The sequence below is a fragment of the Urocampus carinirostris genome, chromosome 18, assembly GCF_059441175.1.
Source record: "Urocampus carinirostris isolate Australia breed hairy pipefish chromosome 18, RoL_Ucar_1.0, whole genome shotgun sequence".
In the NCBI taxonomy this organism is placed as follows: Eukaryota; Metazoa; Chordata; class Actinopteri; order Syngnathiformes; family Syngnathidae; genus Urocampus; species Urocampus carinirostris.
Genome location: NC_142366.1, coordinates 4,804,260 through 4,948,438, shown reverse-complemented (window position 1 = coordinate 4,948,438; position 144,179 = coordinate 4,804,260). Strand labels below are relative to the sequence as shown.

At 40.6% G+C, this 144,179-nt stretch overlaps 5 protein-coding genes and 1 long non-coding RNA gene across 18 annotated transcripts in view; 3 read left to right on the top strand and 3 right to left on the bottom strand.

The window, feature by feature from the left end:
• Positions 1 to 31,988: 31,988 nt before the first annotated feature.
• LOC148348092 (uncharacterized) lies at positions 31,989 to 39,008 on the top strand. Of its 2 annotated transcripts, XR_015847738.1 has the most exons (4): positions 31,989 to 32,552; positions 33,934 to 34,011; positions 34,084 to 34,191; positions 37,174 to 39,008. It is a non-coding gene; the product is annotated as an uncharacterized LOC148348092 (long non-coding RNA). The 2 variants fall into 2 exon arrangements; XR_015847737.1 differs by lacking the exon at positions 37,174 to 39,008 and having other exon boundaries at positions 34,084 to 34,515.
• Positions 39,009 to 44,502: 5,494 nt separating this feature from the next.
• cdk13 (cyclin dependent kinase 13) lies at positions 44,503 to 58,714 on the bottom strand. The gene is made up of 14 exons (XM_088321986.1): positions 56,900 to 58,714; positions 53,910 to 54,491; positions 53,534 to 53,692; positions 51,635 to 51,774; positions 51,384 to 51,554; positions 51,123 to 51,312; positions 50,992 to 51,048; positions 50,431 to 50,532; positions 50,280 to 50,357; positions 49,779 to 49,895; positions 49,574 to 49,705; positions 47,304 to 47,503; positions 46,259 to 46,708; positions 44,503 to 45,296 (listed from the first exon to the last, which is right to left on the bottom strand). Exons 1-14 carry the CDS (start codon positions 57,943 to 57,945, stop codon positions 44,641 to 44,643), a joined length of 4,080 nt encoding a protein of 1,359 aa, XP_088178112.1. The 5' UTR covers positions 57,946 to 58,714; the 3' UTR covers positions 44,503 to 44,640.
• Positions 58,715 to 58,954: 240 nt separating this feature from the next.
• Positions 58,955 to 68,757, bottom strand: ralaa (RAS like proto-oncogene Aa). Its single transcript, XM_088321995.1, has 5 exons — positions 68,568 to 68,757; positions 64,521 to 64,653; positions 64,243 to 64,451; positions 63,420 to 63,594; positions 58,955 to 61,091 (listed from the first exon to the last, which is right to left on the bottom strand). Exons 2-5 carry the CDS (start codon positions 64,632 to 64,634, stop codon positions 60,969 to 60,971), a joined length of 621 nt encoding a protein of 206 aa, XP_088178121.1. The 5' UTR covers positions 64,635 to 64,653; positions 68,568 to 68,757; the 3' UTR covers positions 58,955 to 60,968.
• On the top strand, positions 68,072 to 89,797 carry med1l (mediator complex subunit 1-like). 8 transcript variants are annotated; one of them, XM_088321988.1, is made up of 16 exons: positions 68,072 to 68,121; positions 69,064 to 69,126; positions 71,698 to 71,773; positions 71,843 to 71,897; positions 74,704 to 74,830; positions 74,924 to 74,952; positions 75,106 to 75,177; positions 80,597 to 80,671; positions 80,728 to 80,804; positions 80,861 to 81,035; positions 82,849 to 82,973; positions 85,047 to 85,153; positions 86,504 to 86,681; positions 86,737 to 86,832; positions 89,178 to 89,280; positions 89,357 to 89,797. In XM_088321988.1, exons 1-16 carry the CDS (start codon positions 68,095 to 68,097, stop codon positions 89,532 to 89,534), a joined length of 1,563 nt encoding a protein of 520 aa, XP_088178114.1. In that variant the 5' UTR covers positions 68,072 to 68,094; the 3' UTR covers positions 89,535 to 89,797. The 8 variants fall into 8 exon arrangements, with proteins under 8 accessions (XP_088178114.1, XP_088178119.1, XP_088178120.1 ...); XM_088321991.1 differs by having other exon boundaries at positions 68,082 to 68,143; XM_088321987.1 differs by having other exon boundaries at positions 68,104 to 68,121; positions 69,001 to 69,126; positions 85,050 to 85,153.
• A 5,690-nt stretch (positions 89,798 to 95,487) lies between these two features.
• Positions 95,488 to 129,534, top strand: LOC148348088 (F-box/LRR-repeat protein 7-like). The gene is made up of 4 exons (XM_088322322.1): positions 95,488 to 95,831; positions 108,150 to 108,239; positions 126,014 to 126,595; positions 127,110 to 129,534. Exons 1-4 carry the CDS (start codon positions 95,795 to 95,797, stop codon positions 127,844 to 127,846), a joined length of 1,446 nt encoding a protein of 481 aa, XP_088178448.1. The 5' UTR covers positions 95,488 to 95,794; the 3' UTR covers positions 127,847 to 129,534.
• Positions 129,535 to 131,458: 1,924 nt separating this feature from the next.
• Positions 131,459 to 144,179, bottom strand: part of LOC148348087 (uncharacterized) — a 14,791-nt gene continuing 2,070 nt past the window's right edge. The window contains exons 3-10 of one of the 5 annotated variants that reach the window (XM_088322272.1): positions 136,913 to 139,386; positions 136,773 to 136,829; positions 136,565 to 136,630; positions 136,308 to 136,373; positions 136,093 to 136,200; positions 133,480 to 133,530; positions 133,274 to 133,399; positions 131,459 to 133,194 (exon numbers count right to left, since the gene is read on the bottom strand). In XM_088322272.1, the coding sequence (XP_088178398.1) occupies positions 133,105 to 133,194; positions 133,274 to 133,399; positions 133,480 to 133,530; positions 136,093 to 136,200; positions 136,308 to 136,373; positions 136,565 to 136,630; positions 136,773 to 136,814 (549 nt within the window). In that variant the 5' untranslated portion in view covers positions 136,815 to 136,829; positions 136,913 to 139,386 and the 3' untranslated portion in view covers positions 131,459 to 133,104. Of the gene's footprint in view, positions 133,195 to 133,273; positions 133,400 to 133,479; positions 133,531 to 136,092; positions 136,201 to 136,307; positions 136,374 to 136,564; positions 136,631 to 136,772; positions 136,830 to 136,912; positions 139,534 to 144,179 lie in introns of those variants that run through there. The other 4 variants (XM_088322271.1, XM_088322273.1, XM_088322269.1 and 1 more) reach the window with 4 other exon arrangements.

Below are 144,179 nucleotides of genomic sequence, written 5' to 3'. Positions count from 1 at the left end.
GCGCTTTACAATGTGCTTCACACTTACCTATTCACACACACTCACACACCAATAGCGGCCATACAGCCAAAAATAAACTGCATTTTATATAGTGCTTTTCAAGTCACTGAAGACCTCCCAAAACACTTTACAATTTATTTTACACTTACCCGTTCACACACATGCACATACACAAACACACACACACACACACACACACGCTTAGACAGCAATAGCAATGAAAGGCATCGAATAGCTTACCAGGGGCTAATGGGGTTCGACATTTAACACAAAGGAGCTGGAAATCAAATCTGTGACCCCTTGGTCTCAAAACAAGCACTCGAACTCCTGAGCCACTGACAATTACTGTATTTTCCGCACTAAAAGGCGCACCGGGTTATAGGGCGCACCCCGAAAAAATAGTTTTTGGTCCTATTTTTGACATACATAAGACGCACCGGATTATAAGGCGCTACAATGGGAACGTGGACAAAACAGTCAGATAGTTTAGTCAAACTTATTACCCCCTTAACAATCCCAAAGCTTGCAAAGACGCAAATACGTGTCGAGAACACTTGCGGATGCGGTGTCCGTACGATGTCACTCAAATGCATCGTTCCATCATTCGGAAGGTTAAAGTCTTGGGATTTAAGAAATGACAAACATTCCTTAGTTTCTATTTTCTTTTTCGCTTGCAACTTTACTGTGAATATGACAATAAACACTTGGAATTGAGTTTAATTTAAAAATAGACACTCCATTCCATCCATTATCTGCACCGCTTATCACAGAAACATCGAGTTCAGTCTGAAACAAGATACAGGGACAATATAAAACCCGGAGTAGCTCACCGAAGTCGTTGTGTTCATAATAATGTGCAGCCAATGTCCTCTTATATCCGTGAGGGTAGTAAATCCAGGAGAATAAAATATTTACAAATACAGAATAGAAAAAAATGCTTTCTGTATGCCGTCAGCCACGTGCTATACGCATTCATCTTTTTCGGCCAATTGCAGGCTTTGTTTTGCCGTTTAAGCCAATGCCAGTCTGTAAATGATAAAAAGGATCCGCCCCTTGACCTCCGAATAACTTTAGCCAATAGTGATCGATTCAACTGATGATTGACACGTATTTTTTGGCCAATTGCAGGCTTTGTTTTGCCGTTCAAGCCAATGCCAGCCTGTAAATGATAAAAAGGATCCTCCCCTTGACCTCCGAATAACTTTAGCCAATAGTGATCCATTCAAATGATGATTGACACATTGGTTAGCCAATGAAACGCCGGTAAATAAATCCCAGCATACACCGCGGACTACTTGGCGTTCGGGGGAAAATCTAGTCGGCGGCGGCAAGTTAGTTGCAAGACTTTGCGAATTAATTTTGTTCCATAAATAAGGCGCACTGTATTATAAGGCGCATGGTCAGCTTTTGAAAAAAATAAAGGCTTTTAGGTGCGCCTTATAGTGCGGAAAATACGGTATGTCTTTGTGCAAGAGGGTAAAAAAAAATCTTACAATCTAAGATTAATTAACAAATGTTAAAAGTCAAAATGTCAAGAAATCGGGACGTGATATGAGAAAAAACAAAGACAACTGGCAAAAGTATTCTATTCAGCACCTCGTGTGGTTGGAGGTAGTACTGCATCCCTCAAACAAAGGTTTTCTCAATTTTGGGGCCCTTTTCAATCGATCTCCAGTAATATGACAGGGACAATGTTTTTGTGTTCGAGTAAGAGAAAAAAGGCAATACAATATAAAAATAATTTAATAAGTTTAAAAAGTCAAAATGTCAAGAAAATAAAAGGAGATTGTGAAGAATAATCAATAAAGTAGTGCTACAACTAATGATTACAAATTGATGAATCGGTCCATTATTTTTTTTCGATGAAAAACTGATATTGATTTTTTCAAAACGCATTTTAACGGAATATTCTATAAAAGAAAACAATAAAAACCCAAGTATTTGTCAAATAATTTAAAAATAAATAAAAATACGGGCAGCAAGGCGGCGCAGTGGTTAGCGCTTGTGCGGCACAGTTCTAAGGTCTTGGGAAACTCCTGTGTGAGTTCAAATCCAGCTACCGGACTTACTGTGCGGAGTTTGTATGTTCTCCCCGTGCTTGTGTGGGTTTCCTTCGGGTACTCCGGTTTCCTCCCACATTCCAAAGACATGCATTTCAGGTGGATTGGCCGGTCCAAATTGTCCCTAGGTGAGAATGAGCGAGCGAGTTGTCTGTCCCAGTGTGCCCTGCGATTGGCTGGCAACCAGTTCAGGGTGTCCCCTGCCCGATGATTGCTGGGATGGGCTCCAGCACCCCCGCGACCCTACTGAGGATAAGCGGTGCAGCTAATGAGATGAGATGAGATAAAAATACAGCACACCTTCTAATATGTAAGATACTCTTTTTCTGCTACCTTAAGCAAATATTATAATATATTTGTACTTGTCATAGAAAACAAAAATTAAGAAAAGCAATACATTTCATTTTATCCATCCATCCATTATCCGCACCGCTTATCCTCAATAGGGTCGCGGGGGTGCTGGAGCCAATCCCAGCCATCTTCGGGCAGTGGCCAGGGGACACCCTGAACTGGTTGCCAGCCAGTCGCAGGGCACACAGGGACAGACAATTCGCTCGCTCATTTACACCTAGGGACAATTTGGACTAGCCAATTAACCTGACATGCATGAATTTTGGAATGTGGGAGGAAACCGGAGTGCCCGGAGGAAACCCACACAAGCACGGGGAGACCATGCAAACTCTGCACAGGAAGGTTGGTAGCTGGATTTGAGCCCATGACCTCAGAACTGTGCCGTTATGTAATAAGCACTAACTGAAAGTTCCCTCAAACTTTTTGATTCCCCCCCTTTTTTAATATAATAAATCGTTCGATTTACGACTTGTAAGTTCCATCCCATCTGCCGCATTACAGATTCGCTTCCCGTTAAATAGCGACACACCTTAAAGGGAGGCGAGGGTCCATTCTGGCCAACTGTTTGGCCAATAAACAGCAAGATTTCACGGCTGGTTTCACAAAGCAGCACGGCGCCGACATTTTTCTTTCCTCTCCCTCAGCGCTTGCAATTATCTCGGAGACGCCTGTTCCATACTTTGCTGTCACCGCCATAGTAAGCCATCTGATAACATTCTTTTTTTTATAAAGCGTGGCTGACATTTGGACCCAGATGGCTGATAAAGCGGCAACCCGTTCGACAATTTTCAAGCTGCCGTTTCTAAGGAGATGTCACAAGGGGGACAAAATGCGGCGTTGTGGAAATGTCTTATCAATGCTCAAAAAAGTTGGATTAAAAAAATACTTGGATTAATTTGACAAAAAATGACTAAGTTGCGGTGGAGAAATGAATCGTTTGGGTTACAAAAAACCAAGATGTTTTATCCAGGGTTCGTAAACCTTTTTCATGGCCTGACATGCATGTTTTTTGGAATGTGGGAGGTAACCGGCAGTTTTTGAGGGCTTCCAAGGCCAATTTCCTAATTTTTTCAGTACCGTTGAAAAATAAATCCAGTGTGAATCATGTATTTTGTAGAGCCACAAATATATCTGCGATTTACTGATGCAATTATGAATCTTGCGTGTGTATTTATCAATACTTATGCTTTTTTATTAAAGAGAATGCAAATATATTTCTTTTTGAAGCAAATCTCTCCCCAAATACAGGTTTTGGGTAAAAAATTAAATGTAGCTTACATTTTCAATTGCAAGAAGTTTTTTTCCCATTGCAATTTACCACAAGAAAACGCCACCTCAACTGTTTGCATGGCCTATAATTAATTGCCATAAATAATATGTAATCCTTGCACTAATACACATTTCATACTGCCTGTTTAGGTGTAGCATACAGCTGTCCCCTTGGGCAAGACCCATAGGGGGCGATGAACAAAATCTGGCAATTAATCACATGGTAAAAAGAAACGCAATGGCAAAGTAAAGCCAACACAAGTTAGCGTCAGTGGCATTTTAAAGCAGGAACATGGCGACAATTTCAGGCATTTGTGAGCACTTCACCCAAAATTCAAGCACTTTTCAATTCTTGAAAACACAACATTAAAATTCAAGCATTTCTAAAAGATTTCAAGCACCTGTACAAACCATGTTTATCTTTTGCAAAACCAAACAAAAAAGAATGTATATATACATATCTCTCTCTGTCTCTCTTTCTATATATGTATATATATATGTATATGGGCAGCAGTGGTTAGCGCGTGTGCGGCATTGTTCTGAGGTCATGGGCTCAAATCCAGCTACCGGACTTCCTGTGCGGAGTTTGTATGTTCTCCCCGTGCTTGCGTGGGTTTCCTCCGGGCACTCCGGTTTCCTCCCATGTTCCAAAGACAGGCATTTCAGGTGGATTGGCCGGTCCAAATTGTCCCTAGATGTGAATGAGCGAGCGAGTTGTCTGTCCCTGTGTGCCCTGCGATTGGCTGGCAACCAGTTCAGGGTGTCCCCTGCCCACTGCCCGATGATTGCTGGGATGGGCTCCAGCACCCCCGCGACCCTACTGAGGATAAGCGGTGCAGCTAGTCAAGTCAAGTCATTTTTATTTGTATAGCCCTAAATCACGAAGAGTCTCAAAGGGCTTCACAGATTATTACACTATATTACACGGACTATTTTTTCAGCCGACGAGAAAAGTAGGTTATTCATATGCTATGGAGTAGAAGTGAGTTTTAAGTTTAGACTTAAACATTTCCACTGAGGTTGCAGATCGGATCTCAGGGGGAAGAGCATTCCACAGCACCGGTGCCCGGATGGAGAACGCTCTCGAACCAGCAGAACACTTCTTTGCTCTCGGGATCACCAGAAGACCGGCACTCTCAGATCGTAGGCTTCGGACCGGGACGTAGGGGCAAATCAGATCTGAAAGATAAGAGGGAGCAAGTCCATGTATGATTTTGTACAATACTAAGAGAACCTTGAAGTCACATCTATGGCTAACTGGGAGCCAATGCAGGTTAGCCAAAATCGGTGTTATGTGATCGTACTTTTTTGTCCTAGTTAAAAGCCTCGCTGCGGCATTTTGTACCAGCTGAAGTGACTTGATTCTAGACTTCGGGAGACCAGAGAGTAGTGCATTACAGTAATCAAGACGGGAGGTGACAAACGCATGAATTATAATTTCCGCATCAGACTGAGACAGTATTGAACGGATTTTAGCGATGTTACGAAGATGGAAGAAAGCGGTTCTAGTAGTTTTCTTTACATGCATTTCAAAGGATAGATCAGGGTCAAATATGACACCTAAATTTTTAACTGAGTCACTCTGTGTGATGTGACATTTGTCAATGTTCACAGCAATTTTTGAGAATATATCACGGCATTTAGATGGACCAATGACTAACAAGCGCCAGAATCCATTGCCAGTAGGAGATCATTTGTTACCTTGATCAGAGCTGTCTCAGTAGAGTGGTTAGCCCTGAATCCTGATTGCATGGATTCAAAAAGGTTATTCTCAGATATGAAAACATTTAGCTGCTGTGCCACTACTTTTTCAAGTACTTTAGAGAGGAAAGGTAGGTTTGACACAGGTCTATAATTACTTAAGATTTCTGGATCAAGGTTGGGTCTTTTCAGTGTGGGTTTAATAACGGCGGACTTAAAAGCTGCTGGAATTACACCTGAGGAGAGTGATATGTTTATAATATTTAGAACTGAAGGTCCAAGGACGCCAAAAAGACTTTTAATAAGTGAACCTGGGAGCGGGTCGAACTGGCAAGTTGTCGGTTTGGCCGCATTCACCACCACCAGCTAATGAGATGAGAGATGAGATAGCTGGTCCAATTTGTCCCTAGGTGTGAATGAGCAAGCGAGTTGTCTGTCCCTGTGTGCCCTGACAACCAGTTCAGGGTGTCCCCTGCCCACTGCCCGAAGATAGCTTGGATGGGCTCCAGCACCCCCGCAACCCTACTGAGGATAAGCGGTGCAGATGATGGATGGATGGATATATATATATATATATATATATATATATATATATATATATATATATATATATATATATATGTATATATATATATATATATATTTATTTATTTATTTTTAAACCAAGTACTTAAAACCTACTCAAAACAGTTTTGTTTATACGAGCGTGGAAGGATTCAGTCATAATCAACAACAAAAATGAAAAATTGGGGCATTTTCTAGAAAACAAAGTACTTACATTGCAAACTATTTTTAACAACTTTTGAAAAATGGGTTGTAGTAAATAAGCATTTTGGGGAATGTTTAAAAATAAACCCCCAAAATTGTTTCGATAAACCTAATCCTTTTTATCAAACAACCACAAAAAATGTTTATGTTGTCACACAAAAAATATAAGAAGGTCTTTAAAATTGTTTTTCTTGCTGCTGCATCATTGAAGATTAACAAAAAGAAAAAAAGCTCAACTTTTTGGGGGTTGCAGGGGGAGGGGTGAATTCCCACCTCATTTTATAGTTTAAACGAACTTTCCGAATGTTACATTGATTTCTTACCCTTCAGGGGACGAGGGCGGACGTTTTCGTCTCCGCCGAGTTCACGCCGAGTGCGAACTCGTCATAGTCGCCGACTTTCTTCTTCTCGTGTTTACCATCCGATTGGGGCCGCTTAATTATCCGATGCGTAGTGCTGCTTTATTATCCGACTGCGCCGATTTCAAAATATTCGCTGTGGGTGATTTCGTCATTCGAGCGCGTTCTTATAACATCCATCTATCCATTACAAGCACTGCTTAACCTCAGTGGAATCGTTGGGGTGCTGTAGTGGGAAGGGGACACCCCGAGCTGATTGCCAGCCAGTTGCAAAGCACACAGAGACAGACAATTCACTTGCTCAATTAAACGTAGGGACAATTACAACCGGCCAAGCAACCTGAGATGGATGTTTAGGGAAGGTGGGAGGAAACCGGAGTGCCCGGAGGAAACCCAAACATGGGGAGAATATGCAAACTCCGCACAGGAAGGCTGGTAGCTGGATTTGATCCCATGACTTCAGAACTGTGCCGCGCCAACAACTCATTTGCTGTGTCGCCCCGTTCTTATAACAATGAAACTAAAATATAATACGCTCCCAGTGTCAAAATAGGGATATTAGCGACATAAGCGTGTGTTGTGAAGATGCTTATTTAGAAATGAGAGTCAACAGTGATACAGCAAGGATAGCATAGATTTGAGTTCGGGGGCCAAATAGTAGAAAAAAACATTCTAACGGGGCCTGACTAATATATTACAAAGAAATAAAGAGGGGAACAGAAGGAGAGAGAATGAGAGAGGGGAAAAAAGGAAAGAAAGAGGGGAAAAGAAAGAAATAAATAAAGAAAGAAAGACAGACAGGAAGGAAAGGAAGGAAGAAAAGAAAGGAAGAAAAGAAATGAAAGGAAATGAAACGAAACGAAAGAAAGAAGTCAGAGACAGAGAGACAGCAAGAAAGAGAGACAGAGAGAGGGGGAGAGAGACAAAAGATGAAGAAAAGGAAAGAGAAAAGAAAAGAAAAAGACGAAAAGAAAGAAGAAAATGAGAGACAGGGAGTAGGAAATGTAAGACAGAAAGAAACCAAAGGAGGGAAGGATTGAAAAAGAAAGAAAGACTGAAAGAGAAAAGGAGAGAAATGGAAGAAAGAGAGAACAAGGAGACAAAGAGAGAAAATTGTGAAAATGATATAAAGAAAGCAAGGAATATAGTAATTAGGAAGAAAGAGAAAGAGAGACAATAAAGAGAAAAGGAGAGAGAAATTGCAGAAAAGGAAAAGTAGAGAAAGAGAAAAAAGAGGGACAAAGAGGGGAAGCAAGAAGAAAAAGAGATAAAAATGAGAGAGGCATGTAGATGAAAATGAAAGAGACAGAAAAATAGAGAAATGGAGAGATAGAGAAGAGTAAAGTGGAGAGCGAGAAAGATTGAGAAATAGAGAAAGAAAAAGAGAAAAAGAAGAGAAAGAAACAGCTAAATTTGCTTTGTGAATGGCGCCTGGCTTTGGCAACATCCAGTAAACATATATATACACAACTGCAGGTCGTGTTTCTCTTGCTCTTCTCTCGGCCCGTGGGCCACATGGCGCACCTGAGCTAGTAGTTGAGGGGTACTTAAAGAGATGCTTGAACATTTTTCAAAGTATAGCAGACCTCAGATTTACGGTGTCCTGATTCATAAAGTTTTACACGTTACAGCATATCCCCCGCCATATGACATAAAAGGAATACCCAAATCCTAAAAGATACAAAATGTGAGAAAATAGAACATGTTGTTTGAATTATATATCTATCTATATATATATATATATCTCTATATATATATATATATATATATATATATATATATATAGATATATATATATATATATATATATACGGTATATGTAATTGGTATTTCCAATTATTTTCCGAGTTAATATATTTTGAAGACAGTCCGTCTTGTCTATGACTTCCTGAGCTCTGACATTGCGTGAAGCACACCATCTGCCTAGCAAGCCAGTCACCATATTGGTTTCATGTTAATTAGTCAAAAAGGTGTCGAGTGTTTTAAGTTTTTGGTAGTTTTTCTGGGGAATGCCAAAGCGTTGTGTTGCAGATGGGTTCATTTGTACAACAAATGGTGAGCAGCCAAAATTGAACTGTTGAACTGGCAAAAATAACACACAAAGAGCTAACAGTGGCTTAACCAACCGGGAAACGGCAGGCAATCCGCCTGTTAAAATTGGCTAACTAGGACCGATCGGTGTAAACAGGGCAGGCTGACTGACCGAAAACATGCGGTAAGCAGCTAGGATAACCGGGACCCAATAACTAACAACACCACGTCAACAAACACAAATATACCAAATGAGGCTAGCTGGATACTATGGAGGGCGAACTGAGGCCGATTGGTGGGAAAAACAGGAGTCTGTCTGACCAAAAAGCATGCAGTAAGCAGCCAGGATAACTGGGAGCCAAGAAAAAAAATGACTACGGCAACTATCACGAACCAGCCGGGGAAAAAAACAATTAGCATGGCAGTCTAGCCAGCTTCAGGAGCCTGTACGCTAATGGGGGAACTATCTGGATAATAGTCAGTATAAAAATTGCAAGACACACAGAGAAAACCCCAAAAGGAAGAGTCACATTCACATACATACAAAAAGGAACATACGCTGTACACGACGGCAGGTAAACACACCGCACACAGTTTTGGATGATCGAAGCACTCAACTCGGACAAAACAGTCAGATGTTCCCCAGTGACACAGTAAGCAAAGTTTCAAGAACTCCAAGCGGAAAAACACGGACATTAGCTGATTTGGACAATTGCTAACTTTTTTCCAAACGGGACTCGCCATTGTTTTGTTCCTTGTTGTCGTCCGATGACGTCACAGCTCTAGAGGATATAAGGTCTAATTGTCAACTTTGAGAATTAATTTCTCGGGATCCATAGCCAAGAAATATTATGGAACACATATCTGGATGACAGTGGGGAGGGACACTACACGTTCTGTGCCTATTTGAAAAAAAAAGCCTTTTGTAATCCCTTTAACAAAAAAAACTTTTCTGTGCCCAAAAATATAACAAATTCAAATGTTGCTGTTTTTGTGCCCATGACTTCCCTAAGATGTCTGTTTGCCGTTGGTCGAAGTCATATAAAATACTGATCCGCTATTGGTTTGCGTAAATGCTGTCACAGACAATAACGGACACAGGACTCAATTGCATGCATTTCTCAGAAATTATTGAAAGAGAGTGAGAGTAAGGCTTGTTTGAGTGCTCAAGCCGAAGACTGGCGGAGAGCGTAATCAAGCAAGGCGGGGGTGACACTTCCATGTCAGAAGAAGGCCGGCGGGAATGGCACGTCGTTTGACCAGGGCTGGAGATCAGAGGCGATGTTGAGTTCGTAATAGTCGTAGGCAGGCGGCAGGCAAATCAGGCTTATTTAGATTCGGAAACGGGTCGAAAAACGGGAATCAGGCAGGAAACAGGTTTTAACAGGGACGAAGTCGGACGGGAACACTCACTGAGTGAAACACAACAGCTTGCAACAATCTGACAAAGTTTTAACTGAAGTCGGGCTTAAGAAGGGTGTGGCCACCAATCAGCTTGTCCAGGCTGCTGGTGCCAATCAAGCTGCCACAGGTGTTCCAAATAGGGCAATTATGACAAATGCGTCACGACAATGCAAATGTTCTCTTGGCTGACTTGATTTGTATTGATGCTAAAGGAAGAAGCAAGATGATAAGCATGGATACGCATGGTGATCAAGAAGATCAAGAAATAGGAAGAAGGCAGAATCACCGGAATGGACTTTGATTCCAAATAGCAGATGATTTTGCTCTGTTATTTTTTTCTGTTTTAGTGTAAAAATAAATCCTGAGACAGAAAATGTTTCTAATAAAATGTTAATATTAGAAATCGTGATTATAAGAAAATTCCAGATACGTTTGCTCATTCAAGGACTGTTTTCCTCATTTTATATAAACTCGAATCTTATATTATTAGAACAACATTTGAAGATTAAGTCAAGTCATGTCAAGTCATTTTTATTTGTATAGCCCTAAATCACGAAGAGTCTCAAAGGGCTTCACAGATTGTTACACTATATTACACAAACTATTTTCAACCGACAAGAGGAGTAGGTTATTCGTATGCAATGGAGTAGAAGTGAGTTTTAAGTTTAGATTTAAACATTTCCACTGAGGTTGCAGATCGAATCTCAGGGGGAAGAGCATTCCACAGCACCGGTGCCCGGATGGAGAACGCTCTCGAACCAGCAGAAGACTTCTTTGCTCTCGGGATCATCAGAAGACCAGCACTCTCAGATCGTAGGCTTCGGACCGGGACATAGTGGCAGATCAGATCTGAATGATAAGAGGGAGCAAGTCCATGTATGATTTTGTACAATACTAAGAGAACTTTGAAGTCACATCTTTGGCTAACTGGGAGCCAATGCAGGTTAGCCAAAATCGGTGTTATGTGATCGTACTTTTTTGTCCTGGTTAAAAGCCTCGCTGCGGCATTTTGTACTAGCTGAAGAGACTTGATTCTGGACTTCGGGAGACCGGATTAAGGATCATATTTTTTCTTCTTTTTTTACTGAAAGTTATAAATCAATTTAATGTATGAAAAATTATGCTTGAAATTAGTAAAATTACTTAAAAACATTTTTCTTGTTTTATAATGATTTTTTTTCAGCTTTTCTATCATAGAAAACAGGTTTTGAAATTGACAGAAAATGTCTCTTTTTTTAGGACTTGCCAGTATTTTTATAAAATTATATTTTTTACAAGGGTGTACGTGATAAACCTTTTTTTTATTTATGGCATAGCAGATAATTGTGTTCCTTTTCTTTTTCATTTTACTAAAAAAAACACTTAGTTAAAAGTTAAAAAATACGTTAAAATTTTACTATTGAATGTGTTTTTTGTTTTTGTTTGTGTGCAGTGTATAAAGTCAGTGAAGGGTTTAAAAATATTGTACCTAGGGTAAAAACAAAACACACAAAAAAAACCCACAAAAATAATATAATAACAGTTAATAAAATGATAGATTGACCACCCATCTGAGTTTTTTTAACCTCCCATTAACTTGTTCAAACTGAGAACTCAACCAAACGTGGGTGCTAAAACGTTGCCGCTGTGTAATTTCAACATATATATAGAGCTGTTGGCGCACCTGCTGGAAAATGACAGCCGTTTTTCATGTGGGCGTACCTCAGGGCTCCATTTGCGTCCCATTTGCATTTAAATTGCTACTTTTGCACCACCACACATTAAAAAGCCATCACTTAGGTTTTATTTGGCAAAGAAAAAGACGGCCAATTTGCGGTGACGTATATCGAAAGTAGATATGAAAAAAGAAAATTAAAAACACAAAGTTGCGTGATTTTTGGGGGGAAATGGAGTGCTTCTGGCTTGCGGACGAATCACGTTAATGAAATTGTGAGAAGAATATACTCTGGCGAGCATTAAGGGAGCTCCGGGGATCCATAACTTTGCTCGGCTGCCTGCTCGTAAACATTTTTTGCGCCCGCCGGGCATTGATCGGCACTTTGGGGTACGGCGCCGAGTAAACACCGCGTTGTGTGTCTGGCATGGAAAGTAAGGAATAGAATGGGTTTGGATTAAATAATTAGCAAGTAGACGTGACATAACACTTAACATCTGTCAGGTTGGGTTTTCGATTTTACCCAGGAGCCCTTTCCCATTTTTTGTCACACTCATTTTCCGTCCTTTCCACAAAACCATGCGGATTTCCCTCAGGACTTTGTACTACATATAATAACAACCATATACACCAGTTTCCATTTTATTTACCTTCCAGGAAATTCACAGAGTAATGAAATTTTGACGTATTTAACCATCAGTGGCGGTAAATGACCTTGTTTTGCCTCATAAGGATCGAGACACGTGGTAATATTTAAAAAACCCTTTTTAAGATATATATTTTTTTTATTTTATGGTCAATTTCTGCTTTAAAGAACTTTGATTTCACACATTATGGCTTCACTTTTATTTTTATTTATTTTATATATATATATATATATATATATATATATATATATATATACAGTGTATATATATATATATATATATATATATATATATATATATATATATATATATATATATATATATATATATATATATATATATATATATATACACTGTATATATATATATATGTAATAATAACTTTTGTTTTGTTGAAATTCCTGCTGAAATATGTGTATAGTTAGTTAGCCATAGTTTTTGGTAAGTGTCCTGCAATGATGAGTCCAACAGTGCCACCTGCTGGTATGGGGTAGGGTTTGTTTTGGCTTTTGACATGTGACCGGAAGGCGGGGTTTTCTTTGCAGTCTACAGAGCGAGCTGCCAACGGTAAGGCACATCTTTTGGTACTCCACAAAAAAAGTAATTTTAAACATTATAACCACAGCTGACGAATCTCTCAACATGCACAGTACTGTGATTGATGTTGTCAAGCTGTTTGGACTTATTTTCGTTTTGTTTCTGTTGTTCTAAAATGTGGATTCCCCTTGTAGAGATCAAAGAGATCAAAGCCAGCAGAGAAGCTAATGTTGTGACTCATTGCATCTGCAGGTAAATTGTACCCGTTTTTATACTCATTATTGTTGTTATTTCTATTTTCTCATATGTATAAAAAGGATGATGTTGGTTAAAATTCTGACTAAAGAAAAATATGTTGAATTAATTGTAAACGTTAAAAAAAAACACTATACGATCTCTTGTTAAAAGTATCTTGTTAAAATGTATTGTGATATTCTAAAATGTATTTTATGTAAATTGAAAAGAAAGCTCTTTGATATGCTTTGGGCAGTCTACAGAGCGAGCTGCCAGCGAGATCAAAGCCAGCAGAGAGGCTAATGTTGTGACTCATTTCATCTGCAGAAACTGTAATAAAAACTTCAGCATCCAGTCCAGCGTGAATGTGGATCTTTGGTGGGACAGGTACACCGCAGTTACACACACAAATATATATATATATATATATATATATATATATATATATAATATATATATTTATATATATATATATATATATATATATATATATATATATATATATATATATATATATATATATATATATATATATATATGTGTATACAGTTCCTCTGGGCACTCCGGTTTCCTCCCACATTCCAAAGACATGCATTCCAGGTGGATTGGCTGGTCCAAATTGTCCCTAGGTGTGAATGAGCGAGCGAGTTGTCTGTCCCTGTGTGCCCTGCGATTGGCTGTCAACCAGTTCAGGGTGTCCCCTGCCCACTGCCCAATGATTGCTGGGATGGGCTCCAGCACCCCGCGACTCTACTGAGGATAAGCGGTGCAGCTAATGAGATGAGATGTATATACAGTGAAGAAAATAAGTCTTTAAACACCCTGCTTTTTTGCTGTTTCTCCCACTTTGTCAAGTCAAGTCAAGTCATTTTTATTTGTATAGCCCTTAATCACAAAGAGTCTCAAAGCGCTGCACAGGTTATTACACATGAGCAGTTTAGGTTATTCATATGCTATAGAGTAGAAGTGAGTTTTAAGCTTAGATTTAAACATTTCCACTGAGGTTGCAGATCGGATCTCAGGGGGAAGAGCATTCCACAGCACCGGTGCCCGAATGGAGAACGCTCTCAAACCAGCGGAACACTTCTTGGCTCTTGGTATCACCAGAAGACCGGCGCTCTCAGAACGAAGGCTTCGGGCCGGAATATAGGGGGAAATAATATCTGAAAGATATGAGGGGGAAAGTCCATGTATGATTTTGTATAATAATAAGAGAACCTTGAAATCACATCTTAGGCTAACAGGGAGCCAATGCAGTTTAGCCAAAATTGGGGTGATGTGATCGGACTTTTTTGTCCTAGTTAAAAGCCTCGCTGCGGCATTTTGTACCAGCTGAAGACTCTTGAGTCTGGTCATCGGAAGACCGGAGAGTAGTGCATTACAGTAATCGAGACGGGAGGTAACAAACGCGTGAATTATAATCTCAGCATCCGACTGAGACAGTATAGGACGAATTTTAGCAATGTTGCGAAGATGGAAGAAAATCACTTAGAAATCATAGAAGGGTCTGAAATTTTCATCGTAGGTGCAAATCTACCGTGAAAGAGATAACTAAAAAGGAAAATCCAGAAATCACAATGCATAATTTTTTATCAATGTATTTGTGCGATAAAGCTGCAAATAAGTATTTGAACACCTGAGAAAATGAATCTTAATATTCGGTACAGTAGCCTTTTTTTCCTTTTACAGAGGTCAAACGTTTTCTGTAGTGTTTCACCAGGTTTGCACACACTGCAGGGGGGATCTTGGCCCACTCCTCCACACAGATCTTCTCTAGATCAGTCAGGTTTCTGGGCTGTTGCTGACAAACACGGAGTTTGAGCTCCCTCCTAAGATTTCCGATTGGGTTTAGGTCTGGAGACTGGCTGGCCCATGCTAGAACCTTGATATGCTTCTTACAGAGACACTCCTTGGTATTCCGGGTTGTGCGCTCTGGGTCTTTGTCGTGTTGGAAGACCCAGCCACGACCCATCTTCAATGCTCTGACTGAGGGAAGGAGGACAACCTCCTCTTTAATACAGTGCACTCGTCCTGTCCATTATGCAGACAGACACCCCCAAAGCATGGTGCTACCATTCCCATTTTCAACAGTAGGGATGTTGTTTTTCGGACTGGACTCTTCATTCTTCCTTCTCCAAACACGCTTAGTGGAATTATGACCAAAAAGGTCTATTTTGGTCTCATTTGACCATAAAACTTTCTCCCATTACTTCTTTGTATCATCCAAATGGTCATTTGCAAACTTAAGATGGGCCTTGACATGTGCTGGTTTAAGGGGAGAACCTTTCGTGCAATGCATGATTTCAAACCGACGTCTTGGTGCATTACCTACAGTAACCTTGGAAACCTTTCTTAGAATCATTGAGACCCCACGAGGTGATATCTTGCTTGGGGCTCCACTTCAATTGAGATTGACCGTCATGTTTAGCTTCTTCCATTTTCTAATGATTGCTCCAACAGTGGACTTTTTTTCACCAAGCTGATTGGCAACTGTTTTGTAGCCCTTTCTAGCCTTGCGGTGGTGTATAATTTTGTCTCTGGTGACATTAGACAGCTCTTTGGTCTTTGCCATGTTACAAGTTAAAGTCTTACTGACTAAGCAGGGAAATTTTTCGTGCCAAGCATGATTTCAAATCATGACCTCTTTTACCTACAGTAAGAGGTCATGTTCACCCACAGTAACCTTGTAAACGGTGGTCCCAGCCCTTTTCAGGTCATTGACCAATTCCTGTCGTGTACTTCTGGCCTGATTCCTCACCTTTCTTAGAATCATTGAGACCCTTCAATATCTTGCATAGGGCTCCACTCCAATTGAGATGGACCGTCATGATTAGCTTCTTCTTTTTTCTAATGATTGTTCCAACAATGGACCTTTTTTCACAAAGCTGGTTGGCAATTACTTTGTTGCCCTTTCCAGCCTTGTGAAGGTGTACAATTTTGTCTCTTGTGTCTTTGGACAGCTATTTGGTCTTCGCCATGTTACAAGTCTTACTGATTGTATGGGGTGGACAGGTGTCTTTATGCAGCTAATGACCTCAAACAGGTCCATCTGATTCAGGATGATACATGGAGTGCAGGTGGACTTCTAATGGGCAGACTAACAGGTATTTGGTTTGGGGTTAAGTTTAGAGCAGGGGAGTCCAAACCTTTTCGAAGGCTGGTCAGATTTAGTAAACTGAAAATGTGTGAGACGATTTAGCCTTGCATTCTCAGAACAGTCTTTAAAAATTCCCCCTCTGTGAAAAGTTTCATGAGCAGGGTCTCATGAAAAAGCGTGGCTGTGACATTAAAACAGCTTACAGTTGCTTTACCTTTTCACAGCGTTCCTTTCCAGTTAGCTTTTTGTAGTCAGTATGTTTTGTCTGTCAGTGCTTCTTGATATCTTATTCTTTGAAAACAGCCAGTCTTTTGGCAAACACATTTGGTTCGAAGTTCAGTGAAAAAACACTCAAATATCCACTAGTCCTGCAAGTGGCGGCCTTTTTACTGTCAACGTTCCTTTTTTACAATTTTGTGTCGGAAATGGTTCGGCAGATTACCCTAACAAATGATTACAGAAAACCAAGGGCAAGGTGGCCATTGCCACCACCTGGTGAAATTGTGATTTTTACTTTATTTTATACTTTGGTCGACATTATGGCGAGCTAGTAAAAAATGTATCATGTTCCGTAAGCGGACTTTGGACATGCAACGTTTAGAAGAAAAGTCAGGTCTTGGTAGGTTTTGAGTCTATGGGCCCATTTTTACAATTGACACTGTAAGTGCCATCCGGTCTCTTGACGGATTGCCGTTCAAGCAAGGGATGTGCCAATGTGTGAGATAACTCCACTAGCTTCCTGTAGCTAATTAGATTAGCGCTCAAGGCACAACAATATCGGCTGAGTTACGGCAGCCCGGAAGAGAGAATGCAGCGGCTGAAGGGGGATGCTGAGGGGATTGGGTAGGATGAGGGTAATTTTTATTTTTTTTATTTTTTTACAAACGCTAAAGCCAATTTTACGGCGAAATGAGTTTTGCTCCAGGTAAAGAGGCAAAACTCCTGCAGAAGGAGATTTTAATGCTCGCCGACGGTAATGTGGCGTGTTATTTGGCGAGACGCTACGTTAATTGTATGTCGTGATGGTGGCGTTTAGCTAGAAGCTCGCTACAAGCTATGTTTCACAGTTGCACAAAGGTTAGTTTCTTCAGGCGCTAGCAGAACGGATTACAGTAGACTCCCCGGGATATGACATAACATGAAATGGCTGTATGGTGGGGGATGCAAACCCCCGAAACCCCAGTATCCAAGAAAAAAAAATTAAATACACTAACCATAACATTAAAATAAAGAAATAGTTCACACTAGGTACTACTTATATGTAATATTTGTATATATGACTCTATAATATGATGAATGAATTAAACTTTATTTCGAACATGATAAAAACAAAGGCAATGTTAATGTATCATGTCCGAAATGGAATAGGAAGTAACGTAGGCTTAGTTAATCCTACCCCCGACTACCTTAATTATTATGTCTTAAAGCTAGATCTCTTGTGTATTTACACGTCACAAAAACTTCATTAATATAAATATTTACATATGTACCTTCATCACCATCATCATTATAATCACCATCACTATTTTCACTGTCATCATTACCACTATTGCTGATAAAGAAATAAACGTGGTATTTACAGCACTACAGGGCACACCAGATTATAAGGTAGAACTCTAAAAAAATAGCCGATATTTTTTTTCTTATATAACATGCAATGGACTGTAGGGTGCAGGGAATTAAAATTAGAGTAAGAGCTAGGGTTGATTAGATAAAATAAATAAATATGATTGAATTAAAAGGCAATAGTGAGGCTGCAGGTCCAGCCTACTGAGATGGATGACTTGGCGCTACAACTTGCGGGAAACAAGGAGATCAAATGTCTAATGTTGACAGCTATGAAATTACCTCAAACACGAACGGCCTCTTGTTACAGTAGCAATCACAGAAGCAGCAGTGCTCATATTTAAAACTGTCATATACAATACTATCCACATGAGTATTACATTTAATTAAATTTAAAATTTCATCAGGGATTTAGTCCGTTTATGAAAGTACAGCATCAGAACAACACTAGTTATTTTTCGTGTAATTAGATGACGAGCATATTTCTTTTGCAATAACTTTTGTCTCGTTTACCATGCTTTGTGGCTGTAACTTGTTTGCTGTGTGATTGCCATTCATAACTACTGTACCCTTTGGCACACCCCTGGGAATGCCCACAAACCCTCTTAGACATTCCACCCACCGAAGTCACACAAAATTCTATGGGAAACACTGTACTGTGCATTGAAAATAAACTCTGAAATGAAATCATTTTTGTTTTCAATTTAGCTCAACGTTGAAGTGCACCGAAGCATGCAACAAAACTGGCAGAAAAATAATAGCTGTAAAGCAGGCTGACACTCGAGTTGTCAAGCATTTATTTATGATTGACATTATTAGAAGTAGAAATCTAGCGCGGTAACACCTTGTCACCCTGGTACAAGAGCTCTTTATTTGCTGCAGGCGCAGCTAATCAATTTGAGTTTAGTTTGAAAAGGCAATATCTTGTCTAGTGCCATCCATAATTGATGGCATAGTAATAGAATTTTATTTTTCCTAAACCAGTCAAAACTCAGCCTGTGGCGTGTATGCCGTTTCGAATTGCGAGGTTATGTTCCACCCACGGAGAGATAAAGCGACCTTGGCACGCTTACCTGAGGACACACAAAGGCACACAAACACACACTTCAAGCCACACATTTTTAGTTTCATTCCGAGTTGAGACATTCATTCGACATGCATTTCCCAGCCCTTTGTTCCATTTTAGGTGGGTGTGGACACATTATGTGGTGGAAATCAGGTGGGAGTTTTCTAACCACTCCCCCCAGGTTGACTCTCCTCTAGGGGGGATATGGCGCACCCAATCATTCCCCCTCAAAGGCAGGATGGCCGATGACCCAAACAAAAAAACAGTACCAAGCATATGGGCGGAAAAGGGACAGACATGGGGACAGGAGCAGCCGAGGGTCCCTTGCCGCCAAACGAGGGGACAGATGAGGCATGGCTCTAGTTCAGGGAGACAACCACCTGAGGGGCCCAGGGGCTTTCCTTAGGTCATTTGATGGTCAAATAATTTTGTCACATTTTATAAGTAGGAAGGGGAAGCAGGTTGGTGCTCTCCAGCCACTCCCCCGAAGTTGTCTTTAGAAGGGGGAATGTTGTACCAGATCCTGACCTTACCCCCTGCCACTTAGAAAAGGAATGCTGGACAACACCAAAAAACAAAAATAATCCAGTATGTAGGAAATGCAGGTGGCCGCTCTCTAGCCATTCCCCCTAGGTTGGCACCCTCTATCGTGGTAACAGTGTGCCAGATCCTGACATTATGCTGCGTCCCTCAAGAGCAGGATGCCAGATGGCCAATGAAAACAAAAAACAGTCCATAGCATGTGAGAAAAGGGGAAGAGCATGGGGATGGCCGAGGTCCCCCCACAGCTGGAACAGGGGACAGAAGTGGCAAGAAACGAATACAGGGGGCCTGAATTCGTGCGGAACAGAAACAGGGGCCTAGCGGCTAACAACTCTGGGCCCGTCTTTTAATGCTCAGGACGATCCGTCATATTTTTCAAGTATGCGGGTGAAGCAAGTTGGTGCTCTCAAGCCACTCCCCGCAGGTTAGCTCCCATTAAGAGGGAAGTGGCTACCCCTTTCCCTTTAAAAACTGGATGCTGGTTGGCCCCAAGAAACAAAAAGCAGTCCCAAGCATGTAAGTGAGACGGAACGGGGAATGGGCGTGGCCAAGGGACTTTCACCACCAAAATCAAGGACAAAAGTGTTTAAGGTTCCCTACCTCCAGAAAAAAGGTGTTGAACTGCTGCGGGGCCAGTACGGGGGCCCAGAATAGGGGTAATAGGGTCTTTCCATCACGTTTTGGGTGTGTGGAACCAGTATGCAGGGAAATCAGGAGGACGCTCTCCAGCCACTCCCCCCAGGTTGGCAGCCCTCTAGGGGGAAATTGTGTGCCCACTGCCTCTCAAAGGGCCTAATGCCTGACAACCCAAGATACAAAAAAAAACAACAGAAAAACAGTACGCCTGCACAATTTAGGAAAAAAACCTAATTGCGATTTTTCAGACCTGTATTGCAATTTTGATGCGATTTTCGATTTTAAAGGAAAGGGGCTTTTTCTGTGCTAGTTTTCTTTTTGCCAGAACTTCATTATAGTGTTGTGCAAACTTATCTCGAGATAATAATAATAATGCATTGCATTTCAAAGTGCCTTTCAGGACACTATACGTCACTGCACATATGAGTAGGACACAACAATAAATGAAGAGTAAAACAAGCAAGTAATAAATAGCCAATAAAACACATTATAGTTAAAAGGGGCGGTGTGTGAGACTAATGGTCAAGAATAGGCAAGTCTGAAGAGGTCAGTTTTGAGTCCGGATTTGAAGGTGGACAGGGTCGCAGAATTTCGGAGGTCAGGCGGCAATGAGTTCCAGAGCTGGGGGGCAGAGCGGCTGAAAGCTCTGCTCCCCATGGAGCTGAGGCGGCCAGGGGTATAGTGAGATGGAGGGAGGAAGATGATCTGAGGGTGCGGGATGTCAGGCAGTGTGAAGGAGGTCGGAGCGGTTGGGAGGGGCAAGATTATGAATGGACATTTAGTGTAGAGCAGGATTTTGCAGTTGATTCTATGGTAGATTGGGAGCCGATGGTGTTGCTGAAGGTCAGGGGGTGATGTGCCGGCAAGAGGGGGTTTTGGTGATTGACTGAGAGTTTATACTAACAAAATATCAAGTGTGCATCTACAAATAAAAACAGAATTGCAAAAATATAACAAAATAGGAAGCCTTTTCTTTCAGAGTAAGAAAGCAATTTAGGGAACGGCTGGCTCGCTGCACTCTAGCATAGGGTAACCGCAACCTTAACAAGGTCTCCGCAATGATTAAAATGCAAGAATCGCTAATGTAGCAGTTTCCCACAAGGTGTAGCTCTAGGTCATCCGTTTCATTGGTAATGGATCTGGTTTTGGTGAGATACAGGCTTGGCAAGCTTGTTACATAGCCTAGCCGTAGCAGTAGACCGGACCTTCAGCTCCACAATTGCTTTCACTCCCAAAACCGCCTCAGTCGATTCCTGGACGTGAAAACAATCCAATCTGGTGTGAATCAATCCATAGCCCAGCTGTTTGAGGTGACTGAGTGGTGCCCGCAGGAAAAAGAACCAGACAACTTCACAGATCTTGGACAAATATTAAAGCCAGGGTGTGTAGGATTTGACCACTAGATGGCACTGTTTTCTGATGCGAACGAAAACAAGTGCCTTAGCTTGCAACAACACGGCAGACAAACATGGCATGGATTCCACTTATGCAAAAGAAATACAAATTTTTCAACTCATTATTTATTTATTTATTTTTAACAAAATTGGTATGATAGTTCATGTGCCCCATTTTATTAATGTTTGCTCCTGTCTAAATGGGCCCCTTTTTTGCCCGAGAGTTTTATAACCAAAGCCGGCCCACTTAGCGATAGAGGAGGAATTGTATTGAATGGAACAGCAGAGAGCTTCTATGATGCATTTTTATCAGAAATAAATTCAGGTATACAGTGGCTTGAGAAACTATTTGGCCCCCTTTTTCCACATTTCAGACTTCAAACATAAATATATAAAACTGTAATTTCTTGTGAAGCATCAATAATAAGTGGGACACAATCATGAAGTGGAACACACTTTATTGGATATTTTAAACTTTTTTAACAAATAAACAACGAAAAAGTGGGTGTGCAAAATTCTTTGTAGCGCCACCTTTTGCAAGTCACTTGGGGTTTGTCTCTATCAGTTTGACACATCGAGAAACTGATATTTTTGCTCATTCCTCCTTGCAAAACAGCTCGAACTCAGTGAGGTAGGGTGGAAAGCGTTTGTGAACAGCAGTTTTCAGGTCATTTGTGGGCTCCATCAGGTTTTCTTCCAGAATGGTCCTGTATTTGTCTCCATCCATCTTTCCATCCATTTTAACCATCTTCCCTGTACCTGCTGAAGAATAGCAGGCCCAAATGCTGCCACCACCATGTTTGACTGTGGGGTTGGTGTGTTGAGGGTGATGAGCTGTGCTGCTTTTACGCCAAACATAATGTCTTGCATTGTTGCCAAAAAGTTCGATTTTGGTCTCATCTGACCAGAGCACTTTCTTCCACATGTTTGGTTTGTCGACCAGGTGGCTTGCGGCAAAGTTTAAATGACATTTTTTATGGATTTCTTTAAGAAATGTTAGGGTTAAACTAGGGTCTTCACACCAAAACAAAGGTCATAGTTTCAGATAAGGTTTTAAAACTAAAATAATATATATATATATTTCATATAATTTCAAAACTCTATGAGTGACTTATTTTTGAACTGTAAAAGTCAAACTTTTTTCTCACCTTTTTTTTCAAACCCATCATTTCAAATCGTGAAAAAATGTTTGAAATTATCAGCGATACACAAATTAAAAACTCTCATCTTTTCCTTAGAATAATATGTAAACCTAATGTCATGAATTTGCAAAAGCATTTAGACCATATTTATTAACCCTAATATTGATCTTAATCCCTAAACTTGGTTTGTAACTCATATTTTTAAACCCTAATCTTATTCGAAATCCTATCCCTACTTTTAAAATCTTTTTTGAAACTGATTAGTTTTGTTTTGAAACCCGATTTTAAACCGTCTCTAAACTCTTAACATGTCTCTATAAATCCTTACCCAGACACAAAACTGCCTTCAAATTCCCATTTTAGAACCCAAAATTTGAATTGGGAAGTACCTTTAGCCGTCTAACTTTTTTTAAAACCTTATTCTTATTCAAGTTTTAAAACCTTAACTGAAACTCAGACCTTTGTTTTCAACTGTCTTTTAACCCTAACCAATCTTTGAAATTATTACTCGCAAAACTCAAAACTGTCTTCAACTTTATATTTTAAAACTCTTCAGTGCCCTATATTTGAATTGGAAAAAATGCAAATCTTTCATTCTTTAACTTTATTTTGAAACCCTAATCTTATTTGAACTCATACCCTGGTTTTAAAACCTTATCTGAAACTATGACCTTTGTTTTGGTTTGAAGACCCTATTTTAACCCTAACCATTATATTTTAAATCTATACTCAAACACAAAACTGTCGTCAAAGTTATATTTTAAACCCCTACCAGGGTCATTAAATTAAAGGATATCTTCACAAATTTTTTGGTTATTAAACGTTAATTTAAAATCCTGCCGCTAGTTTTAAAACCTTATCGGAAACTATGACCATTTTTGTTTTGTTTTTAAACCTTTTTCTAAACATTCTTTGAACCATAAACATTTTAAATCTTCATTTGGATACAACACTCTTTGAATATTTTTTTAAACCCTACCACTGTCCAAAATTTGAATTGGGAAACGTTTCGGTCTTTAAATCTTTAACCTTATTTAGAAAACCATATCCCTAGTTTTAAAACCTAAGTTGAAGCTACAGTATAAGTGTCAGAACCAGAACAGATACAGGACCCAATCGCGTGACGTTGTCACACAACCCTTTTATTTTATGGGAAATGGGGAGTCATGCACGTTAGGAAGCCGGTCTGGCATGGAAGAACCGGAAGCCAGAGGCTGACTCCAACTGCCCGAGTTGATCTCGGATAGATGGGGTCGATACTGGACAGGAAGCGTTGACAACAAATCAGGATATCGATAATTAACAGGAGAAACTAGACGGGAATGAATCTGGAGAAAATAAAACAGGACAAAAACAGACGGAAACTAAACTGGAACCTGAAATTAAACAGTACAAAAATAAACGTGAACAATACCGGACTGGAGATATCACAGGAAAACAGGACCGATTCAGAACCCACATCTTGTTGGGCAGAAGTTCGTTCGACGGGCTGACACTCAAGCAAGAGAACGCTGAGCTTTATCTAGACAGAAAGTCAATCTCTCAACGAGCGGGCACCATGGCAACCGTGACACACAAGGGTGGGCCAATTGGACACCATGGCAACCGTGACACACACGGGCGCAGCCAATTGAGCGCCATGGCAACCATGACAATAAGCTGTTTTTGTTTCAAAGCCTAACAATTCTTTTGAATAATTACTCGAACACAATACTGTACTTTCTTTAAATTTAAAACCCTATCAGTATCCTAAATTCAATCGGAAAATGCCTTCATCTTTAGAGCATCGCATTTTAAAACTCATTTAAAGCTCATTTAAAACCCTATCGCTTGTCTAAAATCCTCACCACTTCCGAAAATCGTAATAGGCTGCGATAAAAGAGCAGCTGACTGTGCGCGACTTGTTTTACGGCTTCCCGTACTGGTGACGGACAAACCGAGGGGGTCACGTTTACTTTCCCTGTCCAACAGTGTTTGGGCAGACTGGCCTCAAGGAGATTTATGGCCCCTCGTCTTAAGGCGCCGGCCTTTATCGGCAGGTGCTCCACAAAACGCGTTCCATCGATCTGGGCCTGGTAATCTGCAAGCGGACAGTAATTTAAGGCCATAACTCCGACAGGCGTATTGATCAAAGGGGACCTGGAAGGGGAGAGAGGGCTGTGGCCAAGGGGACACAAATCACAACGCCAGCCTTAAAAGCAACATCCGTCGGGATAAATCAAAGCGGCGCTTGTTTGTCTCCGTCCTACTCGTTGCTGCTCAGCACTTTTGAGAGCGCTTCCGACCTGCCCACTTTTTTGGCAGCCGTGATCTGTAAATTGCAAATTGTAAATTCACGTTAAGATTAACTCACTGGCTGTCAATTGAAAATCTGAGGGAATCCCAGAGGCGACAGTCAAGGTTGTACCCAATGATTTTTCCATGTTGGCCGACTGTCCGGGTATTTTTGTATACACCGTTGTTATTCATGTATAACGCGCACCTCTTATTATTGATTAAAAATCGGTACAAAATTTTGTTTCCATTTTTTTCTAAGCTCAAATTAAGCATTGTATTTGACAAACCTTATTGAATATATGATTAAAATGAACGTAAATTATAAACACAATACCAATATAATGTCACGGTTGCCATGGCACCCGATTGGCCCCGCCCGTGTGGCGCCAGCTGTGGCTCGTTGACAGAATGGCTTTCATTCTGTTTAAGTTCAGTGTTCTCACCCTCCGTTTGTCAGTCCGTCAACGAACTTCTGCCCCGCAAGAGGTGGGTTTTGACTTGGTCCTATTCCTGTTGGTATTTTCTGTCCGGTATTGTTCCCGTTGATTATGTCCTGTTTAATTTCGGTTTCCAGTTTTGTTTCTGTCTATTTTTGTCCTGTTTATTTTTTTCTCCAGCTTTCGTTCCCGTCTAGTTTGTCCTGTTTATTTTCGATATCATGTTTCATTATCCATCCTGTCTGTCCCGTCCTGTCCGGTATCGACCCCATCTGTCCGATACCTGCTCGGGCATTTGGAATCGATCTTGTCGGTCTCTGGCTTCCTGTCTTTCCACGCCAGACCGCTGTCCAACATACATGACTTAGAACATCACGCATTTGGGTCCTGATCCTGTTCTGGTTCATGACACATAACTTTACAATGTATTTATTTCATGTCCTTCAAAGTTCAATTTATCACAAGATCAGGGTACAGTACAGCTTTAGTTAGACTCAAGACTTTTTAAGACTTTTCTAATTCCTCTTGAAATCAAATTTAAGACTAAGTTGACAAAAAACAAAAACAAAAATTGAAACATAATGAAACAAATCTTTTTTGCACAGCTTTTAGCCATGGCGAAAAACTTTTGTCGGACAGACACTTCTCATTAAACTGTCACTTTGCTGTGATCCAAATTAAATGTTTCTGTCTGAAATTGCTATGTGTATTGTGGGAAGACTTAGGACAGGCGTCTGACTGAAACCAATCACTGTTTCGATAGCTCCGTTATTGTGGTCACGCAATGTTGCTACGAAAGTAAATCAGTGATTTAATGTTAGTCCATTAACAAATTAACAAATAGAAATCTTATTAGTTCACATTTTTAAGCCTTTCAGAAATTTGATTAAAGACATTTTAATGCCAATTAAGGCAGTATTATAATTTATTTTAAGACTTTTGTCAGATACACCAAGAGTTTCCCTTGTTGTGATTTTGTGCATTTATTTATATATTTCCGGACGACTTTCTGATTTCACTATTCTTTAACATTTGTCTCTGATACCACAAATTAAAATAGTTTGATAATGAGATAATATCTAATGCCTTTTCCATTTCCTACATTTCAGTGACAGTCAAGTGGTTAGGATTTGACACTCTCACCTCTGCGACCTAGGTTCAATTCCATTGCATCCATGGTTTTGCGATTGTGATCAGCGATATTTTTCAACATACCAATCATTACACAAATACGGTTATATATTAACATAAAACCTTGTGTATAACAAGCACCAACTTTTAGGTCCTTGTTGGGTAAAAAAATGCACATTATCTAAATCTAATCCATCTAATCTAAACTAAGTTTGTTTTTTTAATAAATCTTGAAGTCTGCGTGTGTGTGTGTTTGTGTGAGTGTGTGTGTGTGTTTGTATGTGGCCAATAGGCTCCAATACGGCTGAACAGATTTTTGTGCAAATTTACACAACTGTGCTTTAGGCCTCTGGGAGTGTTTTTAGCTAGGTTTTGTGACAAGGCACACCCAATAAGTACAAACAAAATTGATAAACATGTGCCTTCGTTGTGGCAATCCAAGGTCCCACCCTAGAAGGCAGACCAGGTGGGCTGACACGGCCTTTGTTATTGAGCAAGATTGTGAATCACCGGTACCTCCCAGTACATGCCTAGCAATCAATCAAGATTACTACACGAGTGCGATGACCGCACATCCAGGAGGTTACTAAAGAACCTTGAAAAACATGCCAGGAACTGCAGACCTCACTGGCCTCAGTTAATGTCAGTGTTCATGGCTCCACTATATCAAAGACACTGGCCAAAAATGACATCCCAGTTCCCAGACAAAAAGTACTACCCTCACAAAAGACCACTAAGTGTCGTATGACATTTGCCAAAAAGCATCTTGATTATCCTCAAGACTAGTAGAAAAATTCTGTGGACTGATAAGTCAACAATTGAACTTTTTGGAAGGTGTGCAGCTCGTTACATCCGACGTAAAAATGGCACAGCAATTGACAAAAAGAACATAATGCCAACAGTAAAGCATGGTGGTGCCAATGTAATGGTCTGGGGCTGCTTTGCTGCTCAGGACCAGGACAACTTGCTGTGGTTGACGGAATAATTAATTATGATGTTTACCAAATGATCCTGAAGGAGAACATCCGGTCATAAATTCATGCCCTCAAACTCAAGCACTCTTGGATCATGCAGCAGGACAATGATCTAAAACACACCAGCAAGTCCACCTCTGTATGGTTAAAAAAAAAAAAACCTCAACATTTAAGTCCTGGAGTGGCCGAGCCAAAGTCCGGAATGAGTTCCAATCGAGATTCTGTGGTGTGACATTAAATAGGCAGTTCATGCCAGAAAACCCTCCTATATGACAGATTTGAAACCATTTTGAAAAAGAAAAGAGTGGGCCAAACTTCCTCCACAGCGTTGTCAAAGATTCATTATCGTAGGTGGCCCAACTCGCTATTAGGTTCAGAGGCCAATTACTTTTCTCATAGGGTCAGAAAGGTTTTGATTCTCTTGTGCCTTAAAAATGGAATCAACATTTGAAAAGTGTACTTTTTATTTTCTTGGGTTGTCTCTGTGTGATATTCAAATTAGTTTGATCTAAAATCTTTGTGAGTGATAAAAATGCAAGAAACACAAAAATCAGGAGGGGGAAAATACTCTTTCTGTACGTTTTTTGCAGCGCAGACATTTTGCTTCACATTAATTATTAAACGTGATTATGATAATTGTATTTTCGTCTGTTTGATTTGGTGCCCCCACCGGCTCAAGGTCGAGCACGATCTGGCTTATTGTGTAAATTGTCACGGTATTGATGAACGGCCGACAATGGCGGAGACGAACGGCGGCGCAAAGCAGCGAGGGCGTGAATAACAAACTGAATCGAATATGAAGCGTGTTGAAAAGGCGCCGTCACGTCGCCGCTGACAGGATAATCAATTCGCATTTGTGCCTGATCTATCGCCCGCCTCTGCATGCCGGAAACACAAAATAAACAGAAAGAAAAGAACACTTTTCCTCACTTATCACTTACGTGTGTGTTCCTGAATTCTAACTTGGTCGCAGTTTTTTTTCTTTTCAACACAAGCGTGGGAATCGCAAAGTGAAATTCCTATATTGTGAGGGGTGGAAACCTATGCTAATGCATAGCTAATTGTTTGTGAACACTTTGTACTCAAGATAATGAGTTATAATTACTCTATTACATTTACTTGAGTAAGATTGGGACATCAAAGTGGCGCGAGCGGCAGCCTTTCCAGCAGCTCTGTGTTATTTCACACTTTTTGTGATTTATTGTTTTAAGTGTCTGCTTCTATCTACGGTGTTTTTCGTCCCGTTTGACAACTACACTTTAGATTACTTTCTATCCTATTGTTATGGGCGTTAACGCACAAAGATGTGTTCATTCAAGGAATCAACTCCTTGCCCTGAAGAATTCTTGTGCCGGCGTGATGAGGGGGTCCTATCGTGGATGCAGTGCCGGAGCTAAGGTTAAGCGGATACCGTACTGTCCGTAATCACTGTAAATGTGAACTCTCTGCCAAATAAGACCAACGAACTGGCTGTGCTGGTGAAAAACATCAAAGCGTACAAGGAGTGCAGTTTGCTGTGTTTTACGGAAACGTGGCTCACGTATAGCATCCCAACCCCTAACAAGGAGCCACCCGGAGCTACCTGGAGCTATCCGGAGCTACCCGGCTTCAGCACTGTTAGGGACAGAGACACAAAAGCCTGCGGGAAGCGGAGAGGAGGTGGACTCGCCATCTACGTGAACACGAGGTGGTAACCCTGGGCACAAATATTTCCATCTGCTGCAGGGACGTCGAACTTTTGGAGTAGCGTGTGACGTCATCCACTCCGCTGTGGCTAAACAACAACAAGCACCCCGAGGGCATCCTGTTAATCTGTTAATAAACAACAAAGGACTCTGCTGGAAGTGTGAATATCCCTACGGGGATGAATTAAGTATCTATCTCTATCTATCTATCTACCTACCTACCTACCTACCTCTCTCTCTCTCTCTACCTACCTCTCTCTCTCTCTCTCTCTCTCTCTCTCTCTCTCTATCTATCTATCTAGCTATCTATATATATATCTATCTATATATCTATCTCACTTTGTTCTTCTGGGAGAATTTTCAAAATCACTATACTTTTACTTGAGAAGATTTGTGAAGAAGAAACTGTACTCTTACTCCGCTACATTAGGCAACATTGATCCCGTTACTTAAATCCCCTCGAGGACCTCTTCCTCGTTTGTTTTCTTCCTTCCCGTGTCTTCTGAGTGTAAGCCAAACTGTGTGACCCAAGCCCCGCCCTTTTTAAAGGAGCCGCGTCACAAGCCAGGCAGGTAGCAAACCGGAGTGTGTGTGTAATCCGCCATGGACCCCAAATTTAAAAACGGAAAAAAACAAAACGAACTTAAACTGTATTAATGTGATTAGTTTTACTTTAAATTTTCAAAAGGTTTCTATTTTATTTTTATAAACACGTGCTGGGTTTTAATTGCACTATTTTTGCTACCCAGAAAAGGGGCACACTATGCATATTTGTTAGTTTTGTTTTTGTTTTTTCAAAATAAAAATTGCATTAATTGCATTTATTTTTTCTAACGAAACAATTAAACATTCCATGATTCAATAATATAGGAACGAAGTTAAACTTGAGGCAGTATCACACAAGTAGTCGCGTCATTCTGAACAGGATGTGCTACATCCAAAGTAGTCATTTTGATAGTGGGCTAATAAAGATACATATAGCATGTGCTCCGTTCTATCTACATAGTCCATTTGAATACAGTTATGCTGATGCCATCCCAAGCACCCAGTATGGACATGGATTTCTCCTCATGCAGATATTTTCCCTACCATGTATATACTTGTATCCAAGCCAATTTTACAATTATGAAATACAATAGTCAGATCAGAGGTTCAGCTTATATGCGAATATTTGGTTATGTTTCACCAGTAGCATATGGTAGATAGCACATGGGGAAGAAGGAGTGTCTTTTAAAAAGTACAGGAACACTGAACAAACTCAATTAATGGGGCAAACGTAAGCATATTTTTTTGCAATACACAATTCCTGGAGAAAAAAAGAAAACGTCTTGGACAGTATCCAGATATGCACAAAGATATCTTGAAATGTTTGAAGTACAGACACAAAATGGATATGGAGTGTCTCAGCTAAATGTTCAGTCGCAAACTCGCACAAGCCTGCTTCTACATGTTGGTGTACACATTTTTTCAATTTTGTTTATTATGTGGCCACTTGAAAGCAGTTTTGGGGGGTTGGTTTAGATGAGTTTTTACGGTAATTTGTATCTAGATAATTTTTGGATTCTATCTATCTACCTTGGTCATATCCCTCGAGAGGGGTGACCGACAGCGAGACAAAAACATATAAAACAAAGAAAATAAAAAGGGAGAAAGTAGCAAAAAACACACACAAACATTTTTGGACCATGGCCAATCCAAATGGCCAAACACCCAAACAAGTTAAGTACCTCAGCACCCAAGTTGGTCATGCTTTCGTCCCTCCAGATGAAACAGGACACGAGAAACCGGCCATGTCACTCGGTTCAGGGTGACACAACACAATCTTCTGTTCAACAGCATGGGCCGACTGCTTTCACTGGATTACCGATGTGATGCACCTGTGCCCGCTTCTTTGGCGCCAACTGCCTCGGGCTTTGATTGGCTTCCTGTCCCTATTTTAACCCACTCCTTTCTGTCACCGGTTGCCAGTTCATCTGCGAACCGCAGTTTACACTAGGCAAGCCTTTTTTCGACCCTGACTCCAACCTGTTTCTTGCTCCTGTCTGTCCCCCGTCCTCGACCCGTTTTTGATCCTGATCACATCTACTCTCCCGTCCCGGCTTTAGACCTTTTTTGTCCTCGACCATGTCTACTCTCCTTTCCTGGCTTACGACTCGCTTACGACCCCGACCACGTTTTTGATCTCCTGTCCCGGCTACTGACCCGTTTTCCTGTTCCCGACACCGCCATAGCTCACCACGGAAGTCCCACTTCTGCGTTCGGAGTGACCTGCTTCCCACCGGATCGTGGGGGCAACCCTTTCCTTTCTTCCAATAAAACTGAGAGAAACTTAACGCAATTGGGAACTGTCTGGTCTTGAGACACACATATATATAAATAATAATATATATATATATATATATATATATATATATATATATATATATATATATATATCATCAGCCGTACCGCTTATCCTCAGTAGGGTCGCGGGGGGCCCATCCCAGCCATCTCCGGGCAGTGGGCAGGGGACACCCTGAACTGGTTGCCAGCCAATCGCAGGGCACACGGGGACAGACAAATCACTCGCTCATTCACACCTAGGGAAAATTTGGACCGGCCAATTCACCTGAAATGCATGTTTTTGGAACGTGGGAGGAAACCGGAACGGGGAGAACATACAAACTCCGCACAGGAAGTCTGGAGCTGGATTTGAACCCACGCAGGAGGTTCCCATGACATGAACTGTGCCGCACAAGCGCTAACTAAAAATAACTGAATTTGATCCACCAAAGGAACACAATTTTTAGTGTTTTTATTATTTGCTCTGTTCTTAATTTTGTATTATGTCTATGCTCATCTCGTCCCTTTCTGACCTTTTAAGTACTTTACAACATTAGAGCTTTAGTGGGACAGATGTATTTTGAGCTCCAATTTATGTAAACAGATATGCAGTGCTGAACAAGGCAATACATCAGATCACATCATCAGACTAAAGACTGAAATATCCTTATTACACGTTTCAGCGTTAACAAGTGGATGTCGAAAGGTCACAGAAACTTAATGTTTAAAAAATATATCATTATTTTTTAGTACTTAAATAGCCCTTCATAAAGGCTTTAAAGAAAATGTACTTAAGTCTCAGTTTCCTTGTTGTTTTGAATGTGTATATGTTTATATAAATAGCCAAGTAATCAATTTAGCATAGCTAATTGTTATAGACTGAGACAAAACGATAGCTTTGAAATGTATAGAACGGAATGGGACACCCAGCAGACGTGTTAAAACTACCTAAATTAGGTAATGTTCACACTGATAGAATTTTCTTGGCAAAAGGCACCCGTATATGCCTTTAAAAAAAATTGCAGTCCAAATCGCCCAATTAAGACTGTTTTCAAATGTGACCTGGGATGCTTTCATTGGTGGTCCTAGTGCCGCAATGTGACACAGCGGTTCTAAATGGCCAGGTTGCATATATCCAACCTATACATTATAAAAACTCCATTAAGCACATGCAGATGATCGTGATAGTCGACCCTATTTTGGACTATTTGATAAAGTTTCAGGAGCGAGCAGCAGCAAGTCAACTGCAGGAGAGAGAGTGGGAAAGGTGAGATGGCACAACATTCATTTGGACAGGTAACTTAAAATTAGTTTTACATGGTTATATCAGTATCAGAAATTATTTTCCCCCCATTTTATTAACACTCCACTTATTGAAACATAAATATTTTGTTTGTTTGTTTGTACATGATTCAATTGTTTGTTTGTTTGTACATGATTCAAATTGAATCGTTTCTTGTACATGATTCAATTGTTTGTTTGTTTGTACATGATTCAAATTGAATCGTTTCTTGTACATGATTCAATTGTTTGTTTGTTTGTACATGATTCAAATTGAATCGTTTCTCCGGCGCCGTCACGAATGGCAGCCACTCCAGCAGCTCCCGTGTTATTTTCGATTGTTCTCAGCTCAGGGATGCTGCTGGAAAAGTGAATTTCCCTTCGGGGATGAATAATGTATCTATCTATCTATCTATTTATCTATCTATCTATCTAACCACTGCGCCGCCGTGCTGCCCCTATATACATATATATATATCTCATCTCATCAGCCGTACCGCTTATCCTCATTAGGGTCGCGGGGGGGCTGGAGCCCATCCCAGCCATCTCCGGGCAGTGGGCAGGGGACACCCTGAACTGGTTGCCAGCCAATCGCAGGGCACACAGGGACAGACAACTCATTCGCTCATTCACACCTAGGGACAATTTGGACCGGCCAATTCACCTGAAATGCATGTTTTTGGAACGTGGGAAGAAACCGGAGTGCCCGGAGGAAACCCACGCTAGCACGGGGAGAACATACAAACTCCGCACAGGAAGTCTGGAGCTGGATTTGAACCCACAACAGGTTCCCATGACATAAACTGTGCCGCACAAGCGCTAACCACTGCTGCCCATATATATATATATATATATATATATATATATATATATATATATATATATATATATTAGGCTTTTTTTTATATATATGATTAATTTTTAGTTTATTTTTTTAACGAGAAACCTAGTTTTAATTTTTAAGGACAAAAAATATTATTGCTTCTAAAACAATCAAGTAACCAAATTTGGTATATTTCAGGCTCAACTATTTTCAGAGATTCTTGTTTCAGCTATTTTAAATCACTTTCAATTAATTACGTAGTTTTTACGATTTAACGCTTTTTTATTCTTATTTGTTTGTTCGTTGTGTCAGGATCTGGCACACCACCTCCCCAAAGAGGGCACCAAACGGTTAGAGTGGCAGAAATGCGCACAGCCGTCATTGTTATCAGAGCACATTTCTTTCTGGTTTATTTTTCCTCTTTCTGGTTTGGACATTTTGGACGTTTGTTACGTTGTACATGGGTTTAGTTATTCAACATATTTTCTTTATTTCTAACAAGACAGCCCCTTCTCTTTTTCCCTGCATATGGGTCCACAACCAGATCATAAATCATCGTTCACCGACGAGCTCAAATAAGTGGCTAGCCTTTGGAACTCCGAAATTTTTCCAGTGCAAAAAAGTCAGTGATAAAAATAATGCTTTTTTTGATCCATGAATCATTTTGTGTGTTTTGGCCTCATCCTTCTTGCAGGCGCCAGGCCAATGTTTATAGACGAGTGATGCCGCTGACATGTTTGGCGGCTGGAGTTATCCATCTTTCTTCCACGTTGCTGGCAAAATAGGAAGCAAGAAGGAAAAGGTCAGCGCGCTAATGCGCAAAGCGACAGCAAATGCATCACCGGCAGCCACACCCACTTTTGGCGCCGTACCCTTCCAACAAACGCTTCATTTTGCATGGCCCGGGAATGGCAAACTGATGCACTAAATGGAAAGCGAGCAAACATTTAACGAAGGCCCAATAAATTGTCCTCAATCACGATATTTCAAAAGGTCCAAAGCAACGCTATTAAATCTAACTATCGAAATGTTATTATATGAGCATTTTTTAGCCACCAAATTTCCTGTACTCTGTTACTGGTTTAATTGTTTTCTTCACAAGGGAAACTCTTAATCCTAACCCCTAATCCAAACACTAACCCTTAATCCAAACGCTGATCCAAGACCCTAATCCTAACTCCTATTTAAAACCCTAACCTGCCAACCACAACTCCAAACCCGAACCTTAAACCCCTCAGCCCAATCCTAACCCCTAATCCAAATCCTAACCCCTACTCCAAATTCTAACTCCTAATCGAAACCCTAATCCTAACAGCTTTATCCTAAACTTTAAACTCTAATCCTAACCAGTAATCCCTTTTAATGCCCGTGGCTTCAGTTTGCAAAAAAATCTGTATACATTCTATAAAAAAATTCAAATAAGGAAAAATAAATTGTAAATTCTATCAATAGAGAAATTATCTCGCAATGGGGTTCTGAGTGCCCCCCACCCCCCAATATTTTTCAGACAGCTTTTTGGCCGATCCAGCAAGCACTTTTGCCGGTTTAGCATTTTGGAGGGCGTGATTAACGAGCGAGCTGTCGAACCACCGTTCCAATCAAATGCAAGGACGGCGAGCGAGGAAGAAGAAGATGAGCCCCCGACCGCACACAAAGCAATTTTATTGACTCTTCATAGCCGATTCGTGTGCAAAACCGTGAAATTTAACGCCATACGTTGAGTCAATAGTTCGAGCATTAACCGAGCAGAGAGGTGCTTGCTTTTTATGTCCCGTGCTAATGATGTCCTTCTGGACCGCAAACATTGCAAACACAGAAGACCCAACGGGATACGACGACCCCACCTTATGCTATTTCTGCTTTACAGTTCGGAGTCGAGGGCCATATTGGGTTAAAAATGTGGCCAAGGGGCCCATTCTGGAACCTCTTCCAATTTTTCCATTTAGGAATCATGATAGAGTGCTGTTCTAAATAATAACAGAGCAATGTGACCAACCATAATATCTCAGGTTTTATTACAGTTTTTATTGTTACATGCCAGACAAGTTACCAGTAGATCCAGTTGATTCTCAGAAAACAAACGAGACCCAGCATTCATGATAAGCACGCTCCAAAGGCTGTGCAATTGGGCAATTAGTTCAAAGAGGTGTGTTTTAAAAAAAGCAGTGTCTGCTGTTGACTGCACAAACTCAAAACTATTTTCTATTTCAAAAAAAAAGGTAGGATTTATCAATCCTAATATTTAATTGCGTGACCATTTTTTATAACTGCTTCACATCTGTGTGGCATAGAGTCAACAAACTTGTGGCACCTTCAGTTGTTATTTCGCTCAATGATTGCTGAACAACATTTCACAATTAGTTTGCATGTCCTTGTTTCGCTTCACAAACAGCATTTTTGATATCACCCCAGAAATTATCGATTGGATCTGGGGATTGGGCTGGCTACTCTATAACATTGTTTTATTGGTATGTAACCAAGACTTGCGTGTTTGGGGTCATTGTCTTGTCTAAACACCCCTTTAATTGGCATGTCCTCTTCAGCACAAGGTGTAACATAACCTCTTCAAGTATCTTGACATACACAAACTGATCCATGATCCCTGTTATGCGATAAATGGGCCCAACACTAGAGTGGAAGAAACATGCCCAGACCATGATACTTGCACCACCATGCATTTACTGTATTCAATGTGTACTGACGATTGAATTCTGAGTTTGGCGGTTGTCTCAAAAACGTTCAATGGCCCCTGGACCCAAAAGAGACAATTTTTCTTTCATCAGTCCACAAAATGTTCCTTCATTTTTCTTTAGGTCAGTTGATGTGTTCTTTGGCGAATTTGTAAACTTTCCTGCACTTGCCTTTTTTTAACAGAGAGACTTTGCGTGTGATCTTGAAAATAAGTTTGCTTCCCACAGGCGTTTTCTAACTGTCAAGGCACTTACAGGTAACTGCATTTGATCTTCCTGGAGGTGATCATTTGCTGAACCTTTGCCATTCTGGTTATTCTACGTTCCATTTTGATAGTTGCCTTTCGTTTTCTACCACGTGTCTCTGGTTGTTCTACCCATTTTAAGGCATTGGAGATTATGTGAGCCTAACAGCCAACAATTTTTGCACCTCTCCAATCAACTTTTTGATCAAAGAACCCCGTTCTTCAGAGCAGTGTCTTGAACGACCCATTTTCCTCAAATGCATGTTCAACCTGTGCTGGGTTCATTATCCTTATATAGGCACCACCCGATTCAGACCTGATTCACACCTGTATTTGTTTTTTTTTCTTCCCCAAAATTGATCAACTCTGAGATTGGTTGCCACACTGCTATCTTTTAACACACCCCTTTGAACTACTGTATTTGCCCAATTGCACAGCCTTCGCGAGTGCCCATTGTGAATGCTGGCTTTGGTCTGTTTTCTGGGAATGTACTGCACCTACTAGTAACTTGTTTGGCATGTAACAATAAAAAATATACTAAAAACAAGGGATATTCTGGTTAGTCACATTGCAGTGCTATTATTTTGAACAGCACTCTACATGCAGACAACTACTGTACATGTTGGATTTCTTTATATTTGTATTCAATTGGATTAGTTTAATCAAATTAGTTTTGAAACACTCACAATTAAAGCTAAGTCATATATTTGCACTAAATTTGATATTTAGTTTTTCAGTATCACTGCAGTAGTATTTATTTACTATTTTTGTAGTATTTCTCCGGTAATATTTTTGTAGTATTCCTTTCTATTTGTGGGGAAAAGGATACCATGGCGCTCATTCTTTCAGGGTGTAAAGAAGCTTTCACTCAAGGAATATACAGGTGGCTCCACGATAGGGGGCTCACGACCCTTGCTTACACCATGGAGCAGTAGCTATACAAGAAATGGAAACCACATGGGAAAACAGTGCCATATATCAAATTCTTTTGAGAAAGAGTGATTTAGGATAGCAACCTTGTGCACAGCACTTGCAAGATGGCACCAACTCAAGCTACCGAAAGACAGACAAAACAATACCCCGAAAGTCGCCCGAGAGGAGAGAAGGATGAGCGACTCGACAGGACAGACACAACGGTAACGGCCAGGATAACAGACTCAGGGTTAATGAGAAGGCTCACCCAGGCAGCTCTAATTGGGAAGGCATTGGAGTAAAGAATCATTTGGGCAAAACCTGCAAGAACACGAGAGGCCTCCTAATACAACAGGCTAGGACCAAATGTGGAAAGGAAGGGTTACAGGTGTAGTGCACAGTGGTAGCACCTGATGAGACACAGGAAACTCCAAGCAGGAACCACCCCAAAGTATTGGAGATCTCTTAGTGCCTGTGTCACCTCAAAACCTCAGGAAGGACTCACCCAATGCCTCTCCGGGGAGCCAAACCCACCATGCAAGGGAACGGATTAGGAGGCCTAAGATGGGCGAAACCAACGAGTAGTACCAACTGGACCAGGATCTTGATCAAATACAAAAAGCCACGCTAGCATGGACAGCTGAGCAGAAAGTCAGTACTCCCACAGCAATAACATACAATCTGGCAGGGAAGCATTATAGAACTGAGGAAATGAAGGTTAACATCAAGACTGTATACCAACCAAGCAGAAGAGAGAGGGAAAATGTATTGCCTGAGGGAAGAAATTAAAACGCTCAAAAAACAGTTCAAACAAGCCCTGGCTTACAAAAGAGACATCATCATAAGTATCTGATGAATCAACTTTGGGAGCGACACTGCAGCTTCTGAAGAGCAGAAAGCATTCAGAAGAGAAGGAAGGATAGGTAAGAGCTAAGTTCACCAAAGACGCCTTCCAATTCACCAGAGTACTGCTGGGTGAAACAAATCTGGACGGTTAACCAGCCCTAGAGAAGTTTTGGAGGTGTTCTTGAAGGAGACCTACAATGACACCTACAGAAATCAGGCCCTGGATGCCAACCGCAACATCGACAGCATCGCTCCACCCGAAAAGAAGCTCAACATCAGTGAACCACCCTGGAATGAAGTCCAATAGGTGGTGAAGAAGGCTAGAACAGGATCTGCCCCCGTCCCAAGTGGTATACCCTATAACATACTGTATATGAACAATGCCCAAAGCTTCTTCCCTCACGCCCCCATCCATGAAGCACAAGATCATTACCTGATCCCTCAGCAAATTCAGGGGATGATCACTAGTTACTTTTCCTGAATTGAGCTACGATTTAAAGCCGCCCATTTTACAACAGAAAAGGGAATCATAACGCGATATACAATCTACCCCATACTCTTCATCATGGGCATGATTATCTCAATAAAAGCGCCGAGAAGAAAGCTCAAGGCCAAAAAATGGATTCTGGCATACAACCCCCGAAAGATGTTACAGGGATGACCTCACGGTAACAACCACAACCCCTTGTTGAGGTGGGGTGGGTGCGAACAGTTCTGGACCAAATAGCGAGTAGTAGTATTTTGGTAGCATTTCCAGCTTAGAATTTTTGTATCATTTCTGTAGTATTTTGTTACTATTTAAATCTTAAATCTTTGGTATTTTGTAATATTTCTGTAGAAGTATTTTTAAGTAATTTCAAGGTAGTATTTTTGTCATATTGCTGCAGTATTTTTGTAATATTTCTATAGTATATTTCTTATTGTATATCTGTATTATTTTTGTTGTATTACTTGTAGTATTTTGGCCGTAAGATTTCTGTAGTACAATTTTCTTTAAATGTTTGTATGATGGTTTTACTGTAGTGATATTTTTGTCCTGTGATGAGGGGGCCTCTCCTCGTGAGAGGTAAGAGAATTCTCCCACCATGTTTCGCTGTGTGTCATTAGAGGCGACTAAAGTGGAGGGAGCGAGGGAACTGGGGATCCTCTCCTCTCTATCTCTACTCCCTAAAAGACAGCAAGGCAAAGAAAGGGGGGCGAGTGACCAAAAGGTCTCGCAAACCCTAGTTATAGGGTCACTAAATGTGAGAGGATTTGGAAGTAAAGCGACTGAGTGGAAGAAAGAGGAGATCAGAAGGATGATGACTAAAAGGAAGGTTGATGTGTTAGCCTTGAGTGAAACAAAGATGAAAGGAAAGGGTGAATTACAGCTTGGAGGTATGTATGGTAGAAGGTCTGGAGTTACGGGTGGACATGCAAGAGAAGGAGTGGCTGTGCTTTTGAGTGAGAAAGCAAAGGAAAAACTAGTGGAGTGGAAAGAGATATGTTCAAGATTGATGTGGGTGAGGTTGAAGTGGGGTGTAGAAGTATGGATGTTCATAAGTGCATATGGACCTGGTTCAGAAAGAAGCGCTGAGGAGAGAGAGGAGTTGTGGAAGGACTTGTCTGAATGTGTGGCAAGTGCGAAAGACGGGTGGAAAGTGGTAATACTAGGTGACCTGAATGCTAGAGTGGGTGATGAAACGGTTGAAAATGTGATTGGTAGATATGGAGTACCAGGAAGAAATGAGAGTGGGAAGAAAGTGATTGAGTTATGTGTGGAAAATGAGTGGGTGATTGGAAATACATTGTTTAAAAAGACGGACGTGAATAAGTATACCTTTGTCAGAGTGGATAGTGGCAAGATGGTGTTCAGAGCACTGATGGATTATGTAGTGGTTAGGAAAGGGATGTTAAGTAGATTGTTGGATGTGCATGGTTACAAAGGTGAAATGAGTGGTATGTCTGATCATTTTTATGTGGAAGGAAAACTGAGAATAGAAGGATTGTGGAGGGCTAATTATAAGAAGAGTGTGAGGGAAGAGTTTAAAATATCAGAGTTGAATAGTGCAGAAAAGGAAAGAGAGTTTAAAGAGAGGATAAGGGAAGAGTATGAACGGATTAGTAGAAGAGAAATGGAGAGTGTGGAAATTGAATGGAAGTGGTTTAAAGAGGCAGTGTTGAGGAGTGCAAAAGAAGTGTGTGGAATGAGAAAAGTTGGCCGAGGTATTAGGAAAGGAAGTGAATGGTGGAGTGATGAGATATCAGAGGCTGTGACATGAAAGAAAGAAATGAAAGGGGGGAAGGCGCCTGGGTTGGATGGTTGTACTGCTGAATGCCTGAAAAAAGGTGGCACAGCTATGATTGACTGGTTAGTACGCTTGTTGAACGTATGCTTTTTAAGTGGTGTGGTTCCTGTTAATTGGTGTAGTGCATGTATGGTGCGATTGTACAAGGGTAAAGGTAATAAGTATGAATGTAGCAATTCGAGAGGTATCAGTTTGTTGTCTGCCGGGTAAGCTGTATGGAAGAGTCTTGATTAAGAGAGAGAAAGAACGAATGAGGTGGTGATGGAGGAGCAGAGTGATTTCAGGAAAGGAAGAGGATGTGTGGATCAGGTGTTTGCAGTAGGACAGGTGTGTGAGAAATATTTTGCAAAAGGTAAGGATGTTTATTTGGCTTTCATGGACTTGGAAAAGGCGTATGACAGAGTTGATAAAGAGGCGTTGTGGCAAGTGATGGGAATGTATGGAGTGGGTGGAAAGATGTTGGAAGCATTGAAGAGTTTTTATATCATTAGCAGAGCATGTGTAAGAGTAGGGAGTGAGACAAGTGAGTGGTTCCCTGTGTTGACTGGTGTGAGACAGGGGTTTGTGATGTCACCATGGCTGTTTAATGTGTACATGGATGGCGTGGTGAGAGAAGTGAATGCAAGAGTATTTGGCAGAGATGTAGAGATGATGGACAACAGTGGAATGGTGTGGCAGGTAAGTCAATTGTTGTTTTCAGATGACACAACGCTTGTGGCTGATTCTGAGGAAAGATTGAGAAGGTTGGTAACGGAGTATGGAAGAGTATGTGAGAGGCGTAAGTTATGTGTCAATGTTGGGAAGAGTAAGGTGATGAAGTGTTCACGTGATGGACTGGGCATGGCGTTAGAAATAAGGTTGCATGGACAGGTGCTGGAAGAAGTCGAAAGCTTTAGGTACTTGGGTTGTGATGTGGCTGCAGTTGTTGAAGGAAGCAAGGTTTTGGGTGCTTTGAGGAGAGTGATGAGTAACAAGAGTATGAGTATGGAAGTTAAGAGGGGACTGTATGAGAGTGTAATTGTGCCGACTGTGTTGTATGGTGCAGAGACTTGGAGCCTGAATGCAGATTTAAGAAGGAAATTGAATGTTTTTTAGATGAAGCGTTTGAGGAGTATGTTAGGAGTGACAAGATTGGATAGATTGAGAAATGAAATTGTGAGAGACAGAACTGGAGTAGTCGTGGAACTGAGCAAGCGTGTTGATAATAGAGTACTCGGTTGGTTTGGACATATGGAGAGGATGGATGAGGAGCGAATGTTGAAGAGGATCTACAGAGCAGAAGTAAATGGAAGGAGACCAAGAGGAAGGCCGCGATTGACGTGGATGGATGGTGTTATGAGTGCACTGCAGAAAAGAAGTCTAAATATAATGGAAGCTAGAGCTCTTGTTGGTGATAGGAAGGAGTGGAAAGGTGTTGTGAAAGGATAGTGGGATTGTGGATGCGTTCTTAAGGATGGGCTGGGCACCCGTATGATGCGGCAGGGATAACCAGTGAAAGCTGTCGGGCCCTGCTGTTGAACAGAAGAGTGTGTTGTGTCACCCTGACCCGAGTGACATGGCCGCTTTCTGGTGTCCTGTTTCATCTGGAGGGACGAAAGCATGACCAACTTAGGTGCCTAACTTGTTTGGGTGTTTGGGCAATTGGTTTGGCCATGGTCCAAACATTTTTGTGTGTTTTTTGCTTTTTTTCCCTTTTATTTTCTTTTTATCGTATATGTTTGTCTTGCTGTCGGTCACCCCTCTTGAGGGATATGACCAAGGTAGATAAATATTTTTGTAGTATTTCTGTGGATTGGTATCTCCATAGTAGTATTGGTGTGTAACTTATGTAACTCGCAGGTCATAGACGAAGCGCTTTTTTTTGTGCCCCTCTGTACAGAATATATAATAGCTCAATAAAAAACTTACGTTTTTACCACATTGTTACTATGTGACTAAAAGGTTAAATATTGGAAGTAGGGTAAAATAGACTCAGTCAACCAATAAAAAAAACATTTTACTAGAAAATTACAATGACCCAGTGAGCTATTTTTTGAAGAGAACAACATTGGAGACCCCTGCTGTAGACTCATTATATACATTAGAGAGAATTACGTTTACAAACCAAATTTATTGAATGTATTTCTTATTCTGTGTGTATTCTGATGTATTTAAGGGAAACAAATCGTAAGAAGTGGTTAGCGCGTGTGCGGCACAGTTCTAAGGTCTCGGGAACCTCTTGTGTGGGTTCAAATCCAGCTACCGGACTTACTGTGCCGAGTTTGTATGTTCTCCCCGTGCTTGCGTGGGTTTCCTCCGGGCACTCCGGTTTCCTCCCACATTCCAAAGACATGCATTTCAGTTGGATTGGCTAGTCCAAATTGTCCCTAGATGTGAATGAGCGAGCGAGTTGTCTGTCCCGGTGTGCCCTGCGATTGGCTGGCAACCAGTTCAGGGTGTCCCCTGCCCACTGCCCGATGATTGCTGGGATGGGCTCCAGCACCCCCGCGACCCTACTGAGGATAAGCGGTGCAGCTAATGAGATGAGATGTTTAATTTTGGGCAGCATGGCGGGGCAACACAGTTCTGAGGTCATGAGATCGAATCTTCCTGTGTGAAGTTTGCATGTTCTCCACGTGGGTTGCGTGGGCTTGCTCCCACATTCCAAAAACATGCATGTCCATTGGCCGGTCCAAATTGTCCCTAGGTTTGAATGAGCGGGTGACTTATCTGTCCCTGTGTGCCCTGCGACTGGCTGGCAACCAGTTCAGGGTGTCCCCTGCCCTCTGCTCGAAGACAGCTGGGATGGGCTCCAGCACCCCCGCGACCTTACTGACGATAAGTGGTGCAGGTAATGAATGGATGGATGTTTTATTTATTTTTCAGTTTGATAGCCGTTCATCTACTCTGATTTCGTTGTTAAACTATTTTTAGTAGCAAAATTTACGTTTATCTGCACTGATAGGGTTTAGAATTAACAATCAATTTTGTGTCAGAATAAGTTATACAGTAATACACTTTGAATTTCAATGACAGTTCAAATGAATGACAAGAAGGTTCATTAAATAAGCAAAGAAAACACAATACCAATGTTTTCCAGTTCAGGGGAACTCCAATGCATGGGTGGAGAAGCACCTTTTCAGTTACTGGCTCCATCTAGTGTTAAAACTGAGAAGTGCAACAGAGTTGAGCTCGAGCGCCATGTGCGGGCCATATTCAACTATATTTTCAGAATTTGCTGCGGGCCAATATTAACTGCAGTTGGCCCGCGGGCCGTAGTTTGGAGACCCCTGGTGTAGAGGGACATCTTGTTTAAATATTACATAGCACCCTCTAAAGATTTGGCTTATAGATTACAAGTTGCTAACTTGCTGAATAGAGGAGCATACGTGTTTTCATTTAAATATGTAAAAATAAGAGTGGGGGGTGAAAAAAAACACTGAAAAAGAAGAAATTTAATTTCCTTGCCATCAATAGGCAATGCTAAAGTGTTTTATACTGTATTTAAGTCATGTTTATGTGTATAACCCTTAATCACAAGAAGTCTCAAAGGGCTGCACAGACCACGTATTATTGCAAACTACAGATTATTATACCATCCCGATATCTAAACTCATCACTGAAATTAAATTTCGCAGACATGATATCTGCTGATTTCACTGTGTTTATTCTGTGCTTTCTTTTCCAAACATATTAAAATAAATTAGGATCCATCAAGTATTTGGGTCAGTCTGAAGCCTTCGCTTTCATTTAAAAATCCTTTCTTTGCAAAACAGTGCCATCGAGTGGCATCTTAAGCCAATGCAGCCAAAAAGCGAAAGTAAAAATAAGCTGTAGTAATGGACCACAACATTTTTACAGTGGCATTTCTTTAATAAGAAACACTTGCCAAAAAGAGAAGGATGTATCCACCTTATATACAAAAAGACGAGAAACCAAATTTTAGAGTTTGATCATTTTACAACTTGGACTTCTGTTTCAGCTCGTCGTCAGAATTATCTGACTACTATGAGTCCTGGAGCATTTTTTTTTTATTAAAAAAAAATAATAATACCGTATAGGCACACCAACAAACAAAAAGTGTGTTGTCCGTGTGCTGCTTAGTCTTTTGGAGCCTACTTTAGTCAGTAGTGCAAAACGAGATGGTATGAGGTCACAGTCACTGGAAGGACTTCTTCCCTCCAAAGTTTAATTTAAAAGATTTGTAGAAGAAATTACTAAAAAAATACCTGCAAACGGTCTGAGAAAAGCTCGTCTGTCTTCCAGTCCCAAAACGTCACTTACAGTTCATTTAGAAGGGCAGGCCCCGTCCTCGGATGGTGGAGTTGATGTGGGGGACGAAGCCCAGGGGTACCTGCGAGGAGGGGGAGGCCCAAGTGTGGCCCGGTGCAGAGATCGGGGGAGGTGGGTGTTGGGGCACGCCGTCCTTCATTAACAGAGCATGGTTGTACATGTGGAGGGGAGCGGGGTTGGGCGGGGGCTCCACCGGCAGGGCGCTATATTCAAAGCGGTGGTCCTTGTCCCCAGCAAACACCATGGCTGGGGGCGCGGCGGCGGCAGGGGGCGGGGGGTGGAAGGGCTCCGGGGGCATCGTATGGCCCGGACCACTAAACACTTCCCTCAGCGCGTGAGGCGGCAGCCCTGCCCCCAACAGGTGGCCCATAAAGCTGTCCCCAAAGCCCGTTGGCGTAAAGGGCGGCGGCGGCAGCGGATGACTGAAGTCCCCACCGTAGCCGGGTCCTTCTGCGGTCGGGAGGGGAGGATAGTCGGGCTCAGGGGGCCTGGCTCCGCCGTCTCCCCCGCCGGCCGACGCAATTGGTGGGGCGTGGCCGGGTTTGGGCTCAGGCGGCGGCCGTCTGTAATCCAGGTCAGCATGCGGGGGTGGCTCCGGGGGTTCAGGTGGTCTCTGGTCCGGGGGGAGGATGGAGACGCTGGGCAGGTCTAGCACTAAAAGTCAAAAACAAAATACCATAAATGTACATTGAATCCAGGAATTAGGGATGGAGGATTTTTGCCTTGAGTGATGCTAGCTGCTGATGCTAGCGTTTAAATGCATGAGGCTTGCTGCTGATGCTAACACCTGTGACGATACTCATGCATAGGCAACATTAACCACTCAAAGAAAACAAAAAACACTATTTGTGAATAACAGGCACTCATAATTTTTGATTAATAATCAGTAGACAGATTTTCTTCCTTGTTGAATATGTGCAGCCATGATAAAAATATTAACAACTTAAAGTAATAACTCAATAACAAAATATTATTTCCAATATGTATTTAATGTCCTTCAAAGTCAGATTCTTTATCGGATACACCAAAGAGTTGTTTTCCCCGTCATGCTTTTTTTGCTTTATTCATCTTTCAGGATTAAGTTTAGCTTTTTTTCCATTCTCTAACAAAAGTTTCTTGCACAGTGAATTCTCTGCTTACTACTCAATTTACGTGGATTTTAGCATTATCGGCAACTTTGAGCTTTAAAAGATTCAAAATGCTTCCTCTTCGCAATCTGAGTAACTATAACGCTAGATATTGGTAATTGCGCAAAACAGCAATAATTAACTCATTTTTCATTGGGGGCACACGAGCAATCGAGATGTACCGTATTTCTTGGAAAACTCAGTGCAAGTGATTTGTATATTGTTACTAAAAATAGAGCATAGGTGTCTTGTGGGTCAAGAAATGTGGTCGTATTCAATGTTCGATTGTGGTCAGCGATATTTTCGACTGATCACTCATTGCTTTAATATACTAACATAATACCACATGTATAAGGTCACTCGAAGTTCTTTTATGAGGTAAACTAAATGTGTGTGAAACTCCAACAAACATATGGTACTTTATAATTTAGGTCAATACCAGCACATGAATGGAACTTAATTATCTGCTACCTAGATCAAAGTGCTTACCAGGTGAGACTGGGCTGGATTCTGGAGCTTGTTTAGCATTGGGCACAGCGCCCAGGCTCTTTGCAGCAGCCTCCGCCGAATCTCCCCCTTCTCCGCCCTCCTGCCTTTGAGCCTGTAGAAGCTGGGCCAGCAGCATAGTGACTGCCGTCTGAGTGGCGGCTGCCGAGTCCCCCTCAGGTGGCGGAGAAGGGGGCTTGGGCATGGGCGGTGTGCGCGGCACGCCCGCCGGGGCGGCCGGTTGAGGTTGTGGAGCAGGCAGAGCTGGGAGATCTACGGACTCAGGAGGAGGGATGGCTTTTGTGAGCTGCTGCAGCGTCTCCTGGTTGACTTTGGAGCTCACGGCCTGAAAGAACTGGGCCGGGTTGGCGGCAGCGCTGTTGGGGGGGCCCAGGAGGTTCAGTAGTACCGCCAGCTGCTCCTGCGTGAACTGGGAGTTTGGACCTTTGGGGTCTGCAGGTATAAAAGAATCTGGATAAGTCCAAAACAGTAGCAAAAGTAGATACAGTGGTACCTCTTCAAAAAAAGCTTCATTTGTTCCAGGATCGTGCTTATAGATTGGGAGGAGTGGCGGTGCATGACTGGATATTCGGGACGTAAAATGAACAGCACAATATATTACTGTTTTTTCTTATTCCGCTTTGGCTGCAGCAATTGCTGCTTCCCGATTGTACTTCTTAGCTTGGTCACTCAGACACCTTACCGTTTCCCTTTTCGGAACTCATGGCTAAGGTTACAAAAAGCAGATACTATAAAACACGATTATAGAGATGCAAAAAATAAACATGCCGCGGATTAAATCTATTCTACAGGTATAACCAAGGGTGCGGAATCATGGGCCAATGGTGGGAGGCGCATGCGCAAACGAACAGGCTGATGCTGGCGGTGAGCAGTCACGAGCGGTCTCTAGTGGTGGCCTCTGGGACTGCTTGGAACTGGATTTTCCTTCTCTAGCACGAAAGATTATTTTTCCCCAAAAACTTGTATGTGAAAATACTCGTGTTTGGAAGTGCTTTTGTAAAGAGGTACCACTGTAGTTGATACTTACCCAGCAATGAAGAAGCGGTCACACCCGGTGCTTTGACGCCGGCAGATGCCTGGAAGCCCTGTGGGGTGTTGCTGCGACTGTCGTCCAGGCCCAGCTCCTTGCGTGGCGCCTTGGGGGGAACGGCTATCTCTTCAGGCATTTGCTTCTGACGCCGACGCTTCTTGCTCCACAGCTCGTGACAGTCTTGCCACAATGGAAGACTGTGGGGCGGAATAAATATCACAAAAATGACATAGGTAAAAAAAAATACTCGTCTAACACCCAAGAAGCCCAAAATAGTAAGTACAAAAGAATACGCTACAAAAACTCTACCTTGCGGAATACGATGGTTTTTCGGCATCTCTTTACCACATTTTCCCAACTATACCATGTCAACAACGTAGAAAATTTGAATTTTGCGGTGTTTGTGCGTGTGATAAGTTGCATCCCTAAGATGCCTGCCTGCTATTGGTCAACCTTATGTAAGATCCCTGGTCTGCTATTGGTTTGCTTCACAGAATTGTGAAAATTCTGATATTACGGTCTGTACTATCTCCCACAATCGCTTTCTCTCTTTTTTAATTTCAGAATATTTTGTTGTTTCCTCTTGTTAATTAGTGGTAGATGTTGTTTTTTACACTGTGCCTAAGTAAAAACTCCCAAACAAACCAACAATCTTGTGTGTTTTGTCAAGGACTTATACTATGCCTGGGTTCTAAATTAGCGGGCCGCGGTCCACGACCGAGCCACACCTCTCTGCGGACCCAGGGCGAATTGCACTTTTTTTTTTAAACAAAACCCCAAAAAACTTTTAAAAACAGATATTTGTCCGTCGCTGATCTATCGCCATGCGCTACTGTTGGATCGCCAAATTCTCTTTCATTTTTAATCAAACATCTCCCATGTTTGCTGTATTCACTGCATGTGCTCTTTGTGTCCTGTGTATGTGTGTGAGAGAGGGAGAAAGTTGTGCTCGGGAAACAGCGTGGATTGACTGTAGCCTGGGTGGCATGGTATTATGGGCTGTCACCTCTATGACAACGATGAGCAGATTGGCTGAGAAAGTGTGAACGCTGCTAGCTGGACTACACCGACGAACACACCGTCTGTTTACGTGCAACAAGTGGAAGATCTAATCTGACAAAAATGGCGTGCTCAACGATGACTGGAAGACGCAATGTGGACAATGAAAACCACCGTTTCCATGAGGAATAGATTGACAAATATGCATGCACATTGCCACCTGCAAGAAAAAAACCAATGTGCTTAAAATGTTTAAAGACGGTTGATAGAAAAAAAGGGAAAATGTGAAGCGCCATCATGTTAGGTTTCCTTCTAATTCAGACATGAGAAGGCTAGAAATTGAGACGTTGAAGCGGTCATATCAACAGTCCAACAAGGTTATTGTTAAAACTGACACAACAGCAAATTGCAATAGAGTGAAACTTCGAGTGTCGTGGGTATTGGCAAAACATAAAAACCCTTTCTTTGTTTGTTATGGGATAAGAAATGCTGGACTTTACCTCTGTTGACTTGCCTTGCACTTAACCGACATAACAAAGGACCCCAAAAAATTGGGGATCTTTAAAGTCTGTATTTGAGGACCCCTGCTATACTGTATTCTTTTGTACTGTATTTGCTAAGGGCCCCAGGGCCTCATAATGATTGGCCTTATCTAATTTTTCTCTTCACAAAGTCTTTATAACACGTTTCACCCTGGAGTGCCATGTCTAATTTCATTGCATAGAATGTTTCACAACATTGATATCAATGACAATAAAGACTATTCTACCCTATTATAATCTACACATAAGTCTTAAATACTCAACACTATTTTGATATTTGAATGAGGGGTTCATAACGCACTAACAAACTGATGTTGCTTGATAAAAGAGGCACTTTTTGACTGTCAGAGAGTGGGACATTATTGTTGTTATTATCATCAGTTTTATTTGATTTTAAACATTGTGTGAGTGTCCGCACGCGTGTAATTTGGCTTTCCGGGTTGTTGGGTGGAGAAAAAGGAGGGAATTGTATGTTATTGTGCACTGAATGTTTTTATAAACTAACTAGTTGCCTGAAAAAGTCCTCAACAAATGTATTATGATTTGATTTTTGATCAGGTATGCATTACCATAGCTTTCTATCCCCAGTCTAATAAACTTTATCACTTTTCTATCCCCAAGTTAGAACGAATTAACGTCGTTTGCCAGGGGTGCGCTGTATAATTCAATATGTGCCGGGTTCCTGCCTCCACAAGCGAAAAGACTCAGATCATATTGGGCACCTACTCTGGTGGTGGCATTTTTTCTGGGTCCACGTCCTTGAGGAACTCGCAGCTCAGCGCCTGCTCGCCCGTGCAGCGCTTGCTGGGGTCGAGGTTTAGCATGTGGTCAAATAAATCCAGAGCAGTCGGAGGAATGCTGTACAACAAGCCCAGCAAAATTAAAAAAAATCAACAGTTTTTTTAAATGTATTGCACAAGACAGTTCTTACAAAGCAAATTCCTCCCGCAGTCGTCGCCTGTACTGCTTCTTTGGTTTCATGGTGTTGAAGAAAGGAAGCTTGATGACGTCCGGCCACACAGCGGGACACGGGCTGCCGCATATCCGACTGGAAGGGATTACAAATATTTAAAGCTCTAAAAAACGCTACTTAGTATTGATACTTGAACGCCTTAAAAGGTTGCACACAAAGTAAAACTTAAGTTCTGCTTGAACCACTTGGGACATCAGCATAGTTTGCATCCTTGTTTGACTTAAATGATCGCCGTGCCTGCAAATATGATTTTATCTTATTAGGGTATTCTTCGAATGTGCGGAAACTTGGCATTCTAACCATATAGAATATTCCCGGGAATTCTTTAAAGTTGTTTTGCACATGCTAAATTTCACTCTGCCATGATGCCGCTGGCCCACGGGTGAGCCATAGAAACGGTAACACGAAAATATGTCCTGAAGCTAAGACCGTTATCTTATTCTAGAACTTGACCAGTACCTGATGAGCTCCAACTGCGCCAGCTCCTGGTTGGCTTGAAAGATGGGTTTTTTGGTGAATAATTCACCCAGGATGCATCTGCAAACAGAAATCATTTACTTGAAAACAAGTTGCAAAAGAAAACAAATACTTTTGAAAATGGTCTTCTTACCCGCAGCTCCACACATCGATGGCCGGCGTGTACCTCTCTTCACCCAGTAGGAGCTCAGGTGGCCGGTACCACAGAGTGATTACTTTGTTTGTGTAAGGTCGACTGAGAAAAGGACACAATTGTCAAACCAAGTGTGAATCCTCAAAGTTGAAGCTCGAAAATTGATGTTTTGAAGAGTTACAAAGTTTGGTCTGGATTAAGATGAGCGGTTTCAAGTTGAAATAGTTTGAAACGGATGAGAAATGTTGAGGTCAAAGAAGAAAAGATGGGGAAATTTATGATAAGAATATATTCGGTGTGTAATCAATTTTTTGAATGGTCCTGAATAAGGTTAAGATGGAATATTAGTAGAGGAAAACAACGAAGAATAAAGTACACTACAAAAGAAAGAAGAAAAAAAGTAACATTTTTATTTCACATTTATATACTTTATAAATAAATTTATATATATCATTTATTTTTCCAAATGTAAAGGTCATAAAAAGGAACAAAAATACACAATTGTTAAAATTAGGCATGGAAATATGTGGCAGAAAACTAAATTAGTCAAAGCCATCTCACCTCTCTTCAGAGTTGTACAAACGAGCAAGACCAAAGTCCGCCAGCTTGATTTTTCCTCTGATACCAGGACAGAGCACAAATCAGACAAAAGCAAAAAATAACAATAATGTTCATAAATAGCATAAACTGACTTGTTGTTGAGCAGGATATTGGAGCACTTGATGTCGCGGTGCAGGAAGTTCTTTTTGTGGCAGTAGTCCAGCCCCTCCAGCAGCTGCCTCATGAAGGACTTAATGTGGCTCTCATTGAAATGCACCAGACCTGATTCAAGCAGGCCCATCAGGTCGTGGTCCATGTACTCGAACACTAAATAAAAAGCGCCTGCAAATTTTCAAAGGTCAACAATTACATTATTAAAAGACCGAAGCAAATCTAGAAAAAGGAAAGCCTGCCTTTGTCGTTTTTAAAGTCCAGAGCGTCTTCCTTATCGGTGACAATCTCCTTCATGTTGATGATGCTCTTGTGATTGAGCTGCCGCAGAATTTTGATCTCTCGGATGGCTGTAATTGGGAAGCCCTCCTTTTCGTTGTCCAGGCGCACTTTTTTCAGAGCCACCATCTCAGCTGAGGGCAAATGACATTATCCGTTTGAAAAAAGAACATTTGGTGATTTTTATTTTGTTTTCGGAGTCTAGGTTTCTCACCCGTGTCTTTATCTTTGGCCTTGTAGACCTGGCCGTACGTGCCTTCGCCCGTGATGCCGATGATCTCGAACTTGTCCACGCAGCGCTTACCCCAGTCAATCTCAGTCTCTTTGATTTCACCGAATCTCGGGCCGCACATTCTGTAATCCACGAGAAGTTTGTGAAAATCAGATTCCTTTTTCTTGTTGTCCTTGGCCATTATTCAACCAAGATGCATATTCAGTTTGGAGAAATCGCACAGCTTGCCATCTAAGATACCGTATTTTCCGCACTATAAGGCGCACCTAAAAGCCTTTATTTTTATCAAAAGCTGACCATGCGCCTTCTAATACAATGCGCCTTATTTATGGATCAACATTAAGTTTTCCAACTAACTTGCAGCCGCCGACTCGATTTTCCCCCGAACGCCAAGTAGTACGCGGTGGATGGTGGGATTTATTTACCGGCGTTTCATTGGCTAACCAATGTGTCAATCATCAGTTGAATCGATCACTATTGGCTAAAGTTATTCGGAGGTCAAGAGGCGGATCCTTCTTATAATTTACAGACTGCCATTGGCTCAAACGGCAAACAAAGCCTGCAATTGGCCGAAAAAGATGTGTCAATTATCAGTTGAATCGATCACTATTGGCTAAAGTTATTCGGAGGTCAAGAGGCGGATCCTTTTTATCATTTACAGACTGCCATTGGCTCAAACGGCAAACAAAGCCTGCAATTGGCCGAAAAAGATGTGTCAATCATCAGTTGAATCGATCACTATTGGCTAAAGTTATTCGGAGGTCAAGAGGCGGATCATTTTTATCATTTACAGACTGCCATTGGCTCAAACGGCAAACAAAGCCCGCAATTGGCCGAAAAAGATGTGTCAATCATCAGTTGAATCGATTACTATTGGCTAAAGTTATTCGGAGGTCAAGAGGCGGATCCTTTTTATAATGTACAGGCTGCCATTGGCTTAAACAGCGAAACAAAGCCTGCAATTGGCCGAAAAAGATGAATGCGTATAGCATGTGGCCGATGGCATAGAGAAAGCATTTTTTTCTATTCTGTATTTGTAAATATTGTATTCTCCTGGATTTACTACCCTCACGGATATAAGAGGACATTGCCTGCACATTATTATGAACACAATGACTTTGGTGAGCTATTCCCGGTTATATATTGTCTTGTTTCAGACTGAACTCGATGTTTCTGTGATAAGCGGTGCAGATAATGGATGGAATGGAGTGTCTATTTTTAAATTAAACTCAATTCCAAGTGTTTATTGTCATATGCACAGTAAAGTTGCGAGCGAAAAAGAAAATAGATACGAAGGAATGGTTATCATTTCTTGAATCCCAAGACTTTAACCTTCCGAATGATGGAACGATGCATTTGAGTGACATCTTACGGACACCGCATTCGCACGTGTTCTCGACACGTATTTGCGTCTTTGCAACCTTTCGGAATGTTAAGGGGGTAATAAGTTGGACTGAACTATCTGACTGTTTTGTCGACGTTCCCATTGTAGCGCCTTATAATCCGGTGCGTCTTATATATGTCAAAAATAGGACCAAAAACTATTTTTTCGGGGTGCGCCCTATAACCCGGTGCGCCTTATAGTGCGGAAAATACGGTAATTGCCATATTGCAGGCAAGGGGGAAATATGAACTGAAACGGTTATATCTTAATTTCAATCTCCATGAGATTTACACAATTTAGTCCATGTATTATATAATTATTTCTTAAACTGCACTAAAGAAATAACATTTTATTTATTTGTTTTATTTGTCTCTAAAATGTGGTCATTGTATGGTGTGCCATCCTTATTCTGTTAGGAGTGAAATTTAACTGCACACTCATTAATGACATCGATTCACAAGTTTTTAGCAAAAACAGAATAGAAATCAGGAGCTCACTTGGGTCTCCTCCGCGGAGTATGCGCCTTTTTCTCATCGGCTGGGCTGCACGGAGAAGACGTGCGGCTGGAGAGGATAGGCGGTAGTGGCAGGTCAGTTAGGAGCTGCCTGCATTTCCGGTCGGATTTCTTCTTCCCCGCCGTGGAAGTGTCCTTTCCACTGAGAAAGGGATAAGAGCAACTATTTATTGGTTGAGGAGTTACTTTCAGCCTCTGTAAAGATGTTTATGAAGGCTTTAATATGATTTCATTTTACTACATTGCTCATTAAAATATATGACTTGCAGTTGATGTGAATTTTGAGCACACTCGATTAAAGAGCGGCGTTTTTGGTATGGTGCCTATATGGCAGAGGATTAGTTTCCTCAAGTACCAACCTGTCTCCTTTATCCATTTGCTCGAGAAGGCTGAGGGGAAGCGTCAGGGGTGGGATGCCCGAGATGAAAGTCCCACTGACATGTTCTTTCTCTTTGTTGGGCACGTTTCCCATCGCCGTTTTCTTCTTGGGGTCATCCCTTGCTTTCCTGTCTTTGTCGCGAAAGGCCGGCTGCTCAGTGCTCTTTTTTGAAGAGCGCTCGAGTGGTGATGGGGGATGAGATGAAGGGGGCGTGCGAGGCCCTTTTTCTGCCACTACTGCAGGCAAGGGTGGTGCTGGCGGCGAGGGTGGGCGTCCCTTACGGACCGCTTGATTGCTCCTAGGACTGGGCTGGTGCCCAGCAGCACCGCCACCTTTGGTGGGAGCGGCAGGCTTCCCGGTGCTTTTGGCTTTGGCTGCGGCCTCTGCAGCTTTGGCCTTCTTCTGCTTACTGAGCTCAGCCGCAAGGCTGCTCTTGAAGGTGAGAGTGCTTGGCGAAAGGCTGGAAGGCCGGCTACGGGAGCGCGAATGCCTGTGGCGGCTACGGGACCGGGAATGCCGAATGGAAGAATAAGGGCTGCGGCTTCGGGACCTGGGTGGTCGCCTGAAAGCAAAAACCAAGCAAGTTTAAAAGAACATTAACTACACTGCAGCATATCAACCCTACATCGGCCACCACATCACCCATGTCCTTTAACAACTACACTGGCTCTAGATTATCCAAACAATCACGTACAAAATCCTTCTGTACACCTATAAGGCCAATAAGCTTGCCAGTCTCTACCGTTCTGACTTCCTTCACATTGCCACACCATCCCACGCCCTCAGATCTTCCTCCTCCCTCCATCTCACTGTACCTGTTGCTCATCTCAGCTCGATGGGGAGAAGAGCTTTAAGCCGCTCTGCCCCCCAGCTCTGGAAGTCATTACAAACCGACCTCCGGAATTCCCTCACCCTGTACACTTTTAAATTTGAACTCAAAACCTACCTTTTCAGACTTGCCTAGCAGTAATAAATTGCCTCACATGCTCCCAGCCCCCTTTTAAACTGTACTTTTTTGCTTGTATCACTTGCTTGTTTGCTTTATTCTAGTTGTATTTTTGTTTTAAATTCTGTGTACAGCGACCTTGGGTGTCCTGAAAGGTGATTTAAAACAATATGTATTATTATAATTGTTATTTTTTCGTCCTTGCGTTTGATCTGGAGGGACGAAAGCATGACCAACTTGGGTGCAGAGGTGCTTAACTTGTTTGGGTGTTTGGGCATTTGGGTTGGCCATGGTCAATTTTCTTATGTTTTTTTGCTACTTTTTCCTTTTCGTGCATGTGTTTGTCTTGCGGTCGGTCACCCCTCTCGAGTGAAATGACCAGGGTAGATAGGTAGTTATTTTTAAGTTCAGCAGAGCTGCATTAAGTTGCGTTTCTAAGGCAACATGAATTTTTAGGGCTTTACTCCAAAATACAAAATTAGTACAAAGTTGCAACTCAAGGAAGTACAGTATTGTAAATTCCGGACTACAGGGTGCCCCTGATTAAAAAACCCATGTTCAAATTTAAGAGTTTAACTCAATTCTGTTTTTGTATGAGCTGCACTGGATTTACAGTTACAGCAATAAAATTGAATTTCTAAAATTTTAAGCCCGGCGCACACCAATTGCATGCCACTGAACGCCTGGCTGTCGTTTTCAGTTCGGCTCCAAGTTGTTAACGTCAGGCGTTTTGGTATCACCTGACCATTCAAGAATGGTGGTTAAATCGACAAGCGCATATTTGCTACTGCGTGGAAAGAAAATGTGAATGCGGCCCGCTTCGCATAAAATGTGAGCTTTATATTTGTAAACAACAGCGCCAGAGCAACCATACTGTGGAGAATAGTTCCAGATAGTTATACAGACATGGGAGTTGTCTTTGTGTTGTCATTGGTGGTTGTCGGGGTGATGAACCAAATTGCATTTATTTTTTGATAGTTCCTTTAAGATCAAAGGTAACATTAGCAACCTGACATGAATGCCGATGATACAGGAGAAGTGTAGTGTTTTTGAAAGATAACTTCCAAGTCCTATTTATTTGTATAGCCCTTACAGGTTACAATTACACCAACCTCTGATCTTAAACCAACATGCAGGCAAGGAAATTCCACTGCTGTAAAATTCTGATGTATACATTGAGGACTTGATTTATGAGTGGAAAGTCGAAGCATCTTAAGGACAGAGTAAATATTAAAAAAGTATTGTTAAACCTCCTGTTTTGATCTTGTTGTGAATAATGTTGGCAAAAAAAGACTAATTTCTCATTTCAAAGGGTGTAATAATTGTAAAAAGACACCGTTGTGGTGTTTTGTATTTAAAGGGCATCCATTGTGGAAAAGAGCAGCACACCGCTTTCCTCAGTTCCGCAGAGAGAAAAAAAGCTAAACCGTATTTAAAGCCGCAGTGTTTAAAATGTAGCAAAAAAGTCGCATTTTAGAATCCGGAATTTACTGTAAAATACGTCTCAGCAGTAAACATGGCAATTTAACTTTAAAGACTCGCATTTGAGCAGTTAAGTGTTGAAACAAAACCACACTTAAGGGTAAACAAAATGAACGAATATCAATTTTAGGGAGGCCCCATTCATCTTTGGCCTAGTTTAGTTGTTGCACGACTGTAAACTAAACGATTAACAAAAGGCAGCTCCCCTTTGTGTGTGAGCTCATGCGTTATATTAAAACCAATAATGAAGACAATAAATCATATCGGAGTGAAACCGCCTAAACCTTTTGGCAAGCATCTTTATTTCGCTGAGATAGTAGTCAAGGTCGAGAAGATGTATTGCTGTGATTATGGTATCATCGAGTGACGGCTACCAAGACTTGTTACTTTGTTGTTGATAGATTCAAGCTATTATGTTTCTCCTCTGTCCTTTGACCAAAGTCATGTTTGATATAAAATGTAGGGACTACTATTTGACTCTTAGATTTTCCCCTTAACAATACAGATATGAAAATGAACCAATTTGATTTTCACCATCTCACCTGATGTCCGGACTGGGGCTGGGGGATTTTCTGTAGGGGCTTCGAGATCTCCGGCGGCCCACATAGGGACTTGCCACAAACTCCCCCTGCTCGTACGGACTGTGGCGACTGTAACTGGGAGATCTGCGCCAGTTGACGGGACTGCTTGGCGATCGCTTCCTCTTATTACCCGTGAATGTGCCAGGGGACTTGGAGGTGCTGTAGACATCAGCGTCCCTGCTGTAGTAGTTGGAGGTGGGGGAGGGTCTCTTGCTTGGGTAAGTAGGGCTTCGCCGCGATACATTCTGGGTGTAACTTGGCGAGGACTGGTAGCTGTAGGGGTAGGACGTACCATAGGGACTTTCAGCTTTGAATCCCGGGCTTCTCCTGTAGGACCTTACATCATCGTCTCGATACGACAGCGGGGGAACTTCTCGATATGCAGAAGGAGTTTCTTTATCTGTTCTCGTTTTACTCCGTTGCTTTTTGGAATCTCGCTTGTCTGCAGCCTGAGACAACTGACCGGCAGACGATCTCTTCCCATTCCTGTCGTTGGCTTTCACCACGTCTCGGTGGTTTTTAGAGCCATCTGGGCTGAGCACTTTGTTGGAGTTCCTTTCACGGTTAGGGCGTTCCTTCTTTCGGCTTGGGTCCTTGCCTGTAGCTTTGCCTCTGCCGTGCTTGTCCTTGATAGAGATGTCCTTGCGATTCTTGCCCGGACCGTTGCTCTCACCAAAGTCCTTTAATCGGTCCACACAGATGAGGCGATCTACAAGGCTGTCTACTTTGGGAGAAGGACTCCCTGAGAACTGCTCAGACTGGGAGCTCACGTCATCGTACTCCACCACCGTTTCGAGTTCTGCCACCTTCCCATAAGTGGCGTGTCGGAGGTCATTCCCAGCACCAAGGTGCCACAAATCCCTGTCCTTTGCCTGCCTGCGTTTCTTCCTACGGGAAGCCGATGATCGTCTCTTGTCTCGGTGTCTGCTACCGGGCTGGCTCGCCTTGTGTCGCTCCTGCCTTCTCTGCACTGAGGGGCCATCCCGCATCAGATCCGAATTCGGCATTTGTCCACACGTTTGCACGCCCACTAGAGAAATACGTTACCACTATGTTATGCTACTCGTTGTGCAAGTAAAGTTAACATCTGGCTAGCTGGCATCATCACTCACTGTCTTAAATACTTCAATCACAAGATTAACGTTAGCATCACAAAGCTAATTCGATTGTGGTTCTCCCTATTCCACTCTGATTTGTAACCCAATTAACGATATGACGTAGGGGAATATTAAGGGGAAAAAAACGAATTCAAAATTTGCACATTTACGGTTTTGCTAGCACATGCTAAGTGAACGTAAGCTAGGTTAGCCACCTGAGGCTATCGGTAGGCGACAACACATCGCATTCACGGATAAGATTGCAGGGTTAGCGCCCGATAGGTATAAATACCTGGTTACTACCGTACACGAACTATACTCGAAATAAAAATAACAAACATGTTAACCTTCCATTTACACAACAAGGAAGTGAAGCGAAACATGAGCTAGTTAAGTTAGCCGCTAGCTAGCCGGGGAGCTTTCTTATCTCTCTCGACGTGGACATTAGCCGTTAAAAAGCCGCTTCGACCCTTGAATATGCCACCAAGCGCCTCGCTCCCCAAAACATCAAACCTTTATTCCGGTGGGTTTTGTTCGAATAAAGTTACCGAACTGTGTTAAGTTTATCCACTTAAAATAACTCGGAGACAGAGACGAGCTTTCAAACTACAGGCCGCGTGCGCCGGCGTCAGCCAATCACAAACGAATGCGTAACGACGTGCCCGGTGAGGTCATCACAGAGGGAACCCGGTACCCTTACAGAAATTATGAAAAGAAAACGAGAAAACAAACGAGAAGGGGGAAATTGGGGAGAGAAAACACATGAAAAAAGATTTTACAGCTGTTTTGTCATACCTCAAACGTTAGCTTGACTTCTCTGCTATTAATGCTATACTACCACTAATATGATTCAAACTAGACGTTAGAATTTAGTTTTAACTATCACAATACGCACAATAAACACTCACAATACAGTATGTCATTAGTCATATCATCTTTATTTTCCTCTTTCAAATAACGCGCACACACACACGCACAACTTGAAATGTAAGCATGACTTCCTTCACTCAATTTGGACAAGTTTAGGCTACATTAGTGGTTATGTTATAAACACAATAAGTAAACAGAAAAAATGTATAGCATTGCAATCATGGCAAAAACACCCGCCACCAAAACAGACATACACTTTATTGTATTCTTTTCAAATCACAATAATATAAAAAGGCAAAAAATAAAAATAAATAGTGAATTTGCTGTCTTACCACACGGTTTAATTGGAATAGAAATGAATGCATGGGCTAGAAGCTGACATGGTATCTCCCCCAAAAAGAAAAAAAATCCGCTGTTATGCAAATTGTAGCAAGCACTATGGTGGTTGTTTTGAATTGGTTTAAACTTTAGTATACCTTTACCTACAAATGCAATGGAGAACGCACACTAGTATTTCGTATTTTCAAAAAAACAAGTCTTTTAAGGGAGGGGGATGGGGCTGCCTAGCGTGCAGGAGATTAGCCCTTAAACAAAAATCGTAACAAAATAAGAAAAAAATACTACATTTTGTTGTAAATGATTGGTTTTACCTTCACAAGCTCGCAACACTCTCACCACTATGTGTGCTTTTCAGTAGATACATAACACAGGCATTGCTTTGCATGTTTGAGTGGGGAGCACAATAAAAGTGGCGGGGAATCGGAAAGAAAAACATGGTTGCAATTTTTTTTGATTTTATTGTCATTGCATAGTCTCTAGAATTGGCTGTCCATTTTGTTTATTGTCGGGTATGGTTTAACATCATAATAATAAAAATATCTGTGGCTCAGTTTTTAGCAAAAACAGAGTTTTTTTAATGGAGAAGTGATTGGAATTTAAAAGGGATCACTGACAAGAGTGAACATATTTAATTCTTGATTCCTATAAAGGAATGCCCTTTTTCGATGAACTAACAAGGTAAAGATTACATTTTGCAATATAGTAAATAAGAAAATAAAGAATCCATCAATTAATCCAACTGCTCCTTTTCATTCTGATAAAAATCAGCAATTCATTGTGTACCTTTCATATAAGTGTGACCCAACTGGCCTAATAGAGCACCAAAGATCACCAAATTACAAAAACAATAACTATAAATAATAAAAACAACTAGAAATGTGCAAAGAATGTTGAAATGTGCCAAAATGTGAGAATTTAATGTGCCTTCCAGACAATTTAGGTGGAAAAAACGTATGTGGGATTGCAGTGTTTATTTAAACCATCAAAACAAACACTTTTTTTTTAATAGCAAGCCTCCTTATTAGATGTTGACGTCTATATCCGCCAATGGCACTGAACGCGTTTGTAAAATAGTCACTCATTCGCTAGCAGGAATCAATTAAATCTGATTACTTTGTAGGGTAGTTTCCTGGTTCCTGTAGAGACGTTTACTTGTTTTTTTCTTTTTAACTTTTGTGAAATTCACCCTAAAAAACAAACTTAAATTGGAGTCGTTAATGAACATATTTAAGAATAAACCAGAGGCTGATAAACTGCAGTAGGACTTAAATGAGAATTTAAGAATATTGTTGTTCTGTTTTTAAAAAGAATTAAGATTCAGATACACCAACTATGCAATAGTGAGCTAGCAGTTCAAATATGTTAGGTGCTATTGCATGCATCTTGAAAACGGAGTAACCGACAGCTCGCAAAAACTTTCTGCCCCTGATTTGGATCTCGATTTTCTTTGTTTTATGAATTTAAGCAATCTTGTCCTATAGTCATTTCTTAACAGCAAATGAAGTCAAAACAGGCACTATGGAATGCTTTTTTTCCCCCTTCAATAGGTAGGGTTAAATGGGATTCAAGGGAGACTTTTATGATAACGCGTTACTCCCACAGCATATTGCCAAGAGCAGAAATGGATGCAGGGTGCACAGGGCTTGAAATAAAAAGTCTGAGAAATGTATATTATGTACACAAGCAGCTCTCTGGCTTTTTTTTTTTTTTTTGCTGTTTGGCCACTATAAAATACAACACCTCTCGCGGATTCTCTTGGCCAAACTTTTACTTTTCTTCTTGCCGTTTTTTTCTTTGCTGTCCTCCATCTTCCTGGCTCGGATCTCCCGCATCAAATCGAAGAAGACCTGCAAGGTTAGAAGAGGAAGTTTTTTTTTTTTTAGCTTGATAGACAAAAAAAGAAGATAAAAGCAGGCCACAATAGCACACTTTAACGGCCTGAACCAGAAAAAAGTGCTCTGTTGGCCCCTGCTCTCAGCAATAGTTGAATGGGAAAATATGGATTGCAGTCACAGTCATAATTTTATTTTGGCGGGGCAAAACAGCACGCTTTCGACAAAATGGCCTTCTGCCAGTCTTTGCTCCCAGCATTAGTCGACCAGGGATAATAGATAGCGGCCGCAACCGGCAGAAATAAAGTACGAAGGCAGAAATAAAATAATAGAAAAAAAAAAAAAGAGACCTACAATAGCGCACTTTGCCGATCCTCACAATATGCCATCGGGATAATGGATCACGGCCGCACAAGTGCAATTCACTTTTTGGTGGACAGAACGGGGGGGGGGGGGGGGGGTTTAGTAGTAGTCGCCAGGCCTAACTAAAGTGCGTTTTGCCAGCCCCCGCTCACAGCAATATTTGATCGGGGATAACGATTTGTTGAATATCTCTCAACCTGCGATACACTCTAGGCAACAAAATGGTCAGGAGTTACAGTACCGCACTTCTTTATTGAACTCATTTCTGATGTACTATCAACTTAAGCCAGTGTACAAGCAGTCTTGTATTTTTATCTTATTTTTTTCTATTATTAGTGTTTGTATACTTTTTCTTCAGCCAAATTCAAGCCATTCAAGCCAAAGCCAATTCCCCAATTTCTCCAGTAGCATTAGAAAACCTGTGTGTATCATGTATTTTGCAGAGCCACAAATATTTCTGTGATTTACATATGCAATCTTTAATTTATCAAGACATATGATTTTTAAATCTTTCATAAATTGCTAATATATTTGTTTTGTGACAAATCTCTCCTGTATAAGTGTTAGGTTAAGATTACAGTAATAAGTAGATTAAATCTTAGTTGGAGAAAGTTATTCCCATTACATACCACTAGTAAATTCTAACTTGATATTATGCATGGCCCTTAAGTGATACGCAATTACAGACACTCCGCTACTTATGAACGAGATTCGTTCCGGACGATCGTTTGTAAGGTACATTTGTTCAAAAATTGCTTCACTGCTATATTTTGTATGGAATGTATGTTTAAGGTTTATGTAAGTATTTTAAGGTTTGTATAAGTAACCTGTATTGTTTTGGACTAAAAAAATAAAAATAATAATATGCTCTATAAAGATAAATACAGTGAAGTTTGACTTACTTTTGGAAGATGGGCTCCAAGAGTTAGGCTACTTCCTCCGTGGCAAAAAGTGGCCGAAAAAAAGCGATCCAGCCATATTGAATGGATGCACGAGATATTAAAAATAAAAATGTCAAAGTTCTTAGCACGATGGAGATACAGTACAGTATGTTTACACACGAACTAGGATTGTGACAGGAAGAGGAAGACGGATTTCTCATTTGGGGTGGATGCTGGGTGTCCTCTCACAGCGCCACACTGTGTATAGAAGCACTACAATACTGTCCTGTACGCGCAAAATGGTGTACAATACAAAATCTAACTTACAGCAAAGTCCGGATATTCCCGAAAAAATATTTTTGTACACGTCGTTGTTCGTAACTCAAATGTTCGTAACTAGGGGAGCGTCTGTATCTGCACTTTTACAGTTTTCATAGTGCCCTGTTCAGATGCAACATGAAGGCGGCAAGGCGGATGGGTGGTTAGAGCGCAGCACCACGGTAGAGTTCCAGGGTTCAATTCCAGTTACTGCAGCCTCCCTGACTTGAGTTTGTATGTTTTCTCTGTGCCTGCAAGGGCTTCCTCCGAGCACTCCGGTTTCTTCCAACATTCCAAAAACCTGCATATGGGGTTAATTGGCTGGTCCAAACGGCCCCTAGATGTGAATGAATATGCGGCTCAGAAAATGGATGGATAGATGAACCTGTCCACAATCTGTAGGGGGCAATGACGCTTTATGGGACAGTGTCGAACAAAATAATGCCAGCTGTAGTTAAACGCCAGGGAAGAAGAAATGCAATGACAAAGCGAAGCCGCCAGAGAGCAGTGTTGCGTTCATTTTTAAGCAGACTTATTGAGAAACATGCCAACAATTTTAAGCATTTACAATAACTTCATCTATAATTCAAGGACTTTTTAATCCTTGACACAACATCAAAATTCAAGCATTTTCAAGGATTTCAATCACCAGTACAAACCCTGTTTTATGCCTTATTCCATGTTTATCCTGGAGTACCACGTCTAATCTTGTGGTTAACAATGTACACTAAATTGAAATCATTTCTAATAAAGACAAGTCTATCCTAAAAAAAGCCCAAACCTTGTCTACGTTGGCTCTGGTTTTGGCCGAGGTCTCCACATAGCAAACTCCCCACTGTTCAGCACGGGCCTTGGCATCATCGGCGTTGACTTGCCGCCTATCGTCCAGGTCTGACTTGTTGCCCACCAGCAGGAATGGAACGTTCTCGTCTTCTTTCACTCGCAGGATCTGCTCCCTACCCAAGAGAAGGAGAATTGGAGCATGGGGCACATCTCGACTAAGGATTGACCAATAGTTTTTTTAGGGCCGATACGATTTTTAGCAGTAAGAGGAGTCCGTTAACATATTCATTTGCTGAAAAAGATTACAAATTGGAGCAAAAAAAATATAATTAAAATGATAAAGAAACAAAGAATATTTTCTACGAATTGAAATAAAACTTTGATAGCTCTCTTATCTTCTACAGTAAATAACTAACAAGACTTATATTTCACTTAAACCAAAAACTAAAAAAGCAGGGAATAAAATTAGGCTTAGGACCAACTCGTAAAATAGTAGGTCAAAACTTAAACAGCTCCCTTAATCTTTTACAATAAATACATAAAAATGTCCATACAACAAACATTACTTGAAATCGACTTAAAGCAAAATGTGCATAGAAATTGAAAAGTGTGGGCACTCCTTTTTTTAGAGCCAGATATGCGAACTATTGTTATGGTAACAGCTGGTCACTCAGCCTTCCACTTTAGTGTGCTTTTTTTATGCTCACTTAATCACAAACACACGCTTGATTGACAAACTAGTGTTATGATAAGAACTAATATATCAGTCTCCACCTCCCAAATAGGCCTGCGCTAAACTCGGATGACGTTTTAAGCCAAACCTGAAGTCGACTGTGGCTGCAAAAGACTCCAACTCAGTGATGGAGAAAACGCAGAGGAATCCCTCGCCGCTGCGAAAATAGTTGTCGCGAATGGCTGCGTAGTCCTCCTGCCCGGCCGTATCCAGAATGTCGATCTGCACCTCCTCACCGTCCAGCACCACTTTCTTCCTGTAGCTGTCCGCTTTGGTGGGCTCGTAGTCTTCCACAAACTACCATCCAATTTATTTTTAAAATCTATTCATGGAATTATTCGGAGAAAATCTGTGGCATGCTCTTACCTCGTCATACATAAACTGAAGTGTGAGGGCTGACTTCCCAACCCCGCCACTGCCCACCATGATCACTTTATGGAGGGCTAAAGAATTTTGCCCTTTGGGTTTAGCAGCTGCCATGGCTTCACGTAGCAGGTACCTGATCAGACGGGGATAGGAAAATTATACAAATTAAAGGGAGACTCTAAACCAAGGGTCACAAAACTAAAGTCCGCAAACCGTATCAGGCGCGCCTAAGGTTGAAATCATCATTGCTTGTGTGTCACCTACATAAACGTGTCTCTCTTAGATGTGCTCGAATAAACAGTTTTTTATTTTTTTCATCTTTTGGGGCTTTTGGGTTGGCATTTGGATTTTATTTGAAGTATTCCTTTTCTTACATTCACCATTTTTAGTCTAGAATAAATGAAAACAACCATCACATGCGTGAAAATCAAAATACACCCCGCGCCTCCTTTTACACAGCCTATGCGCTCAGCAATCAAAAAACAAAGAAGCAAATAAGCATGGTGAAAAAAGTATAAAGGTTCTTGGAACTCAGTTGAGCATTTTTAACACTTACTTAGAGAAAACATTTTACTGACACCTCAAACTACGCGCCCCACCCTGAATGCAATATGATTGCACTCACCTCGATTTCTTAAACTGTGTCCCTTTGTGTACCCCCATAAAAACCTTTACATTCCACTCATGGGCCAACCAACATTTAAGTAGCTGGATACATGTTTCGGTATTTGCCTTTAAAAAAAAAAAAAAAAAAAAATCTGCTCATCAAAATATGAAATTTCATTCAATAAAACACTTCTTAAGTAGCCCTATTGAATTGAGTTTTTCAATGCAAATGAACAAATTGTGCTTGAAAAGGGAAGTATTAATCTATTATTACTCTCAAAGTTTTTATTTGTAAATGATTATATTTATTTGTTTTTAAAACTAATTGGATGAAATTATCTCATTATAAACAAATAGACAATGAAACATAACTTGTGCAGGTAACTGCAAAAGAGAAAAAAATGTATTTGCTTATGTTATTTTTCTAATGTATTGCAGAGGTATCGGATTTAAGACTTTCGGCATATGCAAAAGGTAAAATATATGAAACAGCTTTTTTTTCTCTCTGGCCCCAGTGCAATCTCTTTCAAACCAATGCATCTCAAAAAGTTTGCACACGCTTGCTTTAAACCAAAATAAAGTGTAACACAATTAGACTTAGTCTTCCACTGATTTTGGTAAATGACACTTCATGATGTTCCAGGATAGTTTTAATAAGATGGGGGAAATGGAAATCGGAAAACACTGTGGCATTTGCTTCACAGCCACACCCATCTGCAGTTGACAAAAGGCCTGAGGAGTTTGTTTGTGTGCAAACAAGCAGGATACACCTGCAAAAGACATGAGGTCATGGAATCAGGGATGAATAGATTTCCCAAGCTGGTATAATAGACCCTCTGGATACAGCGACCTCGCCTTATCACGTTTTTACTTTATAGTTTGGAATAAGACATGTTTTCAGCCCCTCTTCACTGCATTTTCCCCATTATATGACATCAACAACATATTAATTTGGTGTGCCCAAATAATGCTAAATGGATTGCATTTCTAAAGCGCTTTAACCAGTCACTGAACACCTCCCTAAAGCGCTTTACAGTTTACTTCACACTTACCCATTCTCTCTCTCTCACACACACGCCTCCTACCTGCTTTAGGATGGGGCATTAGGGGTTCAGTGTCTTGCCCAAGGACACTTAAACATTTAACTCGAACCTGCAACCTCTTGGTTGTTACACAAATACTCTACCTCCTGAGCTACTGCTCAAACTTCACAGTATCCATTCAAGTGACTAGTTAAGTCTTTAAGGCGCCTGTCTGCTATCGGTCGATGTCATAAGATGCTGGTCTGCCATTGGATTGCGTCACTGCATCATGAAGATGCCAATATGCTAATCGAACAGTTTTGCTTTTTATATTCAGTTAAGAAACCCATATGCTCTGTAAAAACATAATTTTGTACTATATTTTTGGGCTAGAGTTCAGCAGCACAGTGGTTAGCGCGTGTGCACCACAGTTCTGAGGTGTGAGATCGAACCTTCCTGTGTGGCGTTTGCATGTTCTCTCCATGCTTGCGTGGGTTTCCTCCGGGCACTCCGGTTTCCTCCCACATTCCAAAAACATGTCAGGTTAATTGGCCGGTCCAAATTGTCCCTGGGTGTGAATGAGCGAGTGAGTTGTCGGTCTCTGTGTGCCCTGCGACTGGCTGGCAACCAGTTCAGGGTGTCTCCTGCCCACTGCTTGAAGATAGCTGGGATGGGCTCCAGCACCCCCGCAAACCTACTGAGGATAAGCGTAGCAGATAATGGATGGATGGATTTTTTTGGCTATGGGTACCAAGGCTTGCAGTGATACTAAAGGGAAAAGCAAAAACACGATAGCCATGGAAACAAAACTTATGATTATCGAAAAATATTAAGCAGGCAAAATAATAATTACCTTCCCTAAGATTCAACGCGCTAACCAATAGACAATCCAGACTATTGTTAAAAATAAGGAGGTGATTAAAACAAGTGAGTCTTTTAAGTGTATGACAATCCTCATAAATCACTGTTTCTTCCCCCATATGCATCCACCCGCAACTCCACTCGACCAGCTCATGTCACGTTACTCTAAAGGTAAAGAAAATATAATTTTACCTTCACAAGTATATTTATTTGTAATAATATTTAATCATATTGTCCCTAGGTGTGAATGAGCGAGCGAGTTGTCTGTCCCTGTGTGCCCTGCGATTGGCTGGCAACCAGTTCAGGGTGTCCCCTGCCCACTGCCCGATGATTGTTGGGATAGGCTCCAGCACCCCCGCGACCCGACTGAGGATAAGTGGTGCAGCTAATGAGATGAGATGAGATATATAACACATAAGTCATATTAACCATGTACTCTTTTCTTATTTGAATGTTTTTATCTGTTCAACCGGGGGTTTGGAAGGTATTAGCTAATTACCTTGGATTTCTATCCCCCACTATATAGACAAGTCATGTTTATTTGTATAGCTCTTAATCACAAGAAATCTATTTCACTTTGCTATTCCCACCTAAGAACAAATTCATGTCTTGGGGGTTCTACGGTAATATTTGAAGATGCATTATTTGGAAACCTGATTTCTGTCAAAATGTTTACTCTGGAGTAGAAGATTTATCCAAAGTAAGCAATAAATTTTATTATTTTCATATAAGTTGCTGATGGCGCATCATCCCAACCGTTGACACTTGCATTCACTAATAAAGAAAAACACATTGAAATCAGAGTACAGCATTTACTAGAATTACATCCAAAAAGCAGAGTAGGAAGTTGTTTACAGCACGAAACACGAACGCATTTGGAAGATTGTATTCAGCTAAAAAAAACTAACAAAAGCATTTACGTTATTTTGAATATATGGAATGTCAAACGACCAGTTCAGGGTGTCCTCTGTCCACTGCCCGAAAATGGCTAGGATGGGCTCCATCACCCCCTGCGACCCTACTGAAGATAAGCAGTGCAGATAATGGAGGGATGGATGAATGTCAAACGCTGCCGGGAAGCAGAAATGGTGATGCCAATGACGACCGTAACGGTATACAGTACCTGTCTGCCAGGTTTTTTTCTTTAGAATTATCTTACAGAATATTGTCTGGACTTTCAGTTGTTCCCCTTTACAATTAAAACCCAAATAGGTGGTAAACCGTTACAATGACGATCATTGGAGATCATATTAGCAATTTGGCAGGTGACTAGTAAAAGGATGCAAGTCAAATATAAATTAAAATAATTAGCTAGCTTTGGTACTTTTACAGCAAGCAATGTAGCAATCGACCCTTTACCCATTATATTAGATTCTTATAATGTAAAAACAATCCAAAAGACGCATTTGAGGACAAAACGATGAGGACAAATGTCCAGCACAGCAACAGATGTCGCCTCAAATTCTGCAGGGAACGAACGATACCACAGCTAGCTAGCTAGGAGCTGATTCGGAAAGCCAACCACACGAACCTCGCAACAGAAGAAAAAGCGACCTACCGGAGTTGTTAGAACCTTAAGGGTCGGTGTCGAAACCGGACGCGGATTTGAGAGTCCGTATGGAAAAGAAAAATAAGGAGACTTCCTTGCTAGCTGCTCGTTAGCTCATGGCTAGTTCCCTAAGCTAGCTCAGCGGGATGGGCTGGACTCGGCTGTACTCGGTTTTAATCGGATACACCGCCTGCTTGTGCACTCGGCAATTCTCGTTTTCACTCGGCTATTCCCGGATTCGTGAGCCTCCGCCCTGTCCCTTGTGATTGAGCTCAGTTAGCTAATTTGTTATTTAAATTCTCTTCATCTTGTCTTTTCCTGGTTTAACCTGTATTATTTGAGGTTCCATTATATTGTCACCGTAATAGAAATGCACCAAACTGATTAATTCACATCAATTAGCTCAGCACTATAAATAGCCTAACTGCGCGTTTGTGCACAGGAAACGAGTGCTAATGTTCGCGCGGGTTCCCGAAAAATAACCATGAGCTTAATGTTATCACAGCTGCACTCCAAGTATGCAGAAAAGACTTGGAACGAGACCTTCAATCTGGTCAGAAGATGCATGGTGAGTGGGAAAGTGAGAATGTTTATGATGCTAAAACATCTGGTCATTTTTGTAAATGGTCACTGTCAAGGAAGTGGCTTGCGTAGTATCAAATTGACCTTTGGCACTATGGTGATTTTCAAGAGTACTTAAAATATATTTTAAGATATTTTCGCCCTCTGGATTTTTTTTTTTTCAGTGAAATAATGCGCATGAATTTAAACAGAATAAAATGTTTAGCAAATAATAAATCTACAGCGCAGCACGGCGGTGCAGTGGTTAGGGCGTGTGCGGCACAGTTCTAAGGTCAAGAGATTGAACCTCCTGTGTGAAGTTTGCATGTTCTCCCCGTGCTCCCCCACATTCCAAAAACATGCATGTCAGGTTAATTAGACGGTCCAAATTATCCCAAGGTGTGAATGAGCGAGCGAATTGTCTGTCCCTGTGTGCCCTGCGACTGGCTGGCAACCACTTCAGGGTGTCCCCTGCCCATGCCCGAACATAGCTGGGATGGGCTCCGGGACCGTACTGAGGATAAGCGGTGCAGATAATGGATGGATCGATGGATTCATCTACATAAAATAAAGCAGTATTGGATAGTTCAAAGTGGGATGTCCAAACCCTACAGAAAGCGTGCTAGATTTGGTCATCTGAAAATGTGTGAGGGCTGACTCTTCAGCCTGGCATTCATTGAACAGTCTGATAAATTCACCCTCCCTGATATGTTTGCAGTGCCTGGCAATCAGTGTCGTGACCTCGTGGCTTGCCTTTGTAGCATTTTCATTTGAAAAAGTGCTGCTTCGCCATTAAACTAGCTTCTAGTTTCTTCCTTTTCACAGTGTTCGTTTCCAGTTAGTTTTTTGTGGTCAGCATGCTTTGTCTGGCAGTACTTCCTGATATGATATTCTTTGAAAACAGCCACAGTCTCTTGGCAAATTAGGCAGACGCAATTGTTTCGGATTTTTTTGAAAATAAATTGTCCCCCAGTCTAGAAAGCGGTGGCCCTCAACATTTTTTTTAATCTACTGTTGGAAATGGGGTTGGCTAAGATTCTCACAGAAATACCTAGGCAAGGTGGCCAAAGGTCTGCTGCAATCATCTGGTGAAATGCGTTTTTTGTATTTTAATTTTAATTTTAATTTTTGGGGTAGAAATTTATTTTATACTGCGGTCAACATAACTTGTAGGTCACATATTATTCATCTTATGACAGAGCTTGCAGGGCAGTAAAAATTTGATCATGGACCGTAACTGGCCCCTGAGCGGGACTTTGCACATGCCTGGTTTAAAGAAACAAAACCACAAAGTTTACGAGACAGTAAAGCTACTCACATGCTCAACTACACATTCGCCCAACATCATGTTGAGACATCCATCTTAATTCACAAAATATGAAAGTGGAAGTGGACTCATGTTTGAATATAAATTGGCTCGCAGTGAATCAAACATGAGTATTGCCCTGTGTAATGTTGTAAACAAAACATGGATGCTCGAGTATGCAGGGAAAATACTCACCGACCAGCTATAACAGAACAAAAAATGAAACTAGGACGATAAGAAACATCATCACAGATGGACAGAAAAACAGCGTAAGTTCAATGAAGATTAGACCATTAAATACAATGCAGGCACACTAACATCACTAACATGCTCTAACTAAACCAAACATAAAAGGAGGACACAGAAAACAAACTCACGTATTGAGCGAACAGGTACATAATGTCTTAACGCCAACTAGCTCTAACTGAACAAAACCTGAATGATTATGACACTGGATGTATTGGAATACAAACTTTAACTGAATGAAAAGTTTAAAAAGACCACTTACGCTATGCTGGAGCACTAACTAGCTCTAACTGAACAAAACCTGAAAAGAAAACTAAACACGAATTATTTGAACATTACCTGAACTCAAACAAAATACAGAAAAAAAGAAAACACACAATATGTTGTAACAGTAACTAACTGACCTCATTGTGAAAGGGAGACAACTGAGTATATGTTGGAACACAAACTAGATTTTCCTGAACACTACATGTATCAATGCTGGCTATGTGGGAACATCAACTGACCCAAAAAAAAATGACACAAAATATGTTGGGATACAAACTAGCTCTAACTAAACAACACATGAAAGACAGAAACCAAGATATCTTGGAACCCTAACAAAAAAAAACAAAGGACAACACTGGGTAAAATGGATATAAAACTAAAATGAACAAAAACACTAATTGCATCACAGAAAATAATTGGACGCTAGATTTAACTTATAAACATCATAAAATAAATGACTAAGAACATGTTGGGGTACGAACTAGCATCAACTTAACCAAAGGTAAAAGATGGACAACGCAGGACATGTTGGAACAGTAACTCGACAAAAAACATGTAGGCTACTCTAACGAGCTGTGACTTAACAAAATGTGAAACGGGTGCAACCTAGGACAGTCCCACTGTTGATATTTTTGTTCTTATGAGAGAAAGGCAAGTGTGTTTACGCAAAGAAATATTGTGTTGTTACACAACTAGGCCTTTGTGTTGGTGTTTTGTATAATCATTGTCCTCACACACTTCCTCCTTATCTGGCCAAAGGAAAACCCCAGAAATGACTCAAAACCCTGCCAACCGCTTGTTCGATCTCTGGAACGGCTCCAGGAAGTATTTAATGGTAAAAACAAAAATATCTAATTTAATGTTAAAATTTTGTATCCAATTTATATCCTTTTATTTTTTTCAGTGTCTTCTTTGAATGCTATGCAATCTCGTCTAGAGGTGATAGCCAAACGACAAGGGTACGAACAAGGACAATTGTTTTGTGTAACATCCAAGTGTACAGCGGACCCCCAGAATACGACACTATTTTGTCCCGAATTGAAATGAAATTGCCATATAGCGGGGTATAATAACTTATGCTAATGCATTCCGAACTCCCATTACCCCAAATAAAACCATTAAGATAATAAAATGGTATGAAGCAAATCCTCCTTATGTTTACTATACTTGTACAGTATATGGTTTAATAATAAATGAAATTAATATACATCCATTATCTTTGGCTTATCCGGAGTCTGGTCGCAGGAGGCAGCAGCCTTAACAGGAAAGCCCAGATCTCCCTATCCCCAGCCACTTCTTCCAGCTCATCCGACAGGATCCTGAGGTGTTCCCAGGCCAGCCTAGAGACGTACACTCTCCAGCGTGTCCTGGGTCGTCCCAGGGAAGGAGCATTCCACCCTTTGTCGGCTGAGTACAACGATCTCGGACTTGGAGGTTCTGATTTTCATTCCCGTCGCTTCACACTCGGCTGCTACTGAAGATAAAGGCCTGAGGAAGCCAACAGCACCACATCATCTGCAAAAAGCAGAAATGCAGTGCAAAGTCGCCCGAACCGGACACCTTCCCCACCGAGGCTGCGCTTAGAAATTACTCTATAAAAGTTATGAACAGAATCTGTGACAAAGGGTAGCCCTGGCAGAGTCCAACTCCCACTGGAAACAAATCTGACTTACTGCTGGCAATGCAGACGAGACTCTGGCATACAGGGGACCGCACAGCCAGGATAAGACTGTGCAGTACCCCATACTCCAAAGCATCCCTTCCCAAGGAACATGGTTGAATGCCTTCTCAAAGTTCACAAAACACATGTAAATCGGGTAGGCAAACTCCCATGCACCGTCAAGGACCCTGCAGAGTGTGAAGAGCTGGTCCACTGTTCCATGGCCAGTATGAAAACCACACAGCTCCTCTTAAATTCAAGATTCAACTTCCTGACGGACCCTCCTCTCCAGTACCCCCGAATAGACCTTACTCGTCAGGCTGAGTAGTGTGATTTCCCCTGTAGTTGGAACATACTCTCCGATCCCCCTTCTTGAAAAGGGGAACCACCACCTTAGTCTGCCAATTCAGAGGCACTGTCCCAGATCTTCACGTGATGTTGCCGAGGCGTGTCAACGATGACACGCCCACAACATCCCGGGCCTTAATGTACCCCAGGCGGATCTCATCAATCCCTCGGGCCTTGCCACCAAGGAGATTTTTGACCACCTCAGTCACTTCAACCCCAGAGATATGAGAGCCCACCTCAGAATCAAACCAACAAAATTGGCTCCGCTTTCTCAGAGGAAGATGTGTCGGTGGGATTGAGGAGGTCTTCGAAGTACTCTGCCCACCGATTCACAACGACCCGGGTCGCGGTCAGCAGCGCCCCATAGCCACTATACAAAGTGTTGATAGCGCACCGATTCCGCCCCCTAGGATGTCAAATGGTGAACCAGAATTTCTGTAACGTCGCCTTCCATGGCCTCACCTAACTCCTCCCATGCCAGAGTTTTCACCTGGGCCACTGCCGAAGCTGCATTCTGCTTGGCCAGCAGTTACCTGCTAGGAGGGCCCGATAAGACTCATTCTTTAGCTTTGACGGCATTCCTCACCCCCGGTGTCCATCAACGGATCTGAGGGTTGCGGCCATGGCAGGCACCGACTACCTTAAGGACACAGCTCCGATCAGCCTCCTCGGCGATGGAGGCACGGAACACGGTCCACTCGGACTCAATGTCCCCCGCCTCCCACGAGACATGGGTTCTGCCGGAGGTGTGAATTGAAACTCTCACAGGAGATTCTACTCGCCGCTCCCAACAGACCCTCACAACACGCTTGGGTCTGCCAGGTAGGACCGGTATTTTCCCCTACCATGAGAGCCAGCTCACCACCAGGTGGTTTAGTTGACAGCTCCACCCCTTTTTTTCACCAGAGTGTCAAACATGCGGCCGCTGGTCTAATGACACGACAACAACAGTCGCTCATCGAACTACGGCCTAGGATGTCGTGGTGACAAGTGCACATATGGACACCCTTATGTCCGAACATGGTGTTCGTTATGGACAAACCATAACAGGCACAGAAGTCCAATTAGGATACCCCTCCTTTGGCTGCTACCCAGCTCTTAACGCACCTGACCCCTTTGGTCCCTCCCAAAGGTGGTGAGCCCAGTAGATGAGGGACCCACGTCATCCCTTTCGGCAGTGCCTGGCCGGACCCCACCTCCAGGCATGGCTCCAGAGGGGGTCCCCGGTCGCTCGCGTCCGGTTGAGGGAAATCGTGGACCAAAATTATGTGTCGTCATGGGGCATCTTAATTTAATATACATGTAAATACAAAATATATATTCTAGTTACTTTTAGGATGGTCTTGTGGTGTACTGGGTTGATTGCTCTTGTTTTTAACAATTGTCCCTATTAACGATTGGTTACGACCATGCAACCTAGCAAGAGTAGCCATTTGTATGCCTTCTTTATATTAAGCTTTTTTTTCTTTGGTTATCATGTTATTACTTCTTCCTTTAACAACACTCCAAGCCTTAGGACCATAGCAAACACAGTAAAGTCAACGGCAGAAAAGTTGTACCCATAAGTTTCAAATTTTATCAATCATACTTTCCATAAATATGAGGCGTACTTTAAAATTTCTGGCCAATTTAGGGGTTTTAGGTGCGGCTTAAAGTCCACATTGTATTGTTGGGAAACTCTAAAAAACCATTAAGTGAAAAGGCCGTAATATGATGACATATTCCGGGAGTCTACTGTAGTTTCTTTTTCTGTGCAGATTGGGCTTCCATTTCACAGAAGCATCGTGCTACCTCACAGCCCAACTTTTCTACCTGGAGGTGGTGCTGTTGCCTGGAGGCGGTGTGGAAGAGGTCCAGGTGGCGGCGCATGGAGGAACCCCATTTGTATGTAACAAATTATATACTGTATATATATATATTCGGGTTTTTTTTTTCAAACTGAATGTATTGTGCTTTAATACAAAAAATGTCTTGCAGAGTTGCGATTCTCTCCTGCAGCCCCTCAGGTGAGCCTGAACTACTTATGTGATATATATATATATATATATATAATTTTTTTTTTTTAAAGTAACTGTTATTCCTAAATTAATACTATTATTATAAGGAACATTTTTATTTTATTTAGTAATAATGAAGTCCTATTTCTTTGGCCCAAACAGATCAAAAGATTTTGCTGAGTTTACCACCAAACTCAAAGACCTTGTTGGCCAGTATGACATCCCTGGAGACAAGTAAATTATCAAGTTGTTATTTTTTCTTTTTCTTTTTTTTCAATGGGTTATTTTGTAGATGGAGGTGTTTTTATTTTTATTTTCTCATTGGAAAATATATTTTCATTTTTAATATGTTGTATTTATCAAAAAACAGTTAAAGTAAAAATTGAATTTGCAAAATGTAAAGTTATTCATAAGATAAATTGAGTTGTGACCAAATATAAACCATTATAACCTTTAAAGGTTTTATTTTGGAAAATGTTTATTGTGTTTACAAATAAATCATATTTAATGTTTTTAATGTTTTTATATTAAAACAATAAAATAAAATCCAAAATAAAAAAATGTATGAAAAGATAAAAAAAACGAAAGTGAGTTGTTACATTTCTATCAAAACAACACAATAAAAAAAATATATAAACAGTGAAGTAAATAAGTATTTGTACACCCTGCTATTCTCCCAGTTAGAAATCAAGGAGGGGTCTCAAATTTACATCATAGGTGCATGTCCACTGTGAGAGAGAAAAAAATCCAGAAATTTCTTTTTTTAACTTTTTATTTGTGTGATATAGCTGCAAATTTGAACACCTGAGAAAGTCAATTTTGGTACAGTAGCCTTTGTTTGCTATTACAGAGGTCAAACGTTTCCTGTAGTTTTTCACCAGGTTTGTACACACTGCAGGAGGGATCTTTGTCCACACAGATCTTCTTTAGATCAGTCAGGTTTCTAGGCTGTTGCTGAGAAACATTGAGTTTGAGCTCCCTCCAAAGATTTTCGATTGGGTTCAGGTCTGGAGACTGGCTGGGCCATGCAAGAACCTTAATATGCTTCTAACAGAGCCACTCCTTGGCGTTCCAAGCTGTGTGCTTTGCGTCGTTGTGGTGTTGGCAGACCCAGCCACAACCCACCTTCAATGCTTTGACTGAGGGAAAGAGGTTGTTCCCCAAAATCTCACGATACACGGCCCCAGTCATCCCCTCTTTAATGCAGTGCACTCGTCTTGTCCCATGTGTTACCCCCCCCCATGCTTCACAGTAGGAATGGTGTTTTTCGGATTGTACTCTTCATTCTTCTTCCTCCAAACGCGCTCAGTGGAATAATGACCAAAAAGTTTTGGTCTCATCTAATCTAATCAAGTCAAGTCATGTTTATTTATATAGCCCTTAATCACAAAGAGTCTCAAAGGGCTGCACAGATCAAAGACTATTGCAAACTATTACTACAGACTATTATGACACCATCCCCTCATCTAAAACCAACTTGAGGGAACTACACCTGAGGAGAGATATGTTTATAGTTATTAGAAGTGAAGGTCCAAGGACCCCAAAAAGACCTTTAATCAGCGAACCCGGAAGCGGGTCAAACAGGGAAGTGGTCGGTTTGGCCATATTCACCACCTGTTTAAGATTATAGAGTGACAGATCATTAAATCGGGAAAAATTCCCTGGACAGCCACTATGATAGATAGATAGATAGATAGATACTTTGTTCATCCCCGAAGGGAAAATGTCGCACATCTATAAATTTCATCCCTTTTAACATGTGATGTATTTACAGTGTATTTAGACATTTCTTCCCGTATGCGTTGAGTCTTCTTATTAAAGAAGACCATAGAGTCGTGTGCTGAATGGGTAGAACTCTCTGGGATAATCTGTTGCCTCGTTAGCAATGCTACAGTGTCAAAAAGGGTTTTGGAGTTATTCTTTTGTGCCGCTATCACCTTTGAAAAATACGCTGATTTTGTGGAGGCAAGGGCTGCTTTATACTTTAACAAGTTGTCACACCAGGTTTGACGGAAAACCTCAAGCTTGGTAGCGCGCCATTTTCTAACAGATTTCCTGCATTCTTGTTGAAGCGATCTAGTTTCATCAGTAAACCAAGGCGTGCGTCTTTTAGGTCGTGATTTAAGCTGTATGGGCGCTACTGAATCCAGGACACTAGCGCCAGGGTAGCATTAAACTCATTCATAAGTGAGTCAATAGAGCCTTTATATAATGGAAAGGACGCAACTGCTCCTGAAGGAAGATCGGAGAGCTTAGAAACTATGCCAGTGCTTATATTGCGTCCGCTAAATCCTTCAGTTTTTTAATACAACATTTAGCCAGCACCTCAAATGTAACTACCGTAAATTCCGGACTATAAGCCGCTACTTCTTTCCCAAATGTTCAACCCTGCGGCTTATTCAGTGATGCAGCCAATTTATGTATCTTTTTCTAATAGCCGCCAGCGGCGCTCGAGTCCAAAAGGTAAGATTTAGACCGGTGGAATATATGCGAGTGTGTTGCTTGCGTGTTTTGAATAAAGGAGCGTAGGACGACGTCTATATGACAAAGTCTCTTTCCCATACTGGGGAAGAAGACTTTAATGATGTCAGTTATAAAGAGGAAGATGAACACGGTTTACCATGATTTTTACAATTACTGTATTTTTTTAACAGACCCGTATTCCTTGCGTTGCGAGCGTGTTCCTAGTAGCGTTTTGCTACCCTTCACAGACACGGTTTGGGATGAAAGTTATACTATTATTATTAAAGCTTTGAAAACTCTCTCGGTGTACCGTCTTTCTTTGTAAAAATGTTTAACCATGTATAATATGTATTTGCAACTGTATATTTTTGTAATGTATTTATTTTAGAGACTTATACTGATATGTTTTCCACAAGCGAATCAAAAAGAAGGGGTGAATACAACGGGGGCTGATGGGAAGTGGATTAAAGGTGAGGCGTGTTTGTGGACGCAGCGCACAATAGTGGATATATATTTTTCCCACCCTTACCTTTGTAAATATATATTTTTTTTTTCCTTGGATTATTTTCAACGGGACCCGGACTCTGCAGGTCTGTGTCATATCCTAAGTACCGGTATCATGTCACGTTCTATTTGCCGGCTGTTGTTTTTGGACGGTGTATTTCATAAGAGCTTGCTCTGACCACTCCACGCATTGGTCCGGTATTGCAGTACTTCTGGGAACGGTGCATTCGCACTGATAGCTGCAGGGCTCTGCGGCTAGGCCCTTGACTCCGCCTCTTGGCTGAGAGCAAGTATCTCAGCCCCTTGGCTCTGTAGCGTATTATGATTTGACCGATAACGGATAATGGATAATTGATAAAGAATATAGAACAATAAACCTTACAAAATCCCCCCTCAGTTACAATTGCGGGACTCAAAGTCGGGTTTGGGTTTATTTCGTGATTGTGTTACACGTTTTAATGTGGGCGCATGCGGCTTATATGCAGGTGCAGCTTGTGTAAGTACAAAAGCGGTTATCCTCTCAAAATGTGGTGGGTGCGGCTTATAATCAGGTGCGCTCTATAGTCCGGAATTTACCGTAAATAATCAGAGATAACGGTAGTACACGGTAACACGTGTGAGGTTGAAACTCCTCGAGCCGGAACCAAGTGTAGCGTGTTTCATCTGACCACAAAACTATCTTCCATGACTCTGTGTCATCTAAAAGGTCATATGCAAACTTAAGACTGGCCTTGACATGTACTGGTTCAAGGGGAGAACCTTTTGTGCCATGCATGATTTCAAACCGATGTCTTGGTGTATTACCTACAGTAACCTTGGAAACCTTTCTTAGAATCATTGAGACCCCATGAGGTGATATCTAGCATGGGGCTCCAGATTGACAGTCATGTTTAGCTTCCTCTACTTTCTAATAATTGCTCCAACAGGGGACTTTTTTTTCACCAAGCCGATTGGCAACTGTTTTGTAGCCCTTTCTAGCCTTGTGGAGGTGTGCAATTTGGTCTTTGGTGACGCTGGACAGCTCTTTGTTCTTTGCCATGTTACAAGTTAAAGTCTTACTGATTGTTAAGGTGGACAGGTTTCTTAATGCAGCTAACAACCTCAAACAGGTGCATCTGATTCAGGATGATAAATGGAGTGTAGGACGACTTTTAATGGGCTGACTAACAGGTCTTTCAGGGTCAGAATTCTAGATGATACACAGGTATTCAAATACTTATTTGCAGCTGTATCACACAAATAATTTATTTTAAAAAATCATGCATTGTGATTTCTGGATTTTTCTTTAGTTTATCCCTCTCGCAGTGGACATGAACCGACAATGGAAAGTTCAGACCCCTCCATGATTTCTAAGTGGGAGAAATGGGAAAATAGCAGGGTGTTCAAATACTTATTTTCTCCTCTGTATATTTATATATCTCTATCACAGTGATACCTCTAGTTATGAATTTTATTTGTTCTGGTATTAGCTTTGTAACCTGAAACATTTGTAAGTAGACTCCTTTCGATTTTAAATGCACTAATCTGTTCCAAGCCCTGCAAAAGTATGATTTATCTTTTAATAAATCACAAAAGGGCATCAGAACATGAAACTAATACATATTAAAATTAGAGAACCGCACAATAAACTTAAAACGAGAAGCACATAATGTAGCGAAACCAGGAATAAGGGAAATGTTGAAAATACTCATTTACCTGGCCTCTTTGTTTACTGGTCTGGCATTTTTTGAAAAACTTGTATAATGATATCTGCTTTTGACAATCTGTCCGAAATGTGCGAGGCAGACGTCATCATAATGAGCGATAGCCCGACCTGTCAACACTTATTCTCAGGTGATTCTTTTCCACAAACTCTTATTTCATGGAATTTTGCCATAATGTAATTGGGGCTTATGGAATGATGTCTGCATCCTCCTCCTTGTCATCTCTGGAAAAACTCCTGCAAGGCGATGTATGCTTTCATACCTTTCTATTATCCGTTGCTTGGTTTCAACGCCCAGAAAGTCTCTTACTCCTTTCTCCTTGTCTACTTTTCTGCATGTATTTTGTGCCGTCTATTCTAAATGATAGCACTTCGTGGCAGTATTATACAGTAGACTGTACAGAGCGGGAAGGGGACACGACGGGCATTGCAGGATTCACACATACGCACCGGTTTTGCTAGGTAGGACTCTGGGAGCGGTGACTTTATCTTGAAATGCCTATGTAACTAAAGGCGACGTTTTCTCGTTCAGGTACTTTAGGGTTTGTATGTAAAGCCATTTGCGATTATAGGTGGAGTGGGTGGATCTTTGAACCACTATGGGCGTAGGGGTACCATTGCCTGTGGTGTTTCTTGGGCTAGTACCACCTGGTGGCGTCCATCCCTCTCCAGGCCAACACTATATACATAAACACGCAATTAAATAATATAAGAAAAATTGAGTTGTGATATTTGACTTATTTTCCTCACAGGATCAGAAAATTCAAACTATTGTGATTTAAAAAAACTTTTGTTTTGAAATTTTATATGCAAGCATTATAATTACATGTGTGTTTTGTGTGTGTATATACGTGTGTGTGTATATATATATATATATATATATATATATATATATATATATATATATATATATATATATATATATATATATATATATGAAAATAAAAAAGTTCAATTGTTACATTTGACTCCCTTTATTCCCAGTGACACAAAACTGAAACTATTCACGGCTTTACAATACCTGGGAAAAGACTTGAGAGCAATTTCACATTTGTCAAGGTGAGTGTCTTTTTCTTTTTCATCTAACACAATTTTTGGAACAAATCTTCTTCCAGGCCAGCCAACAAGCACAGCCACCAGATGGGTAAAATCAACAACAGCTTGCTGGGCTGTTTGCTCGCTGAGAATTCTGGTAAATGATTATAAATCGCAATGAAATTGTTTTTGGAGACAAATATGTTCTTTCAGATTTCCCGTTGAGCATCCAGTTTTTTGGCGCGCCAACTTGTGACTTCGATAGATGCAATGAAGTGAATTTCCCTGCAGTGCACTCGGCCCAACTAGCTGTGGGCTCTACTAATGTTATGCATAAACTTCCCTTGGCGTCCGTAGTTACTTTGCCTCTGCAGTTGGACATGGAAGGGTAAAGTCTGCTCATTTTGCATTTTGATTGTTACTAATATTAGTGTTTCCCATACCATAGTAAGATTCTGGTGGCCCACCAGGGTTCATTTCAGGGGTCAGGAACCTATTACTCTTCTCATGAGTACATATGGCTCAGAGATTAAATGCTGCTAGGGCAAATATCCTCTGTAGAGATCCAATACTTATAAGCTCAAAGATGAGGTTTGGTGCTTGCATAGCTGAAGCAACGCAGATATTACAAGCTGTTTGGTATATAAAGAGTACAGTCCTGACTATAGCTTATAGTCAGGGTGTCACACCGACAGAGCCTGTTTTGGCTGTACGTCGCAAAGGAATCCTTTATATTGGAATTCATTAAATTATGAATGTTCAATGTTGAGACACTTTATGATATAAACCCACTGAACAAACTGTAAATGGCCAAGCCACTGCAATTTGATTTGGTGAGTGGTAGGGGTGGAAAGATCTTTGCACACAAAGCACGCACCCCTCCCTCACACATGCTCACTGTGCCAAAAGGAAATACAACTAAGAACTTTTAGTTGTATTTTAGTTTTTTTCTGACATTTTTACAAAAGAACTGCTTGCACCTTGTTTTGAAATCATTCTTTACTAAAAAAAAAAATAAGGTCAAATTGAGCCTCAATAATCTTAAGTAACTGTCGAAGGGGAAAAGTTTAAAGTGGTATATTTGTTATGGGACACATGCTCTGACATTTTTTCATAAAATTACATCAGCTCATCTAACTAGGGTCTCTTTGGGAAACACTGAATATTTATGTGTATGTTTGAAATGGCCTTAAAGGTAATACCAAGTTCTTAAACATACAAAATATTAGGAAATAGTACATGGTTATTGGATAAAATCGATGAATGTTTCATTCGAATGTATCAATTATTTTCAGAGATGATGCATTTTGCCTTGTCTCTGTCATCCTGATCTGTTACGTCATTGGAGGAACACCAGCAAGCCAGTCGCCATATTGTTTTACATATTACCAGTTGTTAAGAGTGTTAAGCCAAGTTTTGGTGGATGCAGTTAAGGTACAATAACAGGACAAGAAGCCAAAAATAACACCTGGAGAGCCAGGACAAATCAACAAAAGGCGACCACAGGTTGAGAGGAAAGCGCCTGGCTGGCAGACCAAAAGACATGCGTTGATCAGCCAGGTTAACTGTAAACCAACAACGAAAAGCGGCAACCCCTAAGACAGCAAATGTGAAGCCAGCCAGGAATGAACAAAGGAACACAGCAAATTAGAGGCAGATCAAAAAACATGCAGTGGGCACCCAGGCTAAAGGGGAACTTGCAACAAAAAGCAGCAACGGCTATGGCGACAAACCTGAAGCTGGCCGGGAATAAACAAACCAAGGAACACAGAAAAACCGGCGCTAATGCTGATTAAAAAACACGCAGCAGTCAGGCTAACCAGGAACAAATTGCAGCAATGACTACAACAATTAATGTTGTAGAATAAACTAAAGGACACGAAAAAAAACAGTGCTAATGGTACGCTAGCTGGACGAACAACACACAGTGTACAGCTAACACTGGGGCCACTGAGAAAACTAAACAGTAAATCCCTTGGCAGCCCCAACGCTAACCCGGAGCTGGCTGGACAAAATCATGCCAACCACGACACAGTCCCCTTCCTCTAATAAGAAATAAACAAGCGCTGCTCACTACAATCGCTGTCCGTTTCTGAGAGTGCCTCACATAATGTGTTAATGGGAAGTCAAAACATTTTTTTGGGAGTACCTCTAAATAGGATCGAAAATATTACATTGTAAGAATAACTTTTTCCCCTCAGGTTTCCCGTTCTTTCCCCAACGAGTGAAGTTCTGAATGAGATGTTCCCAGCCTCATTTGTTCTCCGCCTGAAACCAGCCGTTGCCTTGCTGAGGTCTATTGTTAAAAAGATCAACCAGATTACAGGTTTGTACACAGATGTTGAAAAATAATTACTGTATTTTCGGCTCTATACGGCACACCTAAAGGCCTTCAATTTTTTGCGCCCTATATATAGATCAATATTGAGTCCCTACTACGGTAAGCAGCCGTCGACTCGATTTTTCTTTTCTTATCTTTTTTTTTCTTCCCATAGAAGAAGTAGTGCGAGGTGCACGCTAACCAATGTGTCAATCATCATTATAATCAGTCGCAATTGGCTGAAGTTGTTCGGGGATAAATTACTCGGGTCCTTTTTAGAATTTACAGGCCCGTATATATGGTAAAGTGAAGTATAACAAAGCCTGCAATTGGCCGAAAAAGATGTGAATAACAAGTTAGGTTGGTCTACAGCTTAGAGAATTTTTTTTTTTTTACTTGACTGCTCATTTTGGCGGCTTATCAAAACATTTGTCGGCATTAGTGCATGTATTGGAATATCTAAGTATTTTACACGGTTGGATTCACTGCGCTCATGGATGTAAGGGAGACACTGGTTGCGTATTACATAGAATGTGACTGCTGCAAGACTATGTCTTTGGTGGGCTACCTGTACTTTATATTTTTCAGGTATCTTGTTTCAGACTGATCATGATATGGCTGGGAGTATTGTTTTAAATAGTAAGCTTATCTTGAATCCCAAAAGTTTAAGCTTTTCAATGATATGTGACATGACGTATTTCAGTGACTGGTGACATTGTACGTGTCTGAAACATGTATTTGCCTTTCGATAGTCTGGCGGCTTGTTAAGTTGTTGGTAAAGTTTGACGGTCAGACTGTTTTAGATAGATAGATACTTTATTCATCCCCGCAGGGAAATTCACATTACTATTGACGTGTCTACTGTAGCGCCTTATAGAAAATGTATGACACAAGATTATATTTTTGGAGGTGGGCCTTATAGTGCAGAAAATATGGTAAAATACTCCAAAAAAGTGTGAATTCTGGTTTTCTTTGTGTATTTCGTCACTATTTTCTTTTTATTTTTTTTATTTTTAAAAATACTTAATTTCGTTTAAAAAAAAAATTATTATTATTTTTTTTTTTTTCAATTATCCCAAAATGTAATTATACATTTCATAGGTTGATAAAAAATAATCCAAATAGTTCTACTTTCTCAACTATTTTACTGTCCCTTTTTTGGTAGTATTTCTTTTTTTGTTGTTGTTTTTGTTTTTAAAATATTACTGATAGAAAAAATTCTGAAAAAAATATTTCAAAATATATTGATATATTTAGTAAAAGTAAAAACAAGATTGAGATAGTTACAAGGAACAAAAAAGGGGACCACCTTTCAGATTTAATTTCCCCCTATGTTCTGGTCCGGAGTCTTCGCTCTGAAAACACTGGTCTACTAGTGATCCCAAGAGCCAAAAAGAGATCCGCAGGTTCGAGACCGTTCTCCATCTGGGCCCCGGTGCTGTGGAATGCTCTTCCTCCTGAGATTCGATCTGCAACCTCAGTGGAAATGTTTAAATCTAAGCTAAAAACACTTCTACTCTATAGCATATGAATAACCTATATTTTATGTTGATAATGTATGTATTATTTGCCCTCATGTAGGTTTTAGATGAGGGGGATGGTGTCATAATAGTCTGTAGTCTGCAATAGTCTGATCTTTTCAGCCCTTTGAGACTCTTTGTGATTAAGGGCTATACAAACAAACATGACTTGACCACCTGACCCTTGTGAGAATAAGTGGCTGGAAAGGAGGAAAAAAAGACTCCCAACCATAGTAGTTGATTCAAAGTGTGCTATGCAGACTTTTACTTAAAAAAACATGACTAGTCAACAGACATGGGGACTTGAGACTTAGTGACTTGGACTCGAGTCGACTCGAGTCGCTGTTTTTATGACTTGTGACTTGACTTGGACTTGGCAATCTAAGACTCGGGACTTGACTTGTGACTTGACTTGCCCAAGAAAAAAATACTTGGGACTTACTTGGGACTTGAAGGTGAAGACTTGAGACTTACTTGAGACTTGCACATGTGTGACTTGGTCCCATGTCTGCTAGTCAAACATGCAATCATTTGTCATCGTGTCTGACATTTTCCACAGAAGTTGGGGTACCTAACCTGCAGTGGGCGCCATTTCACAATCTTCTTGCCAAGGCTTCAAATGATGCCTGCAATTATGAAGATGTGCTTGACCGTTTTTTCACTGTGGTAAAGTCATGTTTCTATGATTCCTATTCTTAGCAATAATGTGCGTAAATGATACACCAAAGTTTGGACAGGCCACTGATTTATAGGTAATCCCTAACAGTTTTTTATCTTTCAATTAGCCACAGAACCTGTAGTGCTCCCCATAATTATATAAATACCGTATGTTGCAAGAGATTCCACGCGGCCAGGCACTCAAGGAAGAACCCAACATGTTCAAAATGGCGAATCTCCCTTAACACAACCTGTAAGGGGGAGCTCTGAGACCGACATCAATTGTAGTGAAAAACGTTTCACTGGCCCCAATTTCAAGGCCAATTATGAAAAAGGAATGTCCTTGACAGATGTGTCTTGAGGAAAATGGCTATAGTGCTAAAGATTTAAGATACAGCCGTACCAACTTGAAACAATGGTTGAGGCGAGTGACTAGGGAAAACTTGACATTCACGACAAAGAGAAAAGAGTGCAGGTTTTCCTGAACACAGTCTGGTAGATTGTGTTTAAGACCCTTCTTCTGAGATGGTGTTCTATCAAATACCCAGTTTGTTTTCCTTTTTAAAAGAGGTAATTTTTCATTATGAAGTGCATTTGGCTTGTCAGTCGGGATCACACTTATTGGAACAGGCCATACGAAACAGTGACTGAGTGAATAGATTTACTTTTGTAAAACTCAGATGTTCCACTTGCAAATATCACCTAAACCGTGCCTAGATGTATTATTAATCCCTATTGAACCGCATTATTCAGTTCTTAGTGCATTTGCGATTCACTTTAGCACAAAACTCCTTTGTGGAAACCAACTCGTGACAACACTTCAACTTTATTGTCAAATATGCTAATTAGACAGCACCCTGTATGGATGAAATTACTTCCCCTTGCCCGCATGTAAATAAGCTATAATTATGGCACAATTTAATAACAAATGGTAAGTTTTCTTCTCTTGTTGTTGCAAATAGTTGGATTTTCTTTGCCTGCCTGTATAAGAAACGGACAAGAATTAATTGAATATGGTCAGGAGGAAATAATACATCTAGGCACACTGTAGGTACTGTATATGCAAATGTACATTTGTGAAAGGTGCAAAGTGCACCATGTTTCCAATGATCCGCCGGTCTTTAATGGAGTCCAAATGTGCTAATGTTGCTGACGTTACAGTTCAGGATGTCAAATATGAAACGGGCTGTTATCAAAATACATTTCTAAAAATAATTTGAAAATACCGTTGAAAGGTATATAGATGTTATGCAAAACCATGTACTATTTACCCACATTCTTTGTTTAAGAATTTGGGATTACCTTTTAAATCAGAACGTTTTCAGTATTAAACCAAAGAAGTATTTCAATTATTTTTAGACTCTTCCTGGTGATGTAACCCACACATATATCTTCCCCGGAGATGCCCCCTACCTGGGGGCTGTAACGGAAAGCATTCCTTTCACCAACCCTGCTCAAGTGCCACACCTGGTGCAGGTGCTGCGGCACCAGTGCACCATCAACGCCATACTAAGGAGTTGCATGACCCAAAATCCAGGTAGATCTGTTTCAAATCATCTTGAATGAGGTCATGAAGTATGTTGTGTTTTTAGTTTCAGATTACGATCAACATTTTGAGGTGCGTCTGGAGGATGAAGTCAGTTTTTCTGTCACGTTTCAACGGCCAGATGAGGACTCTCTTGGCAGTTGTAAGCTGTTTTTTGGAATAGCCTGAAATAATACAGTGAACCCTTGTTTATCATGGGGGTTATGTTCCCAAAATAAACTACTATATATGTTATCTTAGTCAATGTTATTGTTATCACTGTTAACTGTGTTATTCAATTAAATACAGTAGACCGCGGGGATATTGACCCACCCTTACTGCACCAGGTTTTGGCTTCTTTTTACTGCATTTTACCCCCTAAACAACATAAACAAATAATATTGTGTGTGCAAAACACATTAAATACAAACTTTGTATTGTTGGTGCCTGCGTCCTAAATGCTGCTGTTATTCGTAAAAAATGACCACATATTATTGGCGGATCTCGTCCTCCAATGCATTGTCATAATAACTTTGAGAATGGGTGACACAATACTTAACTATGTGGAAACATTTTCTGTCCTGGAGAGGGATGGGTGCCACCAGGCTGTACTTGCACAAGACTCACTACAGGAAATGGTGCGCCTACAAGCCTAGTGCATAAGGGATTCACCCACCCATCATATGAGCTATGGATCCTGAGGCTTAGAGTGGTGCTAAAGCAGTGCTTTGCAATTATTTTCTGTCACGCCCCCTTCTCAGAAGAAGACATCATCCCGTAGCCTACTTTTTCTTTTTAATTGATCACATAATATTGGTGGGGACAAAAAAATGATTGGTCTGTTGGTGGTCACATATCATCTACGCCTTTCGGCACAATTTTGCAGAAACAAAAATTAAAGTGTCATATTGGCATGTTTGGGTTGTGACGGCTTAAGTCATTTGGTTTTGTGCTGTCTGCTGCAAACATTTTTAACACGGCAAGCACACCAGTCTTTGCTTGTCTCCCTCCGTGGTACCAGTGAAATGCTCCGTACACATCATCAAAATTTCTCTTTCGTGAGGAGGCTTTACCTGTCTTTGTTAGCCAGGCTCTGCATCAGTTTTTTCATGGGGTCACTTGAGGGTTTGCTACACTTCGTGTTTAAGCTTCATACTAGAGGTAAGATCTTGGGACCGAACCCGACCCAAAGTTTGCGGCGGTTTCGGGCTTAAAATGTCAATTGAAATCCGGGCCAGTTGGGCTTCTCTCAGTTTTTTTTCTTCTTCATGGAGACCTACACAGCATGCACTAACTTTTATTCAAGTAATTATTAAGATACAGAAAATACTTACCAAGCTATCAGTTTAGCTCAAATTCACTAAAGGAATTTTCCTCCTCCTTGTTGGGGTAAAAGACACGCGACTTCCGCCTACCACCTCCCTCAATCAGACGTCATTTCTACTTCTTGCCAATGCCTTACAAGCTTTGCAAACTTTCTTTCTGCTCTTTGGCCATATCTTTGACTATTTGCCTTTTTGTTTAGTTTCACTTTCGTTCGCTGCATGTCACACCGAGATCGAATTTCCACACCAAACAGTTCATTTAGGCGCTGCTCTTGATTAGAGGGACTCGGCCTAAAGAAAACCCCAAGCTGCGTAGTTCAGCCGAAACGCACAGTTAGGCGCTGAAAACCGCACGGCCGGAGTAAAGCTTCAGGTTTTTTTCTGTCTTATTGATCCGTCGGGTTTGCTTCACTTACCCACGACTAAGGCCTGGTTAGGCTGAAAATTTTTAGGCCTGATTTTACTTCTACTTCATACTTGATGCTTATACTGTGTTTAATGCGCCTTGTGGTGGCTAAATGTAAACAAAACACTCTGCAAAAGAGAACATCACTGCTACCTATTATAGTGGTGGTGTAATTGCATTTTATGCTGTGAATGTTAGAGTTCCCCAAAGTCAAACCCACCCGTGCCCCCCTTGATGGAGAATGGGGCCTGCCCCACTTTTTGAGAACCACTGTGCTAAAGGGAGAAGCAAAAAAACGTGATGATCATGGAATTGTTACGTTTTATTATTCGCCTGCTATCTAGCTAATCGAGATGACACTGCCAAATTCCAAACAGAGAGCTTGCTTTTTTCCTCACACTCATTGTTTTTATTTTATACTCTCATGCCATCTAGCGACCAACATTATACATTGCATTTAAATATGTGATTCTTGTCTAAACCAATCAGCTGTGTAGTTTCCTTGTGTTTTACAATAAATGAGCCTTGTGCTAGGGGAGGAGCGTGTTTTTCTTTGAGACGATTCTGGATGCATGCACCTCCAATGGAAGGGGCTATCAAAAAGTTTCTTACCCAGAGTGTGTTTTCATCGTTCTACTACAGTTTAAACCTAGACAGCGATCCCCACCTTGGACTAGATTTGTCATATCCTGGGGGTCTATTGTACATTTATTATACAGTAAAAGGTGAACAGTGTTGATAGAGATGGATCACTGTAATTTCAATATTTGTTAACAGTGCTGGCGAGCATTCCAGATTCTCTCCAAATTACGTGCCGATTATTTGGAGCAGGGATTGGAGGTTCCTTTTTGGAGAGTTACATCTCTGGCATCATGGAAAGGTTTTGACTTTGTTGAGCACATAATTGTTACTATGAATGTATTTTTAAACAATTTAATTGTCCGGTGTTCTTGCAGGTGCATGTCGATCCCATTCACCCTCCAAGCCTTGTTGGAAAAGATGAAAGTTTCTGATTTATCGACTCTCTTGTCTTCTGAAGTCTTCTCTTCATCCTTACCGTCTGCTGTGGGTGAATTGGACAAAAGCTCCACCCGCTCAATTACTGGAACCTCTGTGGTCATCTTTCCAGAATGACTGACTCGAGTCCAATTATTTTTCCGTTATCAATAAAATATTCTACCGTATATCCCTTTTTGCTCACTCGCTAAACTCGAACAAACACTTCTGGGTTAAATGCTGCTAAAATATAAGACGGCAGATCCAGTTTTATGAAGTTTTCACTTCACGGTGTTGATGAAGATGTTTTCAGACCCTCTACGACCTTTACTACACTATACGCCATCAGCAACTAATTATTTCATGGGCCGTTCATTAAAGACTTTGCGCTGTTTCTATTCCCTGAGATGCCTGTCAATTGGTCAACATCATCTAAAATGCTTTTTCGTTAATACATGAAAATGCAGGTACGCTTTTTGGCTAAGCCATCTCCCACAATGCCTTTCTGTCTCGTAATAACTTTCGGATTCTTGTGTCCTTCGTCTGTGATACAAGAATATGGTCTGTACTGCATTTATTTACTGTAGGTCGCAAGGCTTGCAGTGATGCTAAAGGGAGAAGCAAAAACAACCATGGAAACAAAGCTTGTTATTAAGAAATACGCAGAAGGCACATGAAACCCTACTCTAGTAAATTGCATGACTGTAACCAATTGAAGATCTGGGGGATTATTTTTAAAATAAGGAGGCAACAATGTCTTCTAAGAGCATAACGATCCAGTCAAGTCACATTTATTTATACAGCCCTTAATCACAAAAATGTCTCAAAGGACTGCACAGGATTACAATTACACAAATACCTGATCTTAAACCAGCATGCGGGCTAGGAACAACTCAAAATCCTCAGTGTGAGGAGAAAAGAGAAACCTTGAGAAAGGACCTCACATGTGGTAATCCCCCTTCCAGGATTGACCAGGGTGAATCACAATTAGCATTATTCTACACAGAATAGTAAACACTAGGTAAGATGTTGAAAATGTCCGGAAAGAGCATGACACCAACGGCGCCCCCAGCCTGTAAACTAGTCCACAAAGTCTATGACGGACACGACGCAGCTTCCCATCTCTGCCAGCTGGTAAATGCAGGGGTTGACATGCTTCAGGTCAGACGCTGGTCCGCTGACTCATCTCAAATCATCCTTCTCCTTCGTATCAGCCAGGCAGGCAGTCGGAAAAAGACAGAACAATACAGAATATGAGGTGGGCATTAATCATAAGCTTTGGAATGGAAGTGTGTCTTAAGCCTCGATTTAAAAACTTCCGTTGAGGTTGCAGATCTTATCTCCGGAGGCAGGGCGCTCCATAACACCGGGGCCCGGATGGAGAACCCTCTCGAGCCTGCAGACTTCTTGGCTCTCGGAGTCACAAGTAGACCGGCATTTTCCGAGCACAGACTCCGTGCAGGAACATAGGGGGAAATCAAATCAGAGAGATAAGAGGGTGCAAACATTTATATGTTAATAAGAGAACCTTAAAGTCACATCTAAAGTGGACTGGAAGCCAGTGCAAGTTGAACAATACAGGAGTAATATGCTCAAACCTTTTGGTCTTAGTCAAAAGTCTAGCTTCCGCATTCTGAACCAGCTGCAAACTTTTAATACCAGACATTGGGAGACCAGAAAGCAAAACATTACAGTAATCAAGCCGGGAAGTAATAAACGCATGAATTAAAACCTCTGCATCTGTTTGGGACAGCATCGAAAGAATCTTCGCAATATTACAGAGGTGGTAGAAAGCTATTCTAGTAATAGTTTTCACATGTAACTGAAACGACAGATTAGGATCAAATATAACACCTAGATTTTTGACCGAGTCACTATGGGAGATATTACATTTGTCTAGGTTCAGGGTAGTGTTTGAAAACAACTGACGACAGTGAGCTGGACCAATAATCAACATTTCCGTTTTTTTCTGGGTTAAGGCGTAAAAAAATCAAGTGACATCCATCTTTGAATCTCAGTAAGGCAAGCCTCCAGATTTCTACAACTTAAATGTCCAGTTGTTTCCAGTGGCACATACAGTTGAGTGTCATCTGCATAGCAATGGATACTAATATATATATATATATATATATATATATATATATATACCACAGCCATATCCCCCTAGTGGAAGGTGGCTAGAGTCATTTCTGACTCTTTGGGAGATTGATTCAGAGGAGGGGATTCCCAGCCCCCTCGCTCAACCCAACTGAGGTGTTGGGAGTCATTAGGTGACCAAACCCCCCAATTCCAACCCCTAATGCTGAACGCCAAGCAGGGAGGCAATGAGTACCAATGTATACTTGCGGATAATGTCACCAAGCGGGATGATATAAATACTAAAAAGAAGGAGGCCAAGTACAGAGCCTTGAGGAACACCACAGGGGACATTAGATTGTTTAGAGGTCAGATTGCCAATATGTTGTGGTCGACAGTATCAAAAGCAGCGCTGAGATCCAGCAGCAGTAACATTGATGTGGCGCCGGAATCTATTGCTAAAAGGAGATCATTGGTTACTTTAGCCAGGGCTGTCTCAGTAGAGTGATTTGCCCTAAATGCTGACTAGACAGTTTCAAAGAGGTTATTTTCTGACATGAAGTCATTTAGCTGCTGTGCAACGACTTTTTCAAGTAATTTTGCAAAAAATGTCAGATTTGACACTGGCCTATAATTACCTAGACTTTCTGGGTCAAGGTTAGGTTGCTTAAGCGTGGGTTTAATGATGGCAGACTTGAAGGCTACAGGAACAATACCCGAGGATAGCAATATATTAATAATATTTAAAACTGATGGTCCTAAGATCCCAAACAGACCTTTCACCAGTGAAGCTGGAAACGGATCGAGCAGGCATGTAGTTTGTAATCGATTTAAATTTGAATCCTCAGTGCTCCCTGCTGCTACTAAGTTGATGCTTTGAAAACAATTAATTCAGAAATAAAGATACAAGAGAACGTAAATAAATGTATTCAAATACCTAAGTTGTATTCTATTGCCACTAGTGTGATTCTCTGCAGTAGCATTTTTGTTTTTGTTTTGTTTTTTGTCCCCTAATCAAATTTCTATGAGCAGGACTCATTTGTAAACTGTGTCTGAAAAAGGCAGATGAAACAGAAGTGGGAACCTTTATAAATTTCTCCACTGTTCCCCTCAATGAAAACAGACCAATAGGAACTCACACTCACAAACATAAACACAAAAATACAATGGCCAAGGTTAATACCCCACACAGGTGGTTGTGGGTTTGAATCCTCCTTCTACTCTACTTGACCAGCTCAAGTCAGGTCACACCAAAAGTAAATAAAATGTCAATTTCCTTCAATTAAACCAATACATGTATTTTACACTTAAGTAGCACTAACTTTAATGTGTTTTATCTCAGGTACTGTGTGTTACGAAGCATTTGCTTATTAGCATGCATTTCTTTCCCGCTCTATATGGGAATTTCAGTTACAAGTTCCACCTCAGAATACATCAATGTTGTAGCCTGGGTGTCAACTGTGTGTAATCCGCAAACAACTGTTCTGTGGAAGTATCCAATGACCTGTGCAGAGTCTATTAATAGAAACATTCCCAAATGTTCCTTAAAACCGTTCCCTGCTCACAGGCAAAAACAATTCCCTTTTTCAAAATTAGCGTGGGAATTCTGCAACTTGCTGTCACATTTTTTTTTTACAAAGGATAATCAGTAGTGGCAACAACAAGAAGAAGAAAAAATTACAGTGGAGTAAACTCTAATTTGTTGCAAGGGAGGTGTTTAAGACTCTTTTACAAAATGCAAGTATACAATAAAGAATACAACAAACATTTTCATATGGTTACCCATCTTTCGCTCTTATTCAAAAATAAAAATATACAATATGTCTCTCTCTTTCTCTTTCTCTTTCTCTTTCTCTTTCTCTTTCTCTTTCTCTTCTCTCTCTCTCTCTCTCTCTCTCTCTCTCTCTCTCTCTCTCTCTCTCTCTCTCTCTCTCTCTCTCTCTCTCTCTCTCTCTCTCTATATATATATATATATATATATGTATGTATATATATATATATATATATATATATATGTATAAAGTGCTGTTCAAAATAACAACAGTGCAATGTGACTAACCATAATATCTCAGGTTTTAGTATGTTTTCATTGTTACATGCCAAACAAGTTACCAGTAGGTGCAGTAGATTCTCAGAAAACATTTAAGACCCAGCATTCATAAGAGGCACACTCTGAAGGCTGTACAAATAGGCAAATAGTTTAAAAGGCTGTTTTCAAAAAATAGTGTTTGCTGTTGACTGTAAAAGCTCAACTATTTCGTATTTTCAAAATAAAGGTAGGATTTAGCAATCCTGATATCTAGTTGCATGACCAGCACCTTTTAGTTGTTATTTCACTCCATATATATATATATATATAGGTGTGACTGAGCGAGTGAGTCGTCTGTCCCCGTGTGCCCTGCGATTGGCTGGGTGTCCCCTGCCCACTGCCCGGAGATGGTTGGGATGGGCTCCAGCCCCCCCGCGACCCTAATAAGGATAAGCAGTACAGCTGATGAGATGAGATGATATACCTGTGGTGTTCCTCAAGGCTCTATACTTGGCCCCCTTCTTTTTAGTATTTATATCATCCCGCTTGGTGACATTATCCGCAAGTATACATTGGCACTCATTGCCTCCCTGCTTGGCGTTCAGCATTAGGGGTTGGAATTGGGGGGTTTGGTCACCTAATGACTATATATATATATATATATATATATATATATATATATATATATATATATATATATATATATATATATACTCTATGCTGTGTATTTAAAACAACATGTTACAAAGTTTAAGCTTTTTCACCGTTTTTGTAATACAGTGAACCCTAACTGATACGCATTGTGTTCTGCATTCTGAATGTCATTTCATTATAGTGATTAAAATGGTATTTTGCTGGCTGGTAGTTATTCGTGTAAAAACAAAAAGGTTTGGATAATGCTCTATTTGATAAATGCTTGAACCTATAAATAGGGTTTCCTCTTTGGTGTCAATGTTGTTTGGTTTAATTGGTTGGCTCTGTCAATCATGAGGGTCGTAAAGGCACCATTTACTGTGATGTGTCTTGGGCAAGTACAGCCTGTTGGCACCCATCCCTTTCCAGGGCAACATACGTTTCCACCCAGTTTCGAACCGGGGACTATATTTAATCGTACAATTATTGTAAAAGTAAAATAAAATATTAGGTTTGAACTTTTTATGTGACCCCTGCTGTAAAAAAATGAAGTTCACCGTCGAGTATGAAAAAAACAATTCAGAAATTCCTTTATTCATCATCCCCACCGTCGTTTCTGAGAGGTGCAGTTTTGCGTTCATTGTTAAACAATATGTTGTTGTTGCATACCTGTCAACCTGTACGTTTTTGCCGCACTAAGTACGTTTATCATGCATTTTAAGACGTGTACGACGTACAAGAAAATCTGTACGGTAAAACGCAAATTTGTCAATTATGGGTACCATCTGGTAAACACCGACTATCACGAAACGGCAAATCAATCAAGTCTAACGAGTTTGCCGCGGTAGCCTCTATCTCGGTATCGTTTTTTTCCGTTGCAGACGAAGCGAGCGGTTTGATGCTACTGTGCGCATGCGTCTGCCGCCTGGGGTTTACCCATCATGCATCATTCCAAAAAAAAATATGGTGTAAGATTAATTTGTAAGGGAAAATACGACAGTTTGTACGGGCATGGAGCCGTGGGGGTTGACAGGTATGTTGTTGTTCCAACACGGGTGAACCGTGATTTAAGTTGTGTAGTTTACGTGTTGACCGTCAGAAGTATTTCATTACTTACTTTCTACTTTAGCGCCGCCTTCAACATTGGATCAAATAAGGCACAATTGACAGAAATGTATGGATATCTACTTTTTATTTTAATAGTCTCTTAATTTCGACATATTTTGCAAACGTTTCCCTCTTTTCCTTTTTTTTGGGGGGGTGCTGCGGTCGCTTTAAACCCAGAAGTGAGCGAGGTGGCTCGTGCACACGGTCCAGTCAGTCTTTGTGGGCGCGCACGTAGTCTCGTCGGGCCCCGTGTGCGCGCACGGCGTCCCGCAAGTTATTATCGAGGCGGGCAGACGATAACAGCTGCTTGCCATTTAAGACACCTCCACAACTTTTTTTCCCCCTTTCCGAACTGAACTTTTTTTTCCATAACTGGAAACATATTGTGCGCATGTGCAGGAAAAGAGAGGAGAGGATGTAGACGCGCTGTGCAACGCTGCAAGAAAAAGAAAGAAAGTGATGGCCGGGCCCTGCAGTGTCTGTCCGGTCTCCACATCTGGATTAAGGATTTGTGTATTCCACGGTGCCGCCGCTAAACTATGAGTCCTCTCAAATGGGTTCCAACAACGGAAAACTGTACGGAAGCGAGGGTGAGTGCTACAAAGTTCAACATATTTTTTAATGAGCACGTTTCTAACGATTAAAACGCAAACTGGGGCGAATTTTGCGAGAAAGGCGTCGACAACAATGCACGGAGTCATTTTTAAATCAAATGTACCTCTTAAGACTTCTTATACAGTATAACCCCGGGATACGACACGAATCATATCTGAAAAAGAAACTGCCGTATAACGGGGGTAGAAACTAATAGTCGGGGGTGGGCAAGCCACATTTTGTTCCAACAATTGTCCAAATATTGATTGATTTTATTGTTTGGATCCGATACCTACGTCATGAATGAAGAAAACAAGATATCCATTTTCCTCATACGTATTGATAAATAAATATACAGACCTCTTCATATGCACATTTCATATTTTATTCGTTCAGTAATATACAAATTCATGAAATTGCAATTAAAAATCATATTATTACACTCAACTTTCTTTTCAAGGTTGTGTCCACAACTTAAAACTTTGCCACTCTCTGCTGCCATCTCTTTACTTAAGGTCATAATCGCAGCCTCAGTCAGCTCATTCCTCAAACTCTTCTTTTTCGTTTTTATGAGGGTTTGGGTTGGTGTTTGGACTATATTTAAAACAGTCATTTTCTTACTATCATTATCAGGCTACAGTAACCGGAAAAAAAAAGAAAAGAAAGAAAGAAAAACGAACGGGCATGAAATCACTCTCCAACCCTACACCCCCTCCACCCTTTCCTGCTTCCTAATGTGTTCCAAGTTCCGGGGCAGCGGTGCTAAATGTAAGATAAAAGCAGATACCAGCAGTGGAAAAAAAAAATATATATAAAGGCTCTTTGAACTCAGTTGGGCATTGTTGACACATACTAAATAGAGAAAATATTCAGCTTTCAACTTTTTAAAGCCACCTCAAACGACGCGACCTACCTTTAAGCAATACGTTTGATCATTTACATTTAATAAAATGCAAATGTTTCTTGCATTACATTTGATTAACATATGTTTCTGTAGTTCAGTGGTTAGCCCATTTTCCAATCACGTGAATGGTCCCTGGTTCGAGACCAGGTGGAAACATATGTTGGTCTAGAGAGGGATGGGCACCACCAGGCTGTACTTGCCCAGGACACACCACAGGAAATGGTACCCCTACGACCCTTGTTGTTAAGGGATCCAACCAACCATAAATAATATTCATACAGTATATATGAGAGAATATTGCAAATGCAGAAAAAACACATTATTTAAATGTTGGCACAATATGTTCATGCCATGTGATAACTATATTTATGGACATACACACTAGGGACAAGATTGGTACCAAAAAAAAAAAAATGGTTTAGTTATCCTTTTTTTGTCTTATCTTTGGTCTGGCGGGCCTGATTAAAAAGCCTGAAGGCCCGGTTGAGGCCCGTGGGCAGTAGTTTTTCCACACTGCTAATGTTAAATCAGTAGTGTCTTCTGAACGAACTGTACCCCATATGAAATCATTAGAATAACAAACTAATCAAAAGTAATCACTGAGTATGTGTCATTTACATGCGTACAGTACAAAGACAATTAAATTCATTATGATCAAACAACATAACAGTGTTCTCGTTTGCCCGCGTCCCTGCGTCCTAGACGCATCATTTTGGCTGGGGACACATAGTGTCAAACTAACGTGCGTCCCCGGGACGCAACTTTTTGGACACAAAATTGTCATTACTACCCGATACTTTTTTTTAACAAAGATTTACCGCACTCAACTTTTCGTCAGGCAGATACGTTATTGCTGTTTTGGTCTCGCGGTTCGAGATTTCGTCTGCACGCCGATCTCGGCAAACGAAATCTCGTTGCTCCGAGATTACGTCATTGTTGTGGTGTTTGTTGTCGAGTGAAAGAGAAGTATGCCTCTGAAAAAAAAACAGTTAGTATTAGGTGAAAATCAACACAAAATTGGTAATTTCTTCAGTGTCAATAAAAGGTCGAAACATAATGCAGAAAGTGTTAACAAAGGCAATAATTCCAGCACGAAAAAAACGGCGGAGAAATTCTTCGGAAGATCGGGTAGGGAAGGAAAACACGTGTGTTGAAGCGAACGACTCGACGAAAGAAAAACAAAAGAATACTCCTAGCAAAAAAAAGACTTTTCAGCCAAAATGGACTAAATTATATTCCTGGTTGCGCTATGAGGAGGATGATAATGGATTGGACCTTGGGAAGGCATTACAACTGTGGCGGGACAGCAAACCACGAAGAATATACTAAGTGAAAAATCTGAAGTGATAACTGCTTTGTATTACCAATTAACTGTGATAATTAAAACTGCATGAATATATAGACAAATATTTCAGCAATGTTATTTTGTATAATGTACAACATTGTTGTGAACTGAAAAATCTGAAGTGATAACTGCATTGTATTACCAATTAACTGTGATGATTAAAACTGCATGAATATACAGACAAATATTACAGCAATATTATTGTGTATAATGTACAATATTGTTGTGAACTGAAAAATCTTGAAGTGATAACTGATTTGTATGACCAATAAACTGTGATGATTAAAACTTAATGAATATATAGATTTATAACTAATATTTGTCGCCGATTTACAATTTCAACCTCGATAACACTACATTTTGGGGACCTATAGATCTCTGTTGGGACCCATCGATTTTTGAGCATGCGAGTCCCCAGGACCCATCACTTTTCAGAGATGAAATGAACACTGGACATAACAAAATATACATGTAAAGGGAAAATTAAATTTCATTTACCTTTGGTGTGATGTTACTTGAGCTGGTAAAGTGGAGGAGCGAATGGATGCAGAGGGGGTGAGGAGACAGCCTATTAAAACTATAACTGATTTTTTTTAAACTACCAATTGTGAGGATCAATATGAAATTAGAAGTTTTCATTGCTTTAACCGCTTCTTTATTTCAATGATAGTCTCGATCGTTGATTGGTTACGGCCATGCAGTTTGTCAAAAGTAGTGTTTCATCTGCCTTCTTTGTATTTCTTGCTAATCGCAAGGTTCATTTCCAGGTTATCATTCCTTTGCTTCACTGCAAGCATTGGACCCTCATTAAATCAAGTACAAAATAAAGGGTATTTTTGTAGCTCACACCGTGCGGGAGGAAAGTATTTCAATAAAAATAGATAGATAGATAGATAGATGGATAGATAGATACTTTATTCATCCCCGAAGGGAAATTCACATTTCCAGCAGCATCCCTGAGCTGAGAACAATACAATAATAAAGCAAAAATAATACAATATACAAATACCCAGTGTGACGTGCAAATGCCCACTGTAGCGTGTTATATAGAATAACTAAATAGTGCTACACAGAATACATATTGCAATAAGATTCGGTAATATGCAATGTAGGTGGTGTGGTTTACTGTGGGCTTTTACTCTGCCGGGTAGAGTTAAAGAGCCTCATGGCATGAGGAAGAAAAGATCTCTTCAGTCTGTCCGTGGAACAAGACAGTGACAGCAGTCTGTCGCTGAAACTGCTCTTCTGTCTGGAGATAATGCTGTGTAGTGGATGCGATGGATTGTCCATGATTGACCGCAGCTTTTCCAGTGCCCTTCTCTCAGCTACTGTTGTTAGGCTGTCCAGCTCTTTGCCCACAACAGAGCTCGCTTTCCTAGCCAGTTTATTGAGACGAGAGGCATCCTTCTTCTTGACGCTGGGGAGAAATATGATTTTTAAGATTGAGTTTTATTTATTTTAGTCACTCAAGGTGGACAGGTATGCTAAAATAACATACATGTAAAGGTTCTGCAGGAGCCGGACAGTTTGGGAACCCGGTTCAAGACCTGGTGGAAACCTTTTAGTTTTTGTTGTTGTTGTTGTTAAAAAATTGCTCTTTAAACTCTAACTTTTGCAACCATTGCAGTGAATTATTAATTTTAATAGTACGGAGGTGATCTGTGTGATAAATTAAATAGTATGCATTTTGACACAGGTCTCTCTTTAAAAGGGCCACAAAAAAGTGATGATAATAATAAAATAAAAAACATTAGCAAAATAGCCTGGCGGTGCCAGGCGGACAAAAGATTGGATTCGATTGCTTGGAATAGTTGGCGGTCAAGCTGCAGTACCCAATTTGGCCGCCAGAAGGCATAAGAGACCTCACGTAATTAGACCACATGAAAACGGGTATTAATCAAATTTGTTGATATTAAATGATGGTGCCTTGACATAAAATCCAGCTGAAACACTCCCAGAGGCCTAAAGTACAACTGTGTCAATTTCCCCTGAAAATTGGTTCAGCTGTTTTGGAGCTTATAAATCATACACAAACACACACAAATCCGGAATGTATGAAGTAGTTTAAATGCATATTAGATATCTTTGATATTATTAAATGATATATGTTATTATATTGGCAGCACGGCAGCTGAGTGGATAGTGTGGTTCTGAGGTCGTGAGTTCAAATCCAGCGACCAGCCTTCCTGTGCGGAGTTTGGATGTTCCTCCCGTGCTTGCGTGGTTTTCCTCCAGGCACTCCGGTTTCCTCCCACATTCTAAAAATATGCATGTCAGGTTGATTGGCTGGTTCAAATTGTCCCTAGGTATGAGTAAATCTATGAATGGGTGTCTGTCTTTGTGTACCCTGCGACTGCCTGGCAACTAGTTCAGGATGTCGCCTGCCCACTGCCCAAAGACAGCTGGGTTGGGCTCCAGCACCCCCGCGACCCTACTGAGGATAAGCAGTGCAGATAATGGCTTATTTTATTTACAGTCACCCGGTTGGAAATGGGGTGGCCTAAAATTCTCACAGAAAGCCAAAAGAAAGATGGATGAAGGGCTCCTGCCTTCATCAGCGTTGTCGAACCAAGTATGATACAAAGAGCCGAAATTTTTAACCCATCACACACACATTTAAAAACACATTATTTTCCATAACACACTCCTCCCCTTACAATACAACAAGTATTGTTCTTGTGTTGATTTCAAGGAAAGTGTCCACCCTCAATACACACAAAAAAACTAAACATGAAACAAGGCAAAGTATATAGAAAATATGAGTCTTATTGGTCGAGAGCCGCATGCGGCTCTAGAGCCACGTGTTCTCCACCCCTGACTAGTGAAATGCAGAATTTTTTGGGTACATATTTATTTTATACTGCGGACCACATATTATTCATTTTATGACAAAGGCCACGGACCAGTAACAATTTATTAACAGGCCGTAACTGACCCCTGGGCCCGTCTTTGGACATTGCTGGTTTAGCTGTGCTAGAACAGGTCTCGGGAACCTAAGGTGACAAAATGTTAAAGTTGCAATTCCTACTGTAAGTTTAGGTACGCTCAATGCCATGTTTGATCTGTGCACAGGTCATGTTTGGTGCGTACATAGCCAACATACTCTAATATAAAATACTGTTCGGTTCAGTATCTAAAGGGCACAGTTTTACCTACAGTTACAGTCAACGTGTCACATCAACAGACCCCGTTTTGGCTTAATGTCAATACAGAATCATTTGTATTGAAGCTCATTAAATCATGTATGTTCACTGTTGAAAATGTTTTTGGTGAAGGGCTAATGCCATCGTCTAGTGAAATGCTGATTTTTTTTTTTTGTTCACATATTCATTTTATACTGCGGACCACATATTATTCATTTTATGACAGAGGCCACAGACCAGTAACAATTTCATCACGGTCCGTAACTGTCTCCCGGGCCTGACAAAAAACACACAACAAGAACGAAACTTTCTCTCACTCGCTGAATGAAAATACATCAATTACATTTTCATTTGCAGTTTTTTTGTGTCATTTTTACCAAAGAACTCTGCGTGTACCTTGTTTTGAAACCAATATTTATGAAAAAAATTCAGGTCAAAATGAGCCTCAACCATCTTAAGTAACTGCTGGAAGCAGACAAGTTTAACGTGGTTTGTTTGTTGATATAGGTCACAAGCCCTGGCATTATTCATATTTCATAAAGTTTATCAATTTATCTAACCTAACAGAAACTTAAAGAGCACTGAAAAATAAGCTTTTGTCTGGAGAGCGGGTTTGGTGGTTTTGCTGAAGTTTGTCTTAAAATTTATGGTGCGTCGCTCTTCCTCTCTAAATAAAAAAAATCATAATATTTTGCTATTATGTCTCATTGGGTCAAAAGATTACTGACCTTGTATTAGAAAGTGCTTACCTAATGCAAGGCTTGCACATGTCGTAGTGTTCTAATTCTTTTATTTTTCCTCCATGCATTTGCTAGCAGCTGTTTGCACTCTCTCACTGTCAAGAAATGTGAAACTTTAATATCACATTGAAGCAAAGGGGAGAAAAAGAAACACTCACACGGGCTTCAAGTTCTCACTCAGATTTTTTTTCAGTAGAACAAGACTAAACATTTGATTTTTGAAGTCTATCATTTTAAAGTACCATATGTAAAGTGAAGCTAACAGAAATTTTCTTGGCGCTGATAAAAGACAATTCCTGAGATTTTTTGCCTGCTGCTGTCATTTGGACGACACATGCAAAAAAAACCCCAAAAAAACGCCAGAGGAATCTCATTTGATGCCTGTGTCGGCAAATGGCGGTTCACTTTTTGCAGCATCGTCTAAAGCTGCTTCAAATCTAATCATTAAACGATTTTTTAAAAAAGATTCCTGAGGGTTTGTTCTCACTTTCTGGCTGGAAAAATGACAGCGTCATATAGGATCGCTTTGAGGAAATTAAAAAAAAAAAAAAAATACTGGCTAAGATTGCCAAATTAAAGGCCAAGCGTGCTTGTTTCAAGATGGTTGTCACTTCTTGTTAAATCTGACAAGCTGAGCAGTGACTTATATATGCTAGGGATCGACCGATGTGGGTTTTTTAGGACTGATACCATTAATCAATATTAAGAGGAGAATATTTTGAGCAGATATTCGTTTGCTGTAAAAGCTTGAAATTTAGCGTGAGAAATTTTTAATAATACTAAAAGAAGCAAATATATTTGTTAAGAATACAAAAAAAATTCATAGCTCTCTAAAAACATTTACAATACATACATTTGAAGTTTGCATAATTAACAAGACTAATCTTTTACCTAAACCAAAAACCTAACAGTGTAGTTAATAGTCAAGTCAAGTCAAGTCATGTTTATTTGTATAGCCCTGTATCACGAGGAGTCTCAAAGGGCTGCACGGACCACATATTATTGCAAACCGCAGACTATTATTGCACCATCCCCTGATCTAAAACCTACAGAAGGGCAAGGAAAAACTCAAAAACCTCAACATGAGGAAAATGAAGAACCCTTGAGAAGGGACTGCACATGAGGTAATCCCCCTTCCAGGATGACCAGGCTGCAATGGATGTTGCAATAACAAATAATACACAGATATTGACAACATGAAATATAGGTTATTCATATGCTACATAATAGAATTGGTTTTAAGCTTAGATTTAAACAGTTCCACTGAGGTTGCAGATCAAATCTCAGGGGGCAGGGCATTCCACAACACCGTGGCCTGTATGGAGGAACCTGCGCTTCTCTTCTTGGCTCTTGGGATCACTAGTATACCAGCATTGTGAGAGCGAAGGCTCCGGATCGGATCAAAAGGGGAAATTAAATTTTAAAGATATGAGGGAGCAAGTCCATGCATGATTTTATATACTATCAACAGAACCTTAAAATCACATCTTGGGCTAACAGAAAAGCCAATGCAGGTTAGCTAAAATCGAGGTAATGTGATTGTTCTTTCTTGTCTTAGTTAAAAGCCTCGCTGCCGCATTTTGTACCAGCTGCAGGTTCTTCATTTTGGACTTCAGAATAAGTTTGGAATAAGGTGCGCTTAAACTTTGTGAGTCTGTAATAGCATATTGTATTTTTGTACCATATTTGTTAGCCATAGATTCTAAAGCTAACAGTGATGTTAAATGAAAAGCAAAAACGTTGTCTCGCTCATCGTCGGGGTCTGCATCGGTTAGCATAAAGCTAACATAAGTTTTATATCTTTTTAAGTGGAGCTACACATAAACGAGGTTAAAGGGTGTCTTTTTTTGGATCTAGTTTGCTTATCTTCTCCAATTTCTAGTTTGCTTATCTTCTTCAATAAGAGGTTATTGCAGTGTAGGTTAGCATCAAGCAACTATAAGGTTTTTGTATTTTCAAGTGGAACATATTTTAAGTGGAATTACACAAAAAGGGGTTCCAAGGTGAATTTTCTCAGGATGTAGTATGCTAATATCCTCCAGCTCGCCTAAAGGGCTTCTCCATCATAGGTTAGCATCCAGCTAACAGAAGTTTTATGCTTTTAGGTCAACATCAAGCTAACAGAAGATTTCTATATTTTTAAATAGAACTTATTTTAAGTGGAACTAGACAAAAACGGGGTCCCAGGGGTGACATCATCATAACAGTCCTCCGCTTTGGTTTTACAGACCATTTTTAGCCTGGAGTCGAGGTTGCCAAATATAAAAGTGCAGGCCGGACTTGGCAAAGGTCAATCCCGGTACTGGGGGGTCCAGAGACCCTTGGTCCAGTCCCTGGAGTATCCTAAGCAGTGACTGCACTGTTATTTTAAACATAGCAAATTTCAATGTGTTTCTCTGCTGGTATTGACTTAGGACGGGATCACGCTGGAATGTTATTTGTGCAAACATCTCGGCCGGGCAGACAGAAATAACGGCGGGCCGAGATTTTCAGGAGAGCGAATCCGCATCGGAAAAGTTTTAAATCATAACGTAGAGGTGAGGCTGACTTTTCGAGTCAGGAGATTTTATCGCGGGATTGAGTTTGTAATAATAATTTTTTTTCTAGTCGCCTCCCTTAATTTGGCCCGCATTCCATTTCGGTGAAACACTTTTTGTGTGTTTATTGGCAGAAAGTTCTCATATATCAACTTAAGTAGGGCAAAAAAGAGGAAGGAAAACACATTTTATTTTGAAAGGCGTGGAGTTCCAACTATCCATTATACACTGGTTCTCAACCTGTCTTACTTCAGAACCCACCACAGTACCCTAATTACAAGCCGTGACCCAAATCAAGAAAAATATCCCCTTGTCAAATGAACAGCCAAATGAAAGAATTGTGGTGTTTGAAGCAAAGATGGTGGAATTTTTTTTTTTTTTCCCAAAAACAAAATGACCAGCAAAACCAATATGATTTCAAGTACTGCATATGGTCTCGTAAGCCTACATCAAATATAAGCTGCCCTTTAAAACTGCTCTAAAACACTACAATAATTATGTAGATAATGAGGATTAATAAACCAGTAAAACGCTAAAAATATAGCATTTTTAAACTATTTACTGTGTATTCCATCAGACACTCGTACACCATTTTCTTATTTCTCAATCATTTCCTTCTTCGACTCAATGGTTGTTGTCACTGTTTTCCACTATTCCTTTCTGTTATCACAAACATTCTTGGGACACATTCTTATGAGCATGAAAAGGAAACAAAACCTACAAAATCACAATAAAATGAGATGTGGCTGCTTTCAAACACAATTTGAGACAGTGCCGATTGACTGAACAGGAAGAAGAGATCAAGCAGGTCATTATAACCATTGACTGTTGAGGAGTGTATTTGTCTCTTTATTTTTCTTCTTCTTAGCATTATTTTGCCGAGGCAAAGGCCGATGACTCACTTAACACGGGGGTCCGCGACCCACTTTTGGGTCCCCACCAGCCAGTAGAGAAACACTCCGTTAATGCAATGATAATAAAACATGGAAATTTTGTTTATCAATGTACTTAAGACCCCGGGCATACGAGATGAATCCGAGGTGGGCATAGCAAAATTGAAATTGCTGAATAGCGGATGATCAAAACGTATGCTAATTAGCTCAGAGCCCACCGTATTCCCGATAAAAGCATTACTAAATGGTATGTAGTAAGTCAGGGATGTCAAACTCACTTTCACCAAGGGCCAAATGTAACATATAAATGTATAAGTGATGTAATTGGTTTGTAAAATACATGTAACTACTCTTTCATGTAACATAACTCTGAATCGATCGAATATTCAAGTCTATAACACTACAGTTGCATTGAAAAAATGTAACTCCCAATACAGTGAATACAGTGATACCTCTACATAGGAGGCACAACTACGAAAAATTTGCGATATGAAAGAGCTTTTACGCAAAAATTTTGTGCTCGAGAGAAAATCCAAGTAACGAGAATTCCCATACATTATCACAAGAGACCAGGACTTTCAAACAATTTTATTGTCTTTTTATTACTGTATTTTTTTTTTTGTTCAATTGCTATTGAAATGTGTTTTTAATGATCAACAATATTGTATAGTTATTCAGGGTTAACTTGGATGTCTTTGGATCGCCAGGAACCAATTAATTGGTTTTCAGTTATTTCGTACCGGTAAAATTTGCTTGAGATACAAGCATGTTTAGATGCGGACCGATCTAAAAACAAATCTATGTTGCAGGTAGAGGTATCACTGTATAATGAAATCTTCTTGAACATTTTTAGGATCATTTATTTTTCAACTCCACTCATCAATACAGATTATACTGGTGTGCAGTGGTGCTGAGCTGTAACTTCGCGAATGTCACAGTCAACAATGATTGTGGGAAATGTAGTTTTTGGGCAAAGCAGTTTTTTGACCCATTTATTTTTAGCTCTGACATTTTTAGCTCTCGCAGGCCACATAACATGTTGTGGCGGGCAACAATTTTGACACATGTGTAGTAAGCAAGACATATGTGTAATATCCATGCATATGATTAAATAATGGGCAGCACGGCGGCGCAGTGGTTAGCGCGTGTGCGGCACAGTTCTAAGGTCTTGTGAACGTCCTGTGTGGGTTCAAATCCAGCTACCAGCCTACCTGTGCGGAGTTTGTATGTTCTCCCCGTGCTTGCTTGGTTTTCCTCTGGGCACTCCAGTTTTCTCCCACATTCCAAAGACATGCATTTCAGGTGGATTGGCCGGTCCAAATTGTCCCTAGGTGTGAATGCGCGAGCGAGTTGTCTGTCCCTGTGTGCCCTGCAATTGGCTGGCAACCAGTTCAGGGTGTCCCCTGCCCACTGCCCGATGATTGCTGGGATGGGCTCCAGCACCCCCGTGACCCTACTAAGGATAAGCGGTGCAGCTAATGAGAAGAGAGATGATTAAATAACATTAAATATAAATATGCTGTACATGCTAAGGAAAAATACTTTTTTATTTCCCTTTGATGGTACGTTACTTGAGCTTGTACAGTGGAGTTGGTGGGTGGATGGAGAGGAAGGAGGACACAACAGATTGTCGTACATTTTTCGGTTTATGGTAAACTCAATTCAACTAGCTTTACCTTTTGCCGTCATCAAGCTTTAGTTCTGATAAGAAACCTAGGCTTCATTTTTCTTCAGGCCGGGTCACATGACGAAGCACATACTGTGTCGGAAAAGCCACAAGGGCTGTGTTTATGATCCCGACCCAGGAATGAAGGGCCATAAAACAACAAGCCAACAGACAGACGGCGGTCTGCAGTCGCCGTGGCGGAAGATTCTTCTTGTGAAGAGCTTGACTTAAAGGGACAGTGTGTATAATTTAGCACCTCGTAGTTGTTTAAGAAACGTCACGTTTTTAATAAAAAAATGATTCAAATAACATTAAAAAATACCCAAAATATCATGTAAACATGCATTTTCTAAAATACTCCTAGGTTGATAAATTAGCATTTATTATCCATAACATGAGCCTTACCTAGAGGAAGCTGACATAATTGTCCGCCATTTTGATGGTCGAGGTACTCAAACAAAACAATGCCAGCAGTGCAAGAAAACAAATGGACTGAACCATTTCAAAACAGTGATATAATTCCGAGGCTGCATTGTTGACATTTTTCTTTTGTTTTACTTTTTTTTATTGTGTATTGTGTTTTTCATCATATTTAAGACGATCTTAGGTCTAGGGGTTTAGGGTTAGATGATTAGGGGTAGGGTTAGGGGTTTAAAGTTAAGATTAGGGTTTGGGTTTAGGCGAGTTGGTGACTATAGTCTTAGGGTTTCGGGTTTCAGAGGTTGGGGGGTTAGGGTTAGAGGGTAAGGTGTTGGGTTGGGGGGATTGGAGTTTGGGTTAGGTTTCTAGGGTGAGGGTTTGGGGGTTAGGTTGGGGTGTTAATGTTACGGCTACAGGGTTAGGGTTAGAGGATTAGAGAAGTATGGTTTCTGATATGGTTAGATGGTTAGGGTAACCACAATCCACAATCATGTTTTTTTAACAGATTCGCAACTGCTCCTTTCTGGATCCGAGTATCAGTAGAAAGCCAAACCGACGCGACATCGCTGTCACAGAAGCGATAAAACCGGCAAACACAACACAACATGACAAGACCAGAAACTCGTTTGTCATCTTCAAGCTGTCGTTCTGCTCTGCTTCTCACAGGCAAAGGGAGTTCCAGCATCTCATCCGACATAAGTTCCAGCACTGACCTCACACCCACCAAAGCTCCCAAGAATGCGACTTCTAGCGAAGGTAAAGCATCTGGTGCTCATTAACCCCCCCTCCATTTTTTTCAGCTTTTTCGTCTTTCTCCTCCACTTACTCGCTTCTGTCCTCATCCACGTTGCCTATTTTTGGAGTTGAACCTGGGTGTTCCTGAGATGACCCTTTCTCAAACACAAATTTGCAGGAATTTGTTCAAACCAGGTCTTCGTGGGCAATACAGAGCATATTAAGAGGATACAGGAAAAGAAATAGAGACCTCTTCCCCTTACATTACTAAAACATACATGCTAGCTTCATTATCCCACTTCCCAACAAGTAGCCCATGAACATCGCAGACAAAAACCTCCTTTACCGAGAACCTGAAGTTCAACTTACATGTTCCACGTTTGCACGTCTTGAAGTTCTGAATAAATGAGGTTAGCTGTGGTAAATAAACAAGATGCAGTACTCCCTCTGTCCAGCGTGTGGCTGTAACAAAATGAAAGCTAAGTGATAGGGCTCACATGTATTAAAAATAACCAAAATAGCCTGTGTCATTTCTTACGACGGGCTTTCCCACAATGCAAGTTGCTACACGCCCCCAAATGCTACCCATCAATAAGCTTTTATCCACGCAGCCCTCCCCCATGAATGGTCCAGGGTGCTCAAATGAAGACCCTAGTAGATAGGTGGTACTCCAAAGACACCTGGGTGTAGCTTTCTCAAGACAAGTTTTCAGGTGGAAAACAACCAACAAAGTATGTATGTTGATTTACCATCGGTGTGATGTGACTTGAGCTGGTTGAGTGGAGTAGCGGGTGGATGAAGAAGGGGGAGTTAGAATTGTAAGAATTGTCATGTCCTTAAAATATATCCTTGCTTTAATTGCCTCCTTATTTTTAATAGTAGTTCTGATTGTCGATTAGTTTTGGCCATGCAAAAGGCTAGCAACTCGTGAGACTTCTTTGTAGTCCTTCAAAAGGGCAAGCTCCATTTCCATAGTTATCTTGTTTTTGCATTGTCTTGTAGCATCACTGCAAACTTTGGGACACATAGCCAATAAACACAGTACAGAAATATAGTATTGTATTATCGACATGCTAATTATTTATAAAGGACATGATCTTCTGAACTGAATCGAGAAAAAGGTATTGTAATTCATCCAATAAAATATCTGCATCCTTGAAAATGCTTGAATTTTAAAGTTGTGTTTTCAAGGTTTGAAAAGTGCTTGCATTTTGGGTGACATGCTTGTAAATGTTTGAAATTATTTCCATGTTTCCTGGCAGTCTGGCCGGATACACCTCGCATTAAATGAAAAAAAAAAAAAAAAAAAACAAGCCACGACACACCTACTCTGGTGGCTTTACTTTCCTTTACATTTCCTTTTCTTTTGTGACTAATGGCAGCTGGCATTAGTTTGTATGGCATCATCATGTGAAGTGAACCCCCCCGTGTTTAGAGAAAGCTTTATTTAGATATCAAATGCAACAAGAAGAAAAGCACTGAAGTTAAAGTTTTGCTTGAAATACATCCTTTCACAAAAAGACTTTTTTGAAAAAGAATATTTTCAAGAAACCTAGCAACCTAGCAATGTTCAACTGTTGTTTCCTACACAATGGTCAAAGTTAGGAACATAGCAGGTAGTTGCCTTGCAAGGCTGACGCTGCTATCTGTTAGTTAGTGTGTAAAAGGGACATTGTAGAGCACATATGTCAGAGTCAAAGCCCGCGGGCCACATTAGGCCCGCGAGAGGGTTTTACCTGGCCCGCGTGACGATATCAATATATTATTAGATCCGGCCCGCAGGCCGCTGCAAGCCAGCAGCCCGCAGTACGCACGAATACTACATTTCCCACAATGCAACGGGGACGCGCCGAGCGGGAGCACAGCGGGAGGCGGTTTAATTTATTCAGCAGCAGTCAATAGCATAACAGCAAAAATTATCTTACAGATACCCATCAACACTGGCTAAACGGAAGGTGGACACTGAAAACCGGGGCTTTCAAACAAGGTGGGAGTTGGAGTACATGTTCACGGAGGTAGCTGGAAAACTTGTGTGTCTGCTATGTGGAGAAAGTGTGGCGGTGATGAAAGAGTATAATATGAGACGGCATCATGAGACAAAACACACGGACAAAACCAAGATTCTGGACATAGAACAAAGGCTACAGAAGGTCGAGGAATTTAAACGAGGTCTCAAATCTCGACAGGGTCTGTTCAGAAAAGCCCAGTCACAAAGCGAGGCTGCTGTCAAGGCCAGTTTTATTTTAGCAGAGGAGATCATTTACCGAGGGGGATTTCATCAAAAACTGTATGCTTAAAGTCTGTGACGAACTTTGCCCAGGCAAAAGACAACTTTTTTCAAACATCAGCCTGAGCAGAAATACCATTGCTGATCGCGTAGACCTGTTGTCTAACAATCTAAAAGAGCAGCTTGTTACAAAGGGGAAAGATTTCATCGCATATTCCCTGGCTGTGGACGAGAGCACAGACATTTCAGACATTGCCCAGTTGTCAGTTTTCATTCGCGGAGTGGACTCCAGCCTCAACGTGACAGAGGAGTTGTTAGCGCTACGTCCTATGCACGGCACAACTACTGGACATGATTTGTATGAAGAGGTCTCAAGATGTGTAAACGAGATGGAGCTGTCTTGGGAAAAACTCGTGAGTCCGACAACAGACGGAGCACCTGCGATGTGTGGACACAGGAGTGGACTGGTGGCAAAGATACGGGAGAAGATGCAGAAGGAAAACGTCACACGTGAGCTGACAGCTTATCACTGTATCATACACCAAGAGTCCTTGTGTGGTAAAGCCTTGAAAATGAAAGATGTAATGAGCACCATCACATGCGCAGTTAAATCACCGCCAGTTTAAGTCATTTCTGTGCGAGTTAGAAACGGAGCATGGTGATTTGCCCTATCACACTGAGGTCCGGCGGCTAAGCCAGGGAAAGGTGCTGCGCAGGTGTTTCGAGCTTCGTGAGGAGCTCGAAACACCTGTCCTAGCTGTCAGACCTTGAAAGATGAGCTATCTACCAGTGTTTTCCCGAGCGCAGAGTTTGCTGATAAAATTATTATACTCGCTGCTGACTTTCGACACCGATTTGCTGACTTTGAAGCACAAAAAAGCAGGTTTGCACTGCTCAGCAATCCATTTGCCGTTGATGTGGAAAGCTCACCGCCAAACCTCCAAATGGAGTTGATTGAGCTACAATGCGATGATGCGCTGAAGGCAAAATACGCAGCAGTGGGTGCTGCGGAGTTTGCGTGCTTCCTCCCCGACACAATGCCCTAGCTGCGCACCCAGGCTGCTCAAACATTGTCTATGTTTGGCAGCACATACCTGTGTGAACTGTTTTCCTTAATGAAACTGAACAAAACATCACACAGAAGTCGACTTACTGCTGAACACCTTCACTCAGTTCTGAGGATTTCCTCAGCTCAGAGCCTGACCCCGAACATTGATGAACTTGTGCAAAAGATGAAGCACTGCCAAGTATCAGCGTCAGCCTCAAACAAGTAATGTAGTGTTGTAGTAATACAGTAATGTATATAAATGTATGTAAATACAGTAATAATACAGTAATGTTTCCTGTGCAAGTACACATTTGAAGTTTTTACTCCGTTCAAGTTTAAAAGTTAAATATGCACATAAAGGTCTTGTTTTCGGTTGTTCCCCTCGGGAATTTTAAAGCTTTATTGTCTATGTTGACTATGTTGTTTTTGTTTGCCGACTGCGTTCCTGGGAGTGTTTCTTGTTTTTCGGCTTTTCATGGAAAATAGATCTTGATGTGGACAACAGTCTTTTGATAAAATTGTCTCCTATTTAGCAGCGAAAATGACTTTTGATTGTTATTATTTGTTAATCAGTAATTCCTTTTTTCCCACTAACCCAGAGAAAGCACAGAAAGGAAAGTCAATGTACATTTGAGCAGGACAGATGATAATTTCAGATAATTGAATGATAGAAAATTGTTATGAGTTGTTGTTATGAGATATGTTATGAGTTTTTTTATGTAAAGGACATTTGTATTTTGTGCCTGCCGAAATTAAAAATGACTGACAGTCATAAGAAAATATTGCTTTATTTATCCAATCATATTGTAATATATTTGTTATGTTTTCAGCTGGTTAAATCTTGGTTTCAGTAAAGATTGGACAGTCCGGCCCTCGGCTTGTAGCCAAATGTTTTTTTTGGCCCTCCGTCCATTTGACTTTGACACCCCTGTTGTAGAGCGTTTTGGGAGGTCTTCATTGACTTGAAAAGCACTATATAAATGCAGACCATTTACATTTACATCTAATAAAAGCTGAGGGTTCCAACTTTCTTCTTATGTGTCCTATGCCTATATGGCAAAGGAGCTACATTTTCTGTATGCCTTTAAAATTGAGTCACAATGACAAAAATAGGCTGGGACCGGCACTTCCCAAATGAGAGAACATCTGGCACTGAAAGAGTTATTGTGGGGTTGCCCGTGGTTCTACTGTTGGTCCAGCGGTCCCTATCAGTATGCCAAGAAACTCTCTAGCAAAACGGAAAGTCTAATAGAAGATGAACAGAAGTGCACAGTTTCCCAGACAACACTTAGTGCCTCCATAACAACTCTTGATGAAGAACATGTGACCTGACCTAAAGGACGTTGACTTCATTCATGAATAAAGCAACTGGAATCCGCTCACGACTCCAAAGTGTTTACGCACATGCTGGACCGCTCATCTGGCCGCAGGAAATCGGAGAACGAGTACAACATCTGTGCTTTTCTTCGGCCGCTCGCATGCATTCTCAAGCAGCTTGTAGCCACACCAAGGCGTGCTCGAACTAAAATCGCTTGCCGCTAATACTCAAATCGGAACCACAGCGGGATTCAATTAGCATTAAGTTAGCCGCTGTTTGGCAGCACCATCTTTTTCGACGCTTTGATGCGAGCGCTTCTGTGTAAATAGATCCAGGGGTGATCGCTAAAGAAGTTCAGATGGAAATGTAGGTATGATTCAATTTTCATGTATGGTCATCCCTCGCTTTTACACGAATCACTTTGCAGTCTTTTTATCATGCAATGTGTTCTGCATGTCGTCCCTAAGAGAATGTGTATTCTTTCTCACATTTTCACGTGATGGTGTGAAATAAGGTGTTTTTACAGTATTTTCCCCACTATACCACATCAACAACAAATGCTCCTGCATGCTCAAACACTTGAAAATTAAATTGCGGTGGATATGACAAGTTACGTCACTAAGATGCCTGTCTGTTAGAAAATTGGCGATTCAATACTGTATTTTTTGTACTGTATTTATACGCTATGGGTCCAAGGCTGGCAATGATACTAATGGGAGAAGCAAAAACATGAAAACCATGAAAACAAAGATTGCAATTATCAGAAAAGTATAAAAGGGCACACATATCCTTACCATTGCTGAGAAATATAACTCAAATCAATCGTCAATGGGGACTGTTATTAAAAAGCTGAAGGTGATTAAAGCAACAAAGTCTACAGAGGGCATTGCGATTTTTGCAAATGGAGGTTTTAAACACTTTTTATTTGAATCACCATCTCTTTTCCCTCTCTGCATCCACCTTCTAACCCTTCTGTACCAGCTTAAGTCACGTCACACCAAAAGTTAATTACATTTTAATTTTCCTTTATGTTTTATAATGTTATTTAATCATAAACATATATATCACACATACATAGTACTTTCTATATACTTTATCTTGCCAGGAGTACAGAACGCATTAACTGATTACATTATGTGTCTAAACCAATTATACGGCATTTTCACTTTGCGATTCCGCCTCAGAACAAATTCATCACGTATGTCGGGGGTCAAGTGTACACAATACATAAAAGTAGCTCTTAGAAAAAAATAAGCCACAGCAGATTTATTAGTTTATATCCAAAACGTTTTGAACCAAGAACCTTTCATTGACGTGTAAAGGAACATACAGAAATCCTTTTGTTTGGAATGACATTTACTCTTGAGAGTTCCTCTTATTTGTACAACCAGCCCAATGAATAACCTAGTGGATCTTTTATTCTGTGTATTTTGGATGGCTGGAATAAAGAAGTGCAGCTCTTTTTGGACTTTTTTCAGTTGGTGCACCAGAAGCCAGCGGAAATGGAAGATAAATTGGCAGCAGTTCCTGTAGACTTCAGCAGAACAGTAGAGACAAGTGCACAGGCAGACTCATGGTGTAACTACGAACTTAAACTGCAGGGACTATTTTCAGGCAGTCAAGTAGAGCTGCTTTGGAGACCTCTGCCAAAAACAAAAGCACCAGGTGGGAATGAAAAGTACTTGGAGCTTTTGAACAGTAACTCATGAAGGGGTCATGCCTCTTGCAAGGAACGAATCATTTAACTCTGTTGGAGTTCCACAAGGACATTTTGGGCAAATTGGATAAAAAAATTAATGGCCGGGATACTTTCTCCTCACATTATTGAAGAGGAGCTCTGGCAAGTACTATCAGTAATGACTTTATAAAACAGGGATTAAAAAATAATATAGAGTCGATAACCTGGCAGGGGATCTATATCACTTCTTTGCCCATTTTGAAGCTGGTAGGCCAAGAGCAATCACACCACACCCACCATAAACCAGCAGCAGCCTACAGATAATTCTGCTGTGAACTGTAAACCCTCGAAAAAAGGCAGGTCTGAATAGAGTACCCAAAATATACTTCAGGACTGTGCCTGGGATTTTCACTGGATTCTTCAATGGGTCGTTGTCACAGGCTACCATGCCATCCAGCCTTAAAACCTCCACCATCTGGATGAAGTTACAGAGAAGTTGCTCGGGGATCGTGCTTACCAACTGGCTGGGGTCTTCACAAGACTTCAACAAGTCCCTGTCATAGGTGATTATTCCATCCTGTGTCAAAACCTCCACCATAATCCCAAAGAAGTGGTCAGCTTTAACGATTACAGACCTGTGGTCATAAAATAACTTGAGAGATTCATGTCCTAGTACACCTAAGACCCCCAAGCCACTGCAACCAACACACACACACACTTGCCTGCTGGGCAAACCGCTCCACTGATAACATAAAGATCACATCCACTGCACTGAGCCACCTGGACCACAGTGGTAGCTACGTCAGGATGCTCTTCCTGGACTTCAGTTCGGCATTCAATACCGTATCCTGGAGATCCCCTCCCCTTCCCCTCCATCTTCCACTGGATTATAGACCTCCTTTCAAAACAACCACAGTCTGTGAAATTCGGACACTGTGTTTCCTCTACCATACCTTAAAGGATGTGTACTGAACCCTCTGTCGTTCACCCTCTTTGCCTCTGACTACTTAATGCCTCCCAGTCTTCATGTTTCATAAATGTAAAATGTCATAAATAAAACACAAAAAGTCTTCTATGTATCCCACATTTCACAAAACCTCTGAAATAAAACACCACTGAATGTTTTGGATTTTCATTCAATACGCGGAAGTCAAAGTTAGCATGCTGTGCTATCAGCAAAGCCTTCACTACAGGAAGCTCTTGCGTCACGGCACAAGTAAGAGGACAATAGGTACAGCAGGGGCAGGAAGCAGACAACCCTGCTCTTTTGCAACTCCCACAGAAGATCTTCATGTGGACAATTCTCACACTCGTTCGACCTCCAGGATCTCCAAAGGTCTTTGGCTGTGTCTTTAATATTCCAAGCCACATCTTTGCTATTCTCAAACGTTTCCGTGTGGATGCTAAGTCATCTTGGCAAAAACGTCTCCTGTCCTGACATTTTTTTTACATGGATTTCCTGATTGTCTTTGAGGTTGTGATGTCAGCAGCTGAAATCCCCGCTAGAAAATAATGCAAGCGCTGTATTTGCCTCAGCGAGACAGACAAACGGCACCGACAACAAAACCTCGTCGGAGTTAATGACACACTAGCACTTTGCTCCCGTCACCACTTTCGCCTAATTACAAACCCGAGGCGGTTCTGGTGGGGCTGTAAAAAGATTTGATATGGATTCAACTCATAAAACATTTGGGAACACGGCTCGGTGAAATGCGTGTTATGCTAATTACAGGATGTAGTTTCGGTCGTGTCGTCAAGCCGAGGGTGTCAATCAATTGTAAGACGCAGACAAATCTCTCCTTAGTTTGTCCTAAACTGTGCAGATAGAAATGTATTTCAGACACCATGGGCAAAGAGTCTGTTCTGCTTATCAGTTTCTCCACAGGCGATATCTTAGCTAGCAGAAATTATAGCCAATGGCGCCTTTCCCAGCTCCCGTCAGAGCGCCTTCTTTTAACCCGTTTGACAAATGGCACTTCAAAACAAGCTCCTCCTCCTTCACTTAAAACTTCTTTTCCGTTCTCTCTCTTTGCTCTGACGTCCTGAAAGGAAGCAAGGACATTTGATTTGAGGAAAATCTCAGATGAAAATAGTTATTTCGTTTCCTTTCTGCGTTCTCTGTGCTCAAACTTTCCAGGAATACTTTATAAATGAATTATCGTAATGATGCACATTATTTTGTGGTTTTGAATTGAGTTTGACTGCATGATTCATTCTTTTCCTGTATTCGTAACTGAAATTAAAATCTATTGTAGTGAGACGTTCTAAAACCAATCACAACAGGCGAAAATCAACAATATATATAGTAGTCTACCGGGATATGGCATCTTCACCTTAAGATGTTTTCACGTTACTATGTGGAATGATATGTTTTTTATGCTCCCTGGTATCGGTCTTGGTCACTGAATTGTTAAAATACAGCCATGCCATTCAATAGCACAAGGCGTCTCCACCTCTTTCAAGCCGAAATCTACTTGTTATTACTAATGTGCGCAAAGGGCACCCAGTTTTTATGGATTTCTAAAATAACTGCTTATGTCATCATTATGTTGCTACTATGTTATTACCAAGTTAACTATTGGAAGTATTTTTAAATAGACTCCCCACATTGGAGACCCTTGCTATAGAATATAGCAAATAGATGCAATTTGTTGAACTACCCTTCTCATTATTCGGTTCAGAAGCTCATATGCTTCATAAAAAACTATACACTATACAATACTGTATTTTTTTGTACTGTATATGCCGTGATGCTAAAGGGAAGAATCAAAAACAAATAAACAATCAATTATCAATAAATAATAAGTGACATGAATCACTACACTTGTGGAGTCACACAGCTGTAACCAAACAATGTTAGGGACTGTCATTAAAAATAAGGAGGTGATTCGAAATTAAAAAAAAAACAAAGGCCATGACAATAATCCTAGGTAAAAGTTGTAAAATCAGTTGTAATTTGAATTCACTGTTTCCTCCCCCCTAAGAATCCACCCACTAAATCCCTTCTACCAAGCTCAAAATCAGGTCATACCAAAGGTAAATAAATTATTCACTTTACATGTATATTTATGTAAAATCGTATATAGTAATATGAATGTACATTACACATAGGTTTTGCTAAGTATACACACTTATTTTAATGTTTTTGAGGTACCAACGGTTTGCCATAGGTTTTTAACCACCATTATATGGCAATTTCATGTAACTATCAGAACTCAGAACCGCTTGTCATATCCCCGGGGATCTACTAAGACCAAGTACTAATGGTAGAGACGTGATTTTGTTGTCTGGAATATCCAAAAGTGGAATAACTGCTAAGACAATGGTTCTCAAATAGGGGGGCCAACAATAACAAGCAATCTTTGTTTTGTCCCCACTATGGCTACAACAACGATTCAATAAAACTGATCCAAATTGATTATTAAAAGAGTTGTCAAGTAATTTGATCATCAGTTTGTTGTATTACGTGATTTATTAGCCACTAATTATGTCACATCAATGCAAATAAGAGTATACACAATTATGTTGTGACGCTTAGAGTTGAGGTACCACTCCGAGGGCTCCGAGACAGTTTTTATTGAAATGTTTATCCTAACCTTTTTTAAATCTTTTTTTTTTTTTGAACATTGCACAATTACAAAAAAAATGGCATGAACGTTTTAACTATGTACTGTTTGACTGTTTCATCATGAAACAGAAAGTGCTGCAGAAGTACAGAAAATAATTCAGAAGCAATGATCTGCATTTTTTAATATATATAGCGCTTTTCAAGTCAAGACTTCCCAAAGCGCTTAACAGTGTGCTTCACATATCCCAATAGCGGCCGTGCAGCCATGTAAGGCGCTAACCTGCTTATTGGGGGCATTAGGGGTTCAGTGTCTTACCCAAGGAAACTTTGACATGTAACACGGAGGAGCCGGGATTCGAACTAAGATCTCTTGATCCCAAGACGAGCGCTCTACCTCCTGAGCCACTGCCGCACCGTGACAGAACTTTTAATATTAAAAAAAATCAAACGCATATTTTATATTAACCATGACAGGTTCAAGCAAGTACCCAGCAGTAACATCCAATCACCTGGCAATTGCCATCCTTCACATTATATGCGGCAACTCGCCTGGCAGCTGTAAGTCAAGTGAAACACATGCAGTGTGCATTAGGTTCCATTCTGCCGGCTGCACAAACATTTGTCATGCTTCACGTCATGCTTCGCATGAAAAGATGCATTTTCAACATATTTGGACCGTAACTCCTTCCATCCAGAGATTTTTTTCCCAGCAGAAGCAACTTAGGTAGACTCTATGTCCATTTATCACCAGCTAAATATTCCAGACCCACACACAACGCCATATAGCAATATCTAAACTGTATCCATCAATCAACATAGCTTGGACCCAGATCCATAGTTCCGTTATCCTTTCTTTTATTTATTTTTTTGTCACTTAGGATAGGTAACCATCCACAGAGGAAAGGTTACCAACTGTACTTATGGGGTCACGATCCATTTTCCCAGAGAACATATTGCTACGAGCAGGGACTACAAGAGGACACTTTTGTCAGGCCTGGTTGTTCTTTTATTCCCGTTACGGTATTTCCTCCTAAAATGACTTGCACTCATCTGTCCGGGATGCATTATCCCCAAATCCATATCGCGACGGAGCGAGTTCGGCGGACGCGGTGTCACACGGCGCGACGCGAGAAAAGGCGGCGGGCATGATCGGTCTACCCCCGTAACTGGGGGGAGCCCGCTCGTCCGACGACCCCAGTAGCGCGGCGCGACCTCAGACGGCTGTCCGCGCGCGGTGGGCAAAAGGCGGCGGACGTGCACGGGACCCCCGTAACTGTGTCGGTGTCGTGCGTATCCGGCCCGAGAGTACCCGCGCTGCGGGTTAGGGGCTCGCTCGTGGGAGCGACCGAACGGCACCTGCGGTGCGGCGCAAGTAAAAAACCTGTCGTGAATTTGTCTCCGATCGTCCCGGGCGGACGTAAAATCGCCCAGCTGTACAGCTCTTAGCGGTGGATCACTCGGCTTGTGCGTCGATGAAGAACGCAGCTAGCTGCAAGAACTAATGTGATTTGCAGCTGCAATTGGCTGGCAACCAGTTCAGGGTGTCCCCTGCCCACTGCCCGGAGATGGCTGGGATGGGCTCCAGCCCCCCCTAATAAGGATAAGCGGTGCAAATAATGAGATGAGATGAGATTTTTTTTTTTTTGAAGGGGCGTCGCTACTTCACAGATTTTCACTCTTAGCGAGTGGTTTTGGTCCCCATTAACCGGGTCTAAAAAATAATAGTTAAAAAAAAAAAAAGAAACTTTTTTTTGAAAGGTGCGCCGCTACTTCGCGGATTTTCACTTATTGCGGGTGGTTATGGTCCCCATTAACCGCGATAACCGAGGTCCCACTGTAGTGGATGTCACAGTGTTCCCTCTAAACTGCGCGCATGCTCAATTGCGCACTGCTCGCACATTCTCAGCGCACAAGAAAATCTAGCCAGTGCACAAAAATGAGGGCTCAAAATTACTAATTAAGAAGCAACTTAAGTCAAAGTTACAGTGCATGAAGGTAAAAATACACGGGTTCCCCTGACGTTGTGTCCTAAATGCAGTATTTTGAAGTTAAGGTCGAAGTAGAACCAAGTTGAGTAAAGTTAGTAGAGTTTGCTTCTTCGGCTCGGCTCACTAAAAGGAACCGGCTCTTTCGGGTTCTAAACTGCTCTTCAGGTTGTTTTTGCTTCTTTTATCCCTATATGACCAAATATTATGTACAAAATGACTTAAAGGAAGGGGGAATAGAACAAAAAAGAAAAAAATACCAAAATGAAAAAGTAGCGAAAAGCTGAGAAAAAAAAAGAAACAAAAGGAAGTGAAAAAAGAAGGAAAAATTTAAAAAAACAAAAAAAAAGAAAAGAAAGAAAATTGGGAAAAAATTAAATAGAGAACAAAAAGAAAAAAGTAACAGCTCGGAAAAAATAAACACAATGAGATTTTTTTTAAAAGAATTTTAAAAAAAGTAGGAAAAAAAACACAGGAAAAAAAGAAGAAAAAGTTTGTGTTGCATTCAAATAATTTCCAATGATATCAAGTGAATCTTGTTGCCAACATTGTACTTCCACTAAAAAATGTGATTAATTACAGTTCTGTATCTTGCAACCGACGAAATAACCCCCCCAAAATGTTAATATTATGCGACAAAATATATCAGGAAAAAAAAGAAATGGATATCTTGTGAAAGAATTGTAAGAACAAACGACGTTTGTAGGCCGTACAACCTTTGCATTAGTACATGAGTCAATTCATTCAAAAGAGAAAAATAATTTTGCATTGCCGAAAACTCAGCAAAATGTAAGGTGATGTCAAGTTTTGAACATGTTTGATAATGATTTAGTTGCCGCACCTGGAATTATGGTTGCTCACTGTTGTTTCAAGCATTGCTCACCGACTTTTTGTGAACGCTCAGACCCCTGGAAAATTAGAGGGAACATTGGTCACAGTACACCCACATATAGTGTAAGTCTATGCTTTTGGCTAGCCACATATAAGTACATCTTTTGAACACACGAAACACAACAATAATTCTCATCTTTAGAGTAAACAAGCAAAGTACTTTGTAGCTTTTGGTTTGGTTTGTTTTTTTAATGCTAGAAACCTAAACGCGGAAACATCTATTTGCGTAATGACGTTGTTTCGCCCTTGTGATTTGATTATTCGCAAAGGCCACATGTATGGGTTTATTTATTTCTCTCTTGTCATGTAAACAGATCATTCAAATTTCTCTAGAAATACAAAATCCCTTTCCAATCGGGTCATTGCCTGCACGTAAACGTATCCTCTGTGTTACACTCAAAGGTGACAAGTAAACGCCTGATTTTTCTGGACATGGAAAGGGATCAAATTATTAACTTGGAGACGATAAACGCTTTTTGGGATACATTAACAGCCAATGTAAGAAACTACAACCAACATGAACTTGACTACAAATCACCACAAGGTCAATACAATAAAAAAAAAATCATAAAATAAGCTCTCCGTGAAGCAAACGAGACAGCTTTCACCACAGGGCCCATACATGGTAGAAGATCGTTAATGCTCTCAGTGTGAGTTGGGGAAAGAGCCCAAACAGCCTCCCTATTAGTTTTGAGGACGGGTGGGCTACCCTTCGATCTGCACGTGTATTTGCGGGAACACTACTGGTATGTGTATAAGTTGGAAAAAGGAGGCAGTAGGAGGGAGGGGGGAGGGGGCTGGACTGCGGCGGCGGCGGTTGCAGACCATGTAATTACTGCCACTTAGCGTGGAGAACAAAATAACACTTTCAGTCATAACTCAGGAGGAAACGCTACTCCTGAATCCTTTGCTAAATGTCGATGGAGCAGAATCTCCCCGTGGATGAATCCACGAGTATGGCGGAACCTTGTTTACGTTCCAGACCAGACGATGATTGGTGAAAATCCGCAAAGACTGAAGCAAAGCATCTGGTTCTTTGGGCTACCAATAGAGTCTATCTATCCAACCACTTATAGATGCATTATGTATGTGGTAGAACTTATATCCAGAAAAACAGTGGTGGACCCCTACAAGTACTTGGAAGTAACACTGAACGAGAAACTCACCTTTGATCAACACACCTCAGACATTCAAAAAATGGTCAATAAAGACTGTCAGCTATCTGTTTAATTTAAAAGAGTATATGTTGCAATCACCTCCTGTTACTACTGTACCAAAGCGTTGTTCAACCCATCCTCCTCTACTGCTCCAAGTGTTTTCTCACCATACTCTCTGTCATTAACCGGACCAAGTTCACGCGTGTCACATACTCAGCAGCTAAAATCATTGGCCTACCCACACCCAACCTCTCAGACTTATAAAGGGTCCATCATCCGACTGTCAAACACAATAGTCCAGGATATCACTCACCCACTACACCAATACTTCATCCCGCCACAGTGCAAATACAGAACAATAAGATTTAGGAGGGCCCGCAAGTGGTAAAGCCTGATCCTCTCTGCCAGTTATCCAAACAACAGAACCTGCTGACCCATCCATTCAGTCTGCCCCTCTTGTTCTACTGTCATATATGCTTATCATTCCGCTTCTTTTTTTTCAATGTTATGTCTGTTTTTTCCCTGTGTAAATTGAATTTCACTGTGGGGACCAATAAATAAAATCCAGATCTATACGATGATCCCATTTTACAACATTTTCAATTTCGTATGGTGCAAGATATTTTTTCAGCCCCTCTTTATGGCATTTACCCATGACATCAACAACAAATGATCTTGTGTCTGACTCTAAGGTTTACATCCAGAGGCTTAAACGGTAATATACCGGTAATACATATTGTGGGGATACTGGTTGTAACTAATAGGCAGAACTAATGCGCCTGTGTTAGGAGCTGATCATTATTATTAGTGTAGCGCCCATTCCCAGACAAGCAGTATGTTGTGAGATGCAGTCGAGCTCGGATGTATGATTAAAGCAGTATGAAAAGATACAATCGTCTCGTGAGTCTTGGTCATACAGACAATGTATACAACATTGATACAATCATTTCCTTTTCAACTTGATCGTGTTATCACTATTTTTCACTTTTCCTTGTCACTACTTTGCTTGGGATACATTATTATTGTCAGGAAAGGCAACAAAAGCCTTAGATCCCAAATAAAAGATATGTGATACCTCTCAAATACATGTAGGATGGCTCTGATTGACTAAACAGAAGGACGAAATCGAGCGAAGGGGTTAGCCATTGTGTGGCTATGTCCTCATGTGTTCATTTTGTTTTATGCACATTAAACAGGCCAATTTATTTCAGTGTTGTAGTTTATAGTTTATATTTGGTTTATATGCCAGCATATAGGTTGAGTCATACTTACTCTATACCAGGGGTGTCAAACTCATTTTGACTCGGGGGCCACACAATAGAACAAACATTCTGTCGGGGGCCGGACTAGTAGATTTAAGAAAAAGAAAAAGGATAAATAAAGAAATAAGAGAAAGAGGGAGGTAAAAGGAGAGAGGATTGGGACAAAGAAAGAAAAAGAGAGAAGGAGAGATCGTGAGAAACAAAAGATAAAAAGTCGTGAGAGAGGGGGAAAAGAAAGAGAGAGGAAGAAAAGAAATTTCAAAGAGAAATAGAAATACAGAAGGAGAGAAAAGAGAAGAGAAAGCGCAAAGGGTATGAAGAGAGAAAGCGAAAAGAGAGAAAAGGAAAAAAAAGGAAGTTAGAGCAAAAGAGGTTAAAAGACACAGAGAGAGAAAGAGACAAAGAGCAACAAAGGAAGAGAAAAAGAGAGACACAGAGAGTGAAAGAGACAGAGTGGGAGAAAGGGGGTGGAAAAGAAGGAGAGAGAGAGAGACAGAGAGAGAGAGAAAAATAAATACAAGTACAGTGTCTTTGTGAGAGGCACCTGGCCTTGGCAACATCAAGTGGACATATTTCAACCTGCAGATTGTTTTTCTCCTGCGCTTCTCTGAGTGTTGTCTCGCGGGCCGGATTCAATCCCTTAGTGGGTCTGATCTGGCCCGCGGGCCGCTAGTTTGACACCTGTGCTCTATACCATTCTATTATTTTTAAATTTTATATCAGGAGTTCCGGCATTATGAGCCATTCACCATATATTTGAATAATTGCTATCACTTTGTAAACCTGCCCTCAGAACTGATTCATGTTGTATCTCGGAGTCCCTGGCAATCAAAAAAATGGGGACATTTTATTTTGTCCACCTTGTAGAACGTGTGGCTGTAGAAACGTTAAAGTTCATTTCAACTTTGTCCAAAAAGCCAAAATGTCAGATTTACTTTTCCAGAAATCCCTATGAATGTGACCAGTGCACGCTTTGCTGACGTCTCGGATGTGAGATTTAAGACTCAGCAGAGATTTTAGAAAAAGAAAAAAGGTAGCCTCCAGTCAGGTGACTTGTTCCAGGATAGTCTGCAGTTGTCATCAAACTTGGAGTGCAGTCCGGGTCTGGAATAAAAATCTGGCGAGAAGGATGTTGTGGTCCCGCTGACAATACAGACTCACAAATCCACATTAGGGTCAGCGTGTCGTCCATTTGTTAGGCGGACGATGACACCAGGCGCACAACTGAACTGACAGACAGCGAGGGGCCACGACGTGATTGTTAGATTAGGTCTCTCTTGTTAGATTAGATAGACTTGAGCTGACTGCTAGGTTGCTGTGACGCGTCTTTGCCTTCCGTGTTCCTATCTAAAAGCACTCGTTATCCAATTTGAACCAGTTACGACCAGTGGGTCTCACACTGACACGTTTGTGAGGCTGAGTCCACCCCGTGTGGGTGTACGACCAGGACGGTGCAAGACTAAGAACCTTTTTTTAGATAAGGCATGCTGCAAACATTTAAACGACAATATGCATTGTCCTTGTTCTTTTTTCTAGTATAGCGAACATTTAAGATAAAAGAACTAGGCTAAGGTTCAGGTCGAACCTTTTTGATGTTTTGATTTTGATGTTCGAATAAAGTTTTCATTCATTCATTCATTCACCTTACATGGTTGTGTCTTTGGCCCCGATCGCAAACAAATCTGATGGCCAGATGAGTTTGTAATTTTATAACAAATCATCAACATTACCAAAAAAAATCATGCAGTGCTCTCTGCTCCGTTTGGAGGACATGGCCACCTCCTGCTCTCTGCCTTGTCTGTAAGACATTGCCGACTCTCATTACCACAGCAGAGTCCGAAACATTACAAAGAATTCCTGGAATACAGCATAACTGTGTGGTATTCTGAGTGCACAGCTGATAGGAGAACCTAACAAAGAGTCACAAACACAACCCAGGAAATCATAAGCAGCTCTTTGCCCACTCTGGAGGACATTGCCTGGATCTCGCTACCACAGCAGATTCAAAAACATGAGGTAGAACTTTGTGCGGTATATCCAGAAAAACAGTGGAGCATACCAACCCCGCTTTTTTTGGCAAGCAAACAAAATAAAGGCGTGATTTGCTGGGTTTACACCAGTAGAGGAGAAAATCCTAGTTATTTATCAACATAACCCAGAAAATTATTGGTTGTGCAATGCCAGACTGGAGGAAATTTCCAACTCTTGCTACCTCAGCAGAGCCGGGAATATTAGTAATTCTAGGCATTTGTCATTGTGTGGTATGCTGAGTGTGCAGCAGAATTTGAAGATACTTACAAAGAGTCATTAACACAGCCCAGAAAATCATGAGTGACTCTTTGCTTAGTCCGAAGAAAATCACAGGCCATCACTACCGCAGAAAAACCGTCCACATTATTAAGGACTCCTGGCATACAACATCATGGTATGGTATGCCAGGTGCACAGCAGCAGACAGGAGAACCATACAGAGTCATCAACACAGCCCAGGAACTCATGGGCTGCTCTCTGCCCAGTCTGGAGGACATTGCCTTATACAGTATTAAGGACTTTTCATTGCATTATTTTCTGATGCACTTACACTTTATGCTGGTCTACAATCACTACTTTGAAAAGGCACTTTTGATGCCAAATAATTGGACGATTTGTTCTGTTGGTTTAGGTCTGGACTCCAGCACCAGGACCTTGAGCACCCCCAGTCCCGGCCTCAAGTCTTCGTTTCTGTCGTTCCCGGCGCTGTCCAGCAATGGCCATGACACCAACTCCACGTCATCTTCTTCCGAGACTGTGGCAGTCCAACGTCTACCGGGCACCCGCTCCAGGACCTCCCGGGGTCCATCGCTAACCGACCTCCTGCCGGACGGAGTCCTGCTGCAGGTTTTCTCGCACCTGTCCACCAATCAGCTGTGTCGTTGCGCTCGGGTGTGCAGGCGCTGGTACAACCTGGCGTGGGACCCACGGCTCTGGCGCAGCGTGCGACTCACTGGCGAGCTTCTGCACACCGACCGCGCCTTGCGGGTTTTGACCCACCGCCTGTGCCAGGACACACCTAATGTGTGCCTCACTCTGGAGACACTAGTGGTTAATGGCTGCAAACGTCTCACCGACCGAGGCATGTACGTGGTGGCGCAGTGTTGCCCTGAATTGCGACGCCTGGAAGTGGAAGGCTGCTACAACATCTCCAACGAAGCCGTCTTCGAGGTGGTGTCGCGATGCCCCAACCTGGAGCACCTGGATCTCTCAGGTGGAGACCTCGACTAGCATGTCAGCTCTAACATTCAATCAGTGATAAGACTTACTTGAGCGCCCCCCCTGAATTTAGGGCTTCCAAATATGTTTTAAGACTAAGGATGTAGTTTCAAATCTGTGTTTTATTCTTTCATATTAGGCATTTAAAGCGTCCTTGCATTTCTAACTTGGGTTTCAGCTTTGTAGATTTGTTTTAAAACAAGAGTTTCAACTTAAAATTATGGTTTTAAAGTGATTATAGGGTTTCCAGATATAGTTTAAAACTAGGGTTTTGTCTTCAATTAGAGATTTACACAGAAATTAGTGTTTTTTAATAGGATTTAAAACAAGACTTTTGGCCTCAAATTAGACCATGGGTCTCCAATATGGTACACGCAGACACCAAGTAGCCCCCTAAGAGTATAAGTGACAAATGAGTATCTCACAGGTTCTGAAAGGTTTCCAACCCCTGAATTAGAGTATATATTGATAGCATTCAATGTGTTTTAAAAATAACTCCCCCCCTGCAGGTTGCTCCAAGGTGACATGCATCAGCCTGACCGAGGAAGCGTCGCTGCAGCTGTCTCCCCTACACGGGCAGCAGATCTCCATCCATTACCTGGACATGAGCGATTGCTTCTGCCTGGAAGACGAAGGCCTGCGTATTATTGCCACCCATTGCCCGCGCCTCACTCACCTCTACCTGCGGCGCTGCACTCGATTGAGCGACGAGGCACTCCGCCAGCTAGCATTGAACTGCCCCTCCATTCGCGAACTTAGCCTGAGCGACTGCCGCCTGCTGGGAGACTTCGGACTCCGTGAAGTCGCCCGCCTTGAGGGACGCCTTCGCTACCTTAGCATAGCGCATTGTGCTCGCATTACCGATGTGGGCGTGCGCTACGTAGCCCGCTATTGCCCCAAGTTGCGCTACCTCAATGCCCGCGGATGCGAGGGCCTGACGGACCATGGCCTGGGCCACTTGGCGCGTGGGTGCCCCAAGTTGAAGTCCCTGGACGTGGGCAAGTGCCCACTAGTGTCAGATGCCGGGCTGGAGCAGATGGCGTTGTATTGTGCCGGATTGCGCCGAGTTAGCTTGCGGGCTTGCGAGAGCGTTAGCGGGCACGGCCTGCAGGTGCTAGCGGCTAACTGTTGCCAGCTGCAGCTGCTCAATGTGCAGGAGTGCGAGGTGTCGCCCGAGGCGCTGCGATTTGTGCGCCGCCGTTGCCGCAAATGTGTCATTGAGCATACTAACCCCGCCTTTTATTGACACCATAGCGGACACTCCCGACCGAATGTATTTAAAATATTTATGAAAATGCCCAAAATACTACAAACAAAAGCACGTTAAATTCCTACAGATATCAGACGGAATTACAGTAGGACCCCCAGGATACGACATGAATTTGCTCTGAGGTGGAGATCTCTTTGTAAAACTGCCGTAATACAAAAAAATACAAAATCATACAAAATACCTTTCCAGACCTAACGTTTTAGGGTTGTCTCCAATATAATCACCAAATTTGTTGCTGTCCTTTTAAAAAATGATCTGACTTTTGGGGGTTTCATAAGTTTAAAGTTTATTAGACACTTATAAAAAGGTAGGAAGACATCAATGGATTTTGAACTCGCAATTAGAACAGGAAGAGGTGCCTCCAGATAAGGAATTCCAACCTTTTTTAGAGGCCCTCCCCAAAGCCTTTTCTGTTTATTACGTATCCTAGGTTACAAAATTATGTTTAAGAATAAGCAGATATGCCTTAATGGGTGTGGAAATTTAAGAACAGCAACATGATTGCCTCATAGTGACAATGATGTAATGGTCAAAGTAACAAACTGGCGTCCAATGAAATCACCTCTGCAGGTATCCAACACTAAAAACAGAATTAATTTATCATATACTAAGTATGTCTTATGTGTAATATACATGTTATGATTAAATGAAATTACAGATACATGTACATGTAAAATAAAAATTACATTTTATTTCGAGTTGTCGAATCACAAGTTGAGCTGGTACTGTGGAGTAATGGATGGATGTACCTGTAGAGGTGGAGGAGACGGTGGATTAAAATTAAAAGTGATTATAAAGCGTCCTTAGCAACGGTGATATTTCAGTGCCTTATTTGTACTTCTTGATAATCGCAAGCTTCGTTTCGATGGTTATAATATTTTTGCTTCTCCCGTTAGCCTTAATGCAAGCCTTGGGACTCTAAGCAAATACAGCATTGTATCACCATCTCACAAAGTCACAAGATTGAATGAATGAATGAAAACTTTTTTATTTCGAACATAAAAATAAAAATAAATTTTCTATATAAGATTATTAAATAAATGAAGAGAAAGAAAAGATAGTTTGGGCAAGAGCATACCACCATTTTCATGACGCATTGACAGCCACCAATAGAGACCAGCATTTTATGTAACATGGACCAATAGCAGACGTAACTTGACACACACACAACAATGTCTGAATTTTAACGTTTTTGCCCATGCAAAATAATTTCTCTATGACAAACATAGTACAGTGGGGAAAATGCTGCAAAATGGGACAGAGTCGCCATATCCTGGGTGTCCACTGTATATCCGTATTGGACAATACTATGGGGTGAAAAATCTGTGTCAGAAGTGAAAACGTTGTTATGGGACACCCCTTGTCTTAACTGTTAATTGTTCCACTCTTGAAATATGCCCATTTATTTTCAACTACACCTTCGCGTTTAAAGTTGTTACTTTCTGTGTTGAGGATAATTTTTTAATGGCGCTTTTATAGCATCTTTTGTAAATTATTCTTGTTGGGATTTTGCATTTTTCTATACATGAGAAACTGTTTTTGTGATTTAAAAAAATCCACTTGTACAGTATATTTACAATCACATACCGCTCGTGAAGATCATTACATCGAAGCACACAAACACTTTGCTGCTCTGATTGTGCAAATAAAATCCATGAAGGCCATCTTAAGCTGTTGGTTTCTTGCAATATATCTTGGGGTTCTGGCCCTAAACTAGGTTTTTAAAGTGCTTCTATGGTTTCCAGCTAAGGTTTTAGCCCCAAACTAGGGGTTTAAAGAACTTCTAGGGTTTCCGACAAGGGTTTAGGTCCAAAGCTAGGGTTTAAAGTGCTTCTAGATAGATAGATAGATAGATACTTTATTCATCCCCGGAGGGAAATTCACATTTCCAGCAGCATCCCTGAGCTGAGAACAGTACAATAATAAAGCCAAAAGAATACAATATACAAATAGTGTGACGTGCAAATGCCCACTGTAGCGTGTTATATAGAGTAGCTAAATAGTGCTACACAGAATACATATTGCAGTAAGATTCGGTAATATCCAATGTAGGTGGTGTGGTTTAATGTGGGCCTTTACTCTGCCGGGTGGAGTTAAAGAGCCTCATGGCATGAGGAAGAAAAGATCTCTTCAGTCTGTCCGTAGTACAAGACAGTGACAGCAGTCTGTCGCTGAAACTGCTCTTCTGTCTGGAGATAATGCTGTGTAGTGGATGCGATGGATTGTCCATGATTGACCTCAGCTTTTTCAGTGCTTGTCTCTCAGCTACTGTTGTTAGGCTGTCCAGCTCTTTGCCCACAACAGAGCTCGCTTTCCTAGCCAGTTTATTGAGACGAGAGGCATCCTTCTTTTTGACGCTGCCTCCCCAACACGCTGCCGCATAGAAGAGGGCGCTTGCCACTACTGTCTCATAGAATATTTTCAGGAGCTTTTTGCAGATGTTGAAGGAGGCCAGCCTTCTGAGGAAGTAAAGTCGGCTTTGCCCTTTCCTACATAGAGCTTCTGTGTTGGCAGTCCAGTCCAGTTTGTTGTCCAGCTAGGGTGTCAAGCTTGGGTTTCTGCCCCTGACAAAGCTTTTAGAGCACTTCTACGGTTTCCAGCTAGGGTTTCGATCCCTGACTAATGTTTTGAAGCACATTTAGAGTTTTCAATTAGGGTTCTAGCCCCTGGGTATGGTTAAGGCGCTTCTAGAATTTCCAGCTAGAATTTTCAAGCTAGGGTTTCTAAAGAGGGTTTTAAAGCACTTCTAGGGTTTACAGCTAGCGTTTCAAGCTAGGGTTTGGCCCCCGACGCTTCTAGGGTTTCTAGCCAAGGTTTCTGCCTCAAACTAGGGTTTTGGAGCGGTTTTAGGGTTTTTGGGAAGGGTTTTCGAACCAAGGTTTCGGCCTCAAACTAGTTTTGAAGCATTTTTCACGGTGACTTGCTAGGAATTTAAACTAGGGTTGCAGCTCCAGCCTCGGGTTTTAAAGTGCTTCCAGGGTTTCCAAAAAAGTGTAAAACTAACATGGATGGTTTTAAACTTAATTTGGGATTTTCAGGTATTGTTTGAAACCAAGGGTTAGGCCGCAGATTAGGGGTTTAAACTTAATTTAGGATTGAGCTAGTAAGTATTTAGTTAAACTTTGAACTTTAAACTATCATTTTGTTACAACCCACTAAGTACAATGCTTGGAAAAATATGGTTTTACCAACCAAGAGGAACTCACAAAAACTCACACGAATTAGAAATGAATTATCTTTATTTTGTTTAATGTTGTTAGAAAAATGTAGTTTGTGTTTTGGACAATTTTTGAGGGATTAGAAAAGACCAATGTTTCAATTAGGTACAGTACGTGTACTGTTCCTCCACACATAGTATTATGCGCGCTGGGGGACCCGAGAAATTGAATCTCAAGATTGACCGATTTGGCTCATGTCCATGTGTGACACCTTTTTTTATGACCAAATTCAAGCACTCTTAAGAGCTTTCAAAGGCAATTTTCCAATTTCTCCAGTACCATTAAAATAAGAAATTCGGTGTGAATCATGTAATTTTCAGAGCCACAAATATATCTGTGATTTAGGTATGGGATTTTTAATCTTGCGTGTGCATTTATCAAGATATATGTTTTTTTAAAGAGGTGGTTTTATTTAGGTACAGAACAAAAACAGCATCAATTGGTAATAAAAAAAAAAGGAAACTTACTATTTACACAATAAACAGCTGTACAATGCAATTCATATAATACATAAACATATGCCCAAAGGGGGTAGGCTAAAGCTGAATATTTTAGGGGTTGATCTTTTAAGTTCCGTTTTCTTTTTCCGAGCAAAGAAGACATATTAACAATTAAAACAAGAAATAAAGGACAATTAGAAAACAAATAAATTGCATTTCAAACGTATACTGTAAGTATCCTTATTGATGCCTATAACATATAATGACCAAAGAAACTCTTGACATATTATTGTTCTTAACTTCAATTATCGCAAATGTCCATACCCTCTGCTTTTTTAAATTGATGAAAATAATGGACATTTTTAAGGTCAACATCTAAATCTGTGGTTCTCAACTGGTCTGACTGGAGGACCTGCCTTCCAGTCCTAATTATAGGCCGCGTCCAGAATCCACCTCTCCAATGTATTGCAGGAAAAGAGTGTGCAGTTTAAATCAGACAAAGGCAATTATATTTAGTTTCTCAACTCAACTCAACTCAACTCAACTTTATTCATAAAGCCCTTTAAAACACGCACAGCTGAAGACAAGGTGCTGTACACAAATAAGACACAGTGGACAAAAAAACTCAAATAGACAATAAAACATTGATTACTAAAAAGTACAAAAATAATAAAATAGGAACAAAGTGTCAAAAGCCATGGAATATAAATAGGTTTTGAGACTAGTTTTCAAAATGGTTTGTTTGTAATGACCAGCAAACCCAAAACAATATTCCTTCAATGCTCACTTAGCTGCATTTTGAATGAAATCTAAAATGCTTCACTAAGTATTTTCAGCCTTTTTAAACATGCACAATTGTTAAATGAAAAAGTGCATCTACTGAAATGTATTAGTTTCAAAACAACTCAAATTATGTACTCCAAGCTGAGAAACCACATTCACCGAACCCAAACGATCACTGCAGTATGGAGTTTATATCCACAAACTAAAAAAGTGCAGTTAAAAAATTACCTAGTACACATTTATTCTTATTACTGATAGATTATCATTAGGTAAATACTCCCTGACCAAACTTTGCCACTCTTTTTTTCTGAGGGAGTCAATATGGATCTGCAGGGCACTATCTTAAAGTGAAAGTGTGTAATATTGCAATATTGTATAGATTGTAATATTGTAATACGTGCCTCCTAGTGGTAAAAAAAGCATTAATTTGACTACTAGGCAAAAATACATGAAATATCATACCAATGTTATTTTTAAAAAATGAAAAAAGAAATCATTGGTCGAGAAATTTGTATTTGAATCCCTACGTTGAAGTCGCAGCTATGTTAAAACAGGTCCGCAACCCACTAAAAACAGGTTGGCGACGCACTAGTTGAGAAACCGTGATCTAAATAATTCCATTAATGAATCCCTCTTGGGGTGGCACAATTACTTTTCAAAATTGTGCCAGAATATTGGACCTTGAAGTTATGGATTTTCCTGAGATCCTCAGTGTCTGCTCCGTAGAAAAACAACTGTTGAATATTTGTTAGGAGTTGGGGCTTATTTGCCCTGTTTTACTCATAGTTGGGATTTAAGTTTTACTTGGTTGTTTATGTCTCTTTTCCCCTACTGTCTTGCAAGTGCAGTCCAGCCTGGGATGCAGGATCCGTGTCCAAGTGGCCTATTCAAGATTTAATGCCAGAAGAAACAAAGTATTGTGGAGCACATGTTGCCATGGTAACGTCATTTAATATTTATACCTGTGATTTGATGAGGTGCAGCTCGTCTCGGGCCTTGCTCAGCTTCTTCTGCAGCTCGGTGATTTTTTTCTGGAGAGACTCGCGGTCTGCTCGCTCCTGCAGGAAGTCTTCCTTGAAGATTTCGGCCTGCACAAAGACATATCAAGGTCATAAGATCATATGGAAATAACTCATACATCTGTAAAAATAGGCCAGGTGAAGCTTACCTGATGTTTCCAGAGCTCCTCGGAGGCAGGATGGAGTCGCTCCTCTAGTTCCTTTGAGAATGAGTGCGTAATTTAAGGTTTGAATTATTTGTTTGTATTCTTATTTATTTTTGTTTTATTCACTTTTATTTTTATATTTTTCCTCAAAGCAGTTATTATGTGTTTTTTATTCATTTTTATTTAATACCAATATATTAGTATTATTTTTTTTTCAAAGCAAAAATGAATGTTTTTCTCTATTTCTTTACTTAGAAATGACATATTATTTTGCATGTTTTATATTTCCATCCATCCCATCCATTATCTGCACAGCTCATCCTCAGTGGGGTCGCGAGGGTGCTGGAGCCCATCCCCATCATTGGGCATTGGGCAGGGTACACCCTGAACTGGTTGCCAGCCAGTTGCAGGGCACACAGGGACAGACATTTCGCTCGCTCAGGGACAATTTTGCAAATTACCCTGACATGCATGTTTTGGGAATGTGGAAGGAAACTGGAGTGCCCAGAGAAAACTCACACAACCAGGGGGAGAATATGCAAACTCCGCACAGAAAGGCTGGTAGCTTAATTTGAAGCCATGACCTCAGAACTGTGCCGTAGACGCACTCATCCGCCGTCCCGCTCTTTTTACGTGTATTGATTATACATTTTTTGGGGTCTCACTTTTTAATGTTTATTATGTGTTCATTTATATGTACTATCACCGCAGCCTCCCCGTGTGGAGTTTACATGTTCTTCCCGTGTCTGCGTGGGTTTCCTCCGGGCACTCCGGTTTCCTCCTACTTTCCAAAAACATGTATGTCAGGTTAATTAACAAGTCTAAATTGTCCCTATGTTTGAATGACCAAGTGAATTGTCTGTCTCTGTGTGCCCTGCGACTGGCTGGCAATTGGTTCAGGGTGTCCCCTGCCCACTGCCCGAAGACAGCTGGGATGGGCTCCAGCACCCCCGCGACCCTACTGAGGATAAGCGGTGCAGATAATGGATGGATGGATTATGCAACTATATTTTCTTCAAAGCAGATTGTTGTTTTTTTTCTCAATTTCTTTACTTAAAATTTGCATATTATTTTGCATATTTAAGTTATTTTTAGTATTTATTTATAAAGTTTAAATGTATTATATAATTATTTTTGGTTCATTTTTATTTACAATCATGTTATTTCATTTAAGTATAATTTTTCACATATCCCAAATTCAAAAATGGGATTTTTTGTAATATTCTATGTGTTATTTTAATAATTTTCAAAATTAATTTCTCTTTATTATTATATATATATTTTTTTGATTTTTTTTTCTTCAAAGCTCATTCAATATTTATATATATTTACTTGGGAATTTGCATATTATTGTGAATATTATTTCCTCCATTATTATTAATGTAAATGTATTATCATATTTTTCATTTCAATATGTTTTTCCTAAGGGGCAGCACGGTGGCGCAGTGGTTAGCACGTGTGCGCCACTGTTCTGATGTCATGGGGCGGCAGTGGCTCAGGAGGTGAGCGCTCGTCTTGGGATCAAGAGATCGCAGTTCGAATCAGTGTTACATGTCGAAGTGTCCTTGGGTAAGACACTGAACCCCTAATGCCCCCAATAAGCAGGTTAGCGCCTTACATGGCTGCACGGCCACTATTGGGAAATGTGAAGCTCACTGTAAAGCGCTTTGGGATGTCTTGACTTGAAAAGCGCTATATAAATGCAGATCATTTCATTTCATATAATCGAACCTACTTTGTGGAGTTTGCATGTTCTCCCCGTGCTTGTGTGTGTTTCCTCCGGGCACTCCGGTTTCCTCCCACATTCCAAAAACATGCATGTTAGGTTAATTGGCCGGTCCAAATTTTTCCTAGGTGTGAATGAGCGAGTGAATTGTCTGTCCCTGTGTGCCCTGCGACTGGCTGGCAACCAGTTCAGGGTGTCCCCTGCCCACTGCCTGAAGATAACTGGGACGGGCTCCAGCACCCCCGCGACCCTACTGAGGATAAGCGGTGCAGATAATGGATGGATGGGTGTGTTTCCTAATGGCAAACTACATGTTTTTTTTTAATAGCTATATTTGAAACAATGGCATTTATTTTGCATATTTTAGGTACTTTATCTTTTTTTAATTCATTCTTATTTACTGTCACGTTTCCCCATCTTACTATATTTTTACTTAGAACAAAATATAACTTTTTTTCTCAAATTATTTAAGTAAATACGGTTTATAATTTTGCATATTTTAAGTGTTGTTATTTTTGTGAAGTCAAGCCACATTTATTTGTATAGCCCTAATCACAAAGTGTCCTAAAGGACTGCACAAGTTACATTTATGCCCTGCGACTGGCTGGCAATCAGTTCAGGGTGTCCCCTGCCCACTGCCTGAAGATAGCTGGGATGGGCTCCTGCACCCCTGTGACCCTACTGAAGATAAGCGGTACAGATAATGGATGGATGGAAGTTACAATTACACCACCCCCTGATCCTAAATCTTAAAGCAAAATATATTTTTGTACTCAAATTTTGTTCTTAAAAATAGCATATTATTTTGAATAATTTATGTTTTATTCTTTATTATCATATTTTATTATTTCAATATATTTCCTCCTCAAATCAACAAACCTGTGACTGACCTTATCAAGCATAACGATCTCTTCTTGTTGATGCTCCGCCCTTGTGGTCAATATGCAGTTTTGCACTTTTAGCTCTTCAATTTCTGCCTCTGCTTTACAAAGTTCTGCCTAGAAAAAGAAATGTTGAATTGTAATTAATAACAGTGATCTTACAACGTTTACAAATGATTTAAGCTTCAAATGAGCCATTTTATTAAGCATACATTTGCTTGTACCTGTAACTTTTCTCTTTTTGATGTCTTTGGTGCGTCTTTATTCATGTCACCGTAAAGACTCCGAAGCTGTCAAGATATGCATTTTAATAAATATAATTTTAAAAGAAAATAGCTGTTTTTCTTTACCCCGGAAATTACTCACACAAAATAATATCAAATAGATGAAGAAAATGCACATTTTTAAAATTTATTTTTATTTTTTTAATAAATATTTATTCAATATTTATTTGTCAGTAATCCAAATAAATTATATTTACCTTGTCTTGATAGAATGCCTCCATGGTTTTATATTCTTCAGCCCATTTTTCGTTGATGGTTAGCAGCTAAGCAAAAAAAAAAACAAAAACAAAAAAAACAACAACAACAAAATAATATTACAATGAATTTAAAAACAGGCACACAAACCTTTTACTAAATTATAATATACAGTACTACTAAATATAATTCAATTAGTCAAAATCTCACCTCTTTTTGTTGCCTCTCCAGAATGAAAACCTGCGCTAGCATGCTGGTGTCGTAGATCTAAAGAAATTACATATATATATATATATATATATAAATATTTAGAATTTGTCATCATGAAATCACATCTAATTTTTTTGCACCCTTGGAGATTCTCTTTCATAAGCTTCTTGGTCAGAAGAACAACTTTTTGTTTGTTATGTTGAGGATAAAAAATGCAAATATTATTTTAAAGTACATGTGAAATGTGAAATACATATATATTCTTTTCAACAAACAAATAACTAATATTAATGCTTGAAAGGGACATGGTATTATTTGAACATTAGAAGTCGCCATATTGTATTGTGCAACTGAAAATGCTATAAAGGACATGGAAGAATACAAACTACAGAGACTCAAAGAGACCAAATCACACCATTTTGCTTTAAAAGGGCAGTGTGCATAATTTGACCACTAGATGTTGCTGTATTGTGTCAGGCAACCAAAAAACAATCCAAACCACAGAGACTTGGAGTGACAAAACAGCACCATTTTTCTTTTCTTTTTTCACACGGTTTTTCATTCCTAAGACTTAAAAAGTGGTCGGCGGCGCCCTCTGTTGGCTGCGGCTGCATCGGCTCGCTACAACGGGTCAGGTGCAATCAACATTTCGTTCTGTGTACATTGTTACACAGAATGACAATACAAGGAAATTATTATTATTATTATTATTGTTTTTTAAGGCACCTGTGGTAACAAGATGGCCGACAATAATGTCAGCTCCCTCCAGATGAGACTTATATTATGTCAACTAAATGTTGAAATATGCTCAACTTTATTTGTTAAAGCACCAGGGTGTAATATTTGACCACTAGATGGTACTGTGTTGTCTGAGCACAGCGTAGCAGAAAGTTGCCAGACAAACATGGCGGCGACCAATTTCTCCACGTATAATTTTTTTTGTATAAAAATTTGTATTGCTATGAAAGTTCTTCTTTTTTTGCCTAATATTCAAATCAATGTTTAGTTTATTTACTGAACATTTTTTGTACCACTAGGAGGCAATAAATATTACACACTGTCCCTTTAAGAAAGCCATTTGTTGTACATCATTTATTCTGGTTTTACTATAGCACACTTGAAAATAGGTCGGCTGAGGTTGACTGGGCTGTTATTTTGTCTACTGTCTTATTATTGCGCACAGTTGTTTGTTATTTTGGCTCACTGTTCATTTTTTCAACTATTATTACGCACTGTCTTTTTAATTGTTTTGCGCTATTTACATCCTTGTTCAATTGCCCAATCATGTTGCTGTTTTTTGATATTCCACACAAGCTGATCTGCTTTTTGTAACTGAAGATTTCATAAAAAGAAACGGGTCAGAGGACAGTCTCAGAACGGAGTTGAAATTCTTCATCTGAAAGCTTTTCACCCTGTCTTTCCTGTAAATTAGTAATCCATTGATGTCTTCTCTCCTTCTTTTGAGTGTATTTAAAAGTTTAACAAAATTACAGTTCACACATTTTTTTAAATGATTTAAATCAGTGATTCTCAACTGGTCTGACTTGGGGACTCACTGTCCTACCCTTGTTATAAGCCGCAACCCAAGAAACAACAATATAAAATTACCAAGTTAAGGGTAATAGTTAAAAGAGTAAATATTTTACATTTATTATAGGTTATTTTTTTTTAATTAATAACCACAAGTAGGTGGTAATATGCACTGTCCCTTAAGTTAACTTAAACCATGGGTGTCATACTCAATTAGGCTCAGGGGCAGAAAGAGAGAGAGGGGGGCTAGAAAAGGGGGAGACAAGGACAGACAGATATAGAGACAGAGAGGGAAGAGAAAGAGATTGATAGAGAGAGAGAAAGAGAGAAAATGAGAGAGGTGGAGAGAGAAACAGTCAGAAAGAGAGAGAAAAGAAGGAGTGAAAAAAGAGAAACAGATAGAAAAAGAGAGAAGGAAAGAGAGAGAAACAGAAAAAAACAGGATTAGAGAGAGGGATAATGGTGGCAGATAGAGAGTGATAAAGAGTTAGGGAATATTAGGTAAAACAAAGTAAAGAGATACAAGAGGGAAAGAGAAAAAATGAAGAGAAAGAGAGACAGAGACAAAAATAAACAAAGAGGTAGAGAATTAGAGGAAAAAGACAGAGAGACAGGGAGAGAAAGAAAGAGAAAAAGAGAGAGAGAAAAAAAGGAGAGAGAGAGCGACAAATAAATTCAATGACAGCCTCTTTGTGAGTGGCACTTGGCTTTGACAATATCAAGTGGACATATTTCAAACTGCAGCTTGCGTTTTTCTCACTGTTGTCTCGCAGGCTAGATTCAATCCCTTCGCGGGCCTGACCTGGCCCGTGAGCTGCATGTCTGACACCACTGACTTAAACTCAACAACTATTCTTTCAATTTCAGTAAAGAGAAAAACATTCCGCCTTAATAATTTTTAGTTAAAGCACCAAGCATCAAAACGACTTTATTCTACAGTTGTAGATACAAGACATACAGTATGTGGGAAAAAGGACTTACCATATCGGTCGTACTACATAGAGTTAGTAACTCACTCGTGGTTGTGAATGCAGTGGCGTTTTTTATTTGAAGGGAAATCAGGCAAAGACACGCCCATGTTGACCTACTTTGCACAGGAAAGTACAAGGAGACTGTAATAAACGTCACATTTATGGCAACAATCATGACTAAGTCAAAAAAATGAAAAAAATCCCCTATGGTATGAATAGAAATGAATGTACTCTATATTTATTCGTTTCAGTTATTTATATATTTATCAATTTATAATCTTTGTACTGGTTTATTTTAAACTTATTTACATATTTTTCCATATATTTTTATAAATTTTTAAAATATGTATCATATTAATTTGCATATGTGTATATATCCGTTTGAGCACAATGTTAAATGTGTGCTTATTAATTTGATATTCATTGTACCTACGTAAGGTGGCACGGCATTTGAGTGGTTAGCTAGTTGAGCGATACAATTCTGACGTCAGGGGTTCAAAACCGGCTACAAGCCTTCCTGTGCAGATTTTGTAAGTATATTTACATCATTTTTTGATCTATTTATGTAATTTGATTTGGTAATATATTTATATATGGATTTATTAATAGGTTATCTATCTATCTATATGTAAAATAAATATGTAAAAATAATTAGACACAATATACAATTGATATAAGCAATAAATGAACAGTTATAAATAAATGTAAATAGTTATGGATATCACATTTATTTTATATATGCATCTAATATCTTATACACATATTTATATAGGTATTTATTTATGTATGTATGTATTTATTTTTCTGGCATTTATGCATTTATCTATGCATGGATCCATTTTTGTATTTATCATATATTTATTTTATACGTATGAAATAAAATATTTATTTTATTCATTTGTATACATTCATTTTAGTTTTGAATGATATATTTTATGTTTTTTTTTAGTTTGTAATATATTTATTCTTGTTTCATATTTTGATATGTAATTTTTTTACATGATTTAAAATACATTTTTATTATACTTATATTTACTTCATAAATGATATGTATGTATTATTCTATGAACATACATATTCATTTTTAATTTTTAGTTTTTTTCTAAAAATATTTGTATTCATGGATGTATCTATGGACTTATATGTATGGAGTAATTCATGGCTGTATTTTTAGTTATTTATTCACATTAAGATCACAATAGAGTAGCGGTCGTGACGTTTTACTGTGTGCAATTTCCCGCATTTTCCACCAAAATGTTGCTTCCCTCTTTTTGATGGTGACCCCCCTCCATGGCTATTGTACCTTGGGAAAACCACACAGCCGCTCATCTTCTTGCACAATCATTTGTTGTAAAACTGAGTCACCAAATACCGTTGCTTAAAGGAAACGGGCCGCAGGGGAAACACGGAGTGGCCCAATGCACATCAAATATTTAGCATTTGCTATATGTTTCCTTTTTAACTCTTTTTATTTTATGAAACTAATTTTACAGCATACAGTACTCCTGGGGTAGGCAAACTTCAGCTCACAACCTTCATGGCAGGCTTTTGAATCCGGTCCTTCAAACGAAAACGGTCAAAATAAAATTACAATAGTAAATGAAGTGCTACTAATAAAAAACTTTTTTTGGTGCCAAGTAAAAAATATATAGATATGATATAAAAATACCACGACAGTTATACTATAATACAAAAATACTGCTACTCTTTGTAATTACCCCAGAACTACTACAAAACAAAACTACAAAAATATTACAAAAATACTAAAGAAATATGACAAAAATACTCTTACGGAAATGCTACAAAACCTCTGCAGGAATACCAGAAAAATATCACTACGGTAATACTAGCATACAAAAACACTGCAGGAGGAATATTACTAAAGAAATACAAATACTACAAAAGTCAATTCCATTGAAGTTGGGAAAAAGTTTAAAATGTCAGTAAAATTAGAATAGAATGACTTGCAAACCTTTTCTAACCCATATTTAAATGAATACACCACAAAGACAAGATTATCCATGTTCAAACTCATAAACTTTATTTCCATAAGCAAATAATGATAAACTTAGAATTTTATAATTGCAACAAGTGCCAAAGTAGTTGGGAAAGGGGCTTCTTCACCATTGTGTTACATCACCTTTCCTTTTAATAACACTCAATAAACGTTTAGGAAGTGAGGAGACTAGTTGTTGAATCGTTGATAGTGGAATCCTTTCCCATTCTTGCTTTATGTACAGCTTCAGCTGTTCAACAGTCCGGGGTCTCCTTTGTCTTATTCTGCGCTTTATAATGCGCCACACATTTTCAATGGGAGACAGGTCAGGACTGCAGGCAGGCCAGTCAAGCACCCGCACCCTCTTACTACGAAGCCACGCTGTCGTGAGACGTGCAGTGTGTGGCTTGGCATTATCCTGCTGGAAGAAGCAAGGGCGCCCATGGTAAAGATTCTGTTTGGATGGCAACATACTTTGTTCCAAAACCTGAATGTACTTTTCTGCATTAATGGTGCCTTCACAGATGTGCAGGTTACCCATTCCTTGGCCACTCATGCACCCCCATACCATCACAGATGCTGGCTTTTGCACTTTGCGTGCATAACAGTCTGGGTGGTTCTGTTCTTCTTTGGACCGGAGGACACGACGTCCACAATTTCCAAACACAATTTGGAAAACTGACTCATCAGACCACAGAACACTTTTCCACTTTGTATCAGTCCATTTTAGATGGGCTCGGGCCCAGAGAACCCTGCGGCGTTTCTGGATGTTGTTGATGAATGGCTTACGCTTTGCAACATAAAGTTTTAACCCACACTTACGGATATAGCGTCGAACTGTATTGACTGACAGTGGTTTTCCAAAGTGTTCCTGAGCCCATGTGGTGATGTCCTTTACACATTGATGTCGGTTCTTAATGCAGTACCGCTTGAGGGCTCGGAGGTCACGGGCATTCAATAATGGTTTACGGCCATGCCGTTTACGCACAGTGATTTCTCCAGATTCCCTGAACCTTTTCACAATATTATGGACTGTAGATGATGATATCCCTAAATTCCTTGCAATTGTACTTTGAGGAATGTTGTTTTTAAACTGTTCAACAATTTGCTCACGCAGTTGTTCACAAAGAGGTGAACCTCGCCCCATCCTTGCATGTGAATGACTTAGCTTGTTCGGGTCTCCCTTTTTTATACCCAGTAACAACTCTCACCTGTTGCTAATTCATCTGTTCACCTGCAAATAGTTGGTTGATTTCCATTCATCCACTTTCTGAGTAGTTATTGACACCTGTCCCAACTATTTTGGCACGTGTTGCTGTCATCAAATTACAGAGTTGATGATTTTCTCCCAAAACAATAAAGTTTATGAGTGAAGACAATAAATATGTTGTCTTTGCTGTGCATTCATTTAAATATGGGTTGAAAAGAATTTGCAATTTACTTGGATCAATTTTTATTTGCAATTAACACACTTTCCCAACTTCATTGGAATTGAGTTTTGTAGTACTGAAGTATTACAACAGAAATACTACAAAAATGTTACTATGGAAACACTAGAAATATAATACAAAAAAACTACAAAAGTACTACAGATTTACAAGAAAAAAGCTATAGAAATAATACATAAATAATATAAAAATACCACAGAAATACTACAAATATAGTACTACGGAAATAAAAGTACAGCAATAATACAAAAATACCACAGATAGACAACAAGAATTCTACTATAGAAATACTACAAACATACTACATAGATACTACAGAATACTAAGAAAATACCGCAGAAATACTACAAAATAAAACAAAAATTCTACTATGAAAACAATACAAAAATACTACAGAAATACTGCAAAAAGATCAACATATATACAACTGAAATTCTACTATGCATACATTAAAACATACTACAGAAATACTACGGAACACTAAGGAAATACTAATATGGAAATACTACAAAAATCTGAATGCAGAAGCACTAAAAGATTAATTTTGTGTTATTTGTGAGGATTTCAAAACCAATGTGACTAATTTATCTCAGAATAAAGCTAACATGTAGATGTCTGCATGTATATTTAGAGATAAATGAAACATTTGGATCTTAGTCCAGAATGGGCCCCTTCGCCACGATTTTGAACGCAATGCGACCACTGAAACCAAATAGTTGCCCTGCAATACATAAAAGTCCCTGTTTTTGAGTAGGGGCAGCACAACTATATGCAACCACAGCATACCTGGAACCATGGGTGAAAAATGTGTTAGTAAAGAATTGGCTGTTTAAGTAGAATTTTGTCAATATCCATGTACTGTCAAACTAAAACTTTTGACTAATGCAAGAAGTGCACACCCTTCAAAATACTACATAATAGTTGACACACCAAGACGTGAAAAATACTTTTGCTTTTGGTTTCTAAACTGCACGCATGCAGAAGCAAAAGAGAAACTTTGAATACATACAAGTTTTTATATATATAAATATATATCATCTCATCTCATTAGCTGCACCGCTTATCCTCAGTAGGGTTGCGGGGGTGCTGGAGCCCATCCCAGCAATCATCGGGCAGTGGGCAGGGGACACCCTGAACTGGTTGCCAGCCAGTCCCAGTATATATATCTCATCTCATTAGCCATACCGCTTATCCTCAGTAGGGTCGCGGGGGGCTGGAGCCCATCCCAGCAATCATCGGGCAGTGGGCAGGGGACACCCTGAACTGGTTGCCAGCCAATCGCAGGGCACACAGGGACAGACAACGCATTCGCTCATTCACACCTAGGGACAATTTGGACCGGCCAATTCACCTGAAATGCATGTCTTTGGAACGTGGGAGGAAACCGGAGTGCCCGGAGGAAACCCACGCAAGCACGGGGAGAACATACAAACTCCGCACAGAAAGTCTGGAGCTGGATTTG

What these genes read in the sequence shown, in the direction of transcription:
- cdk13 (XM_088321986.1), bottom strand. Translation starts at nt 57,945, where the DNA reads ATGCCGAATTCGGATCTGATGCGGGATGGCCCCTCAGTGCAGAGAAGG. An exon ending in ATCGATGTGTGGAGCTGCGG is followed by an intron (nt 50,358 to 50,430) that starts GTAAGAAGACCA and finishes TTCTGTTTGCAG; the next exon opens with ATGCATCCTGGGTGAATTAT. An exon ending in GACCGCTTCTTCATTGCTGG is followed by an intron (nt 46,709 to 47,303) that starts GTAAGTATCAAC and finishes TTATACCTGCAG; the next exon opens with ACCCCAAAGGTCCAAACTCC.
- ralaa (XM_088321995.1), bottom strand. Translation starts at nt 64,634, where the DNA reads ATGGCAGCTGCTAAACCCAAAGGGCAAAATTCTTTAGCCCTCCATAAA. An exon ending in TTCAGTTTATGTATGACGAG is followed by an intron (nt 64,452 to 64,520) that starts GTAAGAGCATGC and finishes ATTGGATGGTAG; the next exon opens with TTTGTGGAAGACTACGAGCC. An exon ending in CCAGAGCCAACGTAGACAAG is followed by an intron (nt 61,092 to 63,419) that starts GTTTGGGCTTTT and finishes CTAACCTTGCAG; the next exon opens with GTCTTCTTCGATTTGATGCG.
- med1l (XM_088321987.1), top strand. An exon ending in GTGATAGCCAAACGACAAGG is followed by an intron (nt 71,898 to 74,703) that starts GTACGAACAAGG and finishes TTTTCTGTGCAG; the next exon opens with ATTGGGCTTCCATTTCACAG. An exon ending in ATCTCTGGCATCATGGAAAG is followed by an intron (nt 89,281 to 89,356) that starts GTTTTGACTTTG and finishes GTGTTCTTGCAG; the next exon opens with GTGCATGTCGATCCCATTCA.
- LOC148348088 (XM_088322322.1), top strand. Translation starts at nt 95,795, where the DNA reads ATGGGTTCCAACAACGGAAAACTGTACGGAAGCGAGG. An exon ending in GAATGCGACTTCTAGCGAAG is followed by an intron (nt 108,240 to 126,013) that starts GTAAAGCATCTG and finishes CTGTTGGTTTAG; the next exon opens with GTCTGGACTCCAGCACCAGG. An exon ending in GGAGCACCTGGATCTCTCAG is followed by an intron (nt 126,596 to 127,109) that starts GTGGAGACCTCG and finishes CCCCCCCTGCAG; the next exon opens with GTTGCTCCAAGGTGACATGC.